Source organism: Phyllostomus hastatus, unplaced genomic scaffold (assembly GCF_019186645.2).
Source record: "Phyllostomus hastatus isolate PE091 unplaced genomic scaffold, TTU_PhHast_1.1 phas_contig_948, whole genome shotgun sequence".
Classification (NCBI taxonomy): domain Eukaryota; kingdom Metazoa; phylum Chordata; class Mammalia; order Chiroptera; family Phyllostomidae; genus Phyllostomus; species Phyllostomus hastatus.
In genome coordinates, this window is record NW_025333993.1 from 3,363,409 (window position 1) to 3,502,497 (window position 139,089).

General features: G+C 57.7%; 2 protein-coding genes across 3 annotated transcripts; both read left to right on the plus strand.

Moving 5' to 3' along the window:
* Nucleotides 1-949: 949 nt before the first annotated feature.
* On the plus strand, nt 950-65,420 carry PRDM15 (PR/SET domain 15). Of its 2 annotated transcripts, XM_045852753.1 has the most exons (25): nt 950-1,459; nt 16,125-16,170; nt 16,724-16,817; nt 18,311-18,464; nt 20,917-21,169; nt 25,953-26,054; nt 27,443-27,667; nt 29,710-29,839; nt 31,090-31,271; nt 31,423-31,517; nt 31,953-32,040; nt 32,733-32,792; nt 35,904-36,071; nt 38,237-38,331; nt 39,038-39,169; nt 40,630-40,764; nt 41,590-41,753; nt 42,571-42,650; nt 42,956-43,075; nt 54,590-54,721; nt 55,758-55,841; nt 56,226-56,401; nt 60,181-60,261; nt 61,783-61,992; nt 62,874-65,420. In XM_045852753.1, the coding sequence occupies exons 1-25, from the start codon at nt 1,358-1,360 to the stop codon at nt 63,351-63,353; spliced, it is 3,588 nt and encodes a 1,195-aa protein (XP_045708709.1). In that variant the 5' UTR covers nt 950-1,357; the 3' UTR covers nt 63,354-65,420. The 2 variants fall into 2 exon arrangements, with proteins under 2 accessions (XP_045708709.1, XP_045708710.1); XM_045852754.1 differs by lacking the exon at nt 32,733-32,792.
* Nucleotides 65,421-83,998: 18,578 nt separating this feature from the next.
* RIPK4 (receptor interacting serine/threonine kinase 4) lies at nt 83,999-109,240 on the plus strand. The gene is made up of 8 exons (XM_045852640.1): nt 83,999-85,554; nt 94,544-94,835; nt 99,326-99,468; nt 101,079-101,128; nt 103,361-103,519; nt 104,344-104,447; nt 105,852-106,113; nt 106,780-109,240. Exons 1-8 carry the CDS (start codon nt 85,097-85,099, stop codon nt 107,937-107,939), a joined length of 2,628 nt encoding a protein of 875 aa, XP_045708596.1. The 5' UTR covers nt 83,999-85,096; the 3' UTR covers nt 107,940-109,240.
* Nucleotides 109,241-139,089: the final 29,849 nt, after the last annotated feature.

Sequence of the window (139,089 nt, forward strand, 5' to 3'; positions counted from 1 at the left end):
TCACTGCAGGGTGTCAGGGAGGGCGAGAAAGGAGTCCCTAGCAGCAGGACACTCCACACTGCCCCATACCTGTGGATGCGCCCTTCCAATGGGTACCCAGGACTAACCTTACACATGTACCAACTCATACAAGTGAACCTGGTGGTGGGATAAAAACCCCTCTATACCAATTTATTCTCCCACCAGAAAAGGATAAGATAGCCAGTTTTCTTGGTCTCTTCAAAACAATGCTATTATACTTTAAAAAATCGTTGCTAATGTAACAGATAAAAATGATCTCACTGCACTTTATTTTTTCTTATTACAGTATTTGAACAGCTTCTCATAACCTTAAGAGCCCTTGTATTTTATTGTGAACTGTCCTTAGACTGTTTTTTTTTCTATTGGATTATTTATACTTTTTTTTAAAAAAATTGACTAAGAGTTTTACATGTACCACGCAAAAGAATCCTTGCCTGTGTCAATTTCAGATAATGTCCCCCCAGTTCATCACCTGTCTTTGACATTACCAATGGGGGTTTTGGCCAGGCAGACATGAACAAGGCAGTTTACTTCTGACTCTAAAAGGCCAGGACTAGGTTAAAAGACCCTCTAGTCCCTTCCATTTCTAATATTTTGTTTCCGTGCTCCATTGGATGGATGGGATCCCCCAAGCTGATAATGGGAAGAGGAAGAAACATTCAGTGCCAGGGTCTGGCCTCAACCTGCCTCTGCCCTGGGGCACAGGTGCGTTTCGGGGACTGCCCGTTTAGCAGCCCGCGCCGCCAGGATTCAAGGGCCCGGCTGTGCCGCTGGCCAGCCAACTGCCGGGCATCTAATACTTCAAGGGCTTGTTGGGGGCAGAGCAAGCGCTATGTTAACCGATGGACTAGAAAGATGGCCAAGAAGCGCAGCAGCCCATCGGCTACATTCCGAAGTTATGATTAGGCAAAACACCCCAGGCCTGATTTAATGAAAAATTCGACCCCTTCTTCCACCTAACCCCGCAAAGAACGCCAAGACTTGACGTAGCCACCACAAGGGTAAGGAGGGCTGTGCGAGTCGTCCGTGCACGTCTCAGCCGGGGTGGCGGGGCCCGGCCCAGCCACTCGGTAAGGGGTAGCGCGTGGCCGCCAGACACCTCCTCCTGCTCCGAAGAAAAGGGCAGTCGGAACGCGGCCCTCTTCTCCCGGTCGCTCCAGATCCACGCGGCCCGCTCACGCCGCGCCCCTTGCTCCTCAGTCCACGCCGCCTGCTCTCGGACCATACTGCCCGCCGCTCCATCCATACTGCCCGCTCCCAGTCCCAGCCACCGCCACCAGGCCGCCCGCTCCCGGGCCACGCCGCCCGCGTCCCGCAGCGAACTACAACTCCCACAATGCCACGCTACCGCCCCCCGGCTTCCGGTGCTGCGCAGTTTCCGGAGCGGATCGCAACCCGGAGTCCGGATCCGATCCCGCTCTGCACATTCCAAAGGCAGGTAAAGCCCAGGGCCCCGCGCCCGCCGGTCGTCCCCGCGCGCACCGCCCCCGCCCGGCCCGCGCTTGCTTCCTCCGCGCGCCCGCCCGTCCGCCGCCCCAGCCCCGCTCGGCCTGCTGCCGCCGTCGCCCCGGTCCATCCGCCATGCCGACTGTTCTTTGTTACATTCGCCGGCTGTGGGCACCGTGGGCGATCAGAGTCAAAACCCGGCTGGATTTCCCGGAGCCGCTCCGGGATCGCCCTGAGTGCCGCCCGTCGCCCGCCCCGCCGCCGGGGCGCTCCGGGCCCGCCGCCCGCCGCCCACCGGCCGGCGCCCACCGTCCCCCGCCTGCGCGGCCCGCGGGCGCGGGGAGGGGGGCTCCTCCGCCCCCGGCCCGCCGTCCCCGCCCCCGGTGCTTTGGTCGCCGACGCCCCCCCCCCGTGGTGTCACTCTCTCCTTACCGGGGCATAGCCCCGGGGCGCGCGCGCGAGGGCCCCTGGACTTGTGTCACCTCGGTTAGAGAAGCAGGAGCCTGGGCGATTGGGGCTGCCCAGGCCCCTCCAAGAGCACCCTGCATCCTGTTTCTGTAAACCCCAGGGTGGCAGCGGGAAGGTAGTCAAATCCGTGAGCAGGTGACATGTGCCCGCCTTCGAGTGGGTGGCTGGGCTGGGCGCGCCCTGGCGCAGACAGGTGGAGGAGCTGGCCATGTGGCCTCTGATGAGAGGGACAGGCATTCTCGGTGAGGTCAGCTTTAGAAGTGGGAACTCATTATGGAAATACAGGTCTACCTGATGGTTATAGCTATTATGTGTTTACCCTTATTAAGCTCCTAATGGAGTGGATGAGGTTTTGTTTTCCACAAATGCTCGGAAATTGCCTACTTCCTTCTCCCCTCGAGGGCGGATTAAAATGGTAGAAACAAGTGTGTGACCAAAGGCAGGTGGACTCCGCGTGTGTATGTAAAGATGCCAACGCACAAAAACCACATTTGCGTAAGCCTCTCTCATATGATCCCGACTGGGTCCGGAGAACCCACTGTGGTTCCCGAGGGTGTGTTTAAGGGTGACAAGCAAATGAGCCACTGGTTTTGTGATAAACCTTAAAGGGCAAGAATGAGAACTCTCTCTCTGAGACTGCCCCAGGGCAGACACTTTGTTTTTATAAGTGAGATCCTCGCCCCCCCTCCCCCCCCATTCACAGACACCACACTGTATTTTGTTTCAGAACCTGGACATTTCCACGTTCTCCACATTTTCACTGCTCCACTCCGCTCCTCTGCATTTCCTTGACATCACTGCCTTATGGCGAATGGTTAAGAAATAGGAGAAATACCGTTTGGATTTTGAAAGGGAAACGTAGTAAAATTTATCCATTACCCCCGACAGCTTTGATTCATAGTTGTACAGAAACGTTGCCAGCAAGGCCTATAGTAATATGTTTGCTTTTGGAAGCAGAAGGGACATCCTGTTGTTGTTGTTTTTTCAGGAGACAAATAAATGAACACCAATAGGGGTTAATAGCTATTCTTGGAGCAATTGTATTTGAGAAAGGACTCTGTTTCCTTAGGACATATCCCTCGTATTGTTCTTTTGATAACATCTGTGTAGAAGGCCAGGAGAAGACCACTCTGCCACTTTGCAGGTGAAAGGAGATTTAAGGCAACTCTTTCTGACACGTGATTTCAGAGCTTAAGATTGTAAGCAGCGACTTAAATGCTTTCTCAGCTTCCTCTTCCTTTTCACATTTGGAAAGTGCGGGCGGTCCCTGTTCAGTTTAACCTCCTGGTCCCTGAATGTGTACGTTCATTTGTTTGGCCATTCGTTCAACAAGTGTTTATTCCCCGGGCGACTGCTGTGTGCCTGGCACTACAGAGAGCAAGAGGAATATGGAGCCGGGCGGACCGGTGGTCTGGGGGTAGGAGGATAAGACGATGAACAATAAGGCTGTGTCAGGTTGAGGGTGGGTAGAGCCAGTGGAGGCCGTGGTACAGGTAGGGGTGGGTACACCCGGGCATTTGGGACCAGAAGGGTCTGTCTGAGCTGGAGACCAGTGCTGGGGGCGCTCAGTGGAGATCTAGGGTAAGGGCGTCACTAGCAGACGGATGGCGAGTGCAAAGGCCCTGGGGTGGAAATAAGCTTTGTGCATCCAAGGGTGAGAAAGGCCAGTGTGGTCCAGGGGAGAAAGTACTGGAGGGCAGCATGGGCTGTTCTGAGTGCCAAGTGGATGCCGCTGGGGGCTTTGGGCAGGGGGGGAACAGACCTGTGTCTTTTTATTGATGACTCTGTGGCTGACACGTGGGAAACGCTGGCCCCAAAGACTGTCCTAGAAATGGGGAGAGGCAGAAGGGGAATGAGGAGTGAGGACAGTGTGCATTTCTGGAGCCAGGCAGACCTTGCTGCTGGTTTGGTTGGGGAATGTGCAGTAGGTGACAGGAGGTGCCATTTACTAAGGTGAAGATGACAGGTATGCCCAGGTGGGATGTGACCAGGGGGATTCAGGGCCCTGCAGAGGAGCGGCATCTTCCAACTGCCCCACTGGGGTGGGATAAACCTTTGCCCAGGGCCCAGGTCCCTTGCCTTCCTGAGAAAGGGTCCCTTGTACTGTCCAGGAGATGGCGACCCGAAACCCCCAGTCTTGGTGTGGGCCATGGCCCTGGGGTGTGGAAACCTCAGGGCGCCCACAGATGTGTGGGTATCTGGGGAGCACACTCACTGTAGGATAAGACCTCAGACTTTTGGCAGATGGAAGGCGCCCTCCTGCTGACAGAGGAAGTGGGTACCCACTGGCATTGGCAGTGGTCGTGGGTAAGTGGCTGTGGGCACACGGCCATAACCAAGCTCATCCAGTTCCACCCACGTGTCTGTGGGACAAGGTTTCCTGCACCCACACGTAGAAGAAGGAAGACCGGGGCCCAGCCGAACGTTTGCCCACAATCTGTGAGGCAACTGTGGCAAAAGTCCTGCCTGCCTCTGTTTGTGACGCCACGGCTTCTGTTTACCGAAGCAGATGCTGCATTTCTGTTCTGATCAGTGGGGTCTTGATGACGGCAGTGCCAACTCAGTCCAGAAGAAGTTAGCATTTCCTCGTGGCCACAGAAAGTCAGAACATGCGGTTTCTATGCACATCTGTAGTGTGATCGATAGAGCCGTCTCGGGCACGAATATGTAACATTGGGTTTAGCGGTTGCAGCGATGACGGGGATGGGAGATGCCGGAGAAGGAAGTGCTGTGAGCTTCCTGGCGGGCCAGGAGGAGCGCGCTCGTGTGCTTCGTAAATGGAGGCAGTGGGCACCGCCCCGTAGAGTCCAGCAGACACACTTAGAAGAGTGACATAACGCTTGTATTTTCAGAAGTCAATATCTATAATATACTGGAAACTTACATCCCTTGCAGCTGTTTAAACCAGGGATGCCAGTTTACGCTGTCAGCTCAAGTGCCGAGAAGAGCATCTGGTAAAAACACTGTTGCAGGAATATTAGCAAAATGCTTGCTGGTGCCTGCAACCAGGCACCAGGCAACGTCTGGGGCCCTGGAAGGGCCGATGCTGGACCGGGCCACGGGCTTGGGAGGTGACGGGAATACGTGCTGGGCGCAGAGGGAGAGAGGACCGAGGGGCCAGCTTGGTCCAGCTGCTACCGTGGCTTTGGACAGGAGCCGAGACGGGAACAAAGAGGGGCTTGGGAAGGAGCGCCCAACAGGTTGGAACGAAGAAAAGGGCTGGAGACCACACAAGAAAGGTTTCCCAGAGGGAGGGTGCGGGCCCACTGTGGGGTGCTGCCCAGGGCCCGGAGCTGGTGGAGGGAGGGATGGGTGGCCAGGTGAAGTGGTGGGGGGGGGGCAAGTTTTCCCACTGAAGAGAGAACGGAAGGTGAGGAAGCCCTTCGCAGGATCCTTGCCATGGGAGAGAACAGAAACGGGGCAGTGGAGGGGAGGGGAGGGATGAGTGGGTGCTGTCCGGAGCTGGTGTGAGTAACCCAGGGGGCGTGGCTCACTGCCGCAGAGAGGGTGTTGGTAACAAAGGTCGGGCCTCTTTGGGAAGGGTGAGTGTGGCGTGCCCGCCTGGTGTGTGACAAGTGCGGCCAGGAGGCCTCAGGGAAGAGGGCCATTTGAATGAGGTCTTAAAGATTGGGTGGATAAATAAAATCTTTAGAAACAAACGAACAAACAAAAAAACCCTGGCTGGTGCAGCTCATGGATTGAGCACTGGCCTGCAAACCAAAGGGTCACTGGTTCGATCCCTGTCAGGGTACAGGCCTGGGGTGCAGGCCAGGTCCCCAGTAGGGGGCACTCGAGGGGCAACCAACCGATGTTTCTCTCCCTGTCTTTCTCCCTCCCTTCCCCTCTTTCTGAAAATAAATAAAACCTTTAAAAAAAAAGATTAGGTGGGAGTTGGAGAGAGGGAGAGTTTCTGGAAGAGGAAATGAGAAGAAGGGGATGTAGAGGCCGGTCCTGGATGATTTGGGGCAGGGAGAAGCCCTCGGACCGGCTGGGCAGGCAGCTCAGGGTCATCGTGGGGGCCCGGTCGAGGCCTCTCTTCCCAGCAAGATCCGAGGAAGCCCAGCTCCGAGTCCTCCCCTTGAGTCTTCCCGGGCCCGTGGTGTCCTGTTTCCTCAGACTGCCATACAGTTGAAACTTGGGTTTCTCAGAGATGGCGCCTTTGCTCCTTCCCTGAGAGGCGCCCTGTGTGTTCGGCTCCGTGTGACTTGTCGATACCTGCCGACGGCCCGCGTGGTCTGCGTCTCCACCTCCCGGCTGCGAGCGTCCATGCGCTGCAGGTGTCGTCAGAACACCCTCAGCCGTGGGCCGTCTGCCCGCGGTGCCGCTGGGAGCCAGCTCGTGAGGAGTAGAGTGTCCCTCGGTCGTGCCTCCTGCGAGAGGGCGGTCACTTCTTCCTTGCTCTCCGGGGGGAGGGGACTGCACCTGCTGGATGAAGAGTCGGTCTCTGAGACGGGGTATTCCGAGTGTTCCGTCACTCTCAAGGCCTTTGGCCTGTTGTAAGTTTAAAAGATACGGATGCTAATTAGTTACAGAAAGTTTGCTTTTTATTGCGACTAAAAACATAACATAATTTTAGCACCTTTTTACTCAAGAGGTTTATAGGCATCCCTGTCCAACCAGGCCGCTTTGGTTCTGTTGATCGGCCCTGTGGTCTGGCTTCCTGGCGCCCCGCTTGGTCCCTCTCCCCCAGCGCACCTGCCTCCTCCGGACGCGGTGCTCTGACGCGACTCATTCTCTCTCCAGGGCTCCCCGGCCCTAGGCTGAGGGTGCACGAGGGTCTTTCAGAGGTCCCAGGGTGCCTCTGTCCGTCACAACAGGCCCATTATGTAATAAGACTTGGTACTCACGCACCCCCTTTTTTGTTAAGTAAAAAGAGGACTGCCAGTTAAAGCTCTAACCAACACGGTAACGTTAATGCTACCTCAGTTTCTATTCTTAAGATGACAGAGAGAAGGCCTCTCTCTCACCTTTTTGATGAGAAATCCCTCTTAAAGCGCCAGATGTGAAAATCAGAAATACAGATGTCATCTTTGATGAAACTAAGAGGTTAGGAAAGAGAGAGCAGAAGGAATTATGAAAGAAAGAATACAAGAAGATTTTCAGGCCGAAGGACACGAGTGCCCAGCATCGAAGCAGGTCATGAAACTCGAGGTCCCTGCAGCTAAAACAAAAATTTCTGAAAGATCCGGGGTCGGGAGTCACATACAAAAGTTTGCCGGCCAGAGAGACACCAGACTCATCAGCTGTAACACTGGCAGCTGAAGGGCGATGGGGCCCAGCTTTCAGTGCTCTGCGTGGAAACGACCATGCGCCCAGGCAAGCCAGCCGTCACGTGGGGTTAGAATAAAGACATTTGCAGATATGGTGAGCCCTCTCCAAAGAGGTACCTCCAAGGCCCCATTCTAAGGAAACTACAGGGAAATGTGCCCCCCAGACTGAAGGACTAAACCAGGAAAATGGAAGCAGGAGGCCTCAGGGAACGGGAGCTCCAGGTACACCAAGAGAACAGACAGACTCAGGTGACGGTGAAGGGAAGGCCCAGCAGCCAGCCTACGTCAGGCCTGACGGGCAGACAGGACGGGAAGGGTGGGCTCCACGCACCACTGGGCCGCCACCAGCTGGATCCTGTGGAAAACAAACCATAGGAGGAGCTGTTGCAGAATGGGCAAGGATGCAGCCGTGGGTACCCTGCCCACTGCACTGCTGCCTCTGCCGCCAAACCCCACACACACATGCACACTACATAACCTCCACACAACCAGCAAAACAGCACGGCAGTCACACACAACACAAAAACCTACACAAAGCAGCACAACAAAATCTACACACAAACAACACAAGACTTGCACAAAAACAGTACAGTAAAACCCACGCACAGACAACAAACAAACAGCACACCAGAACACCCGCACCCAACGAGACCGCCCCATAACAGCAGCAGCACAGAATCAACGCACAGCAAGACCTACACACAAGCAGCAGCTCAAGACGTGGGCAAATCACAACAACACTAACGTGCACATAAAACAACGTAAAACCGACGCACTGCAGCAGCAAATAAAATACTAAGTTAGTTGCCCCTAGAAACGTGCGCTAGTGATGGACCGGAGTTCCCTGTGGAGCAGCTTCTGGAGCCCCCGGTGGTACCTCCAGAGCCATCACACCGCACGCTCTGGCGTAGCCAGGCTTGCGTTGGGGAGTGACGGGAGGGGAGAGCGTGTCAGGAAGCTGACCACAATAAGAGCTAAAACTGCAGCCCCTGAGGCTGAGAGTTCTGGGGATCCCAGCAGAAGCCTGCTGTTTCAAGATGTGGAAGTAGGTTTAGCAGAAAAACCCAAGGACATGAGAGGGGTCGACCTGGGAATGGGATCAGAAAGGAGGCGGGCAGGAGGGGGCGCTCTTTGGCTTCTGAGGCTCTGCATATTCTTTATAGCCACTCGTTTTAGAATAAAAATGATCTTACACTGGAGCAAAAGCAAGCAGTGGAGGTGAGACACCCCGCCGCCCTGTCGTACTGAAGAGCCTCGCCCTGAGAGGTGGCTGGAGTTGGCCAGGGGGCTGGCTTTGACCTTGTAGGTCATGCAGGTGTGTGTCCCGTCACTCGGGTGCCCCACCTGCCCCCGATTCCCACGGCTGAAGTCGGCGGCTGCTGGCGGCTGCTGGCAGGCTGTCTGCGGTCACAGCGGAGTCCCGCTGATCCGTTCCCGTCCTGTTACAGTACACACAGAGGGTCTCTGGGCTTCCCCCACCTGCTGTCACGACCCTCCGCCAGACGCCCGCCGATCCTGGACTGGGAGTCGGCGGGGCAGATGACATGGCTCTGGGAAACCAGTCTCTGAAGCGGTGAGTGTTGTAGGTGCAGTCGCCAAGCCTGGGGCTGGGGCTGGGCCCGGCTGTGTCAGAGTCTGGTTCTGCCCTCACGGTGGGCTCGCTGTGGCAGCAAGAAAGGGTGTGGGCTACGCAGTGGCAGCCTGGGGTTTTACTGGGTGGCACTTGCAACCACAGACAGCCAGACCGAGACAGGGAGGGAGGAAAGGACCCGAATGAGACAGAGGCCGTGGTGCAGGTCGGGGGCGGGGGTGCAGTGGGGGAGCAGAGAAAATCCAGAGATGAAAGCTCTTGGGGCAGGGCCGTCACTTCGTTTGGCTGGAGCGGTGCGTCACGTATCGTGTGAAGTAAGATTAGAAAGAAAGGGAGGTCCCAGCCAGTTTACAGAGCTGTCAATGCCCAATTCATGAGTTTGAACTTTCTTGGTTAATATGTGTCGAGGAGTGATTGCTCCGTGTGCCATTTCTCTGTAACATGAAAGCTGGCTTTTGAAAAACACATCCGTAGCACAGCAGCGGTGCTGGATAGAGGATTATGGGATGGAGATCTTTGAGAGCCACCGTGGCGTGAGGTCCTAGCAGTGAACTAGAATGAGAAATGGTGTGCCCCTCTGCAGGCTGGGAAGCGGCTCAGAGTAGCTCCTCTAACCCTCTCCTTGCACAGGTGAGGAAACTGAGGCCCGTGGAGGGAAACTAGCTCGAGGAGGCCTCCCATCCGGGAAATGGCAGAGCCGGGCTCACTGCCCGGTCCCTGCTGCCCCTCCTGTCTCAGCAGGACCAGCCCCTTCCCTCGCACCGACCCCCAGAGTCTGTGCGCGGGACTGTGGGTCTCGCACGTGCATCGCTGGCTGCGGGGGGCGGGGTTTCCGGTCCAGGGAAGCTCGGGGGCTGCACACGTTCCCACAGACTTTACCGCGGGACCTCTCGGGGCCTCTAGTGTGACCTTCTGTGACAAGACTCCAGAACGGGGGATTGCAGCGTGTCACAAGCGTGCTGGCCACAAGACTGCTCTCTGCCCGCCTGCTACCCCCGCCCTGGCCCCCACAGAGCACCTTTCGGAACAGTTCCGCAGCACGCTGGTAAAAATCGCTTGTTTTTTCTCTGCTTTTTCCCTTTCACGATTTTTTTCCTTAACGCTTTAATGTTGTCATGAGGGCGTGTCCCCTGGGAAATGGCCCTCTTGCTTAAAAAGGTGTTCCACACCTCCGGACCAGCGCTGGCTGCGGGGCACTCACAATGCGACCGATCTGGGTTAGGAAGGGCCCGCAGTATCAGACACAGACTGGAGTTCCAAGACGTCACATGAAAAAAGTCACGAATGATTTCTAATGTGAATTACACGTTGAAACGATAGTATTGGGGATATATCCTGTTAAATACAATGTTACCAAACTTACACATGTGAATCCTGGCAAGGATTTTTGTCGATACAGACAAGATGGCCCTAAAATGTGTGTGGAATGACAGAGGAGCTAGAATGGCTGAGAGGACTCGGAGACAGAAGCAAGCAGGGGAGCCAGTCCGCCCAGTGACAGGATCTACTACAAAGCGATGCTGGCAGTCAGGATGGTATTGATTGATCTCCGCCCGGTGTGGCGCTGGCGGAAGGAGAGACACAGAAATCAATAGCACAGAAGCGAGAACTCAGAAATAGACCCACGCAAACGTGGTCAGCTGGTTTTGGATAAAGGTGCAAAGGCAATTTAATGGAGCCGATGCCGCTCTATGAGCACGAAAATGAACTTGGATCGCCACCGCACGTCCTAACATAAACATGAACTCAAACTGGAAACTGCATGTAAAATGTAAAGCTGTCAGTCTTTTCCAAGAATGTGGGAGAACATCTTTGGGACTTGGGGCCGAGTGCACAGGTCTTGGACGCGGTGCCAAAAGCACGGTCCCTGGAAGGAAAAACTGTTGCGTTGGACTTCCCCCAGATCCAACACCTCTGCCCTGCGGGGGCCTTGTGAAGAGGACGAAGAGACGAGCCGTGAGCAGGGAGGAAATATTTGCGAACTGCCTCTTTGACCAAGGATCTAAATCTAAGGAGCTTTCGAATCTCAGCGGTCCAAACCCCAGACGGTCCACCAGGAACGTGGGCAAAAGACAGGAAGGGACATTGCACCAAAGAGCATTTACAATTGGCAAATAAAATCACATGGAAAGATGCTCAGTCTCCTTGGTCGTTAGGGAAGGGGATGCAAACGAAAACCCCAGTGAGAGCCACTGTAACCCGTGAGAATGGCCGCAGTGACGGTTGTGAGCCCCGTGCTGGCGCAGGGGGAGAGGCTGGGTCTGCCCTGCGTCACCAGCCCAGCCCGACACCCACGCGTGCCGTCTTCACCAGCTCCCGGAGACCGTGCCCGTGGCTTCTGTTACCAGAGCCACCTCCTCTGGTGCGTGGTTGTCCTCTTTTCCTGCCGCCTTCCGTTTTCCCAGTGTCCACTTAACACGCGGCCCAGAGACTGCACGCGTGGGCATTTATCCCGGAGGGATGACCGCTTATGTCCACGGAAAAACCAGAGCGTGGTTTTTATAGCAGCTTTATTTGTCCTGGGCAAAAATGGGGAGAAACCCCAGTGTCCTTCAGGGAGCGGATGGCCCAGCTGTGCCGTGGAATACTATACAGCAGGAAAGAGGGATGCACTATCGATACACGCAGCGACCTGGATGGGTCTCCAGGGCATTATGTGCAGGTTTTTTTTTAAAAAGCTTGTCTCCGAAGATCACACACTGTATGATTCCATTCATATTACATTCCTGAACTGAGAAATTACAGAGACGGAGTTGGGAATAGTGTGAGGGACGGGAGGTGGCTGTAACGGGGACCCATGGTCGAGGTCTTCTTAGCGACGGAACAGTCCTGGGCCTTGATTGCGGTGGTGGGTGCGTGAACCTACACCTGTGAGAAAACACAGAATTACGTGCACATGTGCGGGGCCAAGGTCAGTTCCCTGGTTTCGATAGCGTGCAGGTCTTAGTGCTACAGTCACATGAGAGTCTGGGTATTGTGTATAGTTAGGTAAATTATAAGCCTTGGGAAAAAACCTTGGGAAAGGTTCATGGGACCTCTCCGTGCTGTAATTGAAACTTCCCGTGAATCTATAATAGTTCAAAACTAAACAGCAGCCAAAATCATATTACAAGTGTGGCTCGCCTTCTGTGTCCCTTGGAGAGGGCTGCTGTGGACCCTGACAAGCTGTGGGAAGTCACCCAGGCCAGGAACAGACTCCCGGGGCGTCCGCCTTCGTTGCCCCCTCCTATGTCTGTCCCCCTCTGTCATGGAAGTGGGCGGGATGGCCAGGCACGCCCCGCCGGGGTCGCAGACCAGGTGATCTTCGTTTCACAGTCACGTGGGCAGCCTCCCCGAAAACGCCTTTTTCTCTGAGTTATTTTCACTGCCTGGGTTTTAAAATTATAAGGCTTTTTATTTTCCAATGTTTCCAAGCTGATTACTTTTCCTAAAACCCAGCCTTTGTAGATCACATTAAAATATAATCTTTTAACCACTTCACGTCCTTGAGGATGACTACTGTATTTTTTAAAAATCAGAAAATGACACGTGTTGGAGAGGGTGTGGAGAGATGGGAACCCTTGTGCCCCGTGGGTGTGAGTGTACCGTGGGGTGGCCGCCGTGGAAAACAGCACGGGGGCCCCTCAGAAAACTGCACGCAGAGTGGTCACGTGGCCCAGCCGCCCCCTTTGTAAGCACTGGGCTGGCCAAAACGTTCCTTTGGTTTTTCCTATGTGATGGCTCTAGTGCCGCTTAGTTGTGTTTAACTTCATCCAGAATTATTTTGTGAGATTGTACTGTGACAGCTGCCCTGTCATTAGTGTGCATTTAAAACAACGTACCAAACTGGTAAATTTTTGTGTAGCTCTTTTAACGTTGAAGATGGAAGAAGATAAGCAACATTTTGAGCACACCATGCTTTATTATTCCAAGGAAGGAAAAAACCGCAGCTGAGACTCGAGAGCAGGTCTGGGCAGAGTGTGGAGAAGGTGCTGGAACTGGGCGAACCTGCCAGAAGCGGTTCTCGAAGCTCCGGCTGGAGACGTCTCGCTGGGCGGTGGAAGCTCCGCGGTCGGGGAGACCAGCTGAAGTTGACAGCGATCCAGTCAAAACGCTAATTGAGAACAATCGATGTTACACCACGCAGGAGATAGCCGACATGCTCAAAACACCCACGTTAGTGAAGTTGCTGGTGAAAATGAAAAGCGCGTCTTTTATTTTGCTAAAAAAACCAAGCCGGCTCTCGGCCAGCCCAGTGCACGTGCCCCGGAGCGCGGAAGCAGGGCCTTCAGGAGGGATCTGCACGCGTGTGCTCCCCACGGCCGTCGGTCACAACAGGGAAAACGTGGAGGCGGGCGACCCAAGCGTCCGACAGCAGACGGACAGACACGCAAAACGTGGTCCATCCAGACCATGGAACACGATCCCACGTGAAGAGGAAGGACGTTCTGACCCCCACCACCGCGTGGATGAACCGTGAGGTCGTCGTGCCGACTGAAGTCAGCCAGGCCAGCAGGACCAGTGCCGTAGGACTCTGTGTGTTTGAGGGACGAGCGTCGTCACCTCCGCAGTAAATAGTCTTAAGAAACGTCTGCTGCCATGGACTGAGCCTGCGCTTCCTTCCCCTGCCCCCCAGGGCCCTCTTGGGGGGCCCCGCTTGCCTGGGGGCTGATTGCGGGGCCTGTGCGGGTGAAGGGCCGCTCCCTGGCCCTGGCAGGCCAGCCCTCGAAGATCTGCGGGCTTTAGAACTCCGGGGGTGGAGCAGCAACGCCGTGCTTTTTGCAGAAAACGTGTGCGGGAACTCGAAGTCCTGTGATGAGGTTTCTGTGCTTGCCACGCCGGGGTGGCAGTGGGGTGCCTCACATCTCAGTCCGGGGTGGTGCACTCCCGCAGCCGAGAGAGGACCCGGCCCCCCTACTGCCTGCCCGAGGGCCGGGCTCTGGTGCCGTGGCCCCCGTGGCCCCCGGAGCCCTGGGCCATCGCTGGGGGGCGTGGTATGGACACAGGCTCAGCGCACTCATGCCCCAGACAGGTGTGACACTGTGTGGAACCTGCCTGGTGGCTGCAGGAAAGCGTGTTGTTCTAGATCTTTCCCCCCTTGTGGAATACGTGGTGTTTCCGTGGGGAGCTGAAGTGTTGGCCAGCTTCTCCTTGGAAGCGGAAGATGAGGACACATTTATTTGGCCACGTCTGGGTCGTTCCCCAGCCCCCTTGTCGTCCCTCCAGCAGGTCCCGACAGCCCCGCATCCTGCAGTGTCCGCGGGAGGAGGGGCTCCCTCGTGGCCCGCCCCCCCAGCTAACGTGACCCGTTAGCACAGCCTGGTGGCAGCGGTGGGTGTCCCAGCAATGCCTGGGCGAGAGCGGGACGCTGTCTCCTTAGAGCCGATCAAGTGTTCTCGGGGACCCCAGGCGCTTTCCTGAAGAGCTGCCCTTGCCTGTAGCAGCATTACTGGTTTGCGAGATTTCTTGACCAGCAGAGATTTTCTGTTCAAACTTTCTTTCCAGTATGTGTTGCTGAAAACCCGTAACCAATCTCGGTGTCCGAGGGAGGGGAGGCAGGAGCCCTGTGGAAGCAGGACAGGCCAGTACAGCCACCCCCCCAGGAGGCCACAAAGGAGCAGGACCTGGCTCCGGACCTGGTCTGCTCGGGGGGCGGGACCCAGAGCCCGGCCATGTAGGCTCTGAGCATGTGCAGGTGGTTCCTGCCTCTTGGCCCCCAGGTCCAGTGGGGGGAGAGACACCAGATAAGCAGCACACACACACACGGACGGTCTCCGCGGTGAAAGCTGTGGTGACGGGAAATTGCGGGCTGCTTGCAGGAAGGGTTACAAGGGCCCTAATTTGGGCAGGTGGATCAGAGAGCGCTGCCCAGAGAAGTGACAATTAAACTGAGACAATGAGCAAGAGTGGGCGTCCGCCCGCGGCACAGAGGGGCAGAGGTCGCGGGCACAGGGAGCCTTCAGTGTCAGTTGGGCAACTTGCACGACTGGGTTTGGGTTCTGGAAGAGCGCTGTGCCGCGTGGGAAGTGGGTGGGCCTGCCAGGGCAGCGCAGGAGAGCCACCGTCCAGGTGGGAGAAGGCGGGCGTGGCCAAGGGAGGTACGAAGTGTAGTAGTAGAGACTGCAGGAAAAAACACCCCCAGGTTATTTGTCTTCTGGCACTTTGAGGGCACATTGGCATTCCGGTCTCTCTGCCTTGTTTCCTTGTTACCTCACTGCCACAGGGCAAACGTGTGTTGGCAAATCCGAGTTTTCATTTGGACTTTGCGTTGTCTGTGTGTCATTCTTCCAGCTCCTGGGAGAGGGGTGCCTTGCGGAATAGCCTTCAGGAAGCGCCAGCCTGCACCCCTTCCCCAAAAGGTGTCCACATCACAGGGGGTGGGACGAGAAGTGGGATGCAGGAGGGTGCACTGGGTTGGCCTCTCTGGGGATGGAGGGCGTGGGAGGGGGGATCATTTATGCAGTGACACATTATGGGATCAACACGTGCTGGGTGGTGTATCGCCCTTTCTGCTCCCCCAGAACTGCGTGAGGTGAGCCTTTTTATTTCCAGGCTCTAGAATTAACATGTCCAGATCACCTTGCAAATATGCGGGGGGCCTAATCTCAGCTGCCTGCGGTGGAGCTGTACTTCAAAAGATGATTAGGAACTTGGAATGACTGGGTCTGACGGGTTTCGTGGCGAGCAGGGGGCCCTCCTCCGCGGTGTCATGGTTGCTTTAGGCCCATGGGTTTCGGGCACGAGCCGGCAGCTGAAGAAGAACAGAAGTTGCCCCAGACGCAGTCGTCCTGGAAGAATTCACAGTCCGGGGGCGGGGGAAGTGGGATTGTGAAAACTGGCTCTTAAAAAATGGTAACATATTAGCTCTGGCTGGCGTAGCTCAGTGGATTGAGCGCGGGCTGCGAACCAAAGTGTCGCAGGTTCAATTCCCAGTCAGGGCACGTGCTTGGGTTGTAGGCCATGACCCCCAGCAACCGCACATTGATGTTTCTCTCTCTCTCTATCTCCCTCCCTTTCCTCTCTAAAAATAAATAAATAAAATCTAAAAAAAAAGAAAGTTAAAAAAATGGTGACGTATTTATTTTACAAATGAAAGCATGGCTGATATAAAAAGGTGAAAGTCTGCATTCATGAAGGCTCCCTAATCTAGAAGTCGCCCCAGTCAGTGGCTCGCATGAAGAAGCAACATTGTTTCAGGCGAGAACAGACTCCGAGGCCCCCAGCCCCGTCCTGCCATGCGGGCGGCCCACTGCATGCTGGGCGCCGGGAGGCTGTGCGTGGGAACTTTCCTTTCAGAAGCGCTTCGGCAGAAAGCCCGTCACTAACGCCGCTCTCCCGTGTCCCGACAGGTGGCAGCGATGGCCGAGGACGGCAGTGAGGAGATCATGTTCATCTGTGAGTGGCCCAGCCCCTCCTCCGGCGTGTCTCGGGGCGGGGGGTGGCGCCGGCTGTCAGGGCAGAGTCGCGTCCTCGGGTCCACGCTGTGCCTTTCCAGTACAGAAGTGCTGTCTCTTTTTCGGTTGAAGTGATTTTACTCGCCTTAAGAAACACGGTTTATTACACGAGAGACATGGGTGGCGGGGGTGGCGTTTTAAGAGGTTCGTCTTTCCCAGAGTCCCCGGCCAAGGGCACTTGGCAGGGGGCGGCAGTCGATCCAGAAAAGTAATCCAGGGCTTTGGAAAGTGACGTGCGATGCGTTAGATTTATCGTAAACCTGCGCGGCGGGTGAGTTTTCATCTGTCGCCACCCCTTGGGAAGCCTCTCCTCCCACCGAAACGCCCCGCAGAGCCGGGCCTTTGCTCGGGGAGCACGCCCTGTGTTTGCACTGTCTCACGCATGTGGGGGGCAGCGTCAGCCCCCCGATGGGCAGGGAGTCCGAGCTTCCGGGGCCTGGGGCCCAGCGGCGTCTGTCGGGGGCCCCGCCCTGACGCCAGACGTGTGTTTGCAGGGTGTGAAGACTGCAGTCAGTACCACGACTCCGAGTGTCCGGAGCTGGGCCCCGTGGTCATGGTCAAGGACTCCTTCGTGCTGAGCAGGGCCAGGTGAGTGACCGCCTTGGCTGTTCCTCCAGGTCTGCCTGGCCGACGGGGCGGTCTGTGTGGCGGCTGCAGTGAGGGCCTGGCGGCCCCCACGTCTGCCAGCAGGGAGGACGCGGCCGAAGGGGGAGGGCAGACTCCAGTGAGGGGGGCTGCCCTTGGCCTCGCACGGCGTCTGTGACCTCCGTCCCCCAGTGGGCCGTATCGCGTGTCCCCAGGAGGACCAGGCGTGTTTCTGAGGCTGCAGAGGGGATGGCTCATGTCTGGTTCGTGGCTCTGAGGAGCCAGGCGGAGGAGACCAGGATGGGCACCATGGAGGAACCGATTGGCTGGGCTGGTTTATGGGTTGGGGGGCGACGGCCAAGTGGCGGGTCTGCTCGCACGGGTCCCCTGTGGCCGGATCTGGGCCTGCCCTCCTGCTGGCGGACGCCCACCATGGGCCTGGCCGGGAGGGGTGGGGCCGGGGGCGGCAGCGAGTGCAGGCAGCAAGAAGCCACGGCAGCTCGCGGATAAGCACCTGCAGGTCTAGTCAGGAGGCTCGGTGGCTCTGCCACTCCGCATGTCCCTGTGGGGGCCGTGTCACCTGCTGGGCCGGAGCAAGGGCTGAGTGGCTGCTGGTTCACAGCCCGGGTCGGCCACATGCCAGCTCTTTGAACTTGGATGAGGCGTTCTCTCTGCCCCTCAGTTGCCTCGTCTGTAGAGCAAGCAGAGTAACAGAGCCCCGTACAATCACTGTGTCATTGTAGTGGTCTAGTGCCTGGCATGTGGAGACGTGTACTTACCTTCTCAGTGCTATTTCTGGAAGCCCCCCAACCGGTTGTCCAGCCTCTTTATTTATTTACTTTTTCTCACTGTGACTTACCTTCTCAAAACAGAGAGATTAATATTTTTGCATGGAGATTGGATCGGCTCTCCCCCAGAGCCTTCAGCGGCCGCCTGCCACTGCCTGCAGAGCCCACTGGGAACGCTCGCCCCCCAGCGGGACTGTCCGCGGTCGGGTTCCCCACTGGTGCCTTGGCACGCACTGGAGGCCCAGCCCCTGTGCCCTCTCCCGTGGCACCGCATCCTGGACACTCTCCTAGTTTACCCAAAAAGGCCACCTCCTCCATGAAGGCAGCCAGTCCAGCCCAGCTGGAAGCCCCTTTCTGGCCTTTGGAATGCCGTGGCTCTTCCCGCCTTTCCCGTGGAACTTCCCACGTGGCGCCTGGTCTCGGGGCTCCTGTGGTCTTCCCCTTTCCCGGACCGGGTGCTTCTGCAGGCGAGGGCTGTCTGTGCGGTGCCCGTTGGCCCACCGCACCCCACACCCGGAGGACGGACGGGTGTGCTGGCTCTGCCTCGGGCGGGTGGGGACTGCGACTGCCCTCTCGTAGATGGCCCTCCGTTGGCTGCCCTGGGTGGTGGGCGACAGCGAGCTTTCATTCACCAGCACCGCCCGTGTCTGGGTGCTGGCCTGGCTGCAGCCCGACGGCGCTCAGGGACCGGCTTTGTTCCACGGTCAGGTCGTCCCTCCCTTCCAACCTGGAGATCCGGCGGCTGGAGGACGGAGCCGAGGGCGTGTTCGCCGTGACGCAGCTCGTCAAGCGGACCCAGTTCGGCCCCTTCGAGTCGAGGAGAGTCGCCAAGTGGGAGAAGGAGTCCGCGTTTCCGCTGAAGGTGAGGGCCGTGCCGGGGAGCCGGGCGCCGTGTGACCGTCCTCCGAGCCAGCGGGCGCCGGGGCCGGAGTGCCGGTGGCTCCAGGCGTCCTGGAAATGGCTCCGGCTGGTGCAGTTCTGCTCGCTTTCCTGCAGAGTGTCCCCCTTGTTCCCTCTAGTGTGTTTTTCACGACACGGGAGCATCCAGGTTAAGTCAGCATTTTGTCGTTTCCCACTTCGCAGACGCGGAAGGGAGTGTGTTTAGAACGCGGGCACCAGGAGACCCAGATGCTGCCTTCCCTTCCGCCACGACCTGGGAGGAAGTGACCGGCCGTAGGGGCGGGCGGTGCTGTCCTCTCTGGCAGTCGTGCGCTGGCAGGGCTGCCTGCCGCCACCCCAGGGCAGAGCCAGTGTCCTCTGCCCGGCCCTTTCCAGAGGACAGCGCCGTGTCTGGGCCACGGTGGACCCCGGCACAGTGTGGTGGCTCCGAAAGCCCGCCAGACAGGGGTGGGTCAGCTACCGTGTGGAACTGAGAAAAGTGAGACAGAAGGCACAGGGAAGGCTTACAGCACTGAAGTGTGGCCCATGGGCACCCCCCAGGCCGGGGGGTGCAGGTGTTGTTTGTGGGCCGTCCCCATGCCCGGCGCAGCACCGGCCTGAGCCAGCCCGAGCAGGAGCAGTGGGGAACAGGGCGGGGCGCGGGGCGGGCAGCAGCTGCCCACAGAGGTGGGCTTTTCCTGGACACCCTCAGCAGGGACCCACGTTTCGGGATGGAGACGAAATCGATGACCTCAGGTTTGGGGCAGTCCTTGGGAAAAGAAACTTGCAAGGCCAATGTCAGCAAAACGAGGGGGAAGTAAAGGCACTTGGCTTGTTTGCCAGAGAGAAAGGACGAAAAGAGAGGCTGCTGGCTGCTGGCCTCCGTGGGGCCTGGGCCGTGTGGTGCAGAGCCCCGGTGGGCCGAGGCTCCAGTGTGCGCCTCCTGGATTCTCTCGGTGACACGATGCTGAGGGTCTGCGTCTGGCATGAGTTGTCCCGGCCCCAGCTCAGCCTCGAGCACCCGTGTGCCTGGGGCGGCTTTCTGCCCCTGCAGGGAGGGAGGGCGGAGGGTCCCCCGGGAGCGCACCCCCACAGCAGCTGGGGTCACTAGGCACCCGGTGGCCCCCTCTGCCCTCTCCCTAGTTTCCGAGGGCTCCCCCCTCAGAGGGGCCTCCAGCTCGGTCGCAGTGGGGAGCCCCTACGGGGAAAGCCCAGGAGAAGGGAGAGATTTCTCTCCTACGTGAGAAAGTGAGGAAGTAACACTCGCATCAGAAAATAGGAGACGAGAACCACTGTACTTGTGTGCTTCCTTTGAACTTCAAAACACTCGTTTCTCCCCCTGCTCCCTGCTCGCATTGAATGCACAAGGAACAGTGCTCTGTTACAGAGCAGGGCTCGTCTTAGAAAGACAGGGGGCTTTGCCTAAGTCACTGCACACCCTGTAATAGGGCTGGGAGAACTCAGGTGTCCCGATGCCCATCTGGACTGTGAGTACAACCTGGCACCCTACTTCCCACCTGGGCCGTGCATAGCACTCAGGAGAATCCATGACACCCGGACCAGGTGTAGCGCCCAGGTAGCCCAATGACACCTGCACCTTGAGTACAACCGAGGCATCCGGATTCCCATCCGGGGCACGGGCAGGTGTGGAGTCGGGTGTCCGTTTCCCACCTGGGTCAGGAGTAGACCTCAGTCATTCTCATTCCCAGCGAGGTCGTGCGTGGAACTCAGGTGTCCCGCTGGTACCCGGACAAGGTGTAGAGCTCAGACAATCCAGTGACACGTGGGCCAGGTGTTGAACTCAGGTGTCCTGATGCCACCTAGACCAAGAGTGAACTCAGATGCTTTCATGCCCGCTTGACAGCTGACTAGAGTTTGTCCACGAGTGGACCTCGAGGAGACCTCAGGTGTCCCCCTGCCCAGCTCGGCCGAGCGTTGGACTCAGGTCTCCCGATAACTCTGGGCCTTGGAGTGGGCCTCGGGTTTCCTGGTGCCACCTGGACCACGAGTAGCACTACCCAGCCACCCACCTGGGCCACAGGTCAAAATCAGGCACCCTGATCCCCAGCTGAGCTGTGCAGAGAACTCAAGTGTCCCAGCGACACCTGGACCAGGTATAGACCTCAGGTCTCTCAGTCCCCACCTGGGCCAGGCGTAGCGCTCGGGTTTGCCGATGACACCTGGGTCTTTCACTGTATCGACCTCTTCTCTTTCCCCCATGACCAACCTCACCTGCCTGAGACCCTCCTAACTAGTGTAACCCCCTAAATAGGACGGGCACGGAGCCTGGTTTGGCCCCCCATGTAGCACCGTCTAGAGTGGTTGCTCAGCCCCACCCCCGACACCCACACACACACACACACACACACACACACACATGCTGACACGCATGCAGACTGGGGGTAACCAGACCCTGCTCGGCGGTCCCCCCCCAGGTGTTCCAGAAGGACGGGCACCCCGTGTGCTTCGACACCTCCAACGAGGACGACTGCAACTGGATGATGCTGGTGCGGCCGGCGGCGGAGCCCGCGCACCAGAACCTGACGGCCTACCAGCACGGCGGCGACGTGTACTTCACCACCTCCAGGGACATCCCGCCGGGCACTGAGCTGCGCGTGTGGTACGCCGCCTTCTACGCCAAGAAGATGGACAAGCCCATGCTGAAGCAGGCCTGCCCCGGGGCCCACGGTACGTGGCGGCCTCTCGTGGGCTGGGCCCCCGGGCTGCATGCAGGGGCGGGGCCCGACGGCAGTGAGGGGCTGTGCCTGGCGAGCTGGCTGGGCGTGGGGAGGGCGTGGGGTGGTCTTGACCCCACGTGGCTGGGCCTGCCATTCTGCTTGGTAAGTGTCCAGGCTGACGGACAGCAGAAGAGCTCGAAGAGCTCTCCCCTAAGCCAGACGTTTGCGGGTGGGAAGTCGTGCCTCTCAGCTCTGCTGCAGTAAGGCCCGCCCTTGGACACAGCCAGCCACGTCCTGGCCCGGCCCTGCCCTGCCCCGCCCCCGGGTTTCCCACACTGCAGCTCCTCCTGGTCCTCCGAGGCCGGGCGCTGTTCTGATGTGGGGCAGGGGGAACCGGTCCCGGAGAGGGCGAGGAGCCTGCCCCGTCACAGTGCAGGAGATGGAGGGTCTGGCTCCGGGGCTGTGCGGTCCCCCTTACAGCCTCCTCCAGAATGTGGGGTACGTGCATGTGTGTGCATGCGTGCACGTGTGCGCATTCAGAGAAAGACCCGGTGAAAGTCACACGTGCGATTGGCCCAAACCCGCCATTCCTGTTGGAAAAGCCAATCAGTCGTGTCCGGAGAACCAGGGTTCCAGCATCGCTTCGTGAAGGAGACCCGTTGAGTCTGAATCTCTCCTGCCCGTGGGTCTTGGTGGCTGGTGGCGCGGGTCCTCGGGGACGTGGCTGATGCCGGACGTCTTGCACCCATCATAGCTGCGCTGGCGTGCACTCCCCCTGGTGCCGTGGGGGAGACCTGTTTTCTTGTTGCCACGAACATCATTGCCCCGACGCCCCCTAGTGGCAGGCCTGCAGCAGCAAATGGCTTGTTTCCTTTTTGTTACAAACCCAATGTGATAGGGAGCGGCGCCAGAGCCAGAGCCTCAGCCTCCTCGCTCAGAAGGTCTGTGTGTCCTGTGTGTGTTCAGGTGGCCGAGGTCTGGGGAGCTGCCCCGGGTGACACACCCGGCACTGTGTGAGGGGAGGACTCGGTGACACTGCCCAAACAGCAGGAAGAGATTGTCCCATGCCGTCCGGAGGCCAGGAGTCCGCGATGGAGGTGGGGGCGGGGCTGGCTCTGGGAGAATCCTTTGCAGCCTGTCTCCTGGGTTCTGGTGCTGCGGGCAGCCCCTGGCGTTGGTGCCTTGTGGCTGCATCACTGTGGTCCCTGCCGCAGCTTCACGAGGCCTCTCCCTGTGTCCCTGTGTTCGTTCTTACAAGGACAACAGTCACCGTGTGTGGGGCCCACCCTCCTCCAGCCTGACCTCACCTTACTCTCATGACGACTGCAGGGGCTCTATCCCAAGCTTCCAGGCCCCTGTGCAACCCACTGCAGGCTGGGTGGGGGCTGGTGGAGTGGGGAGCCCCCGGGATGTCCATGGGGAGTGTCGGGGGTGCCAGACGGCCCCCCACTGCCGGTCTGGCGGCAGCAGGACAATGGAGGAAGCTTGGCGGTGGGGGTTCACCCCTTCCCCGAGACGTTCACAGGACGGCTGGGCTTTATGGGGTGTTCTTGCTTCGGCAGGGAAGTGGACGGAAAGGGTTTGGAGGGACGGTGACTCTCCACCGCCCTCTGGGGTCTGCTACGAGCAGGCGCCTGGCCCCCCCGGGAGGCACCGCTGCGGCGCCCCACTGGGTCGGGCGGCACTTCCCAGCGTGCCGAGCTGGCCTCCCCAGGCGCGGCCCGAGGTCGCCGGGCTCTTTCTGACCTGGTTCTCTCGCGTCCCCGATGCCTCCCGGCCCAAGCAGCTGGCACCGTGTGTGCCTGGGAGCGGCCCAGGCTGCACGTCGGGATTTGGGGTGTTAGAGGCTGACCTTGTCTCTTACGTCCTGGATGATGGTGGTACACCCTCATGATGCTCAAGGTCAAGGTCAAAGCAAAGGCTGGTGCCACTTGTTGGAGTTGTAGTTGTTCCGTTTGCGTTTACCTGCCAGAGAGCTTTTCCACCCGGAGCTGAGGTTTGAGAGAACAGGTTTGGACGGAGTGAGCCTGGTGCTGTGTCGTCCCAGCACTGGCCGTCAGGATCACGAGGGTGACCGTGGTCCCTCCTCTAGGCTTCTGAGAATGGAGGACACTGTCAACGACGGGACAGCCAGCATGGCCCGGGGGGCGTGGTCATCCCAGACCGGTGAACTTAGGTACTCTGAAATTTTGGACATACTGTTCATGGTTTTCTGTTCCGGGACAAATGACAAGCAGTTCTTGAATGCAGTGAAAGTTATCGGCCACCATGGTGGGTCTGAGCGGGCGGCTGTGGGGCTCAGGGTCGGCCGCCGACACCGGGTCCCCGAAACTGCCTCTGCGATGAAAAAGGTGAGGCGTGCACACATGCACACATGTCATGCATGTGGGCACGTGCTCTAAACCACACAGAGCATCACCGTTCTAACTCGACGACTCGGCGCTTTTGGCCGGCTCGTGCTAGTGTCCTTTAGAGCAGCACGGGTGACGCGTGGATGACACACAGGGAGATGCGGAGACGTCCGGGTGCAGGTCCGAGAGCCCTGACGGACGGGCGGGCGCAGGGGTGTGAGCCCCGCCCCAGTCGGCGGGGAGAACGTGCTCCTCACCCCGGGAGGGGCTTTGCACGCAGCGGCCCGGGCTCTGGCGAGCTCCTTTCTGCGCGGTGTTCCCCGTCTCTTCCCTGCTCCAGAACGCCGTGCGTGTTTACCCAGCTGGCCCTGCCGTGCGTGCCATTCACTGCCCGCTCTCCCTTACCTGCGCCCCTTCTCGCTGCCCCCTGGAGGAGCACCTTCCCTGCGGCCTCCGTCTCTGTGGCATTGTGTCCTGGCCACGGTGTCACACCCTGGGGAGACACTGCTCTTTTGTGGGCTGTCGAGCGTTGCCTTCTGGTTGCTGGCTGTTTTCTTCCTTAAGAATGTTTACCTTTGGGGACATGCAGCCCTTCCCCTGGTGAGGGGACAGTCGTCACGACCAGGTCTTCTCGTTAGTCTTGTTGACCCCTGCTCGGGGGGTTGAACTCACGTTCACGGTAGTGACGTTGTTCCAGGAGACGGGCCTTGACTCACGTGGGTCGGCCAGGGCAGCCTCAGGCCAACCCGCCTCCCGTCCTTTCCTGGGACTCCCCTGGGCAAGGGCGGTTGTCCTCTTAGATGCCTGTGTGTGTGAGGAGGTGAGTGAGAAACCGGAACTTGGCTCTGACCTCTGCTCGCCCCCATGTCCCGATGCTCTCCCTCCGAGCGGGGGTTCCCAGAGGGCCGTGCAGAGATGGGGCGGGGCGGCAGGGGGCGGCCCATCACGGGCTCCTGCTTCCCATTCCGCTCCCTCCTGACCCTCTGCTCGCTGTTTGTTCTTAGCATAACAGAAGTTTCACAGTGCGCTTACGTTTCTTCTTTTTTAATCTTGCAAGGACTCCGAAGGGGCATGAAAACAGTGGTAGCAAAGGTTGACATCTTTTTCTTCCATTCTTTGCAACCTTGTTGCTCGTTTTTGATACAGAAAGATCTGTGCTTCCCACCCCCCGCCCACCCCCCAGTACTGAAAGCCTGTGCAGTCACCATGCTGGATGGTTTAGTTAAGGACCTGGGAGTTAGCTGTGCGTGTGGCCCGTGAGGGTCAGCACAGGCTGTACAGTGACAGGAGTGGACGTGGTGGTGGCAGCTCGGGGCCCCAGGCCAGCGTGGACAGGCTGCCAGGCGGGGTTCAGAGAAACCAAGCCAGGAGGTCCCATCCCCAACATTTAGGTCCCACAAGAGCATCAGTCATTCTTTTAAAAATGTAGTTTATTGATTATGCTATTACAGTAGTCCCATTCCCCCCCTTTATTCCCCTCCGCCCTGCACACCCCCTCCCACCAGCATCCCCACCCCCCCTTAGTTCATGTTCATGGGCTGTACTTGTAAGTTCTTTGGCTTCTCCATGTCCTATACTGTTCTTACCCTCCCCCTGTCTATTTTCTACTTATCATTTATGCTACTTATTCCCTGCACCTTTTCCCCCACCCTTCCTCCTCCCCCTCCCCGCTGATACCCCTCCATGTGGTCTCGGGCATTTTTAAAGGAGGCTGCAGTTCCCCTCCCCCCAGCCAGGGTCTCCCTCCGTCTTCCGTGGACCCTGGTCACCTTCTCCCTCCTCTGGCCGCTGGGGTCCCGAGAGGAAGAAAGACGAGAGGCTCGCCTGGACAGCAGCCACCTGCCCCGGGGGGCCATTTAAATCTAAGTTCAAATGAAATAGAAAGAAGAATTCAGTCCCCCGGGGCACTAGCACCTGTCGCCACTGTCCAGGACTGCGCAGTCACACAGAATTCCTGTCGTTGCCCAACGTGGTGAACAGCGCCGGGCCGAGGCCGTGGCCACACCGGCCTCAGGGCTCACTGGCTGATGTTTGGGTCCCACTCTCTCATGGTGTGAGCTGATAAGGGACTGAGGAGTTTGGCTCCGTCTTTAGGGTGCGTGCATTTTTCCCTGGAGGTCGTTCGAAGGGTCTGCCTGGTCCCCCGGGGCTGCCTTCTTCGAGGAAGACACGCTTCCGTGCGGGAGCCAGACCCTGCCTGAGGCTGCTGTGGCTGCGCCTCTTGGTGCCCGGTCTCCTCATCTGAGAAACGGGGAGATGCATGAGGACTGAGCAAGTCTGTGCGTGTAAAACTGCGAGGGCAGCATGGTGCCTGGACCCTCGGAAGCGCTCCCGAGCGGCCGCTGCTGTGGCGGTCACCTGCGAGGACAGGCGCACCCTCTGTGGGGTGGGGCGTCCGGGGACGGAGGAGCTGCTGCGGATCGCCTTGTCTCTGTCTTGAAGCTGCAGGCGCCCCGGAGAGCAGCGCCCCCGTGGAGTCGGAGCCGAGCCAGTGGGCGTGCAAGGTGTGTTCCGCCACCTTCCCGGAGCTGCAGCTCCTGAATGGTAAGGGCGGCGCGGGGCGGGGGGCGGGCTGTTGCGTCAGGATTTTCAAAGTCCTGGGTTGGTCACTGCGATGTTCGCTGTCTCGGGCACACCACGCCTTTTAGACGGCAAGATGCACGGCTTGGCCACCGGGTTGCTCCCCAGCAGCCTCCCGGAGCAGCTTTGCCCTGGGTGGCGGCGGGGGAGGGGGGGGGGCTGGGGGGGGCTGGGGGGGCCCGTGCCCCTCAGACCTGCGTGCGAGGAGACCAGGCCCCGCCCTCCGCCCAGTGCCTCCCTCAGCTCGCGTTTGTGCGCTTTGGCTCTCAAAGGTCCCCTTGCGGTGTCTGGCGTCACACGGTCTCATTCTCTTTCGCTTGTTAAGCTCGGCTCCGTGTTACAGCCGGGGGAGGCTCTGACTGTGTCTCGTCTTTCCAAGTGTTTCCGGCCGCCGGGCAGGTCATCGTCAGCTTGCTCTGCTGCGTGTGGCTCGGCTGCCAAACGCTCCCTCCCTCCCACCTGCGTCACGCAGCGTTGCGTCTGTTGTGTGCGTTTGTTTCTCCCCCGCACGCGTGCTTGGTGGGCGCTCTGCCAGCGCCGTGTCCCCGAGCATGACACCGGTGAGGGCGCAGCAAGAACTTCCTCCGTGGCGCCCGAGTTGAGCCAGTGGAGGTTTGCAGCAGGAGGAACCCGTCCTTGGCCCCAGTGTGTTTGAGGGCGTCAGTCCCCATGGTCCTGTGGGTCCCCCCCTCCTGCCTGCTGGTGCCCCGAGACCCCGCTGGTCTGAGCCGGGCTCAGCTGCCCTTGGGGGTCTGGCCACTCTCCCCTTTGCACCCGCTGTGCCGCCTGTCTCCCGTGTTTTGTCCTGGTCTCTTGGCTTGGGGTGTCTCTGAGGCTTTTATCAGTTGAAAATAAAGCAAAGGGTTGTTTGCTTTTATGTGCTGTTTTTAAAGACATGGATGGATTGAATGTTTCTCATATTCCTCTTAGAGGTTACGTTTTTTAGTGACCGTGTTATGTACTTACTGTAGAAAGATTACGAAATACAAATAAGCTAAGAGAAGAAAATTAGAATGGCCTGGCATGTTACCATCTAGAGATTATTGGTGTTCTCACATGTCCTCCGATACTTCTGTGTGCACACGTGTGTGTCCGCAAGCATTTGGTTTGTACACACCGGTGTGCGGTGCACCCGCTCTGGTTTTATCACCTGACTTTTCAAGGTACCAGTGAGGTTTGGTGCAGTGGGAATGCTTTACTTTCAAAAGCAGTGGACATAAAGTTTATTCACCTTTGCAGAGGGCACGTGATCGTCAAGTAAAACCGAAGGAACGAACCGAGGGGGTGGGGAGCGGCCCCACTGACGGGCTTCCCCACGCCCCTCTGCATGTGCCCCCCCTCCCCTGCTGCAGAGCACCTGCTGGGCCACTTGGAGCAAACCAAGAGCCTCGCCCCGGCCAGCCAGCAGGAAGGGGCTCCGGACAAGGAACCAGACGCGTCTCGGGGGGAGCCTCCCGCGGTTCCCAAGAGCTTCAGTGCCGCCAAAGAGCAGAAGAAAAAGCCTCGAAGAGGGAGAAAACCCAGAGCCTCGAAACCAGAGCAGCCGCTGGTCGTCATTGAAGGCAAGGAGCCAGCAGGTGAGGGCCAATCCCGGGGGAGGAGCCAGCAGGTGAGGGCCGGTCCTGGGGGAGGAGCCTGTAGGAGAGGGCCGGTCCTGGGGGAGGAGCCAGCAGGTGAGGGCCGGTCCTGGGGGAGGAGCCTGTAGGAGAGGGCCGGTCCTGGGGGAGGAGCCAGCAGGTGAGGGCCGGTCCTGGGGGAGGAGCCTGTAGGAGAGGGTCGGTCCTGGGGGAGGAGCCTGTAGGAGAGGGCTGGCCCCAGGGGAGGAGCCTGTAGGAGAGGGTCGGTCCTGGGGGAGGAGCCAGCAGGTGAGGGCCGGTCCTGGGGGAGGAGCCTGTAGGAGAGGGCTGGCCCCAGGGGAGGAGCCTGTAGGAGAGGGCCGGTCCTGGGGGAGGAGCCTGTAGGAGAGGGCTGGCCCTGGGGGAGGAGCCTGTAGGAGAGGGCTGGCCCCGGGGGAGGAGCCTGTAGGAGAGGGCTGGCCCCGGGGGAGGAGCCTGTAGGAGAGGGCCGGTCCTGGGGGAGGAGCCTGCAGGAAAGGGTCGGTCCTGGGGGAGGAGCCTGCAGGTGAGGGCCGGTCCTGGGGGAGGAGCCATCAGGCGAGGGCTGGTCCCGGGGGAGGAGCCATTGGGTGAGGGCTGGCCCCAGGGGAGGAGCCTGTAGGAGAGGGCCGGTCCTGGGGGAGGAGCCTGCAGGAAAGGGCGGTCCTGGGGGAGGAGCCTCTTCCTACAGGAGAGGGCCGGTCCTGGGAGACTGGGAGGGACCTGAGGCCATGTCACCTGTCACCTGCATTTAGGGCAATAAAACTGAATGTTGGAATCCCACATGGAGGTGGACTCTAAGTCCCCTTTTCCTGTAAATTAGCTCTTTTGGAGTATAGTTTACACATGATACAGTTCGTACTCCAAAGTGTGCAGGCTGTGAACTTGGACAGGTGGGTCCGCCTGTGTGAGCAGCACCTGACGAAGACAGAACTTTCCCGTCTCCCAGCCACTTCCCCCGTCTCTCGTGAATCGGCCTTGCCCACCCCAGGAGTTTGCGGGAATGGTCTCCTTCAGTGTGAGGTGTCTCACGTATGGCATGTGGGGTGACTCGTCCACGCTGGGTTTCAGCCGCTCCCCCTCGGTGGCCAAACAGTGTTGTCCACTGCATGGACGCCCCGACACCTGCCGGTGGGCACCTGGCTTGCTTGTTTCCCAGCCCCGGCAGAAGCTCATTCTCCGTGACGACATCCCCAGTTGAGTTCGGAGGGACCTCTGACCCACTTCCGCGGCCTGGGTCTCCTCGCTGCCCTCTCTGCTGACCGCTGGGCCGTTTCCTTGGTGCCGCTGTTACATCCCAGGATTCCTCTTGCTGGCCGGTGCGCAGCCCGCTCTGTGGGCCTGTGTGGGGCTGGTAGGGCAGAAGAGGGTTAGACCCCGCCCCCCTGGTCTGAACAGGGAGGGCCAGCGAAGGGACAGAGCTGTTCTGTGATTGTTTCCCGGGTGGGTAGTTGCATTGGGAGGATGTGCGGTGGGCGAAGTGGCCGGAGCGGTGCCTACGTTCTGTGTGATCTCCCCACGCCTTGTCTGTCCAGAGGTCCGGGCCGGGGCCCCTACCACTGTGGTTACTTTGTAGCCCACTCTTGCACTGAATGGTTATCTGCTTTGGACCGTACTTAAGGTGGCTGGCTATCTAATGATAAAACTGGTATCTCCAAATCTCCGTCGCGACTAATGTGATAAGTTAGAAGATCCCACCAGCTATCACAGCACTGTGTTTTCGGCTGGCGTGGAGAGGGATGGAAGTGGCGTTACGTGACTGCTGTGGTTTTAACAAGGCATCACGGTGTGCAGCTCCGGTTTTGTGTTAAGAATACTGTTTTGTTTTTCTGCGTGTGCAGATGAACATGTGGGTTCTAAAACGGCACTGGCGTTCCTTCGTCTTCTCCTCACCCGCGTAAACCTTGCCATCCCTGCCGTGGGCCCGGCTGCGGCGCCCGTGGGCGTGCTGTCGCGGTTGGGTTGTGTCCTGCCCCTGCCCCGGCCCCGGCGGTGACCTGGCCTTTCCCCTTCCTTCTGCACAGAGCAAGTGGCGGAGATCGTCACCGAGGTGCCACCGGACGAGCCGGCGGCTGCAACCCCGGACGAGCACATCGTGGAGCTGGTTTTGGGGAAGCTGGCCACCACCCCCAGCGACGCCACTTCCGTGCCCAAGTGAGTCCAGCCGAAGCACATGGGACAGGGAGCGCCGTGGCCGTGAACCCGTTTGGGAGGGAGGGCCTGGTGACGGGGTTGGGGGGGGCGTTTGTGTCTTGGGGTGGAAGCAGGAAAGCTCGGGAAGCAACAGGAACCCAGGGGTTTAATGGCACTGTGAAAAAATTTTTAAGTACTTTTATTTTGGTAAAGTAGGCATAGCATGACATTTATCACCTGAACCATTTTCAGAGTAGAGTTCACACAGATTCCCCATCGTCCACCTTCATGACTTTTTTATCTCCCTTAAACGGAAACTCTATACCTATGTAACCATCACTCCCTCCCCTTGTGCTCTCTGTGTCCGTGAACCTGAACACTGGAGGGACCTCGTGTGAGTGAGGCCACACAGCATTGTTCTTGTGTGCCTGGCTTCCGCCAGGCAGCGCGAGGTCCCCCCGCGTGGGAGCCTGCGTCCGGCGGCCTCTGTTCGAGGCCGAGTGGCCCTCCACCGGCCGCGTGGGCAGACCTCGCCCTGCCGCTCCGCCTCCAGCGAGCACGCGCTGGGCCGCCTCCCCTCCTCGGCCATGGTGATAAAGCAGTTTCATCTTTCAGTTTCTGTGGATCTGACACCTTACTCAGCGTTTCCCTTCTTCTTCTAGCGAACAAGGGAAGTGTACTTTGTCTTTTGCCTTTTTTGCACGGTCTGCCCTGACCGTGTTGAATGAGCGGCTGGCGATCATTTTCCCCTCTGGCTCTTTTTGGAGTTCCTTTTACCATTTTCACACGCACCTGGGCCTCCGTGGTCCGGAACCCTGTGGAAACGCTGAAACCGAAGCCGAGTTAGAAACGGGGTTACCTGTTTGTTTACTCACAGTCTGTCTTCGTGCCCCGAGGGTTTCCGAGGGTCACAGGAAGAGGACATTCTAAAAAGCAGGCCCAGCGGAAGTAGGAAGCAGTGAGGAAAGCCACGTGGATGTGGCCACATGAGTGGAAGCACAGACTGAGCCGAGGCCCCCTGGTGGCCGGAGCTAAACTTGCTAGGGCGCGTGGCTGGCACGGAGACAGCTTCCTGCACCATCGTGTGTCCCAGGCGCCCCTCCCTCTGGAATCCCGGGCCTCAGGGAGATGCCTGAGCTCATCCCCTTCCTCCTCCCGTCAGGCCGGGACCACGTGGAAGGACCCTTTCCAAGGTGTCTGGAGCCTTGAACCCTTGCCCCCGACAGCCCAGGGCCCCCGGTGTCTCACCGTTCGCCTGTCTCCCCGGTCAGGTTCCCCCATCACCAGAGCAGCAGCATCACGCTCAAGAGGAGTCTGATCCTCTCCAGCCGGCACGGCATCCGGCGGAAGCTGGTCCGGCAGCTGGGGGAGCACCGGCGGGTGTACCAGTGCAGCACCTGCAGCAAGGTCTTCCAGAACAGCAGCAACCTGAGCAGGCACGTGCGCTCACACGGTGAGTCCCGGCTGTTGTCCCTGCCGGCGGCCGCGAGGCCAAGGGGCTGCCCATCCCGTCCTGGGTGGGCCCCGCGAGCCAGCGGTTCGGGGACACCCGTCTCTCAGGTTGCGCCTGCCATCGGGTCAGCCTTTCACTGTTGGTTGCGTAGGTGACAAGCTGTTCAAGTGTGAGGAGTGTGCAAAGCTGTTCAGCCGCAAGGAGAGTCTGAAGCAGCACGTCTCTTACAAGCACAGCCGGAACGAGGTGGGTGCAGCCGCGGGTCCCCTTCCTGGTCGCGGGGTGACTCGGGCCTCTGACCAACAGTCAGGGTGTGGGGGGGAGAAGTTAGAGTCGGGAGAGAGGAGAGAACCAAAAGGGCCAAGCCCGGTGGTTCAGGACACCTTCCGGTGGCCTGGCCAGGCACAGACAGGGGGGTGGGGGGGGCGGTGGCCAGAGGAGCTGGTGCGGGGGCAGGGGGCCGCTGCGGGCTGTACGGGCACCTGAGTGTGGGCGCTCTTTCTAGGGCAGCTGGGTGGGAAGAGGGAAAAAATTTCACCTTCCCACGTTGAGTAGGAGAGTCATAGAGAAACGTCATAAACCACACACACGGGAAAGTTGCTAGAATGTTCCATCAGGAAGCTCGTTCTGCCTGAACCTCCTCGGGCCCCTCCGCTCACTGACGCGCTGCCCTCTGCCCAGGTGGACAGCGAGTACAGGTACCGGTGCGGCACCTGTGAGAAGACCTTCCGCATCGAGAGCGCGCTGGAATTTCACAACTGCCGGACAGGTGAGCGGGCGCCGTCCAGCGCCGCTTCCCGGGGGACGGGATGGAAACCGTGGACGAGGGAAGGGAGTAAAGGTGGAGTCACCAGATAACCGCTCCTCTGACACTCCCCGCCACTCATCGGCTCGTCTGAAGGTGCAGGTGGAAGCTCCCTGCGTCTAGAGGAGCTCACCTTTCTCACTTGCTGTCGTGCATGCCCCACGTTCGAGACCCCGGTCAGCCTCGCGAAGCGTGGTGGGCAGTGCTGTTGCGCTTGTGCCAGGACCACGTGAGACATGGAGAGGGGTGGGGCGTGCCTGCCCGAGTGCCTGTCCCTCACCTGTCAGCAGGGTCTTGCGTAGCCATGAGCCTTCCCTTCCGTGGGGAGCTCCCAGCGGCCAGGACAGGGCACCGCAGCGCCCTGCCCAGACCACGCTGCTCTGAGCCCACGTCTGCCCGCCAGTCTCCAGTGATGCGGGCCCCTGTTTTACTGGCGCTGAGATGCGCCTGGGCTGGGGGGGCTCCCTGGGTCTGGACAAGCGTGCTGGGCGCCGTCTCTGGCGAGCTGGCGGCTGGCGAGCACACGTAACCTAGAGATCCCCGTGCACAGCAGGGAGGCAGTGGCGTGGGAGCCCAGCCGGGGGAGAAAGCCCCGCCCTGTCCCCTCTGCGCCCTCCCTGTGCGCTGCGGGTGACTTGCGTTCTCCCTCTCTCTAGGAGCCCTAGCACACCCGGGAGAGGGGGGGACCTGTGGCCGGCGGCTTAGAGACCTACCAGGTTAGCCCTTGACACCGAGCCCTTCCCTGTCGACCCTCTGTGTGCGTTGCTCGTATCTCTGTGCTGGTTCTCGCTGAGGTGGGTCTCTGGGGAACCTTAGCCAGCATTAGCTCCAGCTCCACGGCCCCTCCCGCTGCAGCCGGCACCTGGCCCGGCGGCGTCTGCCGTGTCCCCGTGTTTGGCTCGTTTGTTCGTTTGTTGTGTTGTGAGGGCCCCTGTCGGAAACCGCGGCTTGTCTCTCCACGGCGCCTCGCTTGCTCCCATGGCAGGCGAGTCTTGTTTCACCTGAGCTCCAGGTGCTCTGCAGCCTCCGCGCCCGCGACACTAAATGACCTTGGACGTGTTCAGACAGACTGCCAGTGTGCTGTAGCTCCTGCATTCCCTGGAGCCCTGCACCCCAGGTGTTGCCCCAAATCTGGGGCCAAACCACCCAGCAGTCTCCATTGCTGCACTAGCAGCAGAGAGCCGCAGGCGGGGCTGTCATCCCGGTCAGGCGACGCCCCATGTGGCCACTCGTGGATCTGCACGAGTGGGGGAGTGGGGTGGGGCTGTCGGGGTGTCAGGAACAAGAGTGGTGGCGCCCTGCCCTGCCCTGTCCGGTGTGTGGTGAGCGACCCCAGGTCCAGGAGGAGGAGTTGTCCTCTAACTGCCTCTCTGGACACAGAGGAAACAGGAAGTAACGACAGAGGGTAACAGTAGCGGTCAAAGCCGCAGACGCTACATGACGGTTGAAGCTCTGGCCGACCAGACCTGACCTGACCTGACTGCCTCCTTCGGTACAGGGAGCAGCCGGGCGGCCCTGGCGGCCGTGGCTGCCGTGCTCTTTCTCTCTTCTGACGACGCTCTTGTTTCGCAGCGTGGAAGTTTGGGGTGGAGAACGAAGGGTACACCTGGAAATGGAGCTCATTGGCATGACACAGTGCTTGCCTGCTGTCACACTTTTTACCTGTTCACGTTAGGAACATGTGTGTCTTCCGCCGACCACGAAGCCGGGAGTGCGTGTGACGTGAGGGACGGGCTTTGGGGTGTGCAGTCGGTGGGCTTTCCTCAAGCTTTTGCTCACCACCCCCTGTCCTGGGTGTGACAGGGCGGGTGTTGGTGTAAGTCTCCTGAGTGGTCCCCGTACTGCCCTTGGCCATCGGACTCTGGAATGGCGAGGGCCCCTGTCCAGGCCCTCAAGAAAAACATGGCCCTCCAGGCCCCCCGGGCAGGTCGGCTGCTGAGAGATCCGCCGCCTTGTCTCCGGGTGACCCCGCGCCCCCACCCTCCGCCAGAGCCCAGGGCACAGGCCTCTGTTCTCTGTTGCTGTATTCCTCGCAGACACAGACGTGGGGCCCGAGGGCCCCAGGTTGCTGGTGGGAGAGAGTGTTGGCAGCAGACACACCGTCAGCGTTCCCGACGGTGCCCGGGTGCCACGGTGGGAGCAGCCGCCCTGGGCGGGGCGCCGGCGCCGGCTGCTCTGCTGCAGCTCCCCTCCGGTGGGCAGAGGCCACACCCTGGCCGGGATGGTCTACAGGGGTCTCTCGCCACACGCTGGGAGGGGCACTGGGAGGCACTCACGGGAGGGAAAGCTAGAGCCCAAGGGCACGCTGCACCTTCCACGCTGTCAGTTCCCGGGGGAGGGATGCAGCTGCCCGGAGGGGGCTCACCTGGGCGGGTGAGCAGGTGTGGGCTGGGCAGGGGTCTTTGTGACCTGACGGAACAGCCTGGTGAAGGCGGCTCCTCACAAAGCAGCTGGCAGGCGCCCTCGGTCTGGTGGTCCCATTCCTGCGAAGCTCTGCTGGGGGAGCTTAGCAGAAAGGGGCGGGGGGAGTTGCGTTGTTACGGATCATTGAATTATCGACAGTATCGGAATAACGAAGTAAACTGGGTGGACTGTCGAGTAGCCACTGAAGTGAGCGTGAGCATGTTTTGCATAAGCACACGTACCGCGTACACGTGAGTGTGTGATCAGGAGATTATGTAGATGCACCCGGGCTGCGTCCCAACTGCATCGGGGCCACCCGAGAACTGGGGCCCCGAGCCCCTGGGACATGCTGGTTGTCGCAGCAGGCTGGGGGCGGGGCGGGATGCTGCAAGGCACCCCAGAGCCCAGGTCGGCCCCCAGGGAAGGGTCTGGCCCACGTGTCAGCAGAGCCCGGTGGGAGACCCTGGGTGTGGGGTCCTTCCACACACCCAGGGCCCCGCTGCAGCAGAGTGAGACCCGAGTCAGACTCGCCGCAGAAACCAGCAGGTTTCTGGGGGCCTCGGACCCGTGTGTTTGGCAGTGTCCGCTGACGTCAGCGAGGCCAGCAGGCTGAGCCCAGGGCCCGGAAGTGAGGATGACGGGGTGCGACCCGAGGGTCTGGGTCTGGGTCTGGAGAGGGACATGCACCGTGGCCCGCACCGGCAGGCCCACCTGCACAGCGTCCTGCGGGGTTGCGGGGGGGGGCTCCTGGGGACGAGAGTCCTGGCATGGGCGCTCCGGGAGGGCCGTGGGCAGTGAGGGCTGCCCTCCGGGGCTTGTGTAGGGGACAGGCCTGTGGGTGATGGCTGTGGGGGGAGGTGTAGTGGGGGTGGGGTGAGGGGCAGAGCAGAGAACGGGCAGAGAGGGCCGGGCACTCGTGCTGGGCGTGAGGCCCTGAGGTCCCTGAGCCGAGGGGAAAGGCCAGGCGGGTCAGGCAAAGACAGACGCCTGGAGAGGTGGCCATGCTGCTTGCGCCCACCAGAGCAGGGCCTCAGGGGAGCCGGGGGAGCCGGGGACATCCTTGGCACCTGGAGGGAGAGAGTGCAGTGGGACAGAGAGGGGTGGGGACCGACGGAGTCCCTGGAAGAGCACTGTGACTGCTGGCGAGGAGCCACTGGGTGGCGTGGCGGGGAGGGAGGAGGTGGAGGAGGGTGGTGGGGTGAGGTTCGGGGGTGGAAGGAGGGGAGCTGGATGTTTGCTCCGGCCTGGTGCTTGAGCAGAAGCCACAGCAGCACCGGTGACACTGCTCCCTGGCCGAGGGGCCCTGGTGCATCTCCGCCCTTCACCTGCGCCCACTGCCACTCCCACTCCCACGGCCGCAATGTGGAGCCTGCATCTGGTGCCGTTCACCTAAGAGCTGCTGTGTCTGCTTGCTTCCCGGACAGATGACAAGACGTTCCAATGTGAGATGTGTTTCAGATTCTTCTCCACCAACAGCAACCTCTCCAAGCACAAGAAGAAGCACGGGGACAAGAAGTTTGCGTGTGAAGTCTGCAACAAAATGTTCTACCGCAAGGACGTCATGCTTGACCACCAGAGGAGGCACCTGGAGGGTGAGCACACCTGCCCGGGGGCTGGGCTCCTGGGGCGGGGGGAGGGGCCGTGCCCATGTTGCCAATAGCTCTCTGGACGCGGTTTGGCTCTGCCACCCTCCCATGGAGTCGCCACGCTGTGGGAACTCGGTTCAGGCGGGGAGACGGGGTCCACAGAGTCGTGTGCCAATGAGAGCAGCTGCAAGTGCCCAGGTGTTAGGAGGGGAAAGGGTTAAGGAGCCCAGGCTCTTTACAGGACTGAAGGTTACCCAGTCATCAAGAACATTTTTTCAGAGCTTCTTTTGACATAGTGAGCGAATGCATTTGACGTGATAGAAGGCAGGAGAAAGCCAGTGTGCGGAACGTGCACGACACCTGCTTCCCGCCACGTGCACGGAGCAGAGTGTTCCGGGCGGGCCGAGGCCGACGTTCCCTGGCTCCCCTGCTCTCTGTGGGGGCCCCCCACCCTGCCGTCTGTAGCAGGCTCGGGGCCCGGGGGCTGCCCGTCCAGGCGGTGGATCCCCGAGAGGTCAGGGGCGAGAGCAGCGTGGACTTCAGGGGTCCAGCGATGGGGCGAGCTGGGGGAATGCATCAGGACTGGAAACGGGCCAGTGGGGGGGTCGGACCCAGAGCTGTGCGGGCGGCACCCCGAAAGGGAGGGCGTGAGCACTGCGGGGAGAACCCTCACCCCCGGAGGCCTCCGCAAGGCGTCTTACCCTAATGAGACTCTGCGCTCCTGCTAGCCAGCCCTCACCGAGCGAAGCGCTTTTTTCTTAAAAGTTTGGGAAATAAAAACCATTTTCTAAAGAATTGCAAATGGAGTACAGTGAAGCCCGCAGTCACCACCGCTGGCAGGTTCTGTGACTCTAAGTGAAATGACCCGTCACGGAACCAGCTCCACCGCAGGCTGATTGGTGGAAGCGAGAGACGCTTCGGCACAGCCTCCTGATGACATGACGTCACGTGAGGACTTGCCGTGCATGCTCGTTGGGAAGCGGTGTACGAAGCCTGACGGTGCCACACAGGCGTGCGGACACACGCATCGTCATGCCTTTCTTAAGCCAGCCTGGGGTCTCGGCTTGTCCGCTCCCCAGCTGCACCTGGCGGTGCTTCCTGTGGCCTCGTCAGGTCCACCCTGCTTCTTCCTCTGACTCGGTACGGGGTGCACAGAGGGGCTCACGAGCCAAGCGTGGTGACTGGGTGGCCTCAGTGTCCTCACCTGTGCGTGGGACTCCCTGGGCTGGTGGGGGGGGTGAGCCAGACCCCGCTCGTGAGGTCCCGAGTGCGGCCCCGCGTGCCGGCCGCCGTCAGCACTGCTGGTGGTCCCCGGAGGACAGGTGGATGCCTGCACCCGGGCTGCGTCACAGCTCAGTGTTGCACCTGACGCTCGCTCGATGTTCTCTGCTGCGTGAGCGGGGCTGCTGCGGCCCTTCCGTGGCTCCCCCCACCCTCGGCCGGAGTCAGCACAGGCCCCGCTCTGGCCTGTGGGCCGTGCGCCTCCACGTGCGCTGCCTGTGGAGACGGCGGAGGTCCAGGCATTCTTACGTCCAGCCCCGTGCTTCACGCCCTGTCACGTGGGGATGTCCCGGAACGTGTAGAAAAAGAGACCCTGAGAAGTGAATGTCTCTCTTCTGTTCAAAGATAACCTGTTTCATGCAAACTTCTAAAAGCGTTTTGATTCCATTTATGAACAGTGATGCTTTAAAACCATACAGATTTTATCATCATCCGAGTTTGCACCCCGATCCCAAGGGAACTGATTTAATTGGAAGGATGAGTAGTGGCCCCTTTTTAATGAGAAGCCTGCCTACCCAGAGGCGGCCTGGCTTTTCCCTGGACCTGTCCATCGGGTGCGGACACCCGCCCGGTGGTCGTCCATCGTAACTCCTCCTCCACACCGTGAGACGGACACCGCTCGCTGCTCGGGGGTGGGGGGTGGCGGGGGGTAGGGGAGGTGTTTTGGGTGCAAACGCTGTGAACCCCAGGCACACGCGGTCTCTGCTCCCACTGTGTAGGCGCGGCGGTGAGTGCTGGCCCACGTCACAGCCGGGCGACACCACCCACTCACTCGTGTGTCCCCACGCTGTGGGCAGCCGCCTGCCGTCCTCTGGAAATGGCGCTGGGCTGAAGCGGAACTGACCGCTGTCACGTGCTGACTCTCTCACTGGGGCGGGCGGGCTTTCCAGGCGTCAGGCGGGTGAAGAGAGAAGACCTGGAGACCAGCGGTGAGAGCCTGGTCCGCTACAAGAAGGAGCCTTCGGGATGCCCCGTGTGCGGCAAGGTAACGCGCGCTCGCGGCCCTGCAGCCCGAGACCCAGAGCTCGTGGTTTCCTTACGCTGCAGCTCGGGGCTCCGCCTGCTGAGTCTCCAGGGGAAAGTTCGGGGGGCGAAGGGGCACTCGGGTGGCCTTAGGCTGCACTGTCCTCTCATCGGTCCCCTTGTCGTTGGGTCTTTTGCCATTGGGCTGGGTCTCCAGTGAGTGAGCTCAGAAGTGAGTGTTTGCCCCGTTAGAGCCCTTTTCCTTTTGCCACGCCCCCACTCACCTCCCTTGACGCGAGGATGCACCGAGGCCGGCTGTGTGCCCGGGTCTGGAACTAGTGTCTCCCTCGGTGTGCAGAGCGTGTGCTGCGGGGGGGGGGGTCCCGGGGGGTCCCCAGCGGACTCTGCGCCAACACACGCAGGGGGTGTGGGGGGACGTGTCCACTGGCCCGTGTTTGGGTCCAGTTTCTGAGTCAGCCACGTGCAGCCCACGTGAACCGCCGGGCGCTGGGGGGGCCCCGGGGCGGGCACTAGAGGAGCGACGGCCTCAGCCAGACGGCCAGCCGGTGGCAGCTCGGCCCAGCCTGCTGCCCTGTGGCAGCATTTCCCAATTTCTGTGGGCCTTCTCCGGAGAAAACGGAAGGAAACGGCGTGTGTCTGGTTGTGGTTTCTGCGGAGAAGCCCGGTGTTTGTGGGAGGCGCCTCACGCCTGCCCCTTCGGCCCGCAGGTGTTCTCCTGCAGGAGCAACATGAACAAGCACCTGCTGACCCACGGCGACAAGAAGTACACCTGCGAGATCTGCGGCCGCAAGTTCTTCCGCGTGGACGTGCTCAGGGACCACATCCACGTCCACTTCAAGGTGCCGGTGGTGGCAGCCCCTTTCCCGGCAGACCCCGCGGGGCCCCGCGGCCCTCTGGCCGCGTCCTCACCCACTCCACTCCACTGTCCATGGTCTCCTGCAGCCCCACGCAGGGCCCCTGTTAAAGCTCTTCCCGCCAGGCCCGGGGGTGGGGAGGGTGGCATTTGCTGCCCTCCTCCTCCCTGCCTTTGAGGACAGCAAGGAGGGGGCCGGAGCTGGGTGGGGGGCAGCGAGAACTTGGGGTCATCATTGAGGGTCGGGGGGAAGAGCCAGTTGAAGGACAACGAGGAGGTGATGAGGGTGCTGAGACCCAGATGCAGCTGGGAGCCCCCTCCCTGGAGACCCCCGCCAGCCTGCAGCTCAGTGCTTGTTTGGGGCAGTTCCCAGCCCCGGCACAGGCCGGGGTCTCACTGGGCGGGTCTGAGAGATGGTGGGGGTCCCCAGTGGGGACCTGTGGGTGCTAGTCCTGCCACCCTTGGAGCCCCCGCATTTCCCTCTGCGAGACGGGGCCCTGAGCCCTGCCACGGGAGGTGGGTTTCTCTGGGGGTCAGCCTGAACCCAACGGAGGCAGAGGGCCTGGCGGGTCTGAGTGCCGCCAGCGTGTGGCCCCGACGGCTGCTCGTGCTCCTGGGGCTGGCTCTTCTCCGAGTGTTGCCCTTCCTCTGCTGACGGAGAGTGGGCGATCAGCTGGTGCCAACGTGGGGGTTTCCCGTAGAAGAAGTGCAGCTGCAGCCCCGGGGGAAATCTCTGTGCTTCGGCCGGAGGGAGCCGGGGGGAGAGAGGATGGAGAACTTTCCGCTGGGACGCTGCTTCCGCCAACCCCCCTCCGTCACTGCCCCAGCATCCTAGTTTTGCTTCCTGGCGAAACCTGGCCAGCAGTGCCATGCGTCCTGGCAGCCGCCGCCTGAAAGTGGGCAGTTGTGGGGAGAGTGGCCGACGGCCCCTGCGGCCGTCGGAAGGAGTGGCTGAGACCGGGAGCTGACCGCCAGGCATGGCCAGCCCTCCTCCATTCCAGACGTGGCCGCTGACCCCCTGAAACTCCGCTCCCTCAGCTCCCAGGCTCACCCCCCACAGCTGCCCCTCCCTGGGTGTCTCCGGCCTGTGGCAGGACTGTCCAGTGTTTCTTTTTTGGAGAAGTCAATGGCACTTTAGGAACTTGGGGGTGGTAACCATCACGTCACATGGAAAGAGACCTTAGAGTCCCCCCCATTGACAGAAGCCACCGTTGAGGCCGGGGCCTTAGGTGTTCCCAAGTTCAGGGGTCAGGGAGTGCACTGTTGCCCGCCCTCACCCCCTGGTGGGGTCGGCCCCAGGCACGGCAGGTCTCTGAATGCCGGCAGGGGCCCGCGGGTTTGCCATCGGGGAGCTGGGGTGGGCCACTCGTGCCCCACACAGGGAGCTCGCAGGACTGCCTGCCCGTCCCCGGGCGTGTCGGAAACCGGCCTCTGCGACCTTTGCAGGACATCGCGCTGATGGACGACCACCAAAGGGAAGAGTTCATCGGCAAGATCGGGATCTCCTCGGAGGAAAACGACGACAATTCTGATGAGAGCGCAGACTCGGAGCCTCACAAGTACAGCTGCAAAAGGTGTCAGGTAACCCGACGGCTCGGGGCGTCAGGACAGGAGGCTCGGGTGCAGGGCCGCCAGACCCCTCAGGCTCAGGCTCAGGCTCTGGGAGCCTGGCCCGGCCCCTCCCCCATTCATGTGGGCCTTGTCACAGGTGTCCTGAAAGGCCGCCCCATGTCACCGTTCTTAGGGGTGGAGTGTGGTCTCACGGCTGTCACGTGGACCATCCCTCAGAACCACTCTCCTGACTGGCTTGAGTACGGCCGGGTGGCTAACCAGGGGGACGTCTGGCTCCGTGAAGGGCGGCCGTGGACGGGGCCTCCCCTTCCCCCGTCTCAGGCCAGTGGCCCTTCGCCACCGCCCGCCCCACACGTGGTAGGGGGCCTTGCTCAGAGGCAGCGGTTTTGTTCTCAGGGGACCCTGGGCTCCATTTTCAGCAGCTGGCCGGACGCTCCGTGGTCCCTGCTCGGGGCTCCGCTGCTCAGGAAAGCGCAGGTCATGCCCTGTCGAGTGCAGGTGCCCATGTTCCCTGTGAGCACCGGCACCTGTGTGCTCCTCCAGGCACCTGGCCCTGCACCTGCATCAGGTGGGGGTGAGAGACAGGGAGGTCAGGTGGGTGGAGAGGAGGCTGTGAGGCCGGGATCTGCCAGGGGGCCCAGGGGGCGCTGGGTCCACTCCTCACAGTCCTTTCGCTGCAGTCTGGCCCGGCGCTGCCCCTGCCCCTAAGAGCCCCCTCCGCACCTGTCAGGGTGACGGGCTCTCACGGGCGTCCCTGCGCCCTGGTGGGTGGCAGTGCGTGCTGAGCCTCGGGGGCCGGGCTGCACGCGGGCTGAGCCGTGGGCCTGTCCGCAGCTCACCTTCGGCCGGGGGAAGGAGTACCTGAAGCACATCATGGAGGTGCACAAGGAGAAGGGCTACGGCTGCAGCACCTGCAACCGGCGCTTCGCCCTGAAGGCCACCTACCACGCCCACATGGTCATCCACCGCGAGAACCTGCCGGACCCCAACGTGCAGAAGTGAGGCCCGGGCTGTGGGCTGCAGCGCTGGGTGGGGGCCGAGGGAGGCGCGGGCAGCGGCGCTGGAACGGGCCAGTCCGCCCGCTCTGCCAGCCCCGGCCGGGTCCCCGTTGATCCTGTTGTCCGCTAGTCCTGCCCCGGGCCCGCATACCCCCTCCCTGCCAGGACCCCCTGTGACTGGCCGCCGTCCAGGCCTGTGGAGCCACCAGAAGCCCCTCCCCCAGTGATCAGGGTCCCTGACTGGCAGCCCCGTGTCTGGCTGCAGCCCAGACTCGGGGCCCCGAGCCCGAGCGAGTGAGTGGTGGGCGGCGGCTGCAGTAGCCAGCAAAGGGCCGCAGGCTGGGCAGTGGGAACAGCAGGAGCAGGCTGTCCCAATTCCGGAGGCGGAGCCTGAGATCGCCATGTTTCAGGGCTGCTTCCCCTGGGCGGCCGGAGAGAGAACCTGCTCCAGGCCCCTCTCCTTGCCTCGCACTTGGCCGTCTCCCTGTGTCCTCAGAGTCGTCCCTGTTCCCCGTCCACATCTCGCCTCTTCGTGAGGACGCCAGTCGCACTGGAGTGGGGCCTCCTCCAGGGACCTCGTTTCTTCCCGCTCCCTTGTTAGACCCAGCCTCCAGATCCAGTCGTGTTTGGGGGAGCTGGGGTTCGGGCATAGACGTGGGTTTGAGTGGCGGTCGCATGAAGCCCCTGATAGCGCTAGAATCTCTGTGTCCGTGGCCAGCTCCATGGCACCTTTTCGGTCCCGCCTGTTCCGATCGCGGTGCCCGGGACAGGGGTCCCCGCCGCTGCGGGCCGCCCTGAGGCTTTGGTCCGGTTCCAGGTACATCCACCCATGCGAGATCTGCGGGCGGATCTTCAACAGCATCGGGAACCTGGAGCGGCATAAACTCATTCACACGGGTAGGTGTCCCCCCAGGCCCCGGGCCGGGGGCTGGGCCGGGGGCTGGCCCGGCGCACTGGCCGCCTCTGCAGAGCAGCCCTGCGTCGTCCCCTCCTGTTGCGTTCTGCTGTCCCCGGCTCCTCCCATCCGGGCCCCTCATCCACTCCCAGCATGGCCGCCCCCTGCCCGTCACCCCTGCAGTCCTCGGGCTGCCTCCTTGCTTCCAGCTGCAGGGGGCCCGCCTTCCCTCCTGGTTACTGCCTTGATGCTGCGACCACGGATGCGGGTCTCACGGGCCTCAAATTTGGTTGCGTTTGTCTGTAAGGTGTGAAGAGCCACGCCTGCGAGCAGTGCGGGAAGTCCTTTGCGCGGAAGGACATGCTGAAGGAACACATGCGCGTGCACGATAACATCCGGGAGTACCTGTGTGCCGAGTGCGGGAAAGGTAGGTGTGGGGCCTGGCGCCCGGCCAGGTGCAGACATCTGGGTCACAGGTGTGCCACCAGCCATGGAGCTCTAACTGGAGGGCGCTCAAGAAGTGGCATATCAGTTGCGAGGGGGAGCTCTCACGGGGGTGTGTGTTTGAGAACTGGCACATCAGTGCAAGGGGAGCTCTCACGGCGGGGGGGTGCAAAAACTGGCACATCAGTGCGAGGGGTCACCACAGCCGTCAGGGGGAGCCCAGATGTGAGGATAGCATTTAAACGAGGGACCTAAAACCAACACAGATGTGAAGAATTCGAGGCACAGACTGCTTTGAAAGCGGGGAAGTAGTACAAATGTGCAATTGTGTGCAATACGAAATAACTCTAAGAATCACCATGTGGTCTGAGGTCTGAGCGTAGACTCGGCTGTGAATTACTGCCGACCGCAACCACTAGGGGCTAAGACTGTGATTTATTCTGACCGGCGATCACTGGGACCCGTATTTAATCAGGTGAAACTAGTTAAATAACGAGCCTGTTCAAGAAATATCTCCCAGTAAGTGAAACTTAAAAACAGGTAACCCCAGTACACGGTCAGATTTTAGTCCCCTTCTGAGTTTAAAAAACCACCACGAGGACCCAGAGGCCTGGCTCAGGGGCCCCTTCTCTGGCTCCTCCCAGCGGCCACCAGGGGGCGGCGGGGGAGGGGGCAGCAGGCCGGCCCTGGTTCGGATGAAGTTACCACTCTGCCGTCGGGGTCTGGCTGAAATTCTGTATTCCACGAAGGCTTCATTTTTTCCTTTCTTCTTATTGAGACATAGCTGACGCGCCACATTGTGTAAGTGTGACGCGTACAGTGCGTCGGTCTGACACAGTTATAAACGCAGTACGATCGCTACAGGGGGGTTGGACGACCCCCGTCGCATCCCATGTTTACTGGCCTTTCCTCTGTGTGGAGGCCAGTGCAGGTCGAGGCTGTCAGCAGCTCTGAGGTTCCCAGTGTGACAGCATGGGCTCCAGACGCCGCGTCGTGTGTTGCGTCCCCAGAACCGATCCATCTGCTCTTTGTGCCCTAAACCACCTCTCCCCGGGTCCCCCCCACTGAGCCCCCCCCCCCCGCCACCACCCTTCTGCGCCGCTTTCATAGGTTTCGTTTTTTAAGAATCCACATACAAGTGATGCATAGTACTTGTCTTTCTCTGTCAGACTTGCCTCACTTAGCATAATACCTTTAACATCCGTCCACACTGTTGCAAATGGCAGGACTTCCTTCTTTCTCGTGGCTGAATAGTATTCCATTGGGTAGAGCACATCTCTTTTATCCGTTCATCTGTGATGGACACTTGGGTTGTTTTCTCTCTTGGCCGTTGTGACTAGTGCAGCAGCCAACACGGGGATACAGACGTCTCTCTTCAAGACTCTGTTTCCGTTTCTTTTGGAGACGCACCCACAAGAGGAGTTGCTGGATCCTGTGGTGGTTCGGTTGTTGGTCTTTTGAGGAACTGCCATTTCGTCTTCCGGCGGCTGCCCTGATTTTCGTTCCCACCGGCCGTGCACAAGGGCTCCCCTTCTCCGCATCCACGCCGGCGTTCACCATCAAAAACCACTTACACTGGTTTCATATAAACCATCTCATTATGGTTTAAATGGCTTTCTCTGATGCGTAGTGACGCTGAGCACATTTCCATGTATCTGTTGGCTGTTTGTAAGCCTGGAAAAATGCCTTTTCAGGCCCTGAGCCCAATTTTAATTGGATTCTTTCTCTTCTTTCTTTCTTTCTTTCTTTCTTTCTTTCTTTCTTTCTTTCTCTCTTTCTCTTTCTCTCTTTCTTTCTCTTTCTCCCTCTCTCTCTCTCACTCGCTCGCTATTGAGTTGTAAAGGTTTTTATCTTTTGCTGTTGAGTTGTACGAGTTCTTTGTCACGTCTCTTACTCAGTATGTGGTTTGTGACCATTTCTCTGGCTCTGTAGGTTGTCCTGGTGGTGGTTTCCTTTGCTCTGCGCAGGGCTCTTTAGTTTAATGTCATCCACGTGTTTGCTGCAGTTTCTGTTGTCTGTGCTTTTGTGCCTTAGCCGAGCCGCCGTTGCCTTGACCGGTGGCAGGGGTGTTTTACCCTGTGTTTTCTTGTAGGAGTTTTATGTTTCGGGTCTTACTCTGAAATCTTGGATCCATTCGAGTTCATCGTTGTGAGCGGTGTAAGATGGGCGTTTATTCTTCCACATGTGAACCCGGTTTTCCCAGCACCATTTATCGAAGGGACTGCCTTCTCCCCATTGTGTGTTCGTGGCGCCCTTGTCACAAGTGAGCGGGCTGTTTTGGGGAGGGCTTATTTCTGGGTCTCTGTTCTGTTCCATGGATCAGTGTGCCTGTTTTTATGCCAGTACCATGCTGTTTGGATCACTGTAGCTCTGCGATATGTAATATGATACATCGGGTCTAGTGGTACCTCCAACTTTGTTCTTCTTTCTCAGAATTGCTTTGGCTACTTGGGGCCTTTTGTGGTTCTAAACAAATTTTAGAGTAGTTTATTTCAGTGGGAAATGCCATTGGAACTTTTATCAGGATTGCATTGAATCTCTAGCTTGCTTTGGCTGGTCTGGGTGTTTTCACCATATTAATTCTTCTTATTCATGAACATGGGATATCTTTCCATTTATGTGTGTCCTCTTTAATCTCTTTCACCAGTGTGTTACAGTTTTCAGTATATGGGTCTTTCACCTCCTTGGTTAAATTTATCCCCAAGTGTTTTATTGTTTTCAATACTATTATAAATGTGATTGCTTTCTTAATTTTTCTTTCATACAACTTATTGGTAGTGTATAGAAATGCAACTGATTTCTGTATATTGATTTTATACCCTACAACTTAATTCATTTATTAGTTCTAACAGTATTTTATTTTTTATTTTTCTGTATTTTACTCAATCTTTATTGTATTTTTCCATTTACCATTTAGTCCCCTTATAGCCCCTCCCCCCCAGCAATCACCACACTGGTGTCCGTGTCCATGAGTCCTTTTTCCGTTTTGCTCAGTCCCTCCACCTCGTACCCATGCCCCCCACTAGCTGTCACCTGCTCTCCATCTACGTGTCTGTCCCCATTTTCCTTGTTAGTTCACTTTGTTCCTTAGGGCCCACATATGAGTGAGATCATGTGGCATTTGTCTCTCTCTGACTGGCTTCTTTCACTTAGTATCATGTTCTCCAGGCCCATCCATGCTGTCGCAAAGGGTAAAATTTTCTTCTTTTTTATAGCTGAGCAGTATTCTATTATGGAAATGTCCCATAGTTGATTTTATCTACTCATCTATTGATGGACACGTGGGCTGCTTCCATATCTTGGTGATTATAAATAACACCGCAGTGAACATAGGGGTCTCGTGTTCTTTCCAAATTGGTGTTTTGGATTCCTTCAGATATATTCCCAGAAGTGGGATCGCTGGGTCAAAAGGCAGATTCAGTTTTAATTTTTTGAGGTGTCTCTGTACTGCTTTCCACAGTGGCCGCACCAGTCTGCATCCCCACCAGCAGTGAGGAAGGGCTCCCCTTTCCCCACGTCCTCGCCAGCTCTGGTTGATTGTTGATTTGTTGATAATAGCCATCCTGACAGGTGTGAGATGATATCTCATTGTGGTTTCAATATGCATTTCTCTGATGATTAGTGAGGTTGAGCATCTTTTCACATGTCCATTGGTCATCTGTATGTCCTCCTTGGAGAAATGTCTATTCAGGTCCTTTGCCCGTTTTTTAATTGGGTTTTTTGGGGGGTTTTTTTTGGTGTGGAATTTTGTAAATACTTTATAAGTTTTGGATATTAGGCCCTTAACAGATGTATCAGTGTATATGTTCCCCCATTCTGTGGGTTGTCCTTTTATTTTATTAAAGATTCCCTTTGCTGTGCAAAAACACTTTAGTTTGATATGGTCCCATTTGTTTATTTTTTCTTTTGTTTCCCTTGCCTGGGGAGACATATCCAATAAAAAATTGCTACCAGCAATGTCTGACGTTTGCTGCCTGTGTTTTCTTCTAGGATTTTTATGGTTTCGACTGTAACTTTTAAGTATGTGATCCATTTTGAATTTATTCTTGTGTGTGGTGTAAGAAGGTGGTCTAGTTTAATTTTTCTGCACTTATCTTTCTAGTTTTCCCAACACCATTTATTGAATAAACTTTCTTTAGTCCATTGTATGTGCTTGCTTCCTTTGTTGACTGTTAATCGACTGTGAAGGTGTGGGTTTATTTCTGGGCTCTCTACTCTGTTCCATTGATCTATGTGTCTGTTTTTATGCCAGTACCATGCTGTTTTGATGACTATGGCCTTATAGTATAGTTTGATGCTAGGTAGCATGATTTTTCCAACTTTGTTCTTCTTTTTCAGGATTGCTGTTGCTGTGTGGGGCCTTTTGTGGTTCCATATAAATTTTTGAAATATTTGTTCTCGTTCTGTAAATATGTCATTGGACTCTTGATAGGAATTGTGTTGAATCTATATATTGCTTTAGGTAGTATGGACATTTTAATGATGTTAATTCTTCCTATCTGTGAACATGGTATATGCTTCCACTTACTCGTGTCTTCTTCAGTTTCTTTTCTCAGTGCCCTATAATTTTCCAAATATAGGTTTCTCACATCCTTGGTTAGGTTTATTCCTAGGTATCTTATTCTTTTTGAAGCAATTGTGAATGGGATTGTTTAATTAATGTCCATTTCTGTTAGTTTGTTATTGGCATATAAAAATGCAACTGATTTCTGGATATTAATTTTGTATCCTGCTACTTTGCTGAATTCACTTGTCAGTTCTGGTAGTTTCTTTGGGGTTCTCTATGTACAGTATCACATCATCTGCAAATAAAGACAGTTTTACTTCCTTCTTTCCAATTTAGATGCCTTTTACTTCTTATTGTCTGATTGCTGTGGCTAGGACTTCCCGTAAGTATCATACTGAGTAAGAGAGGTGAAAGTGTGACTCGTGGGTCCCCGGCCAGCAGTGACCACGGAACGCTGCAGATGGCACGTCGAAAACACGCTAGAAAAAACATGCGCAGAGACAGACTAGTTTCTGTGGAGAAGTAGAGACGGAATGGCCACCCCCTCTAGTGGGGAGCGCGCCAATTTACCGTCCAAACCTGCTTTTATTGGGCTCGTTTTGCATAATAATTCGGGTAAAGTACAGTACTCATTATGAGGAAGTAAGGAACAATAGATAACAAGGAACTCTGCGGGTCTATTTTGAGTCAGGGTCAAAGAGCTGTAAGACTTTGAGGAGCAAACTAACTTCCTTCTTGGAACCCTCTCATTCAACTGAGAGCATTCTAAACAAAGAAGGTTTCACAGTAATGTGCATGTTCTTTCTTAGGCCTGATCACCTGGGGAATCCGCCCTTTTCAGCACAGAGCTGCACCACCCTGTCATTGTTTCAGGCTTAGGTGGAGCAAGAGAACTAAGGCAACCAAGAGATAAGGAGATTTTCTCCCAGATGATGAGAACTCAGGCTATGTCAAAGCTGAGGAGCGAGGGTTCATCACCCCCTTTTGCTGTAGCCCCCAAAGTCCTTCTTTTGGGGGCCTCCCACGTGATCGTGCCGGTCTTAGGTCGTTCCCCGCTTGGGGAATCTTACCCGTCATTGGCTAACCGACCAAGCTTTGGGGTTCAGTTATGAATGAAGCAGCAGAAGCAGCATTCCTGCCAGAGAGATAAGCTTTTGTCTCCTTGCTGGCTTACAGTTCCAAGGGCATTCCCTTAGCCTTAGTCTAGGTGGGGGTTACAGCTTCTGATACCAGGCAGGGCGGTTCCCAACAAAAGTGGTCATCCCTGTCCTGTTCCTGATCTTAAGAAGAATGCTTGTAGTTTTTGCCCATTGAGTATGATGCTGGCTATGGGTATTGTACATTGCCTTTATTATGTTTAGGTATTTTCCTTCTATTCCCACATTATTGAGAGTTTTTATCATAAATGGGCGCTGGATTTTATCAAATGCTTTTTCTAGATCTATAGATACGATCATGTGGTCTTTAGCCTTCATTTTGTTTATGCCGTGAATCACATTTATTGATTTGCAATTGTGGTACCAACCTTGCATTCCTAGAATAGATCCCACTTGATCACAGTGTATGAGCTTGTTGATGCATTGCTCTATTCGGTTTGCTGATATTTTGTTGAGGATTTTATTACCTGTGTTCATCAGAGATATTGGCCTATAATTTTCTACTTTGTAGTGTCTTTATCCCTGGTAAAATGAGTCTGGGAGCCTTCTCTCCTCTTGAGTTTTATGAGTTCTAACAGTTTTTTTATTGGAGTACTTAGGTTTTCTGCATATCAGATCATGTCGTCTCTGAACAGAAATAATTTTACTTCTTCCTTTTTGGTCTGAATACCATTTTTCCCTTGCCTGTTCGCTCCCTCTACTACTTCTAATGTTAAGTTGAATAGAACCAGAAAGAGGGGCCATCCTTGGCTTATTCCCGTTCTTAAAGGAAAGGCATTTAAGTTTTCACCATTAAGTGTGATGTGAGTTTGTCAGATTCGTTCTTTAGTGTGTTGAGGAACATTCCTTCTGGACCCAATTTGTTGAGCACTTCTGTCGTGAAAGGATGTTGTGTTTTGTCAGATGCTTTTTCTGCGTCTGTTGAGGTGACCGAGTGCTTTCTGTCCTTCACTCTGTTACTGCGCCACGCAGCACGTGCACTGATTCGCAGGTGTCGAGCCGTCCTTGCATCCCAGGGATGGACCCCACTTGACCACGGAGAGTGACCCTTCTAATGTGCGGTCGAATTCAGTTCGCCAATACTCTGTTGAGAGTTTTACATTTACGTTTATTGGGGATATTGGTCTGTGGTTTCCTTGCAGTGCCTTGCAGTGCGGCGTTGGTGTCGGGGCATGCCGGCCTGGTGAAATGAGTCTGGGGGTGTTACCTCCTCTCTGGCTTTTTTGGCAGAGTTGGAAAAGGATTGGTGTTAATCCTTTAAATGTTTGGCAGAAATCACCAGTAAAACCATCTTCCTCTATTTGGTTTTTAAAATTAAATAGGAAAGTATGAAGTTAACACAAATAAATGCCCGTAATTCCACTCACTGGATAGCCCTTCTAGTCCGCTTACATCAGATCGCACGCACACGGCTGAGAGAATGAACTGCAGGAACACGGGGAGTGAGCCGGTGCTCCCTTCCTCCCCCACCCCCAGCCCCTTGCTGTCTCCCAGAAGCCCCTCCTGCGAGGGCCACATGCAGGCTGTCTCCCCGAGGGAGCACCGCAGGAGCCCGACCACGCACAAGTGGGTGTACGAGGTGAAGTTGTTGTTGCCACCTCAGATCTCAGTTACGCTCCTCCAAAGATCCCTTGTTAATCTTTTGGTGGGAACGTTTCCAGCAGTTTCTGTGCCTGCTGTAGTGAGGGCCCTGCTGGCTCAGCTCCAGCTGCAGCCCCAGGCTGTGCCCGAGCTCTTCTGGGCCCTGCCCCACTGGCTGCCCACCGCCGGCCCTCCCCCCACCCCACGTCTGGAAGAGACTGCAGAGCAGGGTAGAGGTGGGAAGGGCCCGAGGTAGACAGGCGTGGTTGGGCATCCACTCCAGGTGGGCAGGGAGAAACCACACCCAGGCCCTCGGCACCACCCTCACCACCGCCCCCCCCAGGCCTGGCGGGGCCGGCAGAGGTGCCCGGGGTGAACACCGAGGTCAGAGCCGCATCTTATAATACTGTTTTTATATTTGAAATGTGGTGAGTGTTTAAAGAGTTCTTTCGTGCCTTGCATGCTTTCAGCAAACACCGGCGTGAATTCTCGGGCTGCCGCATTGTTCCGCACGGCCCCGTAGCGTCGGCAGTGTCCTTCCGCAGTCATCCCTCGGTCGCCACGTGGGCCTGCAGATGCTGTGCTCACCTGTCCTTTCTGTGCCTTGCTTCTCATTTACCTAAGGACCCATCCTGGACACCGTTCCGTATCGGGACAGGTGGACACTGCATTGGTTTTCCTCACAGCCTTGCCCAGACCTGGTCCTGTGCACCCCATAAGCGGACCCTCCCACTCGTGCATCAAGGGGTGCTGTGTGGACAGCCTTTTATCGCCGCAGGTGTCCCTGGGGTGCTCTTGCACAGCGCTCCTTTACGCTCTCCTTAGAAATTCGAGATCTGACTGGGACTTTCAGGTGAGCGGCTGTTGGAGGTGAGGAGGGTCCCCGGTACCTGGCAGCCGGGCCCAGTGTGCCAGGCCCGGTGGGTGTCCACGGGCAGCAGGGGCAGCCGAGGGTCACAGGGAAGTAGCCTGTTCAGAAACACATCACGTACTGTGAGACGCTCAGGACGAATCCTGGTGAGAGGGCCGTGTGGCCTGCGTGAACGCCAGCTCACCAGGCCTTTAGCGATTTAAGAAGGTGAGAAGAGACCCATTCCAGGTTTGGGAATTTTTTTTCTCTTTTAATCGATTCTAGAGAGAAGGGAAGGGAGGAAGGGAGAAGGGGAGAGAAACATTGATGTGAGAGAAATGTCCATCAGTTGCCTCTTGCATGTGTCCCTACTGGGGTCCGAGCCCGCCACCCAGGCACGTGCCCTGACTGGGAATTAAACCCGCAATGCAGGATGATGCCCGACCAGTTGAGCCACACTGGCCAGGGTGGGGATTCTAAGTATTTAAAAAATACCTATTTTCCACAGAGGAAGTTGGAAATGTGATGCAGAGTGAAGCAAAATCACAGTTATGCAGCCTTAAAATCCCTTCCCTGAAACAGCCACCGGGCGGCAGTCGTGTGTATTTCAGAACTGTTCTCAGATTAAGATTTTATTTATTTATTTTTTAGAGAGGGAAGGGAGGGAGATAGAGAGAGAGAAACATCAATGTGCAGTTGCTGGGGGTTATGGCCTGCAACCCAGGCATGTACCCTGACTGGGAATCGAACCTGCGATGCAGGATGATGCCCGACCAGTTGAGCCACACTGGCCAGGGTGGGGATTCTAAGTATTTAAAAAATACCTATTTTCCACAGAGGAAGTTGGAAATGTGATGCAGAGTGAAGCAAAATCACAGTTATGCAGCCTTAAAATCCCTTCCCTGAAACGGCCACCGGGCGGCAGTCGTGTGTATTTCAGAACTGTTCTCAGATTTTTTTTTTTTTTTTAAGATTTTATTTATTTATTTTTAGAGAGGGAAGGGAGGGAGATAGAGAGAGAGAAACATCAATGTGCAGTTGCTGGGGGTTATGGCCTGCAACCCAGGCATGTACCCTGACTGGGAATCGAACCTGCGATGCTTTGGTTCTCAGCCCACGCTCAATCCACTGAGCTACGCCAGCCAGGGCAAATTTTTTAAACTGGAAAGAGAAACCTGAGCGTCACCAGCACTGGCTGGGATGGGGAGGTCAGCGTGGGTGGTGGACTTTGTCGTCCCTCTACTTCTGAGCACTTTCTGTTTTGTTTTTTAATGACCGTGTGTTATTTCTGTGGTTCAGAATAAGTTCGTTTTAGATGCACATGGGAGAGAGGTGCTGGTTGGGGCAAACAGCAGAGACTGACCAACTCCCTTCTGTCCACCCAGCCACCGGGTGCTGACCCTGCAGGGACTGTCCCACCAGGGGTCAAAGCCAAGATGGCGCGGCCTGGGCGAGCAGCCAGTGTGGGGCGGAGTGTGCTCGCTGCGTGAAGGTGTGCCCCCTGCCGCACTGCCCGGGGCACGGTGGGCGGGTCGGCTGCGGCGGCCTCAGGGCCCCTGCACTGGCTGTTCCCCCTGCCAGGAGTGCCGTTCCCCCCAGTCGCTCTCGGCCCCTCCCAGTCTCCCAGGCCACTCGCAGATGCCCGTCTGAGGGAGATCCCGTGACGCCCCTGCACAACCCAGCCTCCCGGCCGCTTGCCCTCCCGCCATCTTCATCACTCTGTCCTTCTCCTCATTCTCCCTCGTGGGACACTCTGCCCTGCTTGTCTGTCCCTCCCCGGTGAAGCGGGGACCTGGCGTGGCTCCCTGCTCAGCCTCTGGCACCTGTTGCAGTGCTGGGCCGTGGCAGGCGCTCCGGCGTCTGTAATGAACAGTGCACGCCATGAGTGGTATGTACTGTTGAGAGCAGTGCAGGGGCCAGGCCGGGCCTGGTGTCAAGGCGACAGCAAATGGTGGAGCCAGCAGAAGTGGCCAGACAGCGGCGGGTCTCGGGGTGCATGGCCAGAATACACCCAGGAGTGTGGCCCTGGAGGGGCAGGCTGTTGGAGAGCCATCCGCCGGGTTAACCTCTTGTCACCCGTCGTTTCTTCTTCCCTGTGAGCACGCGTGACTCTTTAAGCGGAAAGACGCTGCCCCGCAGTCGGTGCCAGGCCCACACACGTCCTCGCCCCTCCCCCCTGCAGCCCCCCTGCAGTCCCCCCGCAGCCTAGGAGCCCCTCTCTGTGCGTGCGGGACGGGCTGAGGAGGGCACGGCCTGGCGGTCCATCTGGGTCCAGGGTTCAGAGCCCAGTCAGGAGCTGGGTGAAGTTCACATGCCCCTGGACCGTGGCCAAGGGTTTCCCAGGCAACCTGGAAGGGCCCTGTTGACCCGATGAAGCCTCGAGGACTCTGTGGGCGCAGGAGTCCTCCCAGAGGACTGTCGCTGAGGGCGGTGACGGCGGTCTGCTCCCACTGCCCCCTTGCAGAGGCCAGTTCCCGGGTCAGCCTTGGGCCAGGGGACCGGATACGTGACGGCACGCGTGTGAGCCGCTGCCCCTCTGCTCCAGAGGGCCCCTGCCGGCCGCCCTGGGGCCCTCACGCGGGCCCTTCCTGCGCGGCACTGCCCGCCTAGAGCGTGCCCCAGGCTGAGACCCTCGGCCCCTCATTCACACCCCGAACCAGGTGACCCCTTCTCTGCTGGCCTGAGGAAGGTGGTAGCTTGCTTCACCGCCTTCAGCAAAGGTTGACTTTGTGAAGTTGAACTGAAGGTGGGTTGAAAGTTCAGGCTGAGACCGTAAAGCTAGAACGTCAGTGGCTGTATTCCCGATCTCCATTACCCTTACAACACCAGTCCCAACAGGAAACTCCAGGAGGCAGGCTCGCACTGCCCTCCCCTAGTGACCCGACTGAGCCACAACCGCACGCTAGGGAGGTTTACTGACAGCTCTCGCTGTTCTGAGCGCTGACCGCCGGGTGGGCACTGCTGAGATGGGCTGTGCAGACGCCGACAGTAAACCCTAAACACCTTCAGTGGCGCCACTGCCCGTCTCCCCCTTGGTGGGCGAGCCTTCCCGAGAGCAGCCCCCGGCTCTGTCCTTCCCCTTCACCCTTTCTGCAGTCATTGAGACCTGTGTGTGCAGCACTGTGGGGGGTCCTGGGCACGTACACTGTGTGTGTGTCAGGGGGAGGGTCCTGAGCTCAGGCACTGCACAGGGATCCTGGGCACTGGCACTGTGGGGGCAATCTGGACTGGCACTGTGGGTGGGGACCCTGGGTGTAGGCACTATGGGTGGTGATACTGGGCACTGGCACTGTGGGAGCGATCTGGACTGGCCCTGTGGGTGGGGGCCCTGGGCACGAGCGCCGTGGGGGGTCTGCGGTGCCGGTGGGCCTCGGCAGGCGCCCACCCGCTGGTGTCTGGCAGGCATGAAGACCAAGCACGCGCTGCGCCACCACATGAAGCTGCACAAGGGCATCAAGGAGTACGAGTGCAAGGAGTGCCACCGCAAGTTCGCGCAGAAGGTCAACATGCTCAAGCACTACAAGCGGCACACAGGTGAGTCCTGGCCAGAGGAGTGCAAGTGTGCGGCAACCGCTGCGCCTCGTGGTGGAATGGCCCCAACGAGAACGCCTCGCTGCTTCTCACTTTCCTTAGCTCCCATTAAACCCGGGTTCCAGCGGGCTCGGAGCTCCAGGAGGCGTGGGTAGGCGGCTGGTGTCAGGGAAGCTTCCAGTCCCCCCAGTGCCCTGTAACTCGTGTCCCTGTGCATGCGCACTGGAGCCGGCCGCTGCCTACTCACCAGCCAGGTGTGGCGGCACCTGCCAGTTCTGCAGGCCCCTCGCCCCAGAAGTGATCACACGGGTCCAGAGGCGTATCCAAGCTGATTTCAGATCCTGGGATATCTTAAGTGTCTCTCATCAGGGCAATGACTGAAAAAGAATGCATCCATTAAAAGTGATGAGACGCTGTTAGATGTTTCATAGAGTTCATGATACAACAGGAGGAAAGGCAGCCTCCGTGACATCAAATATGCGCCTCTTGTTTATAGAACACTTAGACGTGGGTAAACGTGTACATAGAGGGAGTCAGGACAGGAGGAGGCTCACCCTGGCCGGGGACTCTGTCAGAGAGAGACACTTCTGGTGGGACCCTCTCGGCTCTGGTTCTGGCTCTGGTTCCATGAGCTCACCCGGGGGCAAGTGGGAGGGTCGGCCCAGACGGAGCGACCCATGGGAGCTCTGAGACCCAGGTTGGAGCTGATGGGGACCTTCACGGTACCCACCCGAGTTCCACAACCGTGGTGTCTGCCTCCCCTTGTCATGAGCTCGTGCAGAGTAAAGCTCCTCCCTGCCTCGGGTCCTGCTCACTCAGAGTGTCTGGCCGTCCGGTGGGCGCCAGCTGAAATTCACCTGCCGCCTCCCGAGGGCAGCCTTTCTGAGCCGCAGTTTTCTGACGACTGGAAGTTCCCTGCCTATGACCCTTGGCAACCCACCTGCCCCTGCAGCCTCTCCAAATGTCAGGGACAAGACACCTGCCGCGCCTATTTACAGCCCCGGGAGACACCCCAAAGTGAGTGTGCCTTTTCCCGCAGGGATTAAAGACTTCATGTGTGAGCTGTGTGGAAAGACTTTCAGCGAGAGGAACACGATGGAGACCCACAAGCTCATCCACACAGGTGAGCGGGTGTGGCCCGAGGGAGTCCCGGCGGGTGGGGCGTGGGGGGGTGGCGTGTGACCCTGTGATGTGTCAGACTGTTGCCTGGTGCCATCCCGCCTCAGTGGGAGCCCCCTGCCCCCTAAGCATCAGCCCCGTACCACTCCCAGCCGTCTGGGCTGGAATCTTCAGGCACTGGAGCAGTGACGAGGCTCTGCGCTCAGGGAGGGAGGACACCAGTCGAACTCGTCTCGGGCTGACCTGGGGGGCCATCCTGGCAGCACGTGCAGCGGGGGCAGCACCCCCCCCCCTCCGCCTGCCCTGCAGGCCATGGGGCAACCTTGCTCACAGCCTGTGCTTGTCTCTTCCTCCTCGTGTGTGTGTCTGTGTGTGTGTGTGTGTGAAGTGGGCAAGCAGTGGACGTGCTCCGTGTGTGACAAGAAGTACGTCACCGAGTACATGCTGCAGAAGCACGTGCAGCTCACCCACGACAAGGTGGAGGCGCAGAGCTGCCAGCTGTGCGGGACCAAGGTGTCCACCCGGGCCTCCATGAGCCGGCACATGCGGCGCAAGCACCCGGAGGTGAGCGTCCTCCTCCCCGCCCCTGCCCCCGCCCCCGCCCCCACACTGGCCTGGCCCCTCTGCCCTCCGCCCGGGGCACGCCCTTGCTGCCCCGAGACACTGCCACCTGCCACCCGGCTCGCGGATCTGCCTCCCTTCGCAGACCCAGAACCCCTGGGGGCAGGGCCTGGGCCTCACGCTCCCTCTGATCGCAGGGCCGGCACGTAGGAGGGAGGCACTGAACCAGTGAGCAGAAGAGCCTCGCCTGGCGCTTGCTGAGGCTGTAAATTAATTCCCCCCGGAGTTGCTGCGAGACGAAGCACAGCCCGGCCCCGTTCCCCCGCCCCCCGTTCTTCCCTCTGGAGAGACGAATAAAACGTGCAGAACAGGGAGTGTCCAGGTGGTGTCGGGGGCCGACGGCAGGGTGGCTGTGCGGGCCCAGAGGGAGAAACCGTAGAGGCAGGACGACCTGGCTGGCCTGGGAGCTCATTCTGAAAGAAGGCCCAGGACCTTAAATAATTCATTCTGCTTTAAAAAGAAGCAAACTGAGAAATGAAACTAGCAGGACGTGCAGGTAAATAGCTCTCAGGTCACTGGACGGGAAAGACTCTCCACGCATAAAAGCAACAAAAGACATCGTGACCAAAAGCACCAGGAGACCTGACTACATACATAAACACGACCACACTCGGAGCCCATGTAGGGAAAAGAACACGCAGAGGGCAGACCGGGAACCGGGGTGGGGGGGGGATGTCCCCGCCGTTCACAGGCACCGCCGCCTTTACGGGCAGAGATGGTAGCACTCGGTGAGACCCACCTGCGGAATGCAGGTGTGCAGGAGAGGCAGGTGTGTGAGAGGGAACACACGTGTGGGGGACGCGCAGGCAGAAGCACCCGCCCTCACTGCACCCCGGAGACGCAGGCGCTGACGCAGCAGGTGCCGCCCCGACCCATCGACCCAATAGGAGGGTTTTAGGTTGGAAGTGACCGTGCGGCTGCACGGGTGGGCCCCCTGCCGTGGGGGTCCTCTGGGGGGCAGCGTGACGGGTGCCCGGTGTGTGAGGAATGACTCTCTGGGCGCCTCCACGCCACGCACGAGGAGTGGGTTAAATCAGTGTCGGCTGAGCCACACGCCTGACTCTATAAACAATTCTAAACAAGCTCGTGGGACGCTCATTGTCGCAAAAGCAGGATGTGCTGCCTGCGGAGTGTGCACGGCATCCGTCGTGCATCGCCCGTGTGTCTGCAACACTCACCTGGACCGCGGGAGCGGGATGGGTGGGGCAGGAAAGGCAGGAAACAGCCGCGCACGGCGGTTTTCTCCCGCTGGCGAGGTGACGGGTCACGCTCGGCTCCGTGCGGAGTACTCGCCCCTCACGGACGCCAGTCACGTCTGCCGTCACGCGGGGGGCATTCGTGCAGTGAGCTCCTCGGCGCCCGCGCCGGCAGGGCAGGGGACCACCAGCCCTCCAGTCCTCGGAGGCGCCCGCATCCTCTGGTGCGCGGAGCCGGGGTTCCCCAGAGCTCCCCCGTCAGTGTTTCCACCGGGAAAACAGCCCCAAGCAGGGCCCTGAAGCGTCCGCACTCACGACGGCGACAGCGGCGGCGGCCCCGGGGCCGAGGGCTGGGAGCAGGCGCTGCAGACTCCCCCAGGGGCCTCCCCGGAGCCCAGTTGGAGCCCTTGCGTCACTCCGTGGGTCTCCGTCGTCCCGGGTGGTAAAAGCGTGTGCGCGTCCGTGGTCGCTGACTGGCTGGGCGGGGAGGGAGGCCTGGCACACGCAGACGTGTCTGTCCACCGAGTCCTTCTGCAGGGGTGACGATCCCTTCCCAACCGGCCGCTCGGCAGGGCCGCCTTTCGCGGCCGCGTCTCAAACGGGGCCTGTGCGCCGGCGTCACCCACTCCTCGGCACACCTGCGCTGGGCAGACCTGGCTCCCAGAAGGGGGCGATGGGCGGACGAGGAAAGGGAAGGAAAGCGCCACCGCGGCGGCGGCTCTTCTGTCTTCATCGTCATCTCTGTCCGTCCTCGGCCCCTGGGGTCTCAGGCCGCAGCCTGTCCTCCCTGGGCTCCCCTTCGGGCCGTCCCGCTGCCCCTCACTCTGTGCCGGTCGGAGGGACGCATAGTGAACGCCCACTGGTGGGGGCGCCGCGGGGCCAGCCAACCAGGGCGAGCCCCGCCCCCCGGAGGTGCCAGCTCAGGTGGGAGCAGAGGGATCGGGGAAGTAGGTAGGCGAGCGGCTCGGTCATTACAGGTGAGGGACGCGCAGGAGGCGACATCTGGCAGAAAACGCGGCAAAGGGCAGACGGAGGGGCGGGCGGGGCCCCGGGGAGGGTGCTCCGCGGTGGTGTGAGGCCGGCGGGTGCCGGTGCCGGTGGGCCTGTTCCGAGTCTGCGCGCGGGCTCGGGGCCGGGCCGCTGGAGGCCGACTCACGGGCCCAGGTGCCGCGCGTGAACGACTTGCACGTGTTCCGGATCTTTCAGAGTTGGCGCCGCGGCACAGCTTCACCCTGCGATCGTTCCGGTTTGAGCGAACGTTACTTAACGTTTTAAAAGCTATCGCACACAAAAACAGTTCCCGTCTTTGGTCTCATGTCCTAACGCAAGCAAAGCCAGTGAATGCTTCTGTGGTTGCTGCTCTGTGGCGGCAGCTTCTGGACCGACTGTGGGACTAGGACCGTGATGGTGGTGGTGATGATGATGATGATGATGAAGGTGGTAGATGTGGTGGTGGCGGCAGTCGTGGTGGTGGTGACGGTCACGGTAGTGGCGCTGGTCGTGGTGGCGGCAGTGGTAGAAAACACATCAGCGGCATCTGGCTGCTCTTACGCGGTCTCGCAGCACCCCAGTCTCACTCGGGTCCCCAGGGCCACAGTGGGCACCCCCGTCCACCCGAAACATGCCCGCCCCTGGGTTTGCTCCCCTGGGTTTACTCCCCTGTCGGAGACGGCGCCCGCCCGTCACCCCAGAGCTGTGCTTCCCGCTGTCTTTCTTACTTGCATAAGCCACGCCCACAGTGGGGAGCCCGTGACTCTCCACCTTTGCTTTACTTGAGCCGAGACGGCGGTGCCTGCAGAGCTCTCTGGGTGCAGGACCGTCCGGGCAGACTGCCGCTGCTCTCCCTGGTCTCATGTCATGTCCACGGCCCGTCTCCCGTTTTTAGCAGCCCGCCTTCAGTGTGCCTTTTCGGAGGGCTCGTTCTCTCTCTGCTCGCATGTTCCACGGCCTCCCTTACGACTTGGTTCGCTTAGCTAGTCACGGTAGCAGGGACGAGCATCAGGGCAGGACCCGCTGACCAGCGGGAGGGACCTGTGGGAGGGGGTGAGCACAGTGAGGCATCCGCACCCTCAGGGCCGGGCAGTGTGGCCCCCGGTGGGGAGGTGGGGGAGAAAGCACCCACCCGTGGGGCAAACTACAGAGGAAAGTGTTTAAGGCATAGAGATCTCATTTTCGGCGATTCCTTGTGGGACACTGGTTTGAAACAAGATTCGCTGAAGTTTCGCTGACTGAAATCACCCATTAGTATGAGCAGAAAAGGGCGGGAAATGCAGTGCGCCCTGCCCGGGCGCAGGTGGGTGGGCGTGAAGCGAGGCCCAGACAGGTTTGGGGGGCACCCTCCACGTGCGCGAGCATCGCAGAGGGTCGCCGTGAGGGCACGTGGTGTGAGGGGAGCGCGGGCCCGCGTGGGATTCTGGAGGCAAGGTTCCAAGGTCCGTCCCAAGCGGAGCCAGCTCGGAAACACGAGGCGGGGGGGGTGGTGCCCATGAGGGGTCATCCTGCTCACTGCCCCACGCTCTCCCGCAGGTCCTGGCCGTGAGGATCGACGACCTGGACCACCTCCCTGAGACCACCACCATCGACGCCTCCTCCATCGGCATTGTGCAGGTGAGCACAGAGCAGAGGCCCCTGGGACTTCCAGCTACGCAGGTGCCGGCGTGGGTGGGGCCGCCAGACTCAGGCAGGCGCAGGTGCACTTTGGGAAGGCCGTTGGTCCGTGCCTCTGGTCTCGCCTTTGTCTCGCCCTCTGTCTTTTTGGCCTGCCTTCTCATCTCTCCGAGAGCCTTTTTAGTTTCTGTAACCTTCTAAAACTTGAAGGAGTCAGCTCCTGTGATGAGGAGGCTGGTGAGTTTGAAACGTGCAGGCCAGAGGACAGACTGGACACCCAGGGAAGGGTTGATGTCACGACTCAAGTCTGAAGGCGGACGGAGACAGTTCCCTCTTCCTCCAGGGACCACAGTCTATTCTCTTACGGCCTTCGCCTGATTGGACGAGGCCCACCCAGAATGTAGCGGGTATCCGCTTTAGGCAGTGTCCGCCGGTTTAACCGTTAATCTCACCCACAGAACACCTTCACAGCCGCGTCCAGACTGCAGTTTCACCGGACCGGCGGCACCCTCGCCCAGCCGAGCTGACGCTGAAAGTTAACCATTGCCGATGGTTTCCAGAGAAACTTGGCATGATTAGATTGATAAGAAAACCCACTTTAAACGTATTGGATGAACTTACTTTTTTAAAGGGACTTTTAATCAACACCCTTATAAAAATTTCTTTTCACTATAAAGAGAGCGTGTCTCGTTCGGAGCTATTTTGAGATCGCGTGAAACCTCTTTCTCCTGAAACGGTGTTTGCAGCCCAGTGCTCGGGCGCCGGCTCGGGCTGCGTGGACACAACAAGGCTGGTGGCGCCCCAGAGGCCACGGCAGCCCTGACGCGGGCGACGGCCGTGCCCTGGCTGGCTTCCTCCAGGTCTCTCTACCACTGCATCAGACCGAGTCCTGTGGTGGGGCACCAGAGGTCCAGGAGGGGGTTGGACGGCCTGAGTGGGGTGCCGTGCTGGCCACCACTGTCCAGTGGCCTCTGTGACTCTGAGCGAGCCCCGTGTGGGTCACAAGACTGGCCACAGTGCTCCAGCTCCCAGAGGAGCGTGGGGGGTGCGCACCATCTGGGGTCACCGTCACGGCTGGGCCCTGTTTGCTGTCCCCAGAGGAGGGACCGCCTGGTTCTCGTGGTCAGACATGTTTTGATCTGAGATGGATTCGGGGGTGAGAGCCCGCCTGATGTGGGAACATTTTCAGCCTCAGGCCGAGCTCGTCAGGGTTGAAACGGTGGCTTAAAATTTTCGTTTTTTAAGTTTTTGTTTATATTTCAGCACAAAATGTAGCTGTTAAAAATACGACTTGTAGGTAATCTGCTCCCTTGAACAAAAACTCTTGAAACTTACGTCCGTCTTTGCAAATGCAAGCAAGCAGACGAGCTGTGGTCACTCTGGTTCCTGCGGCAGCTCGGTGACCCAAGAGCCTTGCCGCTGACCCCGGAGCCTGTCCGGGGCCCGTGCTGGGACCACGGCTGTCACCGTGGGGTCACGACCCCGCTGACCCGCACGTTGCCGACACTTGTTTTCCTGCAGCCTGAGCTGGGCCTGGAGCAGGAGGGCCTGGCCGAAGGGAAGCCGGTGAAGGCCGCCAGGAGGAGCCACAAGAGGAAGCAGAAGCCAGAGGAGGAGGCGGGGGCCCCGGGGCCCGAGGACGCGGGCTTCAGCGAGTACCCGGAGCAGGAGCCGGCACTCACGGGCGGCGTGGGCGACGAGACCGACTCGGCCGTGCAGAGCATCCAGCAGGTGGCTGCACCCTGTGCTGGGGTCAGGGCCCAGTTGTGGGGGGATGGGCGGGGGGCGGCCAGGGCTGCTGCAGGCATGGGAGCCCCAAGGGTGCCGCTCCCTTCCCCGTCTGACGTGCCCGCAGGTGCCGCCAGCACACATCCCGTGTCCCACCTAAGCATTCCCAGTGGGGACCGAGAAACCGCAGCTGTCACGGGGACTGGCAGCGTGACCTTCCGGGTGTTACGTTCCTGGCTGGGACCTGGGAGACTGTCAGTGGCCTAAGTGTGTCCCTTCCTGGTGGGCGTGGTCCCCGTTCGTCTGCTGACCAGTCAGGGCGAGCAGGCCTGCACACGGAAAGAGCCGTTGGGTGGGGGACGGGGGGGGTGAGGCTCAGGGCCCCCAAATCTTGCATCCGTGTGCGCCTGACGCTGCCCAGACATCCGGGTTGACTCGCCCTTTCACCCTCGCATGTGAAAGCAAGCCACTCTCGCTGAGGCTCCTCGGCTGCTGGCGCTGCAGAGCTCCCCACCGCCCCTCAGCTTTCTGGCTGGGCTCCTCGCGGAGCGGCAAGGCTCCTGAGGGGGCGGGGCGGGTGCACAGCGAAGATGATGCTCTCTGTCTCTCACTGTGGCTGTCCTCTGCTCTTTCCCGGCCACTGACGCGGTTCGCTTCTCTTCTGCCCGGCGGCCTCTGCGATCGTGCCCTCACCTTGTTTCTCTGTTCTCGCTGGAGCTGCGGTTTCAGGACAGAGTTAACCCAATTCGGTCGTTCACCCAGAGGGGCCTCGCCTACCTCCTCCGGCCGTGTGGCCGCCCCAGCACGACAGCTCCGCCTGCCTCTGCCGCTCTCCGTTCCGCAGCGACTGAGTAACCCTTCCGCGTTGTCTGTGGCTCTTCCAGGTGGTGGTGACTCTCGGAGACCCAAACGTGACCGCTCCGTCCAGCTCCGTCGGCCTGACCAACATCACCATGACGCCCATCACCACGGCGGCCGGGACCCAGTTTACCAACCTCCAGCCGGTGGCTGTTGGACACCTGGCCGCCCCGGAACGTCAGCTGCAGCTGGACAACTCGATCCTGACCGTGACCTTTGACACGGTCAGCGGCTCCGCCATGTTGCACAACCGCCAGAACGACCTGCAGCTGCACCCGCAGCCGGAGCCGTCGAACCCGCAGTCGGTGGCCCACTTCATCAACCTGACCACGCTGGTCAACTCCATCACGCCCCTGGGCAGCCAGCTCGGCGACCAGCACCCGCTCACGTGGCGGGCGGTGCCGCAGACCGACGTGCTGCCGGCCCCACCGCCGCAGGCCGCCCCCGCGCAGGCGGCGCAGCCCCAGGTGCAGGCCGAGCAGCAGCAGCAGATGTACAGCTACTGAGGCGCCTGGCGGAGGACTCGCCGAGGGAACCCCAGACAGCTCCCCTGGCTCCGGGTGGAGGTGTGTTTGCTGGATACCAAACAAAGAGAAAAAAAATCATACGTTGCAATGTAAGTGAGGTGGACTCAGTTCTTGCAGAACTATCTCCAGATCCCCCAGCAGCTGTTACGGTCAGCCAGCCTGACTCGGCGGGCCGGTCGTGGGTGCCGGCAGGCTGCAGGTGCTGGGTCAGCCAGGCCGCTCGTCAGCCGGGGCTGCGCCCTGCCCTGCCCGCCGCACTCCCCGGCAGCACTGGGTCTGGCAGACACGGGGGAAGCAGGAGCATCGGAGGCGAGCATTGTGCTGTCAGGAGCTCAGTTACCAGGTCAGAACTCGGACGGTCTTCACAGGTCGCACGCCAGCTGCGGCCACAGGCGGCTCCCTCCTCGGGATGGCTGTTGCAAGGGAGCCGGTAGAAGTTCAAGTCACACTGCGCCCCTGCTTCGGAAGCTGAGCCGAGTGGGCTCCTCTCACGGCTCCGGGCGGGAACCAGCAGACGGCTGCGGAGCCCGCGGCCCTCTGCCGGCCTGCGGCTCGTCCCAGGCAAGGGGCACAGAGACAGGGGGCCGCTGACTCGGGCGTGAAGGTGTCTTAGGAATGGAATTCGTGCATTGATTTTCAGGACCGTTTCTTCACTTAAGAAACTTTATTTCAAGCACATGTTAGTGCATTCGAGACTCTGGTGGCCCTGTCGTTTCTACGTTTGAACGTGCTGAAGTCATTTGCACTGTAGGACTGTCAGTCTGTGTCCGTCCCACGCGATGCCCCGGAGCCAGGGGGCCCACCCTTGGGTGCAGCGAGGCGGCGCCGTGCTGCCGCTGCTCGGTGGTGCCTTCCGTGTGGACGCCCCACCGCCGCGTGTGTGCGTCATGACCGAGGCTCTGCCAAAGTCCTCTGAACTGAGGAGCAGGGAGGAAATTCACGTTTCTTTCTGTTTCAACTTGAACCCCAAAGGTCGGTGTGGCTGCAGACCAGTGGTCTGTGACTGTGGAATAAGCTGGGAAGGCCTCGCTGCCCTGAACGGCCGTGGTGCCGCGCTCCCATACAGCCGGGCAGTGACACCAGCAGAGGCTCGGCCACCAGGAGGAGGGTCGATGCCCCCGATGAGCGTGCCGAGGGACAGCCAGCCTGCTCCCCTGGGGACGCCGCTGCTGTGTGTGCGTGTGTGTGTGCGTGTGTGTGTGTGTGTGTGCATGTGTGCGGCTGAAACACAGCAGCTGGCCTCCTGCCGCGCAGCCAGGGACACAGAAAGAAGTGTGATTTTTTTTTTTTACTCCCCTGACGATTTTTTTAACGCTGTCCAGAATGAAATGATAGATTTGCCTTATTTTGTCCTTGATCGCCCTCTGTCCCAGACCCCGTGTGACCTGGGAGTCCGTCTTGCAGGAACACTGAGTGAGTACGAGTCCGTAGTGGGTGACGGAGGCCGGAGTCGCCTCACGTTGCCAGCGAGGCCGAGGACGATTCGTGATGCCAGAGACCGTTCTCAGCACTTCACTTAGTTCCAACAGGGACGATTTCGAGGGCGGGGCTAGGATTCGTTTAGTGCAATACACGCCTTCGTGAAGCGAGGGCAGCCCTGCCCCAGGCGGCCCCAAGGGGGCGTCCGAGTTCCCGTCACTCACTCACACGGCTCCTCCTCCACTCACGGCTCTCACCTCGGATGAACTAGTTGTGGGAGATCGTTTGACTTTTTAATTTATGATAATTATTTTTATGTTATTTATGTATATAATTAACTGCTTTTTACATAATAGTTTCATCAAAGGGATTTTGGTGAGGGGTGATAGATTTTCTAAGATATTGTCTCCATTCTCCAACCGTGAGGGGTCCAGGTGTCCACGGAATCGTCCAGAGCGCCGGGATTCCTGAGCTTTGTGTTTTTTTTAATCACTGACGATTTCTTTTTTGCGTTTGCAGAATAGAAAGGGCAGGTGACCAACTAAAAAAACCCAAACGTGGTTAAACACCGGCTATCATCTATCTTTTATTCTCCTTCCCTATGAAATAAAGGCCTTTTAAATCACAGTTTTATTTTTTTAAAGAAGTTGTTTTCGTGCCGAGGGTAAGAATGCATCAGATGTTTTTAAGGAACCTAACTGCGCTCATGTGGCCCGGCGAGTGACCACTGTTTATTTAAATGACAGACACGTGAGAACCCTTCTTGTTACAATAAGTGCGAACTCCGAATAAAAATGAAATTTACTCCCGAGTGTCCGGTGGACGTGTTTGGCCTTCGTGGGGTGACCGTGTTGGGTGGAGGGGGCCCCGAGTGCCGTCATCAGGCGGCTGCTCTGAGCGCGCCTTGGAGAAACCGGGGCGCCGGAAAACCACGCTCCGCTCAGCCACCGTCCTTGCCTCTGGGGTCTTCTGCGCCTCTGTCACTGTTTGCTGACGGAAATGCTGATGTTTTTGGCTGAGCCCAGGCGCACAGCCGGGTCCCTAAGAGGAAATCGGATCACGCCTCTGTGGCCACCGGGCTCTGCGAATCCCTCTGGGTGGTTCCGAATTAGTAAATCACGAGCGTTTACTTCGGGCCTGTGACTTCGTAGCGCTGTGTAGTTCTGGACGGCAGGTGACGCGGGGCTTGCGGAGCTGCGCCCTGGTTCCCACGCCTGACCTCGTCCGAGCTCTGCGGCCAGGAGGGGGCTGTCCCGTGGGGTGTGTTCTCCGGGCCAGGGGCCACCTCCCTGTGTCCCGCGGGAGACGGCCGTGCAGGCTCCGGGCTCAGGAGGCAGATCCACAGACTCGGCACGTTTTCTGTTGCAGCCATCGGGTCCAGAGGTGCACAGCTCGTGGCTTCCCCGCTCAGGGCGGTGGTCAGTGACTTTTCAAAGGCGGTAAGATTGGAGAAGTCGGGTGTATTTCGTGTCTCATCCGTTTGTTCAATGACAAATAGAAGGTGCTGTGGCCTGTGTTTTTCAGTCGCTGGCCCTCTCTCAAACTGCCTTTTCCAAGCACCTGATTCACTGTATGTATTTCGAGAACAGTTGCATTTTGACTTCTCTGCAGCCTGGAACCCACGCAAACGCTTGGATTGCTTGAAGTGTTCAGTGAGGTCTCTGGAGCTTTCCCAGCCAGGGCCCGCGTCTAGGTTGCAGGTTCGGACCCAGGCTGGGGTGCGTCTGAGAGGCCATTGATCAGTGTTTCTCCCCCCCGCCCCCACCCTTGCTCTAAAATTGATAAGCCTGTCCTCAGGTGAGGATAAAAAAGAGAGAGAGAGAGAGAGAGAGAGAGGACAGGCACAAAAAAATAGGAGTAGCCAGTGTGGAATACTTAATTCAGGCATTGCTTTGGGCTGGAACGATCCCTCATTGATCGAATATTGTTCTGTACTCTGATGTGTTAGAGATGGCCTGTTTAGAGTAACGAGACACCTGAAATGTCATCCAGCCTAATAAGGATGTGAGCTCCAAATGCTGCCGCAGACACTTGCGTCACACTGTCCACAGCATCAGGTAGCTAGCAGCTGACCTGGCCACACCCCACACACTCTGAGCACCTCCTCACGCGCCAGGCCCAGTGTGGTTCCCGCGCACAGTCAGCCTTCTGGAGCCTCCACGGGGGGTGGTGACAGCGAGGGTCCGTTCTCGGTTCATCCACACCCTGCGCTGCTCGTGAGGTCGGGTCTCCGCGGAGCACTTCGCCCACCCGAGCACCGTCCCTGCACACCCGTGAGAGACAAGTCCCGACAGGGGCGGAGGTGGCCAGGCCGCTGGCTGCTTCCTCCTCAGTTTTGTGTCTGGCTTGAGCAGCTCAATATCGACAGGGTCCTTGCTTTGCAAGGACAGGGATGCCATGACTCGTGTGGTGACACGGTCAGCACAGTTGTCCACGTGGCCACGGTTGCCCAGACAAAGAGTAGGCTGGGCCCAGCGCCCCCGCCCGCCCCCGCTCCCCGCGGAGCTGAGGCTCCACGTCCAAATGCCACAGTCCTGGGCGCAGGGGCCGCTGGCGTTCCCAGGCGACACCTGAAGCACGGAGCTCCGCCCCCACCTGCCTGGGAACCACGCGGCCTGCTCTCTCCCCGGGGACAGGCTGGTCAGCGTCCCACGGGTGGTCCGGAGAGCGGGAGACACAGGGGAAGGTGTCCTTTCCGCGGGACGTAGACCCGCCCACCTGTGTCTCCACAGAGGGCCCAGCCCAGCACACTTCCCTGGAAGAGGGAGGACACAGACCCACATTCCACGCCCGCTGCGTGAGGCCTGTCCCACGCGGGGGCCGTCCAGCTCCTCCCGAACACTGCTGAGTCACCACTCGTATGACAGTCTGGAGCGTGGCCTGGGCTCCGAGCGTCTCCTGTCCCGAGTTTTGCCCACCTTTGCCCACAAAGGTGGGACCTTGGGAGGTGAGTAGGCGGCCCTCATGAAGGGGGTCAGCACTCTTACGAGGAGACCCCAGAAAGCGCCCTGCCCCCAGGGAGGGCAGCGAGAAAGTGGGCCCTAACCCGACACGACATCTGCCAACGCTTTGACCTTGGACTTCCAGCCTACAGAAGTGTGAAGAAAGACACTTTGGGTGTTTTTTTAAATAAGCCACCCAGTCTATGGTACTCTGTGACAGCGGCCCAGCCGAGGGACGAAGAGGATGGGTGCATGCAAGTGTGTGTGAAATGCCGCACATGTCCAAGTTCACCGGTGCTGGTTTGTGCGTCTGCCCTGCAGTCCGCATACTAAGTGTCGTTTTCGAAGATCGGCGGCTGTTCACGGCGCAGAGCACCCCTGAGGTCTGCCCGGGCTGTCTGCTCCCCCTGAGTGCGGAGTCTGCTGTGCGGAGGAACCACAGTCTGTTGGACCCCTCCCCCCCTGCAGGGCTTTCTGAGTCGTTTCCAGTCCGGGGCTGTCTGAACAAGAGCTGCTACAAAAGTTCGCAGTTTTGCGGACGTAAGTCTCTGTGTCTGTGTCTGTAGGACGAGTCCCCGGGGCCAGCGGGGTGACGGAACTGTAAGGTCGGTGCGTGGACTCATCTGGGGAGTAACTGTGGGCCAGCCCGGCAGCCGGCGTCGGGTCGTCTCCGTGTGGTTTGTGTGTTCCACGTCACCAGCACCACACGGCGCCCGGGTGGTGAGAAGTATTCATGCTGCATTCTAAGGGCGAAACTTGCAGTCTGAGGTCATGGCTTTGGGAAATCGGAAAAAGAGTCTGTCCTTCTCAGGCGCACGGGCAGGGGGGAGGAAGGGCGCCCACACCTTCTACTTCGACACTTCGATCTATGTTAGATGTTTTTCCTGAGTGCTGGGAGAAACATACTTCCTTGACTCCCAAAGCTTTGAAGCACTAAAAAAAAACAAACAAAAAAAAGCTCCCTGTTTGTTATATCCAGTTGGAACTAGCTCTTGAAATGTCTAAGTCTTCCCGAGACGTTGGGAAATCCTGACCTCGTGGCATGCAGCCAGGCAGCCCAGTTGTTCCTGCACTGCTGTCCAGGAACTTCCCATCCCGGGCTCTTAGAGTCTCGGTGGAGGAAATAAAGGAGCAGTGGACGTTTCCAGACAGTGCCACCGCTACAAAAGCTACCCATGCCTCGTGTCCTTAGTAGCCCAGTGTCCCTAGCAAAGATCTTTCCTGCTGCACCGAGTTCTCTCGGTGGTTTGGACATCGGTGGTTCTGGTTCTGGTTCCTTAGCCTCTGAGAGCTGAAGTGCATGCCATTAGATCTGCAGCTCTTCGGTGCATCTTGTAAGCAGCAGTAAGAATCTGTAACGGGGACAGATCGTCCTTAATTGCCCAGCTCACCTCGGGTTAGAGTAAGGAGAGTCATAGCTCCGGCAGAGCCTCCAAGGACTTGAGCTCGGCCAGTCCCCCCCCCGGTGGCCATCATCTCCTTGTGAGATGACGTGGGCTCTCTCAACCAATGGGGAGCCTCGCTGCCGGGGTGGGGGGGGATCATAACACACCACCGGCTTTATGAATCCGTGATGTCCTGTTTGTGGGGCTAGGTTTCTTTTCGTGCATTGAGAACAGTGTCAGTACTTTTAGAGAAACTGCGACTTCTGAGGAGCTGCCAGCCCCCTACTTGGGCCAGACAATTCCTTCCAGGAGAAGAGCAACATCAAGGTTACCCTGCCCGGTGTGGCTCAGCAGATTGAGCAGCCAGCCTATGAACCAAAGGATCGCAGGTTCGATTCCCAGTCAGGGCACATGCCTGGGTTGCGGGCCAGGCCCTCAGGAGGGGCGCAAGAGAGACAACCACACATTGATGTTTCCCTCCCTTTCTCCCGCCCTTCCCCTCTCTCTAAAATAAATACATAAGCAAAACCTTTTTTAAAGAAGAAGAACAACGTCAAGGTAGACAGCTACGCAAAGGGACGTTGGTAGTCTCCTGGGGGAGAGCACCGCACCGGGATTCGTCAGCATGTTCCCGAAACAGCCAGCATCTAAATGTGGCGCCGAAGAGCGTGGAGACTGCTTTTTTAACCGGAGACCTATTTGTTCTCCTTTTTAACTTAAAAAGCAACAACAACAACAAAATTAGAAGCCTTTACTGGCTCCTAACGGACTGTCCTGTGTGGCTCCCACTCTGGCACCCAGGCAGTGTCCCACTTTGACTGTAATGAACCTGCCCCCCCCACACCTGCCTTCAAGTGGCGTCAAAGTCTAAATAATTTAACCCATTGTTCACCAGCCACAGCAGACTTCTGACTCTGGGGGGCTCACCGGCACCTCGGGTTGGCAGGGCAAGCTGCTGTGAGAGCACCACCCACTGTTGGGCGGCGGGGCCGGGGGAGACAGGGAGACGGCTCATTCCAGGCCCCGGTGACCCGGCGGAGCCAGGCATCTTGGTCGTCAGCCTGGGCCAACTCAGATTGTACAGCCTTGGCTGAGGTTTGGTGCCGCTGTTCCAGACCAAGAATGGGAACACGGGTTAACTTCCCCAGACGTGGTGTATTTCATTACTAATGCAGCAAGGGGAAGACGTCTCACACAGCCACACGGTCACCCAGGTGTCCCCGTCCTGCAGCACCCTTGTGTAGGGCCCCTGAAGGTGTTTCCTTGTGTTCTGCTCACGGGAAACAACAGCAGCAGCAGCAGAGGTGGAGGAGAGCTGGTTCTGGTCTTGTGTCTCCTAACCTCTCACGCCGCAGACCCAGAGCGAACCGCTTGGCCCGCCCCGGCCTGAAAGCATTTTTTGCAGAGGTTGCCCCCTCTCCGACCCTTGGCCTCAGGGGCCCCCCCATATGGGCTGTGCCCCTGAGGGGTTACTGTGCATACTCTAGTCAAGGGTATGTGTGTGAGAGAGAGAGAGAGAGAGAGAGACTGAAGTCTAGGGACCTAGAAACTCCAAATCATTTTGTCTCCATGAGCCTGGCTTCGGAATGTGGAGATTTTCTAGAACCTATTGACGATTGTGCCATCTTGGTGCTAACGTTCACACAATGTCACCAAGATGCTAACCTTTTAAAAAGCCTCGCTTTTCCGGGATGGAGAAAACGGGGATGTCACTTCCCTGTGACCTGACAGACGAACACTTACCAGGTCTCATCACTGTGGTGGCCTGTGTCTACCCACAGGAGTTAAGGGCGGCTCATGGGACAGTGCACCGTGGCCCCGGAAGATCCCGCACAAAGGGCTCTGTTTTCGTTGCTCACACACAGAGCCCCGCAGGCTCCGTGTAACAAAGGAAGCGAAGGGAACACGGCCTGCTCCTCACCTCGGCTCTGCTGCCTGATGCACACGGATCCTATGCTGGATTTCATGCGGTCAAGTTCGTGTCTCGTTCTTGTGCAAAGACAATGGTTTCATTTTCTACCTAAGCCTATAATATACTTCGAACTCGATTTCTTTGATGATCAGGTTTTGGGGGGAATTGAACATTTCAACTTGTCCGGCATCCAGGAAGAGCAGGTACCCTTGGGGACAATTGCAGTCACTACAGTCCCGTCCTGACTGGAGGGGAAATGACACTAGGTTCCGTGTACACCTTCCATCTCTCTTCCTTTGCAGCCGGTGTAAACAGAGGGCTGCCCCGCTAGACAAAGGCTGTGCATACTGCCTCAGTGAGTCATCTTGCACGTTTGCCCTGCCTTGCAAAGAGGAACCCGGCCTCTATCCCACGGCCCAGCTGAAGGAGCTCATTTACAGTCTACACGGCGGGGCCTGGACACACCCCGGAACTGCGTTCGGGCTTGCCCGTCTCGTCCAGGAATGTTTTCCGAAAATAAAGTTTCTGATCTCGTGAAACAATACAGCTTCCGGAAGACAGCAGGTCAACTGCTAGTTTGTTTGTTTTTTTCTTGTAACCCATGCAAAATCTTTTTTTCCGTGGTCAGATTCAGTTAGGGCAGAAAGTGGGAAGCTTTGAAGGGTTTTGGACTGCAATCCTGTGCTATCGCCGGCTCCTCCTTCTGAGTCTGACGTGCGGGCGATGGTGCTGTGTGTGTCTGCAGCACGCAGGGCCGCTCCGTCGGGTAGGTGGGCGGATAATGACTCAGTCTTCGCAGCTCCGCCTCTGATACCTCCTGTTGGCGTTGCGCTGGGCTGACAGGGCTGTGACATTGTCACCGCGTCATCGTACAGTGAAGTCTCACACGGGGGACATTAACGCTGACGTCAGAGGGGCTCTGGCACCCAGGCAGACGGGCGCTTCTGTCTGCTGCATGCACAGCCTCGCCTTCCTCCTGGCTGCCCTGTGGGAAAAACGGCGTGCGATTTGGTAGAAGCACTTTTCCCAATTAATTATATTTCGATGTGAAGTTCTTTTAGGAAAGGTTTAGAATGTGCATTACTGACGGTTAAGACAGGGAAAATGGAAGTGCAGAAACTGGAGCTTTTAGAATAAAGGTTTGGAGGTTTTTATTTTTTTAAGAAAATGGTATAGCTTTTCCATGGTTATTGTTTTTAACTCATTTAAAGTTACAGTGTTTTTAGTAGTTTATTGCATTTACTGTTGGGTACCCATCCAATGAATGGCTTCATCCTAGATTAAAAATTTTTTGACATCTTTATGCTATTGAAGATCTGTTTCTGATATTAGGATAAGGAAAGGCAGTTTACCAAAGATCTAAGGTGACTTTATAGGCATGTATCTTTCATTTCTTATCATAACTTTGGGCGACTTATGGTTGTCAAACTTCTTCTATGCTGACAAATTTGAGACAGTCTCAGATTATGTCAGGAGTCAGGGTGGCATTGGACTTTTGGGGTACAATAGCAAGAAAGACTTGAGGCACGATCTTTCAGAAGGATTAACTCATAGGAGCCTTCCTGATTTTGTCCTGATGTGTGGGGCTTGAGGTGCTTTCTCACAAGCCACTTGGTCTTTTCTGTTGCATTAGAAAGGGCAAGAATATCCTTGATTTCCCCATGTCTAAATGGGAAGAATGCGTGTGCAGCACGTGTTAGGATCGGGCAGTACGTGGCCGGGGCCGCAGGGCCCATAACAAAACCTGCCCAGTTCTGCGCTCAGGACTGGGGGACTCTGTCACTGGGAAGGCTTCTTCGTAGAAAACATCTGCTGAAATAAGGAAATTTTTTTTCTCTGTAGCCCAAGCACACACATGCACACTCTCACACACACAGTCACACAACACACTCTCACCCGTACTTCAAGTTCACCATTTTTAGTTAGCATTTTCGAATAGGTTTTTGTCTTTAATATTCATTTAGTTTGTCTTTGCAAATGAGTGTTTAATATTAGTGCATGGGGGTAGGTTGACATGTCTTCTGAAATATTTATATTTGCTGATTATTATTGTGATTTTATATTAAAATTTTTTAATTGCCATTTTATTTTATTTCAGTTCCTTTCATCTGTGCTTAGCTCTTTGCTTTGTACATGGGCTTCCTTGTTATTTGCTTTTATCTCTTACAGATTTCTAAGGAAAATATGAATTATTTTCTTTAAGAATCTCTCACTAAACCATACTTTACTGATGAATTTATGTTTAATTTTGGAGCGTGTATTACCAGTACTGCAGCAAAGACCTTGCCAGTGAGAGAGGGGAAGGGACTGAGAGAGAGAAGAGAGAAAGAGAAATATCAATTTGTTGTTCCACATATTTATGCATTCATTCATTGATTCTAGTATGTGCCCTGACTGGGATTGAATACTCAACACTACCCCGGCTGGTGTGGCTCAGTGAGTTGAGCCCAGCCTGCGAACCGGGAGGTCGCCAGTTCGATTCCCAGTCAGGGCACACGCCTGCATTGGGGGACGGCTCCCTGGTTGGGGGACGGCTCCCCAGTTGGGGGCGTGCGAGAAGCAATCGAATCTCTCACACATTGATGTTTCTCTCCCTCTCTTTCTCCCTTCCTTCCCCTCTCTCTAAAAAAGTAAGTAAATAAAATAAAATAAAACATACAAGTACTCAACCTTGGCATATCAGAATAATGCTCTAACCAACTGAGCTACTTGACCCAGGGCCACTTTATGAAGATTTTAGACTTAAGTAGAACAGATACATCACTTTATAGTAGTCTACTCTGGAGAGGGTCAAAGAAGTCAAATTTTATAATTTGGTTAATTAGAGTCCACGTAGCCAAGGAAAGAAAAACTGAGATGAGTCCCTAGAGAAGTTGGAGAATTCATCTTTTCTTTTTTTTTTTAAATTGACTCCCAGTATTTTGAATTTCCTTGTAATGAGCTTCTTTCGGTGGTTTTCATTGGTTGGTACACGGGCCATGATTTGATGCTGAATAGTTTATCATTGAACAATTAGGGTTTTTATAACAATGTTCTCTCTCTCTCCCTATCTCTGACCACTTGCAATGGCTTGTGCCCAGCCCCAATGTCGGGGGCACTCCATTCTCCCTGTCTGAGTCACCAGGGAGGGCCCCTGCCAGCTGGTGTCACCCGCACTGGGGGGGCCTTCCCTTGTCCATGCCAGGAAGGGAGTGGGAAGCCGGCACGGAGGGGCCACAGTGCTCACCCCTGCCCACGCTGTAGAGGCCACCCTGGGCATAGGGGCCGACGGGCTGAGGGTTAAATCACTTTAGACTACGGCTTCAAAGCATGCCATGGCCCCTGCAAATAGTTAGGGCTTCTTGGGAAGTATCCAGCCACAAACTATGAAACATGGAGACATTTACTGAAGAAGATGCAAGGTACCAGCAACATCGTACATGGGACAGTGACGCCTCAGTCCCCTTCAAAGTAGGCAGCTTGGGACCTCACATAGTTCTCCAGCTCCCATCAGCCGCCCTGTCATATTTTCCTGAATCTCATCGATAGTCTGACATCTCCCCCCTTTCAAAGGTGGTTTTAGTTTTTGGGAAAAGCCAGAAGTTGCAGGGGGCTGAGTCACCTGGGTGATTTGATGTTTCACCGAAAAACTCTGCACGAGATGTGATGCGTGAGTGAGTGTGTTGTTGTGATGCAGCTGCCAGTCACCAGTTGCCCACAGCTGCGGCCTTCTGCATCATCTGGATGGTTTCCCCGGAGGAATGTTCAAGTTAACGCAAAATCTGATGCAGATCATTGCTCTACTTGCTCAGTCCTTTGAATGAGACGGCCACACAGTGCACATGCGCACTCAAGGGAACCTACCACCCCCACTGACTAGCACAGCAAAGTCCTCATTGTTCACACATGCGCACTCCAGTCCACTCCCCTTGGCTGCCAGGCTACATTGATGTCATGCAAACCGTTCTTGTTATATTAACGATGGCTGAACTTTTTTTATGCAGACCTCATATACATACATTAATTGTGTTAGAAGACAATTATTTTATGTATACACATGTTATATAGAGATATACAAGTAGCATATTTTATATATACTCATTTACATAGTATGTGTAAATAATCTATCATTGTCTTCTGACCAAACAAAAGGCTTCATTTTCAGAGCTGGTGCAGGCTTGCAGAAAAGTTGCAGGGAAAGAACAGAAGTTCCGTAGAGCCCCCCGCCCGGGTCCCTCTCCCCTGCCATAGTCCCCCCTGTTATTAACATTATTAGTGTGGTACTTTATTATTATAATTTATGAACCAATATTGATAAGTTATTATAAACTAGTCATTTTAAATTAACATTTAAATTGAGCAAACGATCATTCACAGTTAAATGAATTAATGATTTAAAATATGTGAAGGACTTTTTTTTTAAGATTTTATTTACTTATTTTTTAGAGAGGGAAGGGAGGGAGAAAAAGAGAGAGAGAGAAACATCAATGTGCGGTTGCTGGGGGTCATGGCCTGCAACCCAGGCATGTGCCCTGACTGGGAATCGAATCTGCGATGCTTTGATTCGCAGCCTGTGCTCAATCCACTGAGCTCTGCCAGCCAGGGTGAAGGACTTTTTAAAAAAGCTTCCATCTCCCCACATCTGTGGACCAGTTTTCAAAGACTCCCACTTTCTGTGGAAAGGTCTTCCCTGCGGCACCCATGGGCAGCTCCGCAGCGCGCAGCACAGGCAGAGGACGGGGCGCGGAGGGGACACGCACCTTCCCTGGGTGCACACCGACAGGGCAGCACCCGGCGGGGGGGGGGCACGATGCGGGCGCCTGCTCCCTAAGCCGTGATGCGCCCTGATGTCAAGTTCAAAGAGACTGGCTGCCGCTGGGGCCAGAGAGCTCTGCATGCCTAGCTGGAGAGTCTCTCAGCTCTATTACAAGAAAGACTACCCGTTTACTTCAAGGCAGTGCAAGACTTGTAGTTAAGTACCCAGCACCTGGCTTGCATCTGCTGTACGGGGGTACTACCCACGTTCCCTGATTTACAGCCCACCTCCGTCGTCTTCTGATGTGTCTCTTACCTGTTGTCACAGAAACCTCGACGGAAGGGCTGTGCGTCTCAGAGAGGAGACGCTCAGACAAACCCCGTGCCCAGTGGGCAGGTGTGGAGTGGACAGCTCATGTGGCTAAGTGAAGAGAAGCCAATAGAAACATTAAAACAACGTGGTGTTGTCATTTGGAACTTCAACTCTTCAATTTGCAAAACAAAACAAATGTGCAAGCAACCACTGAGACATTCGTATTAGTATTACTTCTTAAAGGCATAATTCAGAGCATCAAATATTTTTTAAAGGTTGTATTTACTTATTTTTAGAGAGAGGAGAAAGGAAGGAGAAAGGGAGGGAGAGAAACATCAATGTGAGAGAGAAACAGCGATCGGTTACCTGTCACTCGCGCCCAGAAGGGAGACCAAACCCTCAACCCAAACATGTGCCCTGACTGGGAATTGAACCAGCAACCTTTTGCTTTGGGCAACAGCACCCAACCCACTGAACCACACAGTCAGGGCAGTAGCCAATATTTTTAAAGTCTTATGCACACATGTCTACACACACATGTGTGCATATATTATGTGTGTATGTGTGCTTGTGCTCTGGGTGTGTTCACATATGTATGTGTGTGTGTCCGTGTATATGTATTTATGCATATGTACGTGTGTGTGCATGGATATGCACGTGTGCCTGTGTGTAGACATATCTCCAGCGTCGGTGGGAGATCAGAATGGTCTGGCTTCCGTGGAGAGCCGTTTGGCAGTACCATTTAAAGTTAACATATCTCTCCCCGACTGCTTAGCAATTCTGCTCCTGGGTCTTTACCCAAGAGAAATGAAATCATATCACGGGGGTGACTTAAGGCAGGTGTGCCCGCAGGGGTGGGAGACAAGGGTGTGAGGGGCTGGGGTGCTGTACCGCCTTCCCTCCCGTTTTCTTTCTCACTAAGTTTTATCGTCATTGACGCGATGCGCACACCACGGGTCCCAGCCAGCGCGGCGCGGCCAACAGCCTGGGGAGCCCCGTGTCCTCCTCTGGCGGCTCCCACCGCTTCTCCTCCCTCTCTTGGGGGCTCCAGGTAGTGGGCTGTTGAGCTGCCGTAGCTTTTCCTTCCCCTTCGTATCTCTTTGCCTTCTGTGGTGATCCGGGGGAGGTTTCCTTGGCTGTGAAAATGTTTGGTTTTGACTAGCAAGTGTTCATTTCCAAGTTCTTTCTGCTCCTCCAGTCCTCTTCCTTCCCAGACTCTGTTCCCACTTCATCTCGTTCCTCTGAGATTTCACGCCAGGCTTTGGTGCTCGGTACCTCCTTGCCCCCCTTTTCTGATTGTCTTCTGCCTCTCACGTGGGAAGCTTTCCTCCAATCTCCACCAGTCTGGAAGTTCCTTTGGGCACAGGCAGGGCTGGCTGGGGGACCCATGGGCTTCACTGGGCACTTCCCCAGAGGTCCCCAAATGCCAGGATGTAGACGTGCCAGCCAAGCCTCTGTGTGCTGACTGACGGGTGTGGGGTACCCCGGGTTGACCGTGTCCTGGGGGGTCTGGGGCAGCCGAGTGGGGAGGCCCTGGTTCACATACACACAGGGCAGAGAAACGTACGTACATTAGCCTCCAGAGGGAAGGCAGTCTGGGGATAAAGGTTTATAAAAATGAATGCATTTCCCTGGCTGGCGTAGCTCAGTGGATTGAGCGCAGGCTGCGAACCAAAGCGTCGCAAGTTCGATTCCCAGCCAGGGTGCATGCCTGGGTTGCAGGCCATAACCCCCAGCAACCGCACATTGATGTTTCTCTCTCTCTCTCTCTCTCCCCCTTCCCTCTCTAAAAATAAATAAATAAAATTAAAAAAAAATTGAATGCATTTCTTTCATTATTCTACAGTCATTCCTTTGATGTTTTCCTGCTTCCCCCCAGATGGGCCTTACATTTGAGCCATAGCCTTTAATAATAAACATTGCCCTTTCCCTCAACAAATTAAAAGCGAGCATTTAAATAATGCATTGTTTGTTTAAGCTTTCAATTACAAGTGAGATGAGTCGTCACAAAGCAGAGATGTGCTTGAAACTAATTTAAAGATTCCATTCATTGAAGTCACTTTCGTCTGAGTTCCCTCCAGCTTTAAGACTGTGTGTGCTGCGTGGGGAAGCACACGGAACGGCCCCTGGCTGCCTGCCGTGATGGGGTGGGCGACCTCACCGCACGTACCTCCCAGACCTCGGGTGGGGAGTCGGCACAGGGCTCTTACTAAAACCGTGAAAACCCTGATCTCTGCAGAACTTATTTCCTTCGTTCCATCTGTCACTTGGACCTACTGTTTCATAACTTTAAAATGACACATGACCCTAGAAAAGTGAATATATTTTGCTAAACTTTAACATTAATAGTAAAAAAAAAATAAGAAATCCTGATCACCTCGTTGTTGCTTACGGAGAGAATGAACTGATCAGTTGAGGAGGCGGTTGGCGTTTTAAGAAACTCTAAGTAAACGTTCAATGATGTATCTCACCTTCTGTTCTTAGCGTGGCCGAAAGGCGAGCTACATGAAACCACACACGTGACTTTAGTAGAAATGGGGATTTTGCGTTTACGTAAGATTAATTGGCAGGAGGTACCGAGGGGGGAGAGAGGGCTGTTCTTCCCAGATGTGTACTCGGATCACGGTGGACTGCCAGCCCAATGCACGGCACGGCTGTATTACCCATTTTTATTAAGTTTTCGGATTATTCTGGGCTGATGGTTTCCCTGTCAAGTTCAGAGCCCCTCGACACTTGTTCTCTCGCACACAGCCCTCCGATCCCCGTGACACAGGGACGGGCGGGGGCTGAGTATCGCGTACGCACACCGGTCCCCGGAAAGCAGCTCCCGCAGCACGAGCACTGGGAAAGCTCTGAGCCTTTCCTTTCTTTTTTGTGGTTCTTTGTGTCCTTAGTGAATTTTCCACTAGGAGTGACTTGCAGATTTCCACATTTTAAAGCCGCTCGGAATAGCTGTGCTCTGGGGGCTCAGGCTACCCAAGGGATACACTTTTGGTTCTTTTGTCTTATTTTATTTCTGATACTTAGGGGCTGCTTTTTAAAAGTTAATTTGTTTAATAAATCTGTAAAATATTTGCATGGTTCCAAAGTCAAATCTATGAAGCAAGGCAGGTCCTTCCCCTCTCCATCCCCGTAGGTATCCTTCAAAATACTTCAGACTCAGTCTCCCAATGTTTACTGTTAAAATAGAAGCAGATTAGATAGATAGGTAGATAGATAGATAGATAGATAGATGATAGATAATAGGTAGGTAGACAGAGGGACAGAGATAGCTGGCTGCCTTCCCCGCTCCCCCCTGTCTTGAATAAACTGTGGTGTATATTTGTGCTTCCCCCCACCTTGCTCTGTTCACAGGGGACTCCGATCACTGAGACAGCATCCTCCTTTTTCATGGCTGCATAGTATTCCTCCATGTCCCTGCATGATGCTTATACACCCAATGCCCCAGTAATGGGGATTTAGGTTTCTTTTTGCTTTTACAAATTGTACAGTATTTTAATAAAAAGGGGGCTCGTTATGTAAATGCCTGTAGCTTGCTATTTCACTGCATGTAATTCGATATTATTATATTTGTCTACTTCGGTCATAAAACACACCAGATGGGATTAATGGCAGATCGGACGTTGTCAGAGCATCACGGAAAGCCCTTGAGAGCAGCCCAGACTGAGAGAAGAAAGGCACTCGGAGCTGACATGTGCACAGGGCACAGGACACGCAGACTCTGTTCTGAGGACACGTTACCCTATTCCCACGTTAAACCCCACCATTCTGTGAAGCAGGGGCCCTAGTTTCACCTTCTGTATTCTCCAGTGGGGGAAACGGAGGCAAGAGAACCAGGTGGCCTGCAGGGCTGGAACGCCTCGGGCTGCCCTGGCTGCGGCACCTTGCCGTCTGCCTCTGAGGCCCGGGCCCAGAGATCCAGGAGGGCAGGGCCATCTGTGGCAAGGGCCGTGCCTGGCACAGAGTGGGTGCACCACAAAATTTGTCGAGTGACTCTGTGGCTGGCTGGCTCACTTGTGGGACCGTCCTGGTCCCCCAGTGGCCTCAGCTGCAGTTCCCCGGCTCGGCCCACAGATGGCAGGTGGCCACCTCGGGGAACCACTCCCCTGAGAACCTGGCAAAGCCACCAGGGTGTGTGTGAGAAGTACCCGCGGAGAATTCCTTTCTAAATAGGCATCTTGGGAAGAGAAGTCTTGGCTGGCAATGTCAGATCTGGGGCAGCGATAGGAGGGACCCCGCTGGCAGAACAACGGGCAGGCAGGGCTCCCAGCCCTCGTAGTGGACACGATGGCCCTGGGGCGGGGTGGGGGAGGGGGCACTCTGGGCTCAGGTGGAGGTGGGAAGAGGAAGCAGTAAAAGCTGAGCCCTCCCCCACACCCCCCGCTGAGCTGAGCCGGGGGCCAGCCTGACCTTCACAGGCCTTATTTGAAGATCATTTTAATGCAGCCGCTTCGGCTGCAAAAAGGGGAAACCTCACTTCCCCACTTGCTGCTGTCCAGACAAGGGGAGACTCCCGTCCTGGACAAGCATGCACTGGACCCTGAACAGCAGCATCAGCCTTCATTGTAGCGGCTTAGCAATGGCTTTAAAAACAAGAAAGAAATATAAACCACAAACAGCCTTCCAAAAGGCGAGTGCGCCGTTTTGCCAATAGAATGGCTGGCTAGCTTTCGAAAATAGGGTTAAGGTGAAATCAGGGTTCTCCGGAGAAACAGAACCAACAGGGATGTGTGTGTGTGTGTGTGTGTGTGTGTGTGTGTATCATAAGGAATTGACTCCGTGTCATTTTGGAGGCGGACAAGTCCCAAGGTCTGCAGGGTGCGCCTGCACCCCGGAGCCCCAGGAGAGCCCATGTTCCAGTTCCGAGGTCATCGGGCAGGACATAAAGTTACCCACACGGACCCCCCACCTGAGCTCATGGATCAGCTACCATCAGCAGGCCCCGAGTGGGCACGGAAAACCCGTGTTTCCTGGTTTGGGATGAAGAAGCATTCTTGTCTCTGGGATGGAGGCCGGTCTGTCCGTCTCCCTGGGCAGCCATCCATAGCCAAGTATTCACTAACTACGTGGCTTAAAACAATTTTAAAAAATGCACAATATTCTCCCACAATTCAGAGGCATCTCTGAAAAGGGAGGTTTGTGTTAAAGGAAATACTCTCTTGAGGAAAGCTAGAAGACGGAGTGGGTGCCCCCCACCCCCATCCTCTCTCTCCCAGCCCCAGGGGTGGCTCTGGGAACCCTCGCCAGCAGCCAGCGACTGTGCACATACGGTGCCCTGTTCTCTCCAGCCACTCCTTCGGAATTAGTGAGCGCAGGACCGCAGCCCTGAACAAGCTATGCTCTTTGAGCACATAGCATTCAAATCATGCAGGAATTTCTCAAAAGCGAGTTGCAGCAGGAGTTGTCCTTCGAGGAGAGCAAGGCTTCCTCGCAGGGGAAGGACCTGCCCGGCTGACGGGGGCAGGGCTCGGAGGTGCGGCGGCAGGGGCGGGGCGGGGCGGGGCGCTGGCTGGGCGCTGAGGCCGGAGGCGGGAGGGGGAAGGGAGGCGGGGGTCCGAGGAGAGGATGGGGTGGGCGGCGCGGAAGTTGGTCTCCACTGCCCCTTCACCGTGGGCTGGTCAAGCGGGAGGACCTGGGGGCCGCTGGCTACACTCCGGATCGGGGCCTTGCTCGGTCCCAGACTGGCTGAGCCGTTCGCCGGGGAGCAGTGTGTTGGCCACGCACTGCTCCCGGGACCCCGAGGAGATGGGTTTACGCTTCACGCAGCAGAGCGCCCCCCAGAGGCGACAGACACACGGCACTGTTACCACCCCCAGCGCGCGCCAGGCGCGCTGTCTCCTTTGAGCCCCTCGGCCATCCCAAGAAGGAACCCTATTACCCCACTGCAAGGACCAGCCAACTCGCCCACGGGCCGGGTGCCGGGGTCCCACCCAGGAGGGTCCCCGTTCCAGCCTTGTCCTCAGCCTGCAGGGTCGGTCCGGCCCCCACCGCGGGGCGCAGAGGCAGCTGTGGCCCTCGCCCGGGTCGCAGGGCCAGCGCGCGCAGATAGGTGGCTGCGTGGGGAAAGGGACATCCGCTCGCGGCCGGGCACACCCGGGGACTTGGACGGCAGAGGCGCCTATTGAGACGCGCTGTGCCCGGAGGACGCGGACTTAAGAATTCTCAGGGAAAACGTCCGCAGAAGCCCGGTGGCTGGCACTTCCCGGCCCTCCCCTCCCCACCAGCGCTCCTCGCCGGGTAGCTGTCTCCGGTCAGAGCACCTTGCCCTCGGGCCTCCATCTCCCCGGAATCGCCTGGCCCGGAGCCCGGTGCGCCGGGTTTGTCTTGGCCACCTGGCACCGCCCACCCTGGCACCTCTCGGACGTGTGGCATTCATCCTGGCGACGGCCACCTCCCACGCCAGAGATGCAACACTCTCACCATCATTCACCTGATATTTTTCTTTCACTGGGGCAATTTTTTTTTAACCTAAAATATATTAAAAGTGAAACTATGCTTTGAAGAAAGGTTTTCATTCATATAAATTTTTGACACTGTAGTGAACTCCATCGCTTCGGAGATTGTGAATACTTACACAACTGTGGATAAGATTTCTTTATTAATAAAGTTTCTACAGCTCTTCAAGATGGAAAATTAAATTTAATATTCAGTTTGTCTTATTTAGCATTCTGATAAGATTTATTATATTTTAAAGCTAATGTTAAAAGCTTTAAATTTTAATTCGTATATGCTCCATCTCAAACTGTTTTGGGGATTTTTTTTAAAGGTTACAAATAATAAAACATCTTCAGTTAAAAAATGACAGCTCTTTATGTTTTGTGCCTTTTCATGATTTATTTAAAGCATTTCAACTAAATGAGTTGCTGCGTTCATTTAAAATCTTCTTGCCTAGTGTGCATTTATTATGTTAAATATTTGCCCAGCAAAATAAGACTAAATTCTGTCTTCTCTTTTGGCACTTTAGTCTCATAACTTAATGGAATACCAAGTGTCTTGTATCCATACCTAAACTCTCTTTGGGGTGCCACAGATGGCCACGGGGTAACCACGCAGGTTTATCCCCTGGAATTATAAAATAAACAATGCTAAAATCATGATTAAAATATTGCCCCTGGAAGTTCCTTTTATACTCTGACATGTCCCCTTACCTGCCAGTGACCAAGGACCACTAAGATAAATAACAGTGACCTACAATCACAGAGGGTTCAGATAGAACTCTGCTGCCTTCACAATCCCTGAAAAGGGACTTTGTTTTTCTTTGACAGGTTAAAACACTGGCCTTCAGGGGGCGCTGAGTGGCGTGTGTGAGGAGCAGCCAGGTCAGGGGCAGGGGCAGGAGCAGGGCCAGTCCCGCCCAGCCCTGGCAGGTGATCTTTGTCCCCTCTCGGCTTGCAGCTGGCAGCTGGCAGCTGGCTGTTGAGGCCCCTGTGGAATCTGGAGCCCGGTGCAGAGCCTACCACGGACAACCCATAAACATTGGTCAAGTGAAGCGAGCACAGGGTTAAATGCACGAAGTCAGCATGCTCCTTTAGTAGACGGGTGTGTGTTCTCACTCCCCTACGCTCTCACTGCACGCGGGTGAGACCGGAGTCTGCAGCCGGTCTGGAGAAAGATGCCTTGAGCTGAGAGCCCAGGAAACAGCACAAATGACTCATTTTCTAGTCAACTCATTTTTTTCCCACCCAACTAATGACAATGCCTACTTTCAAGTTATCTTTATTCAAAATCCCAATTATTTTTTTTAAAAATTATTTATTTATTTTTAGAGAGGGAAGGGAGGGAGAAAGAGAGAGAGACATGAATATGCAGTTGCTGGGGGCTGTGGCCTGCAACCCTGGCATGTACCCTGACTGGGAATTGAACCTGCGATACTTTGGTTCGCAGCCTGTGCTCAATCCACTGAGCTACACCAGCCAGGGCAAAATCCGAATTATTTTTAAAATATTGGTTCACACATTAAGTTATGTTTGCTACCAGCAAGCTCGAGATAACCATGATGCTCTACAGTCTCAAGGAGATCAGTTTTGATCTCAGGATGATGTAGAAGAGAATGTGCCAGCCTGGTCTTCCCGAGAGGCCTGGGGACCCGCCTTGTTTGGTTCCCACCAAAAAGTACTCTCCGAAGAGTACCCACCAAAGAGTACTCTCCATAAAGAGTACTCGTGGGGGAGGGGAGGCAGTGGGCTGTTTACAAAGCGGAGAGGAGCCCAGTTATTTGCTGGAGCATAAAAAGATCATATGCCCACACAGGCTAGGTAGGACCGGCCTCTCCTTTCTGGGTGACTAACACAAAAATACAGTCGACGTCTTGGAAGTGCTTCCTCTCCTGTCTCCCCGTCCTGCTCTCATGATTCATCTCTGTTGGCCAAGAGGCCGTCTTTGCTCACCGTGCACGGGGACAGAAGTGGGTGCTTTTTGGGTGTGAAAGTTTCCAACCCTGCTTCCCGACCTCTGACCCAGATATCTTCCCAAGAGTGCTGTGAATTCAGGCCGGGAATATTTTCCCCCAAAGGCGGAAAAAACATCTTTCCTTTTCAAGGGATCTGTTCTACATATTAAAAAGACACTTTTGTTTTTCCCCCAAAGAAAGGGTGGGGAACTCCTACTGTCCTTGGAGCTTTAGATTTGCTGTTGGGGTGATTAAAAAAAAAAGTTACTTCCAAAGTGCAAACTTGGGTGTGGGAAAATAAAAAAAGACTCGGATCTCCAGGAATTTCCGCCGAGTGGAAAAAGCCAGTGCCCAAAGGTGCCACGCTACAGGACGCCCGTGTGCAAATACAACCCACTTGGAAATATAACAATTTTAGAAGCAGAGGGATGGCCAGGACTTGGGGGTTCGGTTGTAAAGGGATCACAGGGGGGTCCTTGCGCGATGGAATGTTCTGCAGTCAGACCCCAACCTCTGCAGGCGACAGCGTTGTATAGCAGAGGACCAGCAGATCTGGGGGAATCTGAATAAGAGCCTAGTTGTGATACACACTATCCTAGCTGTAATATACTTTTTTTCCTACAACTGCATGGGACTCTACAATGATCTAAACATACACGCTCCCCCCACGACTGCCGCTGCGCGCTCCGCCGGGTCCTTTTCACGTCCTGAGCAACCCCGGGGAGAACGCAGTGACCCCGCGCGTCCCTCGGTGGGTGTGCAGGGACCCGCTCCCGGGGCGGGGCCGGCGGAGGGCGGGGCGCGTGGAGGAAGTGACGTCTCGGGCGGGGCGCGCACCTGGGCACCTGGGCTGTCGCTGAGGCTCCGAGCGGCTCGGGCTGGCGGCGAGAGAGGAGCGATGGAGGGCGACAGCGGGGTCCCGTGGGCCCTGGGGCTGCTGCGCACCTTCGACGCGAAGGAGTTCGCGGGCTGGGAGAAAGTCGGCTCCGGCGGGTTCGGGCAGGTGTACAAGGTGCGCCATGTCCACTGGAAGACGTGGCTCGCCATCAAGTTGTCCTCGTCGAGAACTCTGCACGTCGACGACGGGTAAGCGGCCCAGACAGGGGCGCTACGGTGCGGGCGACCGGGCCGGACTGGGGTCGGGGTGCTTGGGTTCTGGGGGGTCCCCTTCTCTCCACCTGCGTTGCCTGTGAAGCAGCCCCGAAGGGAAAACCAAGCGCCGGTCGAGGCCGTGAAGCCCCTAGCAGTGTCCGCTCGGCTTGCCCGGCCGAGGCGGGGAGCTTTGGGGAGCTCCGGGTCTAATTGCGCACGCCGGGTCTGTGAGCTGCGGCGCCTAGCTGCGACCTCGGCAGGCCGCGCTTGCCCGAGACCTTAAAGTGCCCAGTGGTGCCACCCGGCTTCCCGTGAAGCTCCGGATTTTTAGGGTCCTGAGCTCCCTGGCGTCGTCGACCCCCCCGCCTCTCGGAGGCGCGTCCGGTCCTCCCGGGACTCACCTTGGTACTGCGGTCTGCGCCGGGCTTAGCGAAATTGCCGTGTGGGGATCTGGGCTTTGTGAGTTAGTGAGACTCCGTTCGACTCACGTAGTAATTTACGCTGGAGCACAAATTGGTGTAAGACGGTAATTATTTCGGTCGGAAGCACTGGTTTGGCGGGGCCAGGCTTCCTCGGCGCCCGGGCTCTTGGCGCTTTGGTGCTTGGGCCTGGCGGTGCGCCGCCCAGTTCCACTGGGTGGGTCCGTTGTGGTCTGCAGAATTTGGGGCATGGGGATGGGGGGGGGGAGGGGGGAGGGCCCGGAGAAGCAGCCCTGTGGTTTGTTTTTCGCCCTCTGCGTTCACGTTCAGGTCATTTATATGCACGCTCCAATGGAGCGCATTCAAACAATGAGCTATCCCTGGATGAAGTTCGCATTCTGTGTGGGAGTCGTGTTTCTATTCTGCCTGGAGGTCCCCCCTAGACACACACACCCCGGACCCAGGCAGACTCAGAAAAGCAGCTGCGGTTACCACCCCCCCCCCCCGCCGCCCCACACCGATCTAGCCCTTGCCGGCTCAGAGACCTGCCCTGCGCTTATCGAGTGGTGGGGCCTCTTTGCATCTTAGGAGGGTGGTGACGTTGGAGGCGACAGTGTGCCCCCACGACGTAAGGGACGTACATGTGTGTGCTGCCACGGCGTGTCGTCGGGAATAATACGCCCGGGGAGGAGGGCCCGGGGCGCCCGCGGACTTGGTGTTTTCAGGCTGGCCCGGCGGAGGGTGCAGGAGAGGGGTGGGAGACTGGTGTCCGTCCTTCTGCCGTCAGCCTCAAACCCAGTGGTGTTTCCTGGAAACCTCGGGGGAGCTGTGACAAGTGTCGCGAAAACCTCTGACGGGAGGGCGAGGTGCTGGGGCAGCGGCACCTGCCCTTTCCCCTCACTGCACCCGGGTTCCTGGAAGCTGCTCGGGCCGGGAGGGGCGCTGTGTGGTTATTTTGATGAAATGCAACCCTCGCTGAATACCAGCCAGGGAGTGGCTAGATCCGGAAAGGCACGACCCTCTCTCCCTGGGGGTGTTTTTATGCTGTTGGGGATGTTCGTCGGATGGGGGGTCTTTGGGTCCAAGTGAGATGTATTCACCAGCAAAGGTTTTACCACCAGCTTCTTACACGGGAGGAGCCAAGTAAACAAAGCCGCCGTCCCCTTGGCTGATGAGTCAGCCTGCATCCTAGAATCTGTTATTTCCAGCAACTGTGCCCTCGTTTCTTGGGTGGCCCAACTGGGGGTAGGGTTTCTCCACTGGAGGCGGGTTGTTTAGGACCTTGCAGGGCCCGGCTGAAAAGTGTTTTTTGTCCTCTAACTGGAAGCCTTTCCTGCCCTGCCCAAACCAGGGCAGGTGGTGGCACGTACGGGGCGGCCGGGTCGACGTCCGCTTCGCCCAATAGGAGGCCACTCACCCGCGTGCTCTGCCGGCTGCGGCGAGCGAGCAGGCTGGGGTTCTGCCCTTTCTGCAAAGGCTGAGTTCTCCGCTTGGGAAGGCGGTCAGAACACCTGCTCTGGGCCCAGAAAAACGCCCCTGACTGAAGTATTATTCCCTGGGGTCAGCTTAAGCTTCTTGTTCGGGTCTGTGTCGCTGCACCGCAGAGCAGGGGCAGCCAGCCGCAGTGCTGTTCTGCAGGGTTGGTTGCAGCGAGACCCTGAAGACGGTCTGGTCGCCTGTCCTGCCAGGTATTGGCAGGTCGGCCTCGTTGCCCTTTTGGTGAGCTGCCTTCCATGCCTACTCCACTCCTGGCAGGCCGTTCCCTGGAGTGGGGAGTGGGGTTTCCCGGAGTTGCTGGGTGCAGCCCCCAGCCCTGCACCCCTCCAGGCTGAGTCTGGACTCCCCCTGTTTGAAGGTTGCTGGGTGGCAGCCCCTCGGGGAGCTTCCAGGTGTGATCCAAAACTGGCCCCGGTGCTTACTGGGAGGGCAGGGAGAGACTGAAGGATAAGAAGGCAGACCACTCCAGATGGGGAGGGGGCAGGCGCCACAAGCACGGGAGCTGATAGCCTGTCTGGGGTGATCTCCAGACCTCTGCGCCCGCCCACCAACTCTCAAAAGTTCAATGTGGAGGCCCTTCCCGGCGGCAAGCACCGGCCCTGACCCTCGCCCTTCTGCTGCCCTTCCCCAGCACGGGGCCTCTGATTTCCCAGGGTGATTGGAGTCCTTTTTGCCCCTTCCACTTGTTACGTTGGGACCCACCGCAGGTACGGGTGTGGGCCGGGCTGATTGTCATTGGCTGCTCCTACCTCTGGGCAGGTGGGCTGGAGTCTCTTGGTGCCCCACCGATGCCCTGTCGCCAGCCTTCCTGCCACCCCTTAGCCACAGCAGGGCCTCATCCCCAGCAGCACCCCGGGCTCTGAGGGGTCCTGAGAGCTGCAGGCTGCCCCAGGCCTCGTGGGCCTGTGCTTCTTTCCCAGAAGGTGGGGTGGGGGACTGTGCAGCCTCAGACACGCACCCCCTCCCCCCCGCCAGGGCCCTGGAGCACAGATCCACGGATCCTCCACTAGGGGGTCCTGGGGCCTGGGTGGAGTCTAGCAATGGGGGTGTTGCCATGAGGCCAGGACGGGTGGCTCCAGGGGCCCCCTCCTCCAGCCCCAGCCCTCGGGCTAAGAGGAAGCCCTGAGTAACTGCGCGCCTGGCTGGGCACAGGCCCAGCAGCTCTGCGCCATCGGCGCCGGCTCGCTGGGACGAGCCTGAGCAGCCCTGGGCCCTGTAAGTACAGGGCTGACAGCCCGACAAGTCCATTTCTTGTCAGTTTTAAAAATAGCCGTGTGGGAACCCTGGCTGGCTCCCTGGGAACGGAGCTGGGTTGGCACGGGGTGAGAAAGCCGGCCGTGTGGAGAGCGCCAGCTACGGGAGGGAGGATGACACCATTTCCCCCAAACTCGGCAGCAGCGGCGGCGGCGGCGGCGAGAGGGTTGTGTTCCTGGAGCACCTTCCCCCGCCCTGTCCCGGCCCCTCTCTGCTGGCACGGGACCCCTCCCTGGGCTGCCCCGTCCCCTTTTCCCAGAGGACATGCTTCCAGCAGGGGAGGGAAGCCATGGGAAGGCCTTTGGTGTTTGGCATCCCTGGCAGCCCGGCAGGGTCCCCAGCCGGTGCCTTGGACACGGTCCGCCTGCTGTGTGTGCCTTTCTCCCCCTCCCCCTCGCCCCTCCCTCAAAGAGAAAACTAAATGAAACTGTTGTAAGTGCCCTTGAGAAAGGATCGTGGACACATTGAAGCCCCCTCTGGTCCTCTTAATTCCCAGAGATTTTTCTCTCCAAGTCCAGGGCAGGGTCCTGGGGGTGGGGGCCCTCGCTCCACGGCTGGTGGGAAACGGGAGTTGCGGTCCTTCCCCAGACAGCCAGCCCGGGAGGAGGTGTTTGGAGATGATTTCAGAAGAGGCACAGGCCGCCCGCCCGTCCTCCTGCATTTGGGGGGGGGCATCTTCGTGAGGGTCGGTCGGTCGTGGTGGGTGTGGGCCGCGCGGAACCTCACTCCCAACAGCGAAGATGGGGATTGGGTGGCCGTGTGACCGGGAGGAAGGCTTGGCCCTGGAAGACCCCGCGCACCCCCGCCCCGGGCCCCACCCAGCACCAGGGCTCTGAGACTGCTTTGAAACATCTCCCCAGGCCCAAACATAATAATAGAAATAATAACAATAATCATAATAGTGATCACAGTAGTAGACCCACGGTTCTTCTTGTGCCATCCACGGGAACCAGGAACACTGCTTGCTGTGAGGGAAAGTGTTTAAAGCATAATTGCCCTTGACCGATAACAATTGGTGGTTTCTTCCTGTGAGAGGGACACTTTCCCGTCCTTTGCAGCGGCTGCCGGAGAGGGCCCATCACGGGCTTATTGAATTGCAAATGCTGCTGAGAAATCCGATCCAGGAAGGGCTGTGGCTCCCCGAAGTTGGTGGTGGTCCCTGGGGCCCCGAGGGTGGGGGGGAGGGTGGGGGGAGGGTGGGTCCCAGCGGGGTACCCCAGGAGGCACTGAAGAAAGACCTGGAGCAAGGGGGGTGTTTGGATTTGGGTTTGGTAGTTACTGAGATATAAACAGGATGAGCTTTTGTGTTTGTGTGTAGACTCTCTAGGGTCACCAGGGTCACCCTCTCTAGACCACTCACCTGTGCTACACGGCTGGCCTTCGAGTCCCCTTGAGCCTCCGGCTGGGCGGTCCCAGGACCCTCTTCCTCACTCCAGGGGTGTGTGGTCACAGCAGACCCCTCCACAGGAAGGCGTTTCTTACTGAGCTGTCACGAGAGAAGGTGGTTCGTCCCTGGAAACAATGACTTATTTTCCAGGAGAGCTGGTTGCCCTGGGCGAAGTGTCCTGTGTCATTTGTGCGAAGCCTGCCTGGCGTTGGTCCCAAAGAGGGAGTGGGGGCTCTCAGAACGTTCGGGCTACGGGCAGCGTTCAGGGGGCCCGCCAGCCAGTGGGGCGGGGGGGGGCACTTTTAGTTTGTGTTTTGAAGTCAGGTACATGGTTTGGCAGAAGGGCTGGGGGCGGGGGCAAGAGCAGCGCACCTGGCTGAACAGCAGCTGGGACTGGAGGAGTGACATGCTGATGAGGAGCTCAGCAATCAGAAGTCACCTGAGTTTTCTGTGTGAAGCCCTTGGGCAAAGGGAAGAAAACACTGTATTTGCAGAGTGGCTGAGAGCTTTCGCTTCCTGAGACGTTCAGCCAGCGGTGATGGACTGTGCTCTCGACGAGTTTGTTATCAATCAGGTTTGGTGCAGAGGACGCATTTAAACATGTAGTTAACAATCCACATCACGGCTTCCTTTTTTCATAAGATTTGGAACGTAAACCGCTGTGCACAGCAGGGGCAGTGGCCCTGAGCAGCTGTGACAACTGACGAACCGGCTACTTGCACTGGGATCTCAGGTGCAAGTTGTAAAGGGAAGTGTCTGTATTCTGGTTGGCTAACAAAGGCGTATTTGTAGCCCTTTCATGCAATGGATTGCAAATTGTTGTATCTCAAAAAAACAAAACAAAACAACGATACAGGAGAAAATGGCCTTCCTGGATAGAAGTACAGAATAGCAACGTTTCTGGATGTCACCAATAAAGAATTCAGTTCTTTGTGAAACAAAGTTTCCTTCACGGCCCTCCTCGTGGCAGGCCCGCAAACGCCAGCACTGTCAGGCCCCGAAAGCTTGCACCCGGCCGGGCGGGGGGTGGGGGTGTCTGCTCCTGCAGCAGGACACTCGCCAAGCCCGGGGCGCAGGGCCCCAGGAAGAGCACTCTTGGTGGGTGGGAGCAGGCAGGTCCCAGGACGGGCCTTCACAGCACAGGAAATGGAGGAGCGGCGGGTGCTGAGCCCCACCGCACAGCCGGGGTGCTGTGAGGAGTGGCAGGGCCGCTAGTCACGTGGAGAACAGCCCAGGTCTCTGGGGACAGGAGAAGGGAGCCGGCCTGGGGTGACGGCCTGGGGTGACGGGGGTGTTGGGGTGTCGTTTTCTCTCCTTCTTAAGTGGCAGGCTTCGGTTTGAAGGATGCTGGGCCTTCGCACCAGTCCTTTCCTCTCTCAGACGGCTGCCGCTCAGCACGGGGTTGGGGGTCGGGGGTCGGGGGTCAGGGTCTGTGTCATCCCACAGCCTGACTCGGTGCTGAGGGTGGGGCTGGCCAGGCCAGGCCGGGAACCTGTGGAGGCCCTGCTGCATGAAGTTGGGGGGCACAGCCCTCGGCCCTGCCCAGGGACCCTGCAGCCGGCAGGGCACTCTTGTGGGCGTCTTGCTTCCCACCAATCGGCTGCGTGACCGGAGCGTTAAGCGAGCAAGTGCAGCCTGAACTCTGTTTTGTTTTGTGGGGATGCCCTGATTCACTCCTGGTTCGTGGTGGGTTCACTCGTTTCTAAGGCCAGCGGGACTCTTTGCTCCTGAGACTGTGAAAACCCCGACTTTTGACCGCTCCACCCCAGCCTTCCCCTTTCTGCTGCTGCTTCCAGAAGTGGGGGACCTCCAGGGGATCAGGGTGGTCCTTTCTGTCTCCTCCACAGGCAGTCGCCCCCAGCCTGGACTCCTGGGAGGGTCTCGCTGCCCTTTCCTGCTAGCTGGTGGCCCCAGTATTAAATCTTTTGTAGGTTCCTGGACCTGCCCTGCACAGGACCCAGATTTTCAACCCCACGTCCTGTGTTGCCGTGATTTTCCATCTTCTCCCCTAGAAGATACACCTGATAAAGGTGTAGAGGGGGTCTCTTTATCACCACTTCTAATACATAGAGGGTACTCTGTTATGTAGTTAATTAAATACGGATCAAAATGCAAGTGCATGCTGGGCGTGCCTGAGTGGGCGACTCCAGACTAAGCGGTTTACGTTAAATTTGGCTGCAAATGCGCAGCTTCAGTCTATACCGGAGGTTCTCAGGCCCGGCACTGTTGGCACCTGTGGCCTGGGGACTGTGCTGTGCCTTGTAGGACACTGCGCAGCATCTCCGGCCGCCACCTTCTGCCTGCCGGTAGCAGCCCTCTTCGTGCCAACCAGATGCCTCCAGATGGTGCCCGGTGTCCCCCGGGGGCAAAGTCGCCTCTGGGTGAGGATCTGCGGGTGTGTCCACAGGGCTCCTTCCCTGACGCTCACCGGGGGCCTGACGGGGAGCGCTGAGAGCTGAGTGCAGGCTGGGCTGGGGCGCTGCGGCCTTGGGTAAACAGTGTAACCCCAGCCCCCCTTCTCCGGCCGCCTCCTCCCTGGGCATTGTTGTCATAACTGTCAGGGAACCCTGGGAGCACACCGCCATCTCCAAGAGGCGAGAGGTCAGTAAGAACCGAACTCGTTTTGGTGGTGCAGTGTTGGGTTCTGCAGCACGGTTCTAGAGGGGGCTGGGGAGTGGGGCGGGCGCAGGTGGGCGGGCAGGTGCTTCCGAGCTCCTGGGGACCCCGTGGTGGGAACTAGCCTGTCATGTGGGGTATGGGCAGGCTGTGTGCACTGGAATCTGAATCTGGGCCGGTGGGGGGGGGCTGAGGCTGCCCCAGCCTGCTGCCTGCCTGTCCCTCAGCAGGCGCCGCACTGCCCAGTCCCCAGCTCCCTGTGGCATGTCTGGGCTTGCGGTTCTGAGCTTTTCCTTTCGGAGCTGATGGGAAAGCAGCGTCCTCCCCAGCACCCACCCAGAAGGGCCCGGGAACCTGCATGTCAGCCCGCCCACTGGGTGCTTTGCACCGTGTCCTGGGAACCGCCAACATGGACCGCATGCGGTCAAGCTCCTCCCTCGCAGGGTTTGAGGCCTTGTCCCCGAGTGCTGCCTGAGACTTTGACCTGCAGTGCTAACAGCGACCAAGGCCCTGGGATCCGGTCATCAAGTCCACAGGCCGCCTCAGGAAGTGGTCTGAGACCGGGGGTTGCACACTTTCTTGAGGGGCCAGAGAGCAAAAATGTCAGGCCATGGAGGCCGGTGGGGGGCAGGGGGGGGGCGGGTCTGTTACAACCCCTCATCTCTGCCTTGAGTGTGCGTGCAGACAAGGACAGGCGAGACTGTCTTGCAGCCCCAGTTTCCTTACAAAAGGCGGGCTGTGGACAGCAACCTGGCAGGTTCTCAGGCGGTTCAACATAGCAGGACGATCACACGACCCAGCGATTCTCCTAGGTGTATGTCCAGAGTGAAAGCGGGCGTGTGAACAGGTCCTTGTGCACCGCACATCCCCGGCGGCACTAGTCACTGTAGCCAGGAGGTGGGGACAACCCTCATCCATCCATCGGGGGAGAGGGGGCAGGTAAACTCAGTGTGGGGGTGTCCGCGCGGTGGAGTACTATGCAGCCAAGAACAGGGTGCCATTTCGGTACGGGCCTCCATTGAAATCATATGATCAGTGAAGCAGACCAGTTCCTAAAAAATAAATGCTATGGAGACGCAGTTGGGGGCGGGATGCTGTTGATTAGGTGCAGAGTTTCTCTTGGGGATAACGGAAATCTTGTGTGTGGTAGGCGGTGACCGTTGGACCACGCCGTCACTAGTTGTGTTACCTTTGAGTTGTAGGCACACGCGTGGTCGACATGGCACATAGGATGTTACTCTGCGTTAAAACACGGCTGACGTAGGTGGTTCTCGGGCAGCAGTCGGCCGCAGCCCCTGAACGAGACAACTGCGCCATCGCATTGAGTTCAAGGGTGGGGTCGGGCTCAGGAAAAACGGGGCCAGCTGACGGGTCGACCTGAACGAGGAGGGTGAATTGGGGTCTTCAGGCGGATGATTTGTGACAGCTCTTAGGGGAACCTCCGCTTCTCTTCCCTCACCCCAACCGGAGGGGTGCTCAGCACCTGCCGCCTCACTCAGGCCCCCCCCCGCCCCCCGTGCTTGTGCATTGGCTCCACGCTGCCCGTGGGGTTTCAGGTAATACTCAGGTGTGTTTGGGCAGCTGCGGGACTGAAGATTACGGATAGCCCAGAATTCAATTGTGCGACGTCAGTGTGAGCTCCATGCGTGCACATGTGTACAGGCACCCGTGTGTGTGTGCGTGTGCATGTGTGTGTGTGTGTGTGAGTAATTTTCTCAGCCCTGTGGGCTCTGTTATCGCGCGGCCGCGGTGCATTGTGTGAGTGGCCCGGTGACCAGTGCGAGTTCCTCACGTCTCTCGCCTTTTCCAGGGAGCGCATGGAGCTTCTGGAAGAAGCCAAGAAGATGGAGATGGCCAAGTTCCGGTACATCCTGCCCGTGTACGGCATTTGCCAGGATCCCATGGGCCTGGTCATGGAGTTCATGGAGACGGGCTCCCTGGAGAAGCTGCTGGCCTCCGAGCCGTTGCCGTGGGACCTGCGCTTCCGCATCATCCACGAGACCGCCGTGGGCATGAACTTCCTGCACTGCATGTCCCCGCCGCTGCTGCACCTGGACCTGAAGCCCGCAAACATCCTGCTGGACGCCCACTACCACGTCAAGGTGGGGGACTCCCGTCCGGGGCCTGGGCGGCAGGGCGGGGAGCGCTGGAAGAGGGCAGGGGGGCTGCGGGGTCAGGAGGAACCTTCGGGGCAGCGCGCGGGTGGGAAGGAGCTGGAAGCAGAGAACTCTCTTAGCTAAGAATGTCTGGGAGCTCCAGTGCTGGGTGCAAACACCAAAATGTGCGGCTGGAGAATGGACTCTGAATACGGGCCATGCCCCCCAATCCTGGACCACGGCCATGCATTCCAGGCACCTTGGAGAAAGGCTGTGGACCTGCGGATTCTGGTCTCAGTGGGTGTCTTAGGGAACCAGGTGGGAGATCAGGCCGAGTCCACGTGAAGCTGTGGCCTTGGGCTGCCCGCCCTCGGTGGTTGCAGAGGCTGGGGCGGAGGGGATGTGGGGTGCTCTGAGGTGGAGGCTGTGGAGGCGTGGTGAAGGGGCCCCTCCAATGGGCTCCTCCTGTTCCAGTATCGCGAGGCCTGCGGCGGCTGCCCTCTTTCATTCTGTGTCTGGTCAGCTTATACAACCAAGTGTGGTGCATTAGTAGAATTAGAAGCCAGGTGCCGGCCACCTGGGATCGGCAGTGAGGGATGCTGTCAGGCTGGCGTGTCTGTGAGCATGGTCTCCCTCGGCCAGCCTGCGTGGGCTGGGTGTTGTGTGGTCCACGCCGGGGAGGGGCACGCGCCACGGCTTTTTCCCACGTGGAAGGGCCCGAGGGCCCTGCTGGGTCACACTGGGGACCCGCAAAGGGACCTGCCTGGGAGGTCCGCCTCGTTGCCATTCTGGCCACACTTGCAGGACCCCTCCCTGTCGGCCCGAGAAGGAGGGACCTGAATTCAGTCTGGCCCCTCCCCCGGCTCTGCCTGGGTCTCTGTGCTCACCCAGGGCAGGACCGCGGTGCCGGCCAGCCCCACACAGGGGCCCTGAGTGCCCAGGCTTTGCCGCAGGCAGCGCAGTCCTGGCTGGGCCCGCCCGAGGCCAGAGGAGAAATTCTGTTTTCACTTGGGACAGTGATTACAAGTCGTCCCTCCCGTAGGTGTCGCTCAGGAACAAGGGTTTAGCTGAGGGTGGGCACAGTGTCCCGTCTGGTGTCCTCGTGGTCGGGAGGGCTGTCTGCCTGCCACCGACGAGAGTCCCTGTTAGCAGCGTGCGGTCCCTCGGGCACCCGGTGAAGGCCAGACCCTTCGCTCTGTGTGCCAGGGGCCCCGCTGCAGGAGCCACCCCGATCTTCAAAGTGGGGGACCAAGGGGATGGTGGCCTTCAGCTCCTGCTAAGCCACGGCTCAGAGGGGTAACATCATGGGCCAGTGTTGCCCAGCTTGGGGTGGGCATGGTACCAGGCAGGACTGGGTCCTCACAGAGCATCAGCCTTTTTTGCTCTCAGGTGTGGGGTGCAGGCGGGGGAGGCTTTAGGTGGAGGAAGCAGCTCGAAAACTTACAGGCGATGCTGGGATTTGGGGTGAGGGGTTCCGGAAGGCCTTTCCCCGCCCAGTGTCAGGGACTGCGGCTGTGATAGAAGGCTGCTGGGAGTGCGCACTGGCAGCAGGTACTCCGACAGGTGTATCTGCAGCCAGGTGCCGTTGAGGTGTCTGTCCAGAGTCACGGGCCCTCATTGGCCCAGCTGGGCTTTTAACAGACTGTAGAAATGATCCCTGAAAGTGTAGTCTTCGGCTGGGCTTTTGTATCCACCTCTCCTGACAGGTCGTGTGGAGCGTGGGGGGCCTGTGGGCCTCCCTTAGGGGCCCCAGTGACAGCGCCCCTCTCAGTGTCCTGCGTAGGAGCTCAGCCCTCCTCTCCCCCCAGCACCGCCACCTGGTGGGGGTGCGGGGACGGGGGTGGGGGGAACCTCTGTTGTTGTGAGCGGTCCGGGACAGTCGCGTGCCTAGCCCGTGGAGGTGCTGGGTGAGGGCTCGTGTCCTTGGTGTTGGTATCTATCTCTGTGGCTAGTGCACAGCCACCTTTGCCACGTCTGGGATGTGGCCATTCATCCGGGGACCGTCCCCAGTGCCGGGTCCACCTGCAAGTGGCAGGCACCCACTACGTGCTCGGTAAGGAGCAGGGCGCCACTGTCCGACTGTCCGACACCGTGACCTTGCTGTGCCCTTGTAGGTCACATCTGACTGGCTCTTAGGAGCCTCTGTGGGGACCTGCCTTCCCCTCTGACGACAAGCGCCTGGTGTCGCAGGCCCAGGGCTGTGTGTCAGGTTAGTAGACGGGCGACGGTTCCCTCAAGAGCCAAGCGGGGCCTCCCTGGGGGTCCTGAGCGGGGTGTGGGGTTCAGCCTGCGTGGGGCGGGCTCCGTGACAGGAAGGGAGGTGACACTGCTGCTCCCAGGCCCAGGGCACCCTGACGGGCCCGTGGGGCGGCTTTGCCGTGACTCCCTCTTAATCAGGCCAGTTAGTCACCTCGCACAGCCCCAAACAGACAAGGTGTGTTTGCACAACGCATCTTGCACTCTCCGAGATTGCTAGTGGGGTGTGGGAGGGCAGCTCGGCCTTGTTTGGGGCGTCAGGTCATTGATGGATTGGCCAACTGGGCACTTTCCAGTCTGTGGTTATTTGATGCAATAAAGCTTTGTTCTAGAACCTTGAAAGAAGTCAGCCGGCCCTGGGCCCTGAAGACTTTCTCTTGTCTGTGGACGACACGGCTTTCACGGGCGCAACCTGCTTTGCAAAGTGTATCGAAGACTATTAAGTTCATACTTGATGTTAATAGTAAATATACAAAACGTCAAGAGTAAATGCTGATTTTCATATATATCAGCAGGGGCCCCACTTCAAATGGAAGATGAAATGACTTTGGTTTTAGAATCTCAAACTCACCCCTGGCCCAGTTCGCCCAGAGGAGGCTGGATTCTGAGAGGTTCCGAGGGCCCCGGTCTCCTCGGTCCACAGTGCTTTCTCCCCCCAAGGCAGCACAGCCCTGCCCTGCCCTGCCCTGCCCTGCCCTGCCCTGCGTCAGTCTGGGGCTCCCGGCCGCGTGTTTGCCATTCACAGGGGTGGCCCAGGCCCCCCGGTTGAAGAAGGGGACAGGCTCCGCAGAAGGGGTGGGGGGGAAACACGAGTGGAGAAATCTACAGGTGGGAGGGGGTCAGCCTGCACAAATCAGAATTCTGATTTCTGGGTTTGCATTTTGATCTCAGAGCCTTTTACATAGAGTGTATGCTTGTTTCCTCCCACCGAGTACACCGGAAGCTGGTGGCTGTGTCTGAAACCAGCAGAAGTGAGGAGAAAAGGCTGCCAGCGTGGTGGGGGCGGCGGGTGCCAAGGCCCCCGCGTGGCTGTGAGCTGCTGTACGCGTCTGCCAGGGGGCGGGGCGATGGGTTCATTCTGGGGAACTGGCGCCTTCCTTTCCAGAGCCGGGAGGCTCCTGCAGGCCTGGGAACTCCAAGCCGGCTGCCCCCGCGGCCCCGGGCGCTCTCGCAGGCTTCCTTCCCATCACCTCCCTGCAGACGTGGTCAGAGAGCCCATGAAGGAGCGGGGCATCAGCCCTAACTCCTCCCTGCCTCCTGCGGCGGTGGTGGTGGCGGCGGTGCCAGGCCATTGGCTTGCCCGTGAGCTGGCACAGGAGCCCAGAACTGAGTCCTGACTCAGCCCATTTCCTGCTGCTCCGCAGGTGTGTTTGAGGGGGAGCCCAGAGTTGAGTAGGAGGCCGAAAGGAATCCGTGAGCCTCGGAGAGAACGTTGTTCAAGGGCCTGTTTTCCTGTGGGCTCTGAGCCCCTTCTTCATGCCAGTTCCCCGGGGCCTAGTCCGGCCCATGGTGCTGCAGTGGCTTCCGAGGGGTGGGGGGCTGGAGGGCCAGCCGGTGACCCCTGAGAGTCTGTGTGGCTCCACCTCCCCGGTGTGCGTGCCTGTGGAGGTGGAGGTGGAGGTGGAGGTGGAGGCGTGGGGGGACTAGGGGCCGGGGGCTCCCACAGGCTGGTGGACCCCAGAGGACAGAGGAGACACGTGCCAGCTCTTTATTTGGGGGGGCGCGTGTTTGGTGGGGGGGCCAGGAAGCGTCTGTGAGGAACAGAGCGTTCCGGGTGGAGGGCGCGGCTGCGCGGTGTGTTTTGCTCGCTTTAAAGGGCTTCTGAAGGCGCAGTTCCCTTTAAAGAACTTGCTGCCACCTGCCCAGCTGCTGGGGTTGCGTAACTGGATTTCCTTAGCACCAGGCCCGGCCGGCCTCGCTCACACGTGTGGTCTGAAAACCCAGGACCTCTGAGTGTTGCCTTTTCGCTGTGTGCCGACGCCGGCTGCCCACCGCCATGGCACACTGGATGCCTGGCGGACGAAGGTGATGACTCTTCCGGAGTTCTTGCTCCCCAGTGGATTCCTTGCTTCAAGGGTCATCTCCCCCACACCCATCAAGCTCTTCACGACTCCAGATGCGGTTCTCCCCGAGCGGCCGTGCTCACCCGTCTGCCCCCGGGAGCACGGTGCTGGCTCTCGGGGTGAGTCCTGCGTGTGGCCGTGCAGCCTGCTGAGCCGCCTCCACCCGCTCTGTTACAGATTTCTGACTTCGGGCTGGCCAAGTGCAACGGGCTGTCCCAGGACTTCGGCGTGGACGGCGTGTGCGGCACCGTCGCCTACCTGCCCCCAGAGCGCTTCGGAGAGGAGAGCCAGCTCTTCGACACCAAGCACGACGTGTACAGGTAGGTGTGTGCGGGGCTGTGGGGGGGCGCGGCCCCCAGCCCCCGTGTGTGGGGCCTGGCGGGAGCTGTGCTCCCCAGGTGTGCATGCTCTGACGGGCAGTGTCCCAGAGGCTCCTCGCTGGGGTCAGACGCGAGGTTTAGTCCAAATGAAGGGGTCGGGGGCTTCTAGCCGGCGGGTGCAGGAGCGAGGACAGCGGCAGGCTGTCGATAAATGAGCACCAGTGGGATCTGTGTCCTCGACTGGGGATTTTCCTCCTTTTTCACGGCATAGGCAAACTCATGACTTAAAGCCTGCGGCACACCCAAAACTCTATTTTTTGCTGATCTGACAAAAAAGAAAAATAGGTATGACTTTGATCCCTTCACCCTGTACAGCTTTTGTGGTGCTGGCGGGTGTCATTTTTTTATTTGACCGTCTGAGACAGAGGAGGGCCGTGCCCCTGACTAAACAGCCAGGCACCGCACGCTCGAAAACTGCCTGTGGCGCGCCAGCTGAGTGTCGCTGCCCCACAGGACAGTCCCCGAGTCCCTGCGGCTGCCTCTTCCCACTTCCGGAGGTCTCGTGACAAAGAACGCCTTGGAGAGGGAGAGGGAGGGGGGGAGGGAGGGTGCGAGCGTGCACCAAAGCCCCGAAGCCCTGCCGCTTTGCCCTTCGTCTTGGCCGCTGCCCGGAGTCTTGGCAGACTGGTGTGACCATGACCTTGACCGCTGGGCTGTGCCTGTGCGTGGCAGGGCTGCGAGCGGCAGGCCGCCGGCGACGGGCACTTGGGGTGCTAGTCACACACAGCTTGCAGAGTTTGGGGAGGGTCAGATTATTTATGTTAGAGCGGGGAGTTGGAATGTTTGAACTCAGAGATTTCAGTTACTATTCGACAGAGAATCCTCGGGTCTCTGTGAACAGCCACCGTGGTCTCAGAGCCAGGGAGGGGGTGGCTTACCCTTCGGGTTCCTGGTTTCTGGTCTTTTGTTTTTCTAAATTTATCAGATTGAGCTCTGTTTTGGGGTATTCGAAGTCCTTTTATATGTTACGTATACAGGGTGGGGCAAAAAGAGGTTTACAGTTGTTCGTGTGGAAAATAATACAGTCACGAATAAGTGATAACGCACGAATTAACTGTGCATTCACAACGGTAACCCGACTTTTGCCCCGGCCCGTCCGTCATTCCCAGCAGCCCCGGGGGGCCCGGGGCGGGGTTGCCAGCACCTTCCCCGAGCTCTGTCTGCCGAGCACTGTCTCCGGCCCGCCGGTGGACTCCCAGAGAGCAAGCGACCCGCCAGGCCCGGCGCTGCGGTCAGCACGAGACGCCCAGTGTTTGCAGGAGGGCGGTGGTGAATTCAGCCTATGGGTGAATGCAGCTGACGGTGGCACCCCTTGGGGGGGCTCTCTCCCGGAGCTGGCACGTCCAGCCCCACTGGCCGGGTTTTCCCCACTGGTGCACGTCCGAGCCATCCTCATGGTCCGCAGCCAGCCCGTTTGCCTGTTTAAAAGGGTTCATGAGAAACACCTCACTGTCCTCTGTCTCGGAGACTGCAGGCGCTTTGCATGAGAGCTGCGGCTCTGTGTGCGGGTCTGGCCCCCAGACACTGACCTGCCCGCTTCCCCCCACCAGCTTCGCCATTGTCATCTGGAGTGTGCTGACGCAGAAGAAGCCGTTTGAAGGTGAGTGCACTTACCTTGCCCCCATCTCCTCTGGAACCGCGGCAGGCCCGCTGCGTGGTTCTTTCTCTGCTTAGGTGGTGGCTGTGGTCCACACTCCCACCGTAGGGGCCGTCCTGAGGGAGGGGCTGCTCTGCCCTGCCCACCAGCCTGGCGTGGAGACCCGTGGCCACCTCCTTGCAGGTGGCCCTGTGTGCCGCACTCACTGGAAAAGGCATAGGTGTGCAGGGCTCTGGTCGGTGGTGTGTTAAGGGGCCAGCTAATTCTGACGTGTGTGTGTGATGTGAGGCACGAAGAAAATCGGTCATTGTAACCATTTCAAGTGTACAACTCATTGGCATTAAGTACATTCACAGCATTGCGCAGTCACCACCACGGTCTAGTTTCAGAACATTCTCATCCCCCAAAAGGAAACCCTGTGCCCATTAAGTGGTCACTTCCCATGCCCCAGCCCCCGCCCCCCAGCGACTTCAGCCTGCTTTCTGTCTCTGGATTTGCCTGTTGTGCTTATTTCCAGCTCATTCTTTCTCTAGTTTTCTAATTTTCAATGGCGATAAAATACACAGGACCCAAAATGTACAATCTTGACCATTTTTAAGCACACAGTGTGGTCATGTGCAGTACATTCGCAGTGCCGGCAACCAGTGCCAGAGCCGTCCAGTGGGTTTTGGCACAGACGGGTGACCCGGGTCACCGACACCCCCCCAGAGCTGTCTGTGGCCTTTCTCCCCCTTTCCAGCAACTGCTGTTCTGGTTCCCGTCCTCGGAGTGTTAGTGCCACGGCCGGCTTGGCGAAGTCAAGTACTTTTCGCCTCATTGGAGAGTTTCATTTCCTCTGTCGGCGTATCCGGACCACTTATAATATAGTGTCCTGACCAAAAACACCTAAAAACATAGGTCACCGTCAGTGTGTGGCCCCAGGTCACGGAACCTTTGCAGGAAGAGACACAGATGAGGCCGTTGTAGGGTCAAGTTCGTGTTGTCTTTCCGCCTGTCACCCGGTCTCCCTAACTCCTCCTCCCACTCCCCCTCCGTGGAGGTCCAGGGTCTGGATTATTTTAGCGTGGCAGCACGCCAGCCTGGCATGACGCTATCTGATGGACGCGGCACCCGAGGCCAGGTGCACGGTGTTAGCACCGAGAGCTGAGGCCCGCTGCTCTATCACTGCTGGGCAGACAGGGAGGCGGAGTTCAAGGTGCAGAGGCGGAAGGTGTCTCACGGACTCGCTCTGTCTGCGTCTGGCAGCAGAACATCCTCTGGGTGTTCGCTGTGCTTCCGCCGTATCCAGAAACCCTGCTGGGTGTTGGGAAGTCTGAGTTCTTCCCATGGAAATAACGCGTAGATACCTATGAGAGTTATTGCACAAGATTCGACGGGAAAGCGGAATGAGACATCAGAGTGGATCCTGGCAGCCGTCGGGGGCTTGGGGCCAATTTCCCACACCTGCCGCTCTGCCGGGACTCTCCAGGCTCGTGGGAGCTCCCGGCCGTGGGGGCGCTGGGAACTGCAGTGGGGGTGGGTCTCCTGGGGGCAGGGTGCTCGGAGCCCAGCTTGACGGACAGTGTGGCTTTAGGCTGAGTGGAGAAAAACGTCTGGCCCACGGAGGACCCCCTGGGGACCCTCAGTCTGTGACCGAGGTGATGATATGCTAATAATAAGCCCAGTCGAGTTTCTGAAGGAGGTTGGAAAGGACAGGTGGGGCCCCACGTTATGAATTTGGGAGACCCTGTCTGCACGCCCTGTCCTGAAACACTGCCGAGGCCAGCCTGTGGTCTGTACTTTGGGGTGGGAATCAGAATTCGGGGCGACCCTGTCAGCGCAGGGAGATGGGGATGCACGCGGGGGCCGGACCGTGTGACTCTGGCATGCATGCGTGGTGCCTCCCTTTGGCAGGCACGGCCACTCTGGAACATGTCTCGTCAGATATCTCCCTCCTTTGAACTCGGTTTTCCTTTGAGTTGGCTGCCCAGAAAGATTTGCTCTGTGATACGGCACAAGGTTTCCCTTTAGTGTCTCCAACCGGGAAGGTGGAAAACAGGTGTGCCCGGGAAGAGAAGGTGAATGAAATCTATGTGCTCTGAGAAGGAACCAGGTGGGGTCTCCCGGCCACAGTGTGACTGGAGGGCAGGGACTCGCATCCCTCGGAGCCCTCCCACAGCTGTGGTTCCTCCCAGAGCTAAGGGAGCCGGCCCCCAGCCCCCAGCCGCCCTGACCCCCCATGCCTCCCCTTCGCAGATGACAGGAACTTCCTGCACATCATGATGAAAGTGTCCAAGGGCCACCGCCCGGAGCTGCCACCCGTCTGCAGAGCCAGGCCGCACGGCTGCACCAAGCTCTTGCACCTCATGCAAAGATGCTGGCACGGGGACCCTCGCGAGCGGCCCACCTTCCAAGGTGAGCGCCCCTGCAGACGGCTCCCAGCGCAGTGCTCCCAGATGTTGCTGCTCGGTCGATCGGCTGGGGTCCCAGGACGGAGTCGATGGCCAGGACAGGGTCTGGGGTGGGGGCTGGCCCCAAGGGGGAGGGCTGTGCAGAGACAATGCACCCAGGCCAGCCCCGCAGGGACAGCTTGGCCTCGGCTTCTCGGCGCACAGGGCTGGGCAGGGCGACTGGAACTTGAGGTCCTTGCTAGCCGCCCCCACCCCTCGCTGCAGCCCGGGACTGGGCTTGCTGCCCGGAGGAGCCTGCCCTTGGCGTTTCCGGTTCACATGCAGCAATGCCTCTTTTAGGGACTGGCGTGACCGCTGGCCCGTGGCTTTCTTTTCCTTTTTCTTGGGGTCTTGTCCCCATGGAACAGATGTGTCACTTGGTTAAGACGTGACCTTGGTGGATTTGAAACTGATCACTGCATTTAAAACATAGGCGAACCCATGAGTGAGGGGGGGTGGGGGCGGGGGCGGGGGGCACATGCCAGGTGCTGGTGGGTCTCACACTCTCCCCCAGCTCTGGAAGGCCTCTTGGGGACCCTGGAGCCCTGGGACCCCTCGAGTCTGGTGAGACCTGCACAGGGTGGCCTACGGCAGGCTCGGCGTGGGCCGTGAGGTCAGCTGGGGGCCAGCAGCGAGGGGAGTCACCGTGCCGACTGAGTCCTCGAGCTGCAGATGCTTTGGGTGTCGCCTCAGGCACCCCCACTTGCGGGGGCATGTGTTTATGGAGAGCATACACCGAGGTCCTTGTCCAAGCAAGTAACGTGTCCTGTTTTCTTTTCTCCCCAAAAGAAATCACTTCCGAAACCGAGGACCTGTGTGATAAGCCCGATGAGGAGGTGAAGGAGGCCGCTGAGGATCCGGAGGTGAAAGCCCGTCCGGCGCCCAAGAGCGAGGTACAGGGACTGAGGAGAGGCAGACCTGGGGCTGCCTGGGGGCTGAGTTTTCCAAACCAAGGCCTCTCGTCTGCAGCCTGGCCTCACCTGCCAGCCTGGGCCCCTCGGCCCCTGGTTCCGAGGCGCTGCCTGACCTCTGAGCCCATTCCGCCTCAGGCGGTCGTGGCGGCCCTGTGCGCAGTGACAGGAGGGCAGGCCCCACGGCAGTCTCGGTGGCCCCAGATTTATCCCCTGCCCGACTGTGCCCTCTCCCCACCGCCTGTCTAGTGACACACGAATGGCCTGGGCCTGTGTGATATTAAAACACTAAAGCCACCAGGTGGGTGCTCTTGGAACCGGGGGACTGAAGGCCCCTGGCAGGCCTGGTTGGCAGGGACGGGGGAGACCTGGGCTCTGAGGGGCTTCGCAGCCCTGGCTCGGGGGTCTTCTCATACGTGGTCTGTTCAGTGAGCGTCCCATGGGCCATGTAAGATGTGATGAGGAGCTCCCAGGGCCGGGGCTGACGGCACACCTTTGCAAAGTACGGCCCGATGACTGACCTTAAACGTGTGGTCTGCTGTTGGGCAGCCCGCCCCGGGCTGTGGGTGTGAGGCTGGGAGACGAGCGAACATTTATGGTGCTGCCACTGTCTGAACAGCGTGTGCCTGGTCGGGGAGCAAAGGTGCTCTGGGGAGGCGGCCGGGTCCCCTGATAAGGAAGGTGTGGGCGCCGGGCAAATGGGTGTGGTTTGTACGCCACACACCGGGTCAGCTCGGATCAGCACCTCCCCAGGAGAGGGAGGATTTGGGGTCAAACGGGCATGAATCGGGCAGAGCCCCGTAATCGCCGGCTGGGTGTCTGCCTTCGCCGATGTCTGTTAGGGAAGCCCCTGAAGGCTGAGTCCCAGCGTGGTCCCCATCGCTGCGCCCCAACCAGCCCCACCCCGCCCCATGCACACTCAACACCAAGCCAGGCTCTCCCGGCTCCGAGGAGAGGGCACAGGTTGTAGGCAGTGTGTTTGGGGGGGGCAGGAGGAAAGGGGGTGCCCCGGCCCAGTCGCCCCTCTTTTCTTTGTTTTGTACCCCTGCTGACCCACATGGCGAACACTGCCCAGCACTCAGTCCCACGCGCCTGCAGTCTGGTGACGTTCAGCTATTTGTCCTTGTCATCTGCCACTGCATGTGGGGGCGCCCAGGGCAGCCCGGTGGTGGCCTTGGCATTTTTTTTTTTTTTTATCAAGTCAGGCTTCCCTTACAAGGCCTTCCCGCCCTGTGGGCCAGTGCGGTGACATTGGGCTCCACGGGGCCTCGCGCAGGGTAAGCAGGAGCTCTGTTTCCCGTGGGACGAACCGGGGACCATGTGTTCCCCTTCCCCCATCAGGCGGTGGAGGGAGCCTCACGCCCCTCCCTCCATGCGTCCCTGCAGGCACCCGTGTCCACGGCCCTCAAGCGCGCCTCGGCCCCAGCCTTCGACAAGGACTACAGCCTGTCCGAGCTGCTGTCACAACTGGACTCGGGCATCTCGCAGACGCTTGAGGGCCCCGACGAGCTCAGCCGCAGCTCCTCCGAGTCCAAGCTCCCGTCCGCGAACAGCGACAAGCGGCTGTCGGGGGTATCCTCCGTCGACTCCGCCTTCTCCTCCAGAGGGTCCCTGTCCCTGTCTTTCGAGCGGGAGCCTTCCACGGGCGGTGAGCTGAGGGCCCTGTGGGGGGGGGGCTGGGGAGTGACGGGCGTCATTATGGGGGCGGCAGCGGGCAGCATGCGGTGACCAGAAAGAAGGAGGTGCCCCCAGTTCCTGGCCCGACTCCTGGTTCTTTGTTTCCTCCCTCTCTTCAGTGATTGGTTTGGGCTGTCCGTTGCATGGTGGGCTCCCTGAGCCCAAACCCCGAGATGCGCCCACCCTGGCCAGGCTGGTGACAGTGAAGTGTTAACGGCCCGCACACCTGGCTGTGCAGGAGGGTCTTACCTGTGCCAAGGCCTGTGCGGGAGGGAGGGAGGGAGGGAGGAGCCCTCAACCTCCCTCAGAGCTGCCTGCTCCCGGCCCAACCTCCAAATGGGGCCCCACGCCCCTCGTCCCATTAGCAGTCACCGCCATCTCTGATGAGCTGCCCGTACAGGATGGCCAGCATGGCTTTTATTTTGCAAATTGACAAAAGGGCCCCTTGAGGTCATTCAGTGGCCTGCCCACCACATCTGGGATGAAACCAGCAGGGACAACAGGACACTTGCAGGGGAAAAGCAACCTGGAGGCCGTGGGGAGGTGCGGGCCCCATCTGGCCACCAGCCCCGCTTGCGGGGGGAGCCTGAGGGCAGCAGCCGCGTCTGACCCTGCCCGGCATCTGCTCTCCCCGCAGACCTGGGCACCACCGACGTCCAGAGGAAGAAGCTTGTGGACGCCGTTGTGAGTGGGGACACCAACCGGCTGATGAAGATCCTGCAGCCCCAGGACGTCGACCTGGTGCTGGAGGGTGGCGCCAGCCTGCTGCACCTGGCCGTGGAGGCCGGGCAGGAGGAGTGCGTCAAGTGGCTGCTCCTCAACAACGCCAACCCCAACCTGACCAACGGGAGGGGCTCCACCCCCCTGCACCTGGCCGTGGAGAAGAGGGTGCGGGGCGTGGTGGAGCTCCTGCTGGCCCGCAAGATCAGCGTCAACGCCACGGACGAGGACCAGTGGACGGCCCTCCACTTCGCCGCCCAGAACGGCGACGAGGGCAGCACGCGGCTGCTGCTGGAGAGGAACGCCTCCATCAACCAGGCGGACTTCGAGGGCCGCACGCCCATGCATGTGGCCTGCCAGCACGGGCAGGAGAGCGTGGTGCGCATCCTGCTGCGCCGCGGCGTCGACGTGGGCCTGCAGGGCAAGGACGCCTGGCTGCCGCTGCACTACGCCGCCTGGCAGGGCCACCTGCCCATCGTCAAGCTGCTGGGCAAGCAGCCGGGGGTGAGCGTGAACGCCCAGACGCTGGACGGGAGGACGCCCCTGCACCTGGCCGCCCAGCGGGGGCACTACCGCGTGGCCCGCATCCTCATCGACCTGCACTCCGACGTCAACGTCCGCAGCCTGCTCGCGCAGACGCCCCTGCACGTGGCCGCCGAGACGGGGCACACGAGCACCGCCAGGCTGCTCCTGCATCGCGGTGCCGACAGGGAGGTGGTGACCTCGGAGGGCTTCACTGCCTTGCACCTGGCCGCCCGGAATGGGCACCTGGCGACCGTCAAGCTGCTGGTGGAAGAGAAGGCCGACGTGCTGGCCCTGGGGCCCCGGAACCAGACGGCGCTGCACCTGGCCGCAGCCGGCGGACACACGGAGGTGGTGGAGGAGTTGGTCAGCGCCGATGTGCTCAACCTGTCCGATGAGCAGGGGCTCAGCGCCCTGCACTTGGCCGCCCGGGGCAGACACGCCAAGACGGTGGAGACGCTGCTCAAGCACGGGGCGCACGTCAACCTGCAGAGCCTCAAGTTCCAGGGCAGCCAGGGCCCCGCCGCCACGCTGCTCCGGCGAAACAAGACCTAGCTTGCCGCCCTCGGAGACTGGGGCCCCTGCGGGGGCTCTGGTCCCGTCGTCATGGTCCATGGTGGGGATAGAAAGATGCTGTGTGTTGGCCAGCAACCCTCACCTTGTTGTTGATGGCCTGGCGGCACGTTGACCGAACAGGCCATCAAGAGGCTGCTGACTCGGGGTGCCCGCCAGGAGTCCATCCATGCGGGTCACCCTCCAAATGAAGGTGGTTAAACGGTGCTGATCCATCCACCCATCTGTGTGTGCCCGGCGTCCGAGGCACGGTGGGTGGAAATCATTTCGTTGCGCTCCTGCTTCTGAGGCGGGTCCCTCGGTGACAGTCATGGGTGCTGTCGAGCCCGCTGCATCTCGAGTGGAGCCTCCAGGGCGCCCCAGCCTGAGGGTGCAGGGGCAGGGAGAGCTGTGTCTTCGATCTTCATTTGCAGCGGCAGAGCCGACGAAGCAGATCGACTCAGAGTGTGTTAGTGGAATTCTTGCGTGATGGAACGCCCTCGCTAGGTGAACACAGCATCAGCTGTTCCTTGAAAGCTCTTCAAAATGTTCGTAGCATCTGATAGTCTGGCCTGTGCCTACTGCGTAAACGCTGGTACTGTTTGTCAAAGCCGGTAGGTAAGGTGCCGTCTCTGACACTGAGCTTGCGCCTCCGTTGCTCCTTGGGACAGCATGACTTCCACAGGCCTGTGGCTGTCATTCACGTCCTACTGCGCAGAATGCATTTTGAACCCTAGAGCCAAATAGGCAAGAGGCATTTAAAAATTCACCTGTCACCTCAGTGTTGTATGCAAAACAGTATTACCTAGTTAGGTGAACCTTCTCACTTGTCTTCTTTCCAGCTGCCATTCTGGGGGACGGGGGGGCTCAGACGGGCTCGCTGACCTGCCTGCAAACCTCTGAGTCGGGGAACCCCCAAGGCGGCCCCAGGAGACCAGCCGACACTCTGGGCTCTAAAAGACGCGGTGACCCAGCCCTGTTCACCCCTGTCGTATGTGCTGTCCTATGGCGCACCCCCTGACTTTGTAATGAGAGTGCATTCGCTGCGGGAGACGGTCCTGTTTGCGAACGTGACTTGTGCTGTATGATACAGAGATTGATATTAATATACCATGTATATTAATGTGAGTCTGTGGGCTGGGTATTTCTTTTCTATGACAGGAAATATCCAGACTGCTCAGAACTGGCTATGTTTTAATACGCCTCTCGCTCTCACGATGATGTGCCCTGTTGTTTTAAAAAGACCGCTTGTAACATGAAAAGCTTGGATGTAAATAAATAAAGCCAGGGTGTTGTCTACCGTTTTCGGAGTCAGCGAGACTGCTTTTTCTTATGAATGAACCTGAGCAGCGGGGTGTCTGGAAACCAGAGGTTCGGGCGGTTGCGTGTTGTTGGAGATGCCCTTACATGCAGAAGGGTAGTCCGTGGGCACCGAGTTGGCCACGTGACGTGGGGGGACGAGGGGAGGGGGAGGAGGGACCCGATCTTCCTGCCTGCTTCCCTGGACCCCACCATCTGTGTGCGAACCAGCGGGGAGCTGGGTTAGCCTTGACAGAGGAAGCTCCCAGCACCACAGTTTCTCTCTCTTTCTAAGAGTTTATAATTCTTCACTTTCACTTGTTAACTTTACAATTTGAAAAAATTTCAAATTATAGAAAAGTGCCTAAATAGTACAAAGAAGTCAGGTGTACCCTTCAGCCAGATTCCCCAGTTCTTGACATTTTCAGCTCATTTGCCTGCTTGTCCTGCTTTCTTCCCCATGTACCCTTTGCCCATTCACCCATGTGCCTGTCCCTCCAGCTGTCCATCTGTCCACCCACCCACCTATCTGTCCATCCATCCACCTGTTTAAGTAGGTCGCAGACAATGTTTCCCCTGACCCCAAATATGCGTATTTTCTAAAAACAAGGACTTTTTCCTGTACGGTCACTGGACCTGAACCCCCATTGTCTCCGAGGTCTGCCCGTATTGACATCAGCCCGGGTTCAACTCCATTGTTATTGTTATCCGGATGTTCAAGGTGACCCCAGTGTGGCCAGGTTGCCTTCATGCTGGCTCTGGTGGGCCCTGGCCGCATCCGCGCCACCCTTGCGCATTTCGTGCTTTCTTTTTTTTTTTTTTAAAGATTTTATTTATTTATTTATTTATTTATTTATTTATAGAGAGGGAAGGGAGGGAGAAAGAGAGAGAGAGAAACATCGATGTGCGGTTGCTGGGGGCCATAGCCTGCAATCCAGGCATGTGCCCTGACTGGGAGTCGAACCTGCGACACTTTGGTTCACAGCCCGTGCTCAATCCACTGAGCTACGCCAGCCAGGGCCATTTCGTGCTTTCTGACACAACGAGAACTCCAGGCTCATCTTGCTCTTGCCCGACCCCAGCCTCAGAAGCAGCCATTTCTCCAAGGTAGCAGGTTTCTTTTCATGGAGAATGGTACTTAGAAACCAAGGTCTGGGTGTTAGATGTGTTAGACGGTTCCTGGGGTGCCACAGCTCTCAGCAGACAGACCTGGGAAGTGTGTGTAACTCGCATGTGTGTAAACATACACATCTCTTATTTTTTTATTAAAGACCACATCAATGTCTTCAGTTACAGTCTAACTCCCCCGGGGTATTCTAGTTACTCCATATTATATCTGCTTCTTCTGACGGAGGGTCGATCCTCTGCACCCTCAACATGTGTGCGTAATTGGTCCACCTCTTGTGTGCAAGGAACCTCCCTGCCACCACGCTGGTGGCCTCAGCCTGTGTCCACGCATGTGGGCGGAGCCAGCCTTGTGCCCAGCAGTGTGCCAGTGAAAGTTGCTGCCTATGAGGTGACGGGGTTGTTTTCTGAAAAGCCTTTTGTGCCAGGAATCAAGAACTTTCCCACCCAAACTCTGCCATGTGGCTTTTCTTTCCCTTTTTTCCACCAGGTACTTCCACATTTTCCTTTATCCCTCAAGATAGTAATAGTTTAATGAGGTTACATTTTTCCCCAGAAAACATGGGCATTATTTTCCCCTTCCCTCTGAGCCCTGTCCCATGTGTTTTCATTCAGGAGCATGCTCTGGTGTGAAGACTGCATGAACTTTTCTCCTAGACCTACTTTAGGTCAAAACCACCCCTTTGTACCTGGGAGGACATCAAAGGGAGTCTTAAACGTTATGTGTGGTGCTGTGCTGTGGCTCTGAGGCTGGGTCCTCTGGACACCCTCGGCTGGTCCCTCCTGGGCCGTGTCAGAGAGATGCCAGCCTGCCTGCAGCAGTGCTGAGATCTGGAGACGGCAGGTCCCAGGAGAAGTGGGTGCCCTGGCTGAGCCCGCCAGGCACAGAGCAGCACCCATGGGTGATCATGCTCCCTGCGGTCCGGAAGCTAGGGAATGATGCCAGAACCAGGAGACGCAGCCCCAGACAGGCCCTGGTTACAGACCAGGGTGTCCGGTTGGAGACACCAGCCAAGGACTCGGCCTCCCTCAGCCTCGGCTTCAGTGCTGTCACCGTCCACGTCCCGCCAGCTGGGCACAAAGAGCCCAAGTTTGCTTGATGCTTAGACCCATCTTGCCTCCAGCCAACCGAGAGGTGCGGCCCTGGGGCTCCAGTGCCTTGTGGCTATTGCCGGTGTCCTCACAGACACACACCTGAAGCCACCCTCTCCACGAGCAGAGAGAGCATGGACACCTGGCCCGGGAATGGCGTGTCCCTTTGGGTGCCATGGTCCCATGACTCTGTGTCCTGCAAATCTTAGGAAGTTGGGTGCAGAGTCCTGAAGTCCCAGCTGGGCCAGGGCAGCTGCCATTCAGCCTCCCGGTGCCCTTGCTTTGAAGACTGGCTGTGCGGGCACCTGCGTGTCCCAGGGCTTCCTGAGCGAGCCCCTGGTGGACCCCTTGGCCACCGCACTCGCCAGCGCTGAGCAGCTAGGCGTCACCATCTTCCGGGTCACTGGACCTGACTCCAGCTCTCGGGGCCTTTGTTTGCCACAGGCCTTTCTCTGAGCCGAGCATTAGCTGCTGATTTCAAAAGCACGGGCGTGGTGGGCGGGGTCACCAAGGCTGCCCATAGGCACTGCGGCGGAAAGGAAGCAAGCCTTGCCCAAGTTGCCACTCAGAGGGGAGGCAGTCCTCGCCTCCTCACGGCTTACGTTTGGATGGCCAGGTTCTGGAGAACTTGGACTCTCAATCCTGGACTTTTTCCCTCCACTTACTCTTCTCCCTCCATTCCCTCCCTCTAACCGCCTTCCTGCCACCCTCCTCCTCCCTCTCTTCCTCTGTCCCTCCCCTGCCTTGGTGATTAGTTGCCATGTGAAGTCAGGGGTTCGGAACTCCACACAAGGGCCTGCACCAATAGTCACAGGTCCACCAACACTGTGATCTGGGGGGGTGAGGGGGAACAGTGGCACTGATGGTGACAGAGTAAGGAGGGACAAGGTACACTGGCTGAGCGGTCTGTTCCACACAATGATAATAGTCATTGCTTTAGGCCTTGGCAAAGAAGAAGGTACAGTGTCAGGAATGGCTGGATCTAGGTGTTTCACACAATGCTACCTTTTGTCAATGTTGGTTTCACTACTGGGTGGGCCCCTTTGCTAGGGAAACAGCCCTGACCCCTCCAAGCGTAAGTCACCTCAGCTCAAGGATCCCAGTAGAAAGAGGGTTTTTTTCACCTTCTGAAACCCCAAGTGAAACATAATTCATAGATTCTTAGACACTTTTTTTGAGCCCTGAGAATTATGGCATCTTACAATTGAAATGGCCATTGTATTTTGCTTTTAGAGGTACTTTCGATAACGATACATTTTATAACACACGGCATTTCAGGACTGATGCAATGTGGCTTTAGGAGAGGGTTCTGCCCTCTCCTAAAATCGTTTGTGGGAAGAGAATGTTCTGGTCGACCAACCTGGGTCGAGCCTGTTGATTTCCCCTGACCGTGGGGGGTGGTAGTTTCCTAAAGGAAAATCAGGGTGCTCTTACTGGAAAAGGGGGAAGGGGGCTGGTAGTTACGCCACACGGGGCCCCTTCGGAGAGGCCACAGAAGAGCCGGAACAACCTACAGACGACAGGTGTTGTGTGTGGCATGTGCGTCTGCGTTCTCTCAGGGACACGGACAGAGGGCTCCCTGACCCACAGCGCCCCTCTTGGAACCCTGGGAGAAAGGCGGTGGGTGTTCTGGGAGGATCCCCCATCAGCCCAGCAGTGGAGATGTTGCCCGGTGGCTTTGAAGACACAGTGCGTGGGTCAGGGAGAGAACCTGCCCCCCGGCCCCGCCCCGCAGATGTATCGGAGCTGGGAGGAGGAGAACCCTGTTCTGGAGCTCAGCGAAGCCCCCAGACCAACCTCGGAGTGAGGGAGAAGGTCGTCTCCAGTCACTGAGCTCCGCCTGAGAGAGGAGGCACTGTGCTGGGGTGCTTGCACAAAGCTGGGGTCCCCACCAAGGAGAGTGGCACCCACGTGTTCCTAAGCCACCTAAGAAGACACCGAAGAAAGCACCCACATAAGTGAAGGGGGTGAAGCCCCCAAGTAACGGAGAAAAGCTCGTTCGGAGGCAGCCCCCTTGCTGGGGGGACCTTCTGCAGCTGCCCGGTGACTGCCGGCGAGAGGGTCAGCAGGGAGTGAGCGGTCTGCCTGGCCAGTGGCCAGCGCTGACGTCTGTATCGTGCATGCACGGGAGGAAGCCAGCTCAGATCCGAGAGGACATGTTCAGACGCCGGATGAGGGTGAGGAAGCGCGGCGGCAGGTAAGCAGCCTGCGGGACAGGAGACGCCCCTCCCCCTCTCACCTGCAGGACTGTGTGTGTGCGGTTGGGGAACGGACACACAGAGCACGCGTGGCTCTTCGGTGGGACTCCCCAGGGTGGGAGTGGTGCCGCCCAGAGGGTGTGGCCCCAGGGTGCCAGGGGGACCCCCGTGCTTGGTACGGCGACATCTGGACTGGATGCTGACGCTTGGAACGGGGCCCGGAGGTTTCAACAAGCCTCGGTCCCTCTGTGGCAACCAGAAGGAATTCGGTCTCCCCGAGGGTGTCTTCCTTCTTGTGCCACCGTCTGCACCCGGCTGTGCCACTGGAAAAACGAGACCCAGGCGAGGCGGCACCCAGCGGAACTGCGGGGAGGCCATGGGGAGGCGGCCCTGGCTGCGGGAGAAAGCTGACGCCGGGGTGGCAGCCGCCTCCCCCGCGGCCGTGGTGGCCGTGGGACCTCCTTTGTCTCCCTGTCCTGCCTGGGTGGCTGTGAGGAGGCAGGCCGGCCACAGAGAGAGCCTGCTGAGGAATGGAGGCCAGCAGGCCGCCCCGGAGGAGAGTTCTCCCTCACCTCCCGGCCTCTCCTGGGCCTCCCAGGGACACAGCTGATGGAGGAGGAAGGACTCACCACGTGGGGGCTGCCTGGGGGGCACGGGGAAGGGCTCAGAGCATGTGAGACCCCATTTTGGCCTTCAGGGGAAGGGAGAGGTGAGTGGTGTGGGGTGACGCTGGAGGACCCCCTGCTGGTGATGTGCCCCCACACGAGGAGCCCCCACACAAGGAGCCCCCACACGCGGCCGAGCTGGTCTTTCCAGGGTGGATGGGGAGGGTCAACAGAGGAGCGAAGCCTTTCCTTCTGTCTGGAATGGAAGGGTCTGGAGGAGGAAGGGAGGGAGGGGACAGAGGACGTGTCCCAAGGGAGGCGCTTGCAGACACCTTCCGCCGCAGCAGTGGCAGTAGGTGGCTTGCTGGGGTCTCCCTTTAGGCAGGGACCGGGCCGAGTTGTGTCGTGACAAGCCCCCCCTGGTCCCCGCGATGAAGCTTTTCCCAGCTTGGCGGGGGCCGTTTCTGGAAGTGGTCACCCACGGGCTAGCCAGGGCCTGCTGGCACGTACGTGGCGAGATGGCGTGAATCACCAGTCTGCTGGCCATGTGGTCGGCGAACTTCTCTCCTGGGCCTGGACGAGAGAAGCACAGACACTGAGAACAAGCTTCTGGGACAGCCGTTTGACAGAGTGCGTTTAGGATGGTTAGATCCGACAACAATAATGTGAACCTTCAGGGGTGAAGGCATCAGACTCCAGAGGGGCAGAAGATGGGAGAGAAATGGGGCCGCCGAACGTCTCCCCCAGGAGTGGGGACACCCAGGCCTCTCCCGCCCTGCCCGCAGTCCATCCAAGACGGTCAGGCGTGAATCAGCCGGGCCTGGCCCCGGTGACTCCAAGTGTGGGGGCAGGGAAGGAGCTCCGCAGGAGGAATTAGGTCAAGTCTACATATAAGGTGGGGGACCCCAAAAAACTGGGTTATCTTCTGGAGGGTGGTCCCCTGATGGTACAGGCTTCCCCTGCTAGGTGAGTGCTCTAGGAATCCACTTGTGTCAGTGTACCGGCAGGTATTGTTGTGAGAGGCTGTGTTCGGCTGCAGTGAATATTTTTTTTTTTTGAAGATTTTTTCACGGTGTTTGCCCATTTCATGATGGGTGATTTATGAGGGCCCCTGCCCTCACTGCGCTGAGTGTTCAGCAGTTTTTGACTAAAAATGGCATGACCCCTCGGCTCCATCCTCCCTGTTCACCTGATCTTGCCTCGAGTGACTATGTTTTGGTACCCCAGTGAAAAAAGTCCTCCAAGGGAAGCATTTTGCCGACTTGGAAGAGGTGAAAAAAAAAAAAAACAGCAGAAGCACTAAAAGGCATCAAAATCAACGAGTTCAAAAACCTCTTGATGGGTGTATTGCATCACATGGAGAGCACTTGGAAGGTGACCGAAGTCTAAACACATAAGAATAAATACACAATTTTTAATAAATAAATTCTGGGTTTGGGGGTTCCTCCCTCGTACCTGAAGGTGAGAGAGCTGAGCTGCTCCCAGCCCCGCAGCCTCTCCCTTCTCCCCTCCACACCCCGCACCCCCAAACAGGAACACAGGAACACGTCTGCAGCCTGGCACCTCAGGGTCCCGCGCCCCATCACCCTGCAGTAACCCCCACCCGTTGAGGAGCCTCCCCCCTGCACACAGGACTTCCAAACTCCTGTTGGCTACTCACGTCTGGGAAATACACAGTGAGCCCACTAGACACAAAGAATGCCCTTCACATGACAGACACAGACGCCATCCCCAGCCAACCCAACGAGCAGAGAGGAAAATCAGAGAAGACAGAGCTAGTGTATGCATCAGAGGATAAGTGTGAAAATCTACACTCGCCCTGGCTGGTGTAGCTCGGTGGATTGAGTGCGGGCTGCGAACCTAAGTATTGCAGGTTCAATTCCCAGTCAGGGCATATGCCCTGGGTTGCAGGCCACGACCCCCAGCAACCGCACATTGATGTTTCTCTCTCCCCACCCCCTTCCCTCTCTAAAAATAAATAAAATAAAATCTTAAAAAAAGAAAATCTCTAAGAATTCCAACTGAAAAAAAACAAGAATAACTTTTTTAAAAATCTACTCTCATCTCAGAGAGAAAAGAGGAGGTTTTAAACCAATGGAAACCAGAACAGCAGTGTGTGTGCGAGCACGTGTGTGGGTGAACATTTAGAGAACAGGAATTGGAAATTTTTTAATAGGATGAGAGAAGTGAAGCTCCTTAAAGAAGGAAAGAAAGGTCAGAATGATTCCACGGGGCCCAGCATCCCCGCGCTAAGAGTTCCAGAAACAGAGGAAGAAGGTAACATCCCCAAACAAAAGGACACGAGTCTCAGACGGAGAAGACCACCGTGTGTGCCCAGACTGGGGGTCAGTGCCCTGGCAAGTCAGAACGGGATGGAGAGGGGGCCCTAAAGCTTCCGGGGGTGCGGGTGGGCTTCTGAGTCAGAGGCTGCAGACCGAGCTCAGCCGAGGAGAACGTGGGAGACCAGACAGTGATGCCACCCACATTCGGGAAAGCAATTTCTAAAAATCTAGAACTCCTTTCAAGTCCTCCTTCGGTTCTCCACTTCCCACTCAGAGTCCCATCTGCTGATCTCCCTGTGCCACCTCCCGCCTCCTTGACCTTGAAGCAGGCGCTGTGTCTTCCGGTTGCCGGGTGGAGCTGACCGTGGGGCGGCGAGGCTGCGCCTACTCCATCCGGCGTCGACCTACCTACCGGGTGAGACGGTCCTCCCACTCACTGTCGTTTTCGTTTCTGAACATTCCCCTTCACTGCCTCTGCCCCCCCGCCCCCCCGTAGCATCCGTGTCTACCTCCACATTTTACACCCGTAATCATCTTATTTTACTTTTCTTTATTTCAATCCCTATACCTTCCGTTTATCTACGTTTTCTGCCTTACCGCACGCCCAAGGACTGGTCCAGTACCCGGTGAGTGGGAGCGGTCGTAGCAAACATTTCATCCTCGATTTTGAGGGGTGGTTTCGACCCTTCGCCAGAGCGTGTTGTGTCCGATGTCGTTTCTCCCCCAACACCTGCCTGTTGAAGCCACTATCTGACGTTCCTGTCCGCAGGGACCCCCGTCTTGTGGTTCCCTCGTCTTGTGGTTTTGGGTTGGGAGCTCATTCTCATCAGGGGTCTGTCTACCTGTGGGAATCCCTCATGCGTGGGCTCAGCACGCGCCTTCACTGACAGTTTGTGTTTGAAGGCTCCCGGCTGGACTGCCGGCCTGCGGTCACTTGTATGCTAGTTCCGGGGCTGTGTGGTGTTGTACACAGGACTGTGTAGGTGGTACACGGTTCCATCCCAAACCTGGAGATGAACAGCCCATCACTGCTGATTTCTCGAGGGGGATTTGTTCCACCCATGGCACAGGCCGAGGTAGATCCAGTTTGGGGTCTTCTCCTGCTAGTAGGTAGATGTATCCCCTCAGGGGGCCCTTCAGGGGTGTCCTGTACAGCTTTCTGCCCACCCCGGGCCCCGGCCTTATCCCCTGCCCCTGGGACGTTCCCCCCCAGGTCCCCCGGGACAGCCCCGTGCAAGGTCTGAAGCCCTGGGTGGCCCAGGCTGGCCTCCATGTCTCCCTTCTCTTTCGGCTGCTGGAGCCTTCAGTCCCGCTCCTCCTGGGGTGTTTGGCTACTCGTTTAGAAGAATCCTCACATTCTGTGTGACGTTTCCGGCCATGCAGCAGGAAAGTGCTCACGTTCGTCCGCCCAGGCCGGGGCCGGGCCTGCCCACACTGACCGACCGAGTCACGGCAAGGCACGAACAGCGAATGTTGATTCCTTTGTCAGCGATGACGTAACTATGCTGAGTGGCTGTGGGTGGGGGTGGGGTCTTTGTGAAAGAACTAAGTCTCCGTGTTCCACCATCGGGAATGAGTACCTAAACCATGAACAGTTACCAAACATTAGCATTACCAAAACATGGCCGCCCCGCTGGGTGAGAGTGGGTGGCCCCCGCCCAGAGGGCCGGGAACGCCATCTCCGCTTTCTGGGGTTTCTGACTGTTTACACTGCGCATCCTCACCAGTCTGATGAAAAAGCAGACCCAGGACATGAGCCGCCTACCCTGGTTTTTTGACTGCTGACGGGATGGGAAATGAGGGGCAGGGAGGGTGTGATGGCGGGAGACCCCTCCCTCTGGCCGATGCCCAGTTCCAGGAATCGCCAGGCGCTGCCTTCGCGTTTTAGGGCAGCCGCCTGCGTTTCAACATCAGCTCGACATTCCTGGGCAGGTGACCGGGCTGGCTGCTGAGAATTTCACACCACTGCAAGGCCCCCCAAGGCCTGCTCCACTGATTTAGAACGGACAGCCTGGCCTGGTCATCTCTCCGCACCGACTTCTTCTTCCATGCAGATAAGCATCGGAGGCCCACGGTGGCTTCCGCACTTACCGGGGAACGTTCCTTTAGCCCCGAGTGGGAATAATCCTTGTTTACTTGCCACTGAGTAACCGGGTGGGGCTTCCCTAAGGAGCCTGTTCCTCCAGCTCCCAGCCCTCCGCCCAGACTCCTGATTAGGCTTCCAAGGAAGTGAAGGCCCTCGCCTCTGGCCTCAGGAGGCTTGGATCTTGACCTTCTTCTGAGGACCTAACCAGGTGGCCTCCAGCTGCCCCTGAGTGCGGGCAAATACGGCTCTTTCTGGGGACCTTGGTGGGCAGGGGAAGGCGATGCGGTCCCACCTCTGATGATGCCGCCTGCCGCCTGGCCTGCTGGGCGTTGCCCAGACTGCTAAGGTGAACCTCCCATTGCCTTCCAGGGGACCTCCATCACTTTGGGGGCTGTTGCAAGGGGGTCTCCGTCTCGGGTGTGGCCTGTTTGCCCCACCTCCCAGCACCGTCACCGAGCGGCCACACGAACACCGACTCCCCAGGCGGGGGACCTCTGGGCTTTCTCCCCTTCACTCTCCTTGAGGCCGGCGCCCTCCAACACCCACCATCCTTCTTCACAGAGGGGCGGGGTGGGGGGGCCGAGGGCTTCGGCGGCAATGCCCTCTATAAACAAGACGACAGGAAGTGGCCGATGCTGCCAGGTGGGAAAGGGGCCCTGGGCCAGAAACATCGATATTGACACACTGTGGAAGCGATGAATGAAAGAATGAATGAGTGAAAGCATGAATGCTTCAGTCTGACTCCTTCGCACCACGCAGCTGGGTTCCACGGCTTTCCTCCACCTACAGAAGCGATAGGGAAATCGAAACGCAGAAAACCAGCCTGGGAAGCGGGAGCGCACGGGCTGGATTCCAAGGGAGAGCCGCTCCCCTCGCCACGTCCGCGGGCCTGGAAGAGAAGAACACGAGTGTGCGGCTGTTTGCTTGTGTGACTGCAGGTCCTGGCAGGGGTAGCCCTTGCTCCCCTGGCTGGGGAGCCAGTTGTTCAAAGCCGTGTACTGAGGTGACAGGCACACAATGTGAAACAAGCCATCTGAAGAGCACAGCCCTTGGGGCATTCGGTACATTTGCAAAGCGGTGCGAGCCCCTCTGGCTAAACTCCACGGCGTTTCCATCCCTGCAAAGTAAAACCCTGCACCCACGGACCAGCCTTCCCCTCTCCCTCTGCCCCCCCGCCCTCCGGCGACCACCAGTCTGCCTGCCACATGGATCTGCCCATTCTGGACACTCCATACAAACGAGATCATGCAGTAGGCTACCTACTATGTGTGTCCCCTGTCACTGAGCAGCAACTTGGAGGGCCACCCACGTTGTAGCATGCACCAGCGTGGCCTCCCTTTTCATGGCTGAATACTCTCCCCCTGGGTGGGCGGACCGAGTGCGTTTATCCGTTCGTGCTGCGATGGCGTTTGGGTGTTCCCACTTCTGGCTGTCGGGAGCAGCGCTGCTGCGACCAAGGTCTACGTGTGCTCTCAGGGGTCCCCTTTAGCCGTCCCTTTGGGCATGCACCACCGGCAGGTTTTTACAGTTTGCAAAACTTTGCGCCCCGTCCATTTTCAGGTTTCATGACTCGTCCAACCAAGGGCAGCAGGTCAGAAACTGCTTTACTCAAAGTTTCAAGTTTTAAATGTCAATCTCAACCAAAGCACCTTCGTGGTAACGGCCAGAATAACATCTGACCGAATGCCTGGGCACCGAGGCCCGGCCATGGTGACGAGTACAGCTAACCATCGCCTTGTCCTTCCTTCCCCGATCGGCAGCCCTGGGTGCTGTGGGCCGCACAGGTCACCGAGTTACTAGACCCGGGGTCCCAGGGAGTCCCTCCTGCAGTTGGATGAGCGTCATTGTCCCCACTTAGCACCCACGTAAACTCAGGGGACCGAGGGGCCCTGTGGGTGCCAGGCCGTGCCGCTGATCCGGGGAGGAGATGCTGGGAGGGAAGGAGTTAACGCAGACAACCACACAGCACCAAGGCTGGCCGGTCACCAGAACCATGTCTACTTATCCGGGCACATTTTTCCTTCGTTTATCAAAGCCAGTGGTGGCCTGTTGGGACCTGCCACAGGAAACTGTCACCTGGGCTGACCTGAAGGCGGCCTTCCCGGGTCGGGCGGCCTCCACCTTACAGGTGGCCTCCTTATTGCCTTCACAGCTGGCCTCTCCCTCCACTTCCCAGCCCAGGGGAAGGGCTGTGGCCCCACTGCCCCTGGATGGAAGTTTCCAGCTTTGCTCGAGCCAGGGCCCATGTGCCCTGACCTTCTTCGTTAACGCCGAGCCCAGGCCGCCTCTCCCAGGGGATGAGGAGGGGGTGGGCATCCCGTCTGTGTGCGCTGGAGAGTGGGGGCAGCCTGGGGACTGGGCCCTGCCTTCCTCCCGCACGGGAACGGAGGCCTCGGTGTCAGGGACCTGGCAGTCAGGACGGCCCGTGACGGCGAGGGTTCAACTTGCCCCTGCCGCCCACTTTCCCACACGGGCCTCTCCCTGTCCCGCCTCCGCCTCCGACACAGTGTCCCCCCAGCCACCTGCAAGGTCCCTCAGCCTCCCCCGGCCCTGCCTCTCTGCCCCCTAACTGCTTCTAGAACTTGCTTTTTGCTCTCTGTCCTTCCCACCAGGCCTCAGCTCACCGTCAGCCACCTCTCTAGAGCATTTCCTGGGGTACCCCTGACCTTCACCCCCAATCTCCACATCCTTGAGCTGACAAGGGAGACCTCAGGGCTCTGCTCTGGGCCTCACCAGCCGTCTGGCCTCCAGCCCTCAGGGAGGGGCGTGCCCGGGCCTGGGGGGGCTATTGCCTCCATTTTTTTCCCCTGCGATTCCCTCTCAGGGGTCAAGGCTTGCCATCCTGGGCTGCGTACCCCCACTCCCCACCCCGGGCATCCTGCTTGACCTTCCCAAGAGGTGGGGCCTCTCATCATCGTCTGCACCCCTCCCCCATCAGAATAGCTCCTGACTAAATGTGGAGTGCCAGCACTGGGAGGGCCCTGGCACCCCACTTTACAGGTGGTACGACTGAGGCCCGAGGGTGGAAAGGCTGAGGCCCAAGATCAAGATCATCTTCCGGAAGAGCCAGGGGCGGAGCTCAGGCCACCTGCCACCTGCCACCACCCAGCCATCACTCTCAGATGGCGTCGTGCACATCCGGCCGCTGGTGTGTCTTGTGCGCCGGGCAGGCGTGTGCGAGCAGTGGGCGGTGCGACACCACCGGCCCTTTCTGACGGAGGCTGCATGGGCGCCAAGCACCCCGGGCTTGTCAGAGCCGCCCACAGGTTCAGCGAGCAAAATGCAGGACGGAGAGGAATAGAGGGCACCCAGTCACTCCGGAGTGACACACGGACATGGAAGGAGTTCTTCAGCGTCAGGGCGCCCCAAGTGCTGCCCGGGACACCCTTCTACTAACATGTTCTCTGTGATGCTGCCTATTAACTTCCTAATTCAGATTTAAATTCCTCATATTTTTGAATTGAAAAATTGAAATTTCTCCATTAAAGACATTTGTATTAAAATGTCCCTCTTGAAATTTGTATTAAAAGTTGTTTGCAATGTTTTACACTATCCGAAACATTGTATGGGGCTTTTACAAGTTTATGAATGATTTATGAATATGTATAATTGATGCTTGTACTTTCTTATTTATACAATAAACACTACACTAAAAACTGTTTCTTGTGCATTTGAAATTCACTTCTAACGGGGCAGCCTGTATTTTATCCGGCCACTTTACTCACATAACATCTTCCTAGCAATGCTCGGTTATTTGAAAAGCATAACGCTTGGGTTTTCAAGGCTCCAGAATTTGAATTTTTTCCCAAGTGAGTTTACTCTGTAGGTTGTATTGAACCCGCAAATGTCGTGACCCCATTAGCACGGAGGGGGCATTGCCTGCATGACAAAGAGAGCGAGCCTTGTCATTTGTAACCCTAGACAGACAGCGAGAGGAAAGGGCTCTCCTCAAAATGGGAAGTCCCTTGTTTCTCGTCACTGGCCACACGGGGTAGGGGTTTGGGGGTGCTGACGGCATCCCTGTCTGAGCACTGGGCCGGGGACACCGTGGGAAAAGCTGCGGAGGAGACTCAGATCCTCCCACCCTGAGTCCCTGTGAAGCTGCTGGTGGGGGGTGGGGGGGACCTCTGCAAGTTGCTAAGCCCCTGATGGAGGGCATCCGGTGGGGCAGCCCCCCGCACCCTCACCCCCACGGAGGGGCTGACAGGGTTCCACGGTGTCCGGTGGGAAGTGTGCGGGCAATGTCAGCACTGCAGTGGGCACTCGGCCCCCCACGGCCATCGGCCAAGGGTGGCTGCTCCCTGTCCTGCTGGTGCTTCGGCTTTTTCCTTCCTGGTAGCGTGAGTGAACCCCGAGATGAACTCGGGACACCAGCCAGGCCCTCTCAGTGGCTCCAGGCCTCCGGCCCTCTCCTCCCTCAGCAACCAGCCCCTCGAAAGCAGCCAGACCCTCACTCCCAGGCCTGAAGGCTCCCATGGCCCTTCAGAGGCCTCTTTGCCCCCATGAGGGCCCCTCCCCCTAGCTAGTCTGTGGCCCCATTTTGGGTCACCACCCTTGACCTTCATCCCAGCCCCTGAGAGCCCAGTGGCCCCTCTTACACATCTGTCCCTTTTCTCCTGGGACATCCTGCCTGGCCCGCAGCTCCACCCTCCTCCTCCTCCTCCTCCTCCTCGCTCAGGCCCCGCTTTCTCCAGCCAGCCCGCCCGCCCCACACCCAGGTGCACGGCCCACCTCGGACCCCGTAGGAGGGTGCACGTCCTCAGCGACTGCACTTTCCCAGGTGCAATTAAAGGGGCCAGCGAGGCGTTTCCCAGACAGCCCTGCCCCAGCCACCCAAGCATTCCATGATAAGTGCCACCTCCCCGTCAAGAGAAGAGTCTTGCTCTTTCTAGCAGATGCCAGGGAGACGGGTGTCATGAATGGCGGAGAGCTGGAGGTGGTGAGGAGGGGGAGGTGCGTGGGCAAGGACAGGCACTGGGGTGGGAGTCAGGGCGGGGGGCTTCAACCCACACCCCTCAGGACAGCCTTCTGGGTAGCGAGTGGGCTTCTACGCTGACTGAGAAATGGGAAGGAAGGATGATACATGTGCACGCATGCATGCGCCTGTGTGTGCGTGCGTGTGTGGTGCTTTCTGAAATTCCAACTGTCCCAAACTCCAAACACCGGTCAGATTCCTGTGGGCTCTGTGTGGTGCCCCATCTACACTGGAAGTGGAGGAGCTGCTTGCTTCCCTGTTACACCCCCCACCCCAGAGCAGGGCGGAGCCTGGGAACGCTCTCAGCAGGCGATCTGGATGAGGGTGGTGGGTGCAAGCCACGCTGGGCTGCATTCTCACAGCCCCCGCCCCATGTGTCCCACCCCTGGTGCACACAGGCCTTCTCCCATCTGCCCAAACCATGGACTACTCTTGGTGCTGCTGAAGGCAATTTTGCGGGTGTGATTAAGGTCCCGAATCAGTGGACTCTGAGTTGAGCCGACCCAGGTGGGCCTGGCCTAATCACGTGAGCCCTCCCTCCAGGGGCGGGTCTGGCGTCAGACGGAGAGGAAGTCAGGGATTTAAAGTGCCAGAGGGACCCATCAGAGCCAGGGTGGTTCTCCGCTGCTGGCGCTGCAGGAACGTGGTACCCAGTGGCGGAAGCCAGCCGCAAACGACCACGCAGCTCATGGTTCCACCGGCATGAGACGTGCCGGATAGGCGGACCACAGACACAGGAAGTCCATTCTCGGTCGTCAGGGGTGACTCGATGTGCAGGACTTGTGGGCTGACAGCTGAAAGGCAGGGTCTTTATTTCCGAGGTGACAGACATGTTCTAACACCGACTGGCCGTGGCTGCCCATCCTGCATGTGCTAAGCACCACTGAACGCAGCAGAAACCGCTGGACCGCACACCAGAGTGGGCGACTTGTACGGTTCGTGAGCTCTGTCTCTGTAAAACTGTCACTAGAGAGTCGCTGCTGCCTGGTGCCCCCCCACCCCACGCCTTGTCCGCCCCTCCGTGGTGTGAGCCCGTGCATGTTCCTGGTGAACGAGACGGGTGCCGTCCACCTAGTTAGGAAGCGCTGGGGGAGGCCCACTCTGTCCCCACAGTGCGCGACCCCTTTGCGTACCCCTGAGGAGTGGGTACCCATCCCTCCACACCCACCAGCTGACAATTGTGCAAAGGGGCGGCGGCAGATTCTGGTGCTCCTGATTCTGTGCTCACGTGGAGGGGTGACATTCAGACTTCCAGGACACACGGGAAATGTTAACTGTCATTTTCTGATGGCTATGTAAGACAGACGACATCACCTTTGTGAGCCGTGGCCGCGGCCAAGCCCTACAGATGTCAGCACACATTCTATGGGGGGGGCCCTCGGAGCACTATGGGGAAGGGGCTGCATGGGACACCGTGGGGGCTGAGCCAGGACGCCGACCCCTGCTTCTGGGGCTGACCTTCTGGCCCCTCTGCACTTGGTTTCTGGTCACAGGGTCCCCCCGCAACCAGCAGCGGGTGCTGTTTCTATGGCCCTCCGAGGGGGCAGTGAGCAGGCATCTGTGTGGTGCTGTGCAGAGGCTGGGGGTGCGGTCTGGTGACAGCAGCCTGATGCTGGGCCTCGCCCCCCTCCTCACAGATGAGGGGGCCTGGAGCGCTGTTCTCTAGCTCCGAGTGCTGCAGTGCACAGTGGCTCCCAAGGGATTCGTCCCAGCCCTAAACCCCAGTGTCTGTGAATGGGGCCTGTTTGGAATCCCGTCTTTGCAGATGGGATCCATTGAAGAATCTCGGGATGAGACCACACCTCGAACCCGATGACTGTGTCCTCGTCAGAGGCAGGAGGAGACCGGCAGGCAGCAGAGGAGCAGGGAGACCATCACGCAGGCAGAACGTCCTGGGGAGACGGAGGCAGGGATTGGGGAGACATATCTACAAGCCAAGGCGCACCACGGAGGGCCAGGAGCCGCCAGAAGCTGAGTGAGGGGCCCAGAACAGATCCCCCCTCAGACCCTCCAGGAGCCAACCCCAGGACCTTGACCTCAGACTTCTGGCCTGCAGACAGTGAGAGAATGCGCGTCTGTGTTTAAGCACCCAACCTGTGGCCTGGTTACGGCAGCCCTGGCAAACTCATACTCCGGGTAATGGACAGACCGAACGACAGGGAAGATATTCGCAGTTCCTGGGCAATGACTGGGTTCCTCTCCCTCCCACACAGCGCGTTTCAGAGTACAGGCCACCTGCGTGGTGTTGGGGGGGTGTCACGAGCATGGGAATGACCCTGAAAGGAGCCACTCACACGTTGAGTCTTTCCACAGTGCCAGGTTAGTTAGGGGAGCCCCCTCCCCCCACCGCACAGCACGCCAATAGAGTCACACACATAGGCGGGACTTACACAGTGGAAGCGTGCAGGGTGAGCGTCTGGCTCAAAGTCCCACCTCTGTTGGTGTCCGTAGGTGGAGAGGCGGGCGTTGGTCTCCAGCCAGGTGACACAGGGGCAGCATGTGTCCAGTGGAGTGGAAGTCCCCTGGCAGGACCTGTGGTGCGGCCAGGCGTGAGTGGGGGGGTGGTCCGAGCTCTGAGTTCCTCCAGCCCTCCCGGGTGGAGGTCCCACCGCTGTGGGCGTCCAGAGGGAGTCCTTGCCCAGTGTCGGGAGCCGACCCACAGCCAGCCCTTGACACAGTCAAGTCGGGTGAGACGCATCTGCACAGCAGAGGCGACTGTGGCCGGATCTCCTGTCTGTCTTTTCCTGTATGCCTGCCTCTGCTAGCGATAGGGGGTGCGGTTTTTGGATACCTGTGCGTTATAACAAAAACTCTGCACGATGCCTCTGATTCTGCATGAAATGACTTACTGACCACAGAATAGAGACCCCTAGCAACCCTAATGCTGCCTGCTTCCCCCACCTGGGAAGTTAAGGACAAAATCAAACTATGGGCAAACCAACTGCCAGAACGCTGGAGGAAGCTGTTGCTAGGAACGTTGCTTAAGGAGTCACCACTCAAAAGCTTAAGATTTATTAGAGCCACTAGCCCTCCCATACCCTGGACAGGAGTGTAAAGAAGCAAGGAGTTCTAGTTGAAAATAATAATCTCAATATAATCTCAATACAATCATCCCAAGATATATAAATCAAAAAACCTAGGCAAAAAACCAGTTACCTAACCTAGACAAATGTAACCTTAACGGATAATAGCTAATTTCTATAAAACCTATAAATCACCCCTTGCACCCTTTTCATTTAGACTAATCCCTAGAATCTTAATAGACACCTAGTTACTAATGGGCACCTGAAAGTTTGTGCCCATATAGCTTCGTTGGCTACCAGATTAATGACCCTCTTGGTCAAAATAACCTTTGTATAACATGATTGATCTATAAAACTTTCTGTGTTTTTTCAAAATTATTCCTATGGTAACCGTTTCTGTTTTAATAACCACACTATGCATTGAAAGTTGTATAACCTCCCCTATAAAAATAAAGATTAATTTTTCTCGGTGAGTCAGTCGGGCCCCAAAAAGCCTGGCTGTCCTCCGGCACCCCACCGGGTGTCTCGCTTCATTCATTTCGCCTGTGCCGTGCATCCTCCGGGGACCCTGAGACCCCGCCGAGGCTGGACCTCGGCAACCCAGGTGTCCAGACTTGTGGTTTGGGGGCTTCCCAGGCCCCTCCTGAGGGCGTTTGCTCCGTCTTGACACAGCCCCTGACATGTGTCAGGGCTGACAGGGACTCCACACTGGGTGTCCAAAAAGCCTGCTGTGCTCTCGCTCTTTAGAAAGGGGCCCCCCCGTGAGAAGGGGGGTGAGTGGAACCTGATTCCCGGGGTGCGTCCGAGAGGCAGACCTTGGGGAGCGGCGTTGGTGTCCACCTTCAGGCTGCATGGGGCCTTTCTCGGCTTCTTGAGTGCCCACTCTAAATCCGGACCGTGAGAGCAGGGGCCTGCAGTGGCCTGTCTGCCTCTCAGACTGGACCCCCCGTGCTCAGAGGCTGCCTGGTGCGGGGAGAGCCCGGGAAGCTGCGAGGTGGGGCGCCGGAGCCAGCAGGAGGAGGGCGGGGCCAAGCTCGAGCTGGGGACAAGAAAGCTAGAGGCAGCGGCTGGTCTCCTGAGGCTGCGCACCACCTTATCACAGCAGTGGCTTAAGGCCACGGCGTTTACCCTCCTACAGGTCTCGCTCCTCCTGGGGCGGGGTGGGGGGCGTCTAAGGATGAATTCTTCCCTTGGGTTTCCCAACTTTGGGGCCTCACCTGCTTCTTTCCATCCAAAAGCCACTAACTGCCTCGGGCACTCCAACCTCTGCTCCCCTTGTGCTGGGGGGGGCTCCTCCTCTGACTCTCCCCGGCCCCCTTGTAAGGACCTTGTGGTGACATCAACCCCACGGGGCTGCTGTGGCAGAGTCCCGCCAGCTCAAGGTCCCCAACTGAACCACACGGCTGCAGGTCCCTGTTGCCATTTAAGTGAGATGCACAGGGTCCAAGGTTGGGGACGTAGGTCATCATCCCAGGGGCCCTCGCTCTGCCCAGGGGCCCCATGAGCAGAGAAACGGCAGGTGCTTGATGAACCCGTGCTGAGCGGCAGAGTAAGTGGCCGGATGGACAGGTAACAAGAGCGGCGCGAGCAGGGCACCCATTCCGTGGGAGCCTCGTAAGTGCCTCTACCCACTGCCTGCTGCGTTGCCCGGAGCCAGCAGGTCTGAGAGAGAGTTCTAGAAACGGAGTTTGTTTGGTGCGCCGCTGGCCCTGCTGCCCAGGTGCAGTCACCGGTGGGGGCAGCGAGGTGCAGGCTTCCCCTCGGGTGCTGCTGCGAGCTCCTGGGAGTGCCGACCAGGGATCAGGGTCACCTCTGAACCCCCAGGCCTCCAGCCAGGTTCGCCTGCAGGCTCCCCTGCTGACACATGCCCGGGGGACAAAGGGAAAGAGCTGTGAAGACAAGGAAGGTGGCCCTGGGCAGGCCCGTGGCCTTGTTACTGGGGGAAAGGTCAGTGACCAGACCGTGGTGTGCAAATGATAATAATCGGTCATTAAACAGAAGGGCCTGTGAGTCTGCCTCCCCGCCCCCACCCCGAGGACTGAACCTTTGACCCCACAGAAAAGCCCTGCCTCCACTGCAGATGTCCTGGTCTCCGTGGCAACCAGGACTTGTTTCGCAAACAGAAGGTTCTGGCCCCATGGGAATGGGAAGATGAGGGCATTTCAAGGGACAAAGTTTTTGTCTAGAGCACCATGGTCTGAAGGTGTCAGGAGAGGTCTCAGCCCAATTCTACCCAGAATGCCGAAGTGCAGAGAGCAAGAACACGCGGTCTGGCCTCCTGACCGTTTGCTAATAAGCAGAACGACTCTGGTCACGGGGTGCTATGGTTAGGATGCTTTTGGCCACAAAGAATAGAATTTTTGTCTCTCAGGGGCTGAAGCAATACTTTCAATTTTCTCATGAAATCTGGAGGCCGGGCATTGAGTTGGTGAGATTTTCTTGGTTTTCCCCCATGGTGGTGGAATGGCTGCAGGGGCTCCGGGCATCATGCCCTTTCAGGAAAACATCCAATGCAGGAAGAAGGGGCAGGCAGCAAAGGGGCTTCTCTCATCACAGCTCTTGAATCACAGCATCCTACCTTGTCCAGAAGCCCTCAGTGACTTCACCTTACTTCTCATTGGTCAGGCTGAGTCTCATAGCGACCCCTGGACACCATCTCCCAGATGGAGGGAAGGGCGTTCCCAGGGGCCAAGAGCCCAAATACCCTCCACCCACACGTTCCAAAAAGACAGAATGAGGCCTGTGTGGTCGGGGTGAAGCTCAGGGATCCTTCTTCAGCCCTCCACGTCTGGCCACCCCCTCCCTTGTCCCAGCCCGGCCACAGCCCCCTGACTGGGCAGTCTGGGAGACGCAGGTGTGCTGGCTTTCCATGTGCCGGGCAGTCCGTCGGCCAAGACTTCTGTTCCAGGTTCAGTGACCTGCTGCCTCCACCTAGAACTTGACCCAGACGGAGAGACGCTAGACTGAGGTCAGATGTGAACGGCCTTCCGGACAAGTCACAGAAAGGTGTCAGCTCTCCTTCGCTCAACACTCTTCCCTCTGCAGGTTGGCACCGTGGGGACTCTGTGCCCTAACTTTGCATGTCAATGCCCTGCGCTCTGTCTGCCCGGCACGTTTTATGGACGCAAACCACAGGAATAAACCAGGAGGGTCTGGAGCAGACAGGGCTTCTCCGTCTTCCCACGGCTCTCCCCTCCCTTTCTTCTCCTCGACTGCCCGATCAGGAACTGGGCTGTGCTGAGGGTTGACTAATGTGGCCCCCCCCAAAAAAGATATGTTCAGGTTCTGACCCCCGGAACCTCAGAATGTGACCTTATTTGGAGACAGAGTCTGTACACAGGTGATCACATGCAAACGCAGTCAGAGGTGGTCCTAACCCCATGTGACTGGCATTCCGAGGCAAAGGGAAACTTTGGACAGAGACAGACCAGCACAGGAGGACGCGGTGGGAGGACATGGGAGAAGATAGTGGCCAGGCGCCTGCAGTCATATCTATCTATCAGCCTCAGGATGTGCCAGGGACGCCGGGGACCCTCCCCTAAAGCTGTCAGGGAGTGCCCGGCCCGCCAGCACCTGCCCTGGGAGTCCCAGTCCCTGCAGCTGCGGGAGCATGCGTGTCCGCCCTCCCAGCTCCCCCTCGGCGCTGCCTTCCTCCATAAGGCCGTGCGGGAAACAAAGACGGGGAGCTAACTCACCAGGCTGGAAATGCCTTTTCAGACGCTTCCTTGAAAAGGGGGAATACTACACCCAGTTATCTGTTCTAGCTCAGGAGACAGTTGCACGCCCGCACAATTTTTGAGAAACTGGGTATATTTTCAGTACTCAGAAGGTTTCCGCGCTGACAATTTGCCTGACCAATAAAGAACCCCTTTGTAGGCCACGTTCATAGACGCACTTTGTCTATAATGTCACCGACTTGGTTTTCTCAGAAACAAGAAATGCATGAATTTCAACGTTGTGGTGTTTTTCAAACGGGCGTGAGAACAGCTCCTCTCCCGGGGCTGAGTGCGACCATGGCAACAGCCCACCTGTCACTGGCAAGCGCTTGGAAACCACGCTGGGAAGTCCAGCAGCCACCCTCCGGCTCTGAGTGCGTCCCTCTGCCCACGGGGAAGTCAGCGACTCATTGTCAATCTGCGCTGACGCCCGCTGTGGAAAATGGGATGGCATTGACTCTGGCTGCCGGCCGGAACTATTTTTAGCAGCTGGACTGGCCAGCAGGAGCCCCGGGGCTGATTCCAAGTGGGCTTGGGGAGGTGCCAAGCCTGCCTGGAAGCCTCCGGCGAGGAAACAGCACGCACTCCGCAGCTGGCACCTTCCTTGGCAGCGGGAACCCATGTGAGCGTTTCCCGTGGGGCTGAGTCACCCCCCCCCCCCCCCGCCAACTGTGCTCGGGAACCACCTGGAAGGGCACTGGCGAGGGGCATGACCAGGGGAGGATTCCTTAGCCAAGTGATCTGAACCTTGCTCTGTTCCGTCTGCTGCTGGGCTCTGACCCCGTGGGAGGCCTTCTCGGGGCCTGGACTCTGCCCTTGGCCAGGGCTGAGGGGCTGAAGGAAGTGCATCGGAATCCTGGCTTTGCCACGCCCCACGACACACGGAGAGGGCGTCACTGCTCCTTCAAGGGGGCTTTGTGAAATGGACACGTGCTACCCAGCCCATGAGAAAGTGGCCAACCGGTGTGCCCCTTAATGCTGGTGGTTGGGGTCCCCTGGCTCTGAGGGCAGGGCTGGCACCGTCTCCAGGCCTGGGGCTCAGTGGCCCTCCCCTCTGACAGCTGCCCTTTCCCAGTGGGTGTGGACCTACACGTGGCCTGCCCTCCTTCCTCTCATCCTAGGCCGGAGAAGACCCGCGTCCGTCTCCCAGAGTGGTAGAGGGGGCGGCCCTCTGCCAAGGAACCTGAGCGCCAAGCCCGATAACCACTCCTGGAGTCGCCATCAGGGAGCGCATTGTCCCCGCCCAGCTGCAGGTCGCAGACCACCTGTACTGCAGGGTTCGCGATCATCGGGCTTGGGGTCTGCCAGCGTGTGCCACTCGGGGATGAATCCCCTCGGCAAACGGCCCGCGGCTCTTCTCGGGGCCTTGACTCTGTCCTTGGGCCCAGGGTGCAGCACTCCCCAGGCGTGCTCGACTTCAGCGGATGTTTCCAAGTCAAGTTTATTGAACACGATTGACATACAGCAAAACTCCTTCTTTTTAGTGTACAGTCCTGTGAGTTTTGACAAAGGCAGGGAGCTGTGTACCCACTGCCACGATGGAGTCATAGGACACATATATCTATCACCCCCAGTCCGCTCCCCATCGCTCTTTGGGGTCAGCGTCCTCCCACCCCAGCCCCGGCAGCCACCGTTTTGCCTTTCCCGGAATGTCAGCGCATCGGAATCATACAGATGCACCTCTCTGCGGCTGGCTTCCCCTCTCAGCGGGATGCGCCAGAGCTCACCCATGTTGCTGCGTGTGTCATAGCGTGTTCCTTCTTATTGCTGAGTGACGTCCACGGTTGGTGTCATAAGGGTTTGTTTATTCATCTACCAGGTGATGGACATTCGAGCTGTCTTCGGTTTGGGGTGATTATGAATAAGACTGCCATAACTATTTGTATACAGGTGTGGGTGTAAACATTAGTTTTCGCTTCTTGGGGAAATTGCTGGATCCTTTGATAAAGAGTTGTTTAACTTTGTAAGAAACTGTCGACCTGTTTTCCAAAGTGGCTGCCCAGTGATTGCATCCTCACCAGTACTCGGTATTGTGAGATTATTATTGTCGTTGTTATTATTTTAGCCACTCTAGTGGATGTGTGGTAGTATCTTATTGTAGTTTTAATTTGCATTCTTCTGATGATTAATGAGCGAGCATCTTTCCATGGGCTTCTGTGCCTTCCATCTGTCATTTCCAGCAATACTTCCTTTTTTTCCCCTCTGTGGGAGTTTATCATGGGAAATGATTTCTTGACCCAGTTTCTTCATTTTAAAGATGAAGGCTCTTTTCCTTCATAGCAATGTAGCAAGAAGAGGGATAAAACCCAAAGCAACTAGGCAAGATTTCTCCTCCCTTCAACTCAAACTATGAAATGCCCCCATCCCTAAGGAAATAAGTTAACTCAATGGTCCTTTGCCTTTCCTGGGACTTCAGGTTAAAACTGGTGGGTTGAATATATTCACTAATTCTACTCCTTTAAAACATCCTTTAAAATGCCAGCACTGGCCTGGCTGGCGTAGCTCAGTGGATTGAGCTTGGGCTTTGAACCAAAGCATCTCAGGTTCAATGCCCAGTCAGGGCACATGCCTGGGTTGCAGGCCATGGCCTCCAGCAACCACACATTGATGTTTCTCTCTCTCTCTTTTTCCCTCCCTCCCCTCTCTAAAAATAAATAAATAAAATCTTAAAAAAAAGACACGCCAGCACTGGAAGAGTAAGAAGTCCACCCATAAGAATAAAGAGAAAGAGACAGCAACAGGCAAGAGGTGGCCACGAAAATGTGGATGGGCAGGTCTAACCGCCTGTGACAGACAATGCTCGGGGCCTCCCCAACATCCTTTCTCTCTTCTTCCTTGCTGACATAGCCCAGTTCGGCTGGGGCAGCAGTGTTCCCAGGCAACATGTTTGCCAGCACCTCTTGTCCTTAAAGATGTCCACACGATCCCGTGGAAATGGATGTCTGCTGGAGATCACAGGAAAACACAGCTCCTAACATTGGAGCCACTCCTTCTTCCTCATCATTTCTTTTTTCCTTTTCTTTGATCTATTTTCACATTTTGAAATTTAAAAACACTGGGGCTTAAAAAGGAGACCCTAAGTATTGATAGAAGAAAAACCACAGGATAAGTTCAAAGGGTCAGAAATGCCTTCAAAATTCTAAAAAAAAAAAAAGTTTTATCTGGGATTCTTTATTTATACAAACAATCAATAAATGGGTGGAACAAAGATGTTTGAAGATATGTGAGACTTAAAAAGTGTACCTCACATGCATCTTTTCTTAAGAAATTACTGGGGACATGCTTTACTCGAGCAAGGAAATAAACCCGGAGAGAGAAAGACGTAAGTGCATGAAAAAAGGAGGCAATAGTTAACTCCAGGAAAAACAAACAGTTGCACAAGAAAGGAAAGACAATCTTAGCGCCCTAAGTGGCTTAATTGCAAGAACATTTAGAGAGTCATAACAATGTCAACATTAATCATCAATTTGTCCAAAGACTGTGATGTAACTAAATTATGAAGATGGTGGGTGGGTCAGGTAAAAAAGGTTGAGAGTGGGGATTATGGTGTTAGTGTTTTTAATAAAAATCCCCAGAAATTATAGGATAATTATGTTTGTTAAAACATGGTGGGGGGACCACTAAAAAACAATTAAGAGACTTGATACCTTGAAAGGAGGTCACTGCAGGGAGAGGGAATTGGAAGTAAACAACCTCTGTTTACCGCAAGCCTTGCCATGCTGTTTGACTGTTTAAACAATGTGATAACATTCCATCTAAAAAGGAAGAAATAATAGCCTGAAAGCTTTGCTCTCTCTTCTCCGGAGAAAATCAGCACAAGCACATGGGTATTGCTGCTGAGTTGACTTTAGAAACCCACACTCAGTGTGTGGCCTGTAGGACACGGCCTGAGGTTCTCGTTTTTTGCTGTGTCCAGTGGCTCCACCAGCCCTGGTCACTGAGCAGGCTCAAGCCTGAGCACAGGCATATGTGACTAAGACAGAGTCATCCCCTGCCTTTGGCAGGTTTATGAGCGGGCACAGGTGAATTTATTGCTACACGGCCAGCCGCCAATTAACAAGTGAGAGGTTCCAACAGGTAGGACTGGTGCCACAGACAGTGGGGCAGAGGGAGACTGTTCAGTGACTCTGTCCTCCTTTTCCTACTGTCTTCTGAAAACTCTTGTCTTCTTTCCCAGTGGGACCCGAGTGTTGGCTTTTCCGCAGCAGAGGAGCTTGGGGACTTTCTCCTGCCATAAGATGGGTCCGGCTCGTCATTTCCTATCCGTTCAGACACTGCCACAGGCCTGCTTTCGGTGTGGGATGGGGCGTTTTCCTGCAGCTCGGCCCCCGGAGGGATTCCTCGGGGTCCTGCCCGCCCCAGGGGAGAGTGTGGAAGGGAAGGGGGGCCTGCCCTCGGGCAGACTCACCCCTCTGCTCCGACCACATGTCCCATCTGATTTTGTGTCCAACTCCAAGAAATTGGAACCGAGCTGTTTATCCCCTGCCTTGGTCTACTGTGGCTGTTTTAACAAATTCTACAACCCGGGGGCTTCTACAAACGTGCTGTACTCTCACAGTTCTGGGGGCCAAAAATCAGAAATCAAGGTGCTGGTGGAGCCCCGCTCCTTCTGAAGGCTCTGGGGAGCCTTCCATGGAACTTTCCATGCCTCTTCCCGAGCGTCTGGTGGCCGTGGGCACTCCTTGGCTTGGAGATGGCTTCCTGCCCCTCTGACCCTGTCTTCACATGGCCTCCTGCCTGCGTGTCTTCACGTTGACCTGCCTCTGTGTGTGTGTCTGTGTCCGGATTTCCTTTTCTGTTTATAGACACCGGTCACATTGGATTTGGGGCCCACACTAAACCTTACGGCCACCAAGAACCTTCTTCTCAAGAAGGCCACACTCAAGGGTTCTGAAGGAGGTCAGCAGGTGGACATGTCTTTCGGGGGGACACAATGTGATACACTCCTCACTGGGCCCACCCTCACGCTGCCAGGATGTCCACACCCTGAAAACCTTCTTCCTGCAACGGGCTGTCCCTAGAAGCTATACTCCTGTCATTGTCGTCTCTCTTCTCTCGTCACCGAACTTGAAAAAGTCCCTTTCTTCTCTGCTTCCCCATCGGCACCATCCACCCAGCCCACGCTCTCTTGGAGGACCCTGAGTGCTTTTCCTCGTGTTTGGTTCTTCTCGGGCTGTGTCTTTGACGCAGCTGTCAGGTCAGAACCCTCCTCCCGGCTTTGTTTAGGCTCCTGCACTCCGAGTCGGGGTCACGCTCGGGGCACGGTTCCTGCTCCATGCCGGCCCAGCCCTCCTGCCGATGACCTTCCCCTCGAGGTCAGGCAGCTCTGTGTCCTCTGCAGTGCTTGGCCAGGCACGGGACAGACCACAGACCACCTGGTCTAAGTCACCCCAGTGCTTCCAGAGCCCTTATTTGGGGTGGGAGCTCCCCTTGGGTCAGAGGGTGCCTCCACTCTCCAAAGAATGCTGCCCCTCACAGGGAGCAGGCACTCAGCACTTGTCTGCTGAGCGAATTCAGGCCTTGCCGAGTTCAGTGAGAACAAAATGAGTGAGCACCCTGAGTTGGTGCTGGGACTGGTGAGCGTCCCGTGCGGAGTCACTGCTGAGGGGGTAGGGGATTCCGGGGTTCTTCCCACAGGGCAGGTCTGCTCTGGGCACCGCCTGTGCCCCATGTAACTCGTGGATGAAATGGTAGGAAACGCGGCGGAACAGGCCAGCGTGCCTCCTGGAGGCTGACGCACGGGGTGTGGTGCCGGCAGGCTGAGGACCGGCCTGGTGATCCAGATGCACTCAGCTTCCTGCAGACCTGCCCGACTGGTCCCCACACCTTCCCCCGGGAGGGCATCCCCCGGGAGGTGGCTGCGGTGGCGACATGGCAAGTCCTGTTGGCCGCGGCGTGTTCCAGGGACTGAAGCCACCCTCTGCAGAGGCCATCTCTGCATCAACGCCACTCTGTCGTGAGACCGCCATGGCAACCCATGGGGAAGGAACCCTCCCCGGGTTACAGGTGAAGGCGCTTTGGCAATCTCTCGGCTCACTGTTACTATGGAGCGTTGCCAGGACCTGATCCCAGAATGGCAACCGCTGGGGCTCCTGCTGTGCAGAGAATGGGTGCCTTGAAGGTGCTGAAGGACCCAAGGGTGGGGGGTGGTTTTCTCAAGCCGAAGCCCAAGGCTGGGGCCAGGGATGAGGCGTGGGGAGCTTGCCTCCACTCTGCCGACCTGCGGCTGCTGAGGCGCTCCGACCCATGGGTGCTCCTGCACCCCACCTTCTCCCCGAGGGAACGAAGGCTTTAGATGTCAAACCCCAAAGACAATGAGAGGTCCGTGACTCTCCAGGGCCTTTCATCTTGGCCACTCAGAGGGCGACTCCACCTCACCAATGTGCTGACCTGATTTTTGTCCCAGGACGAAGCCAGCTCGGCCGGGGGCGGAGGGGAAGGTGGCGGGGAAGGAGGTGGGTGGGGGAGCAGGTACGCACGGCTTTACACAGGAGAGGGAGGTGATGTCACGGGACAAGTGTCTCCCTCAGCAGGAAATGCGAGTCGGGCGGCATGCCTGCGGCAGAGGGTTTGCCAGCAATCCGCTAAGACGGGCTAACAGGACCACACCTGGGTCCAAGGCGGCGAGCGAGGCGGGTCAGCGGCCACGGCCCACTGCCCAGGTGGGCGACGCCCCCTGCCCTTCCGTCAGGCATAGACGAGGAAAGTGGAATTCTCTGCAAGGGACAAATGGAAGCCCTGTGGACAGGAGCCCCAGGAACGCCTTCTCCTCCAGATCAGAGAAGAGGGAAGTTACCAGAAAAGGAGGAACAAGGAGTAGACTCCTCCCCCACGTGTGAAGAACACTGTCACATTCAGGCACCACGAACGTAGCCTGACCTCAGACCTTCCCCTCGGCCATCTGGTAAGACAAGTAAAATGGGAATTACGGTTTATTTATTTGCAGATGAGGAATTCTGAACATGCAAGAATCGGACCATTGCGCTGGCTAAGCTGGTCTCCTCAGCCCTTCCTCCGGGCTCCACTGTGACTCTGACCTTGAGCAAGTTACTTACACTCCAAGTCATGCCTCAGTTTCCTCGTCAGGTGGGTATGAGGCTTGGATGAATCAGCATGTGCAGAGGGCTTTGACTGGAGCCCCGTACGCAGTAAGCGCTGAGTTCATACTGGCCATTGAAAGCTTCCTATTGTTGAGCCCTGGCTGGTGTAGCTCAGTGGATTGAGCTCAGGCTGCGAACCAAAGCATCGCAGGTTCGATTCCCAGTCAGGGTACATGCCTAGGTTGCGGGCCAGGTCCCCAGTGGTGGCCACATGAGAGGCAACCACACCTTGATGTTTCTCTCTCTCTTTCTCCCTCCCTTCCCCTCTCTCTAAAAATAAATAAATAAAATCTTAAAAAAAAATAAAGCTTCCTATTGTTCTTCCTACCACCCTGGAGCCAGCAAAATGACCCTGAAACACACCTCCCTGTGTCACCTCCTGTCCTGAAGTCCATAAAGGAGAACTGTTCTCCAAATGACACTGCAAAAAGATCAGGTTAGGTCCTTCCTACCAACTTCAACCAAAAGCCTGTCTGTGAATGCGGTGAATTTTTTTAATTAAATTTTTTTTTTTTACCCGGTTGGCGTAGCTCAGTGGATTGAGCTCGGGCTGTGAACCAAAGTGTCGCAAGTTCGATTCCCAGTCAGGGCACATGCCTGGGTTGCAGGCCATGACCCCCAGCAACTGCACATTGATGTTTCTCTCTCTCTCTCTCTCTCTTTCTCCCTTCCCTTCCCTCTCTAAAAAAAATAAATAAATAAAATCTTAAAAAAATTTTTTTTATTATTGCTCAAGTACAGTTGTCTTTATTTCTTCCCCCCCTCCCCCCACCCCAGCCATCCCCACCTCCTACCCTCGAGCCCATCCCTGTTAGGCTCTGTCCATGTGTCCCTTATGGATGTCCCTGAAAACCCTTCCCCCTCCCTTTCCCCCCATTATCCCCTCCCACCTCCCCTCCAGTTACTGTCAGTTTGCTAAATGTAAGGGTCAAATTATTTTTTAAACATGGAGAGAAAAGTATTTAACTGATCTCAGTTCTGGGAACGAATTGTTGGCCTAAACTTCCTGGAAGGAATCATAAACCTATGAGTATGTTTGTCTACATGAAATAAAAAATCTCCTAGAGTAAAAATGATGCAAAATAAGTGGTAAATGTTTAAAAAAAATAATCTGCATAAGCATGGGTAAGCAAAGGGATGGATTCCCGAGTATATGGAAGAGCTCTTATAAATTAACGTGAGAGATTCGCTTCAGCCAAAAAATGGTCAAAAACCACGCACAGACTATTTGAACAGAAAGCATTAGGGTCTAAGAACTCCGATAACTGGAAGGCTATTGGGTTTTTTTTTAAGATTTTATTTATTTATTTTTAGAGAGGGAAGGGAAAGAGAGAGAGAGAAACATCAATGTGAAGTTGCTGGGGGCCATGGCCTGCAACCCAGGCATGTGCCCTGACTGGGAATTGAACCTGCGATTCCTGGTTCGCAGCCTGAGTTCAATCCACTGAGCTATGCCAGACAGGGCGGGAGGGTATTGTTTATGGAGCGCTTGGGTCCCAGATGGTCCTCCCAATGGCTCTGCGAGGGGGGCCCGTGCCTGAGCCCCCATTTGCTGATGGACACGGAGGGTCAGATGGGTTACAGATTCTCCCCCAAGCCTCCAAGTTCTAATCCACAGAGCCAAAGTTTGAGCTCATCTTGGATTCCGAAGC

What these genes read in the sequence shown, in the direction of transcription:
- RIPK4 (XM_045852640.1), top strand. Translation starts at nt 85,097, where the DNA reads ATGGGACTCTACAATGATCTAAACATACACGCTCCCCCCACGACTGCC. An exon ending in GCAGAAGAAGCCGTTTGAAG is followed by an intron (nt 101,129 to 103,360) that starts GTGAGTGCACTT and finishes TCCCCTTCGCAG; the next exon opens with ATGACAGGAACTTCCTGCAC. An exon ending in CGAGCGGCCCACCTTCCAAG is followed by an intron (nt 103,520 to 104,343) that starts GTGAGCGCCCCT and finishes TCTCCCCAAAAG; the next exon opens with AAATCACTTCCGAAACCGAG.
- PRDM15 (XM_045852753.1), top strand. Translation starts at nt 1,358, where the DNA reads ATGCCACGCTACCGCCCCCCGGCTTCCGGTGCTGCGCAGTTTCCGGAG. An exon ending in GGCCTGCCCCGGGGCCCACG is followed by an intron (nt 21,170 to 25,952) that starts GTACGTGGCGGC and finishes TCTGTCTTGAAG; the next exon opens with CTGCAGGCGCCCCGGAGAGC. An exon ending in GTGTGCCGAGTGCGGGAAAG is followed by an intron (nt 43,076 to 54,589) that starts GTAGGTGTGGGG and finishes GGTGTCTGGCAG; the next exon opens with GCATGAAGACCAAGCACGCG.